The 144,179-nt window shown below is 41.7% G+C and overlaps 2 protein-coding genes and 1 long non-coding RNA gene across 4 annotated transcripts; 1 reads left to right on the forward strand and 2 right to left on the reverse strand.

Annotated features, from left to right (window-relative positions):
- Positions 1 to 19,469: 19,469 nt before the first annotated feature.
- On the reverse strand, positions 19,470 to 86,719 carry LOC120438472. The gene is made up of 7 exons (XM_039608871.1): positions 86,600 to 86,719; positions 84,536 to 84,880; positions 81,706 to 82,041; positions 23,487 to 23,585; positions 20,561 to 20,896; positions 19,795 to 20,130; positions 19,470 to 19,710 (listed from the first exon to the last, which is right to left on the reverse strand). Exons 3-7 carry the CDS (start codon positions 81,920 to 81,922, stop codon positions 19,631 to 19,633), a joined length of 1,068 nt encoding a protein of 355 aa, XP_039464805.1. The 5' UTR covers positions 81,923 to 82,041; positions 84,536 to 84,880; positions 86,600 to 86,719; the 3' UTR covers positions 19,470 to 19,630.
- Positions 86,720 to 111,544: 24,825 nt separating this feature from the next.
- LOC120438500 lies at positions 111,545 to 112,471 on the forward strand. Its single transcript, XR_005611951.1, has 3 exons — positions 111,545 to 111,684; positions 111,964 to 112,030; positions 112,169 to 112,471. It is a non-coding gene; the product is annotated as an uncharacterized LOC120438500 (long non-coding RNA).
- A 21,084-nt stretch (positions 112,472 to 133,555) lies between these two features.
- Positions 133,556 to 137,905, reverse strand: LOC120438481 (pectinesterase inhibitor 10-like). Of its 2 annotated transcripts, none has more exons than XM_039608883.1 (5): positions 137,847 to 137,905; positions 136,629 to 136,794; positions 135,270 to 135,641; positions 135,066 to 135,133; positions 133,556 to 134,555 (listed from the first exon to the last, which is right to left on the reverse strand). In XM_039608883.1, the coding sequence occupies exons 2-5, from the start codon at positions 136,663 to 136,665 to the stop codon at positions 134,469 to 134,471; spliced, it is 564 nt and encodes a 187-aa protein (XP_039464817.1). In that variant the 5' UTR covers positions 136,666 to 136,794; positions 137,847 to 137,905; the 3' UTR covers positions 133,556 to 134,468. The 2 variants fall into 2 exon arrangements, with proteins under 2 accessions (XP_039464817.1, XP_039464818.1); XM_039608884.1 differs by having other exon boundaries at positions 137,851 to 137,881.
- Positions 137,906 to 144,179: the final 6,274 nt, after the last annotated feature.

Here is a 144,179-nt window from a genome sequence, read left to right on the forward strand (position 1 = left end):
CGACGCTCTGAGATCCCGCACCGCTGCCTACAACATGGGACTCATGACAGGGGACATGGACCCGTACAAAGCCGCGTCTTATAACGTGCGGAAGGCGGTAAAAGAGGCGAAGCAGCGCTACGGGAGGAAACTAGAGTCACAACTCCAACAGAGTGACTCTAGGAGCCTGTGGCGGGGACTAAGGACAATAACGGATTATAAAGCACCAACAGCCGGTTTGACGAACGCGGACGCGACTCTGGCAGACGAGCTGAACACTTTCTATGCTCGCTTCGAGGCTGCAGCTAAAGACTCCAACGATGCTAGCGTTAACGGCGCTAACGGCTGCAGACAGGAAGATACTGCCAACACTGGGAACGTGCTCGTCATCTCCGAGCACGACGTGAGGAGAGCCTTCAAGAGAGTGAACACCAGGAAAGCAGCAGGACCAGACGGCATCCCAGGTCGTATCCTCAGAGACTGCGCATACCAGCTAGCTCCTGTGTGAGATATTCAACATCTCTTTATCTCAGTCGGTGATCCCCACATGCTTCAAGGAGTCCATCATTGTTCCTGTCCCGAAGAAACCCCACCCTGCTTCTCTCAATGACTATCGCCCTGTAGCCCTCACCTCAGTAGTGATGAAGTGCTTTGAACGCCTGGTCAGAGACTTCATCATTTCTTCACTACCAGACACACTGGACCCACTACAGTTCGCTTACCGTCCAAATCGTTCCACAGACGATGCCATCTCTCATCTCCTCCACACATCACTCACTCACCTGGACACTAGAAGGAGGAATTATGTTAAAATGCTCTTCGTCGACTACAGCTCTGCATTTAATACCATAATTCCCTCCACACTCACCACCAAGCTAGAGCACCTGGGACTCAGCTCATCTATGCGTCAGTGGATCTCCAACTTCCTAACTGGCAGACCACAGGCAGTAAGGATGGGCGGACATGTCTCAGCCTCCACCACTCTCAGCACTGGAGCCCCCCAGGGGTGTGTTCTGAGCCCCCTGCTGTACTCTTTGTACACATATGACTGTGTGGCCACTACCAGCTCCACCACCATCATCAAGTTTGCTGTCGACACCGTCGTGGTGGGCCTTATCTCTGACAACAACGAGACGGCCTACTTGAAGGAGGTTAGGAATCTGGAGAACTGGTGCCAGAGGAACAACCTCCTTCTAAACGTCAGTAAGACAAAGGAGTTGATAGTGGACTTCAGTACTAAGCAGGAGAGGAACTACCAGACCCCTGTCATCAACGAGTGCCCAGTGGAGAGAGTGGACAGCTTCAAATACCTCGGAGTTCACATCACGCAGGACCTGTCATGGTCCTGTCATATCAACACCGTAGTGAAAAAGGCCCGACAGCGTCTCTACCACCTCAGACGCTTGAGAGACTTCCGACTGCCCTCCAAGGTGCTCAGGAACTTTTACTCATGCACCATAGAGAGCATCCTGACGGGAAACATCTTAACCTGGTTTGGGAACAGCACCATGCAGGACAGACGAGCTCTACAGAGGGTTGTGCGATCAGCTGAGCGCACCATCCGCTCCGAGCTCCCTGACCTGCACTCAATCTACAGCAGGCGGTGCTGGACCAAGGCCAGGAAGATCGTGAAGGACCTCAGCCATCCCAACAACGGACTGTTCTCTCTGTTGAGGTCAGGAAAGCGATTCCGCTCCCTGAAGACCAACACAGAGAGACTGAGGAGGTGCTTCTTCCCGCAGGCGATACGGTCTCTCAATCACACCACCACATAGAACGGACCCACACATATGGTTCTTACACACACACTGGACAGTCTGGACTTTGTTTACACTTCATCACTTTAAGCATATTTGCACTGCACAAGACACCTACAATGTGGTTTGCACAACACTGGACATTATATTTCTTCATTCCATTTAATACTTTTAAAATGCTGCTGTTATTGTATGTATATATATTTATATTTCTTCAACATTCTCTATATATTTCTATACTGTCTATTGTGTATTTTGCTGTACAGTTATTTTATTTAAAACTTTAATCCATATATATTTTATCCTATTCTTTCCCAGTTAAATTTGCCCTTCATTCTAATTTGTGTTGTACAGTTATTTTATTTTATTTTCAACAAACTCATATATATATTATATATTTTATTTTATTCCTTCCTAGTTAAATTTATCCTTTTTAATTTTTCATATTTATTTCCTATGTTATTCATAGCCTTTTCTTTTTTTCTTAGGTCACGAGCAGTTGTATAAGCATTTCACTGCATATCGTACTGTGTATGACTGTGTATGTGACAAATAAAATTTGAATTTGAAATTTGAAAAGGTACACAGACGACACAACACTGAAGACTGAGGACTTAAATACACAATGAGGTGATCAGGGGAAGTTGAGACACATGAGGACACAGCTGACTAGAATGACACAGGGGAGAGTAAAACGAACCACATGAACACAGAACACAAGACCCTTTTCAACATAAAACAGGAAACATGGAGAATTTGACATGACAACAAAAGCTTGACAGACCTAAAACACATGACAAGGAACCGAACACAGAAACGAAGGGGACAGATGATAAATAATCACTACCCAAAAACATCCACTAAACCCTAAATATAAAAATAATACACAAACCTTTAATCACCAAACTAACATGAGAAGTTCAAAATTACAAAAACAAAACTCAGAGGGCTGGTTTAGAGACCAGAACAATAAAAGCAGCAGCAGCTCTGACTGTGTTCATACCAACTTAAATATGTCAAAGTCAGGTTTCTGTTTAAAACAGATCACTGAATATTTGAGTTACAAATACACAGATTTAACTACATGAACTTAACTGTGGTATAAAAACTGGATTTATTGACTGCTATGTAGCAAACATAGAGCTCAGTTTAACAAACAGAGTAGAAAGGTCTGTATAAGAATGAAGCTGCTGATGCAGGACTGTACACATGTTCCTGTTTAGAGGCAAAGTCGCCCTCTACAATGTAGCAACAGGAAATAGAAATATAGTTTTATTTTCCTTCTTTTTCTTCTGGTTCAAGCTGAATACAATTAGAATAGAAAAGTTAGACTAAAGTTTGTACTCACATATACTGATATGATTTTATCATTATGTTAATACAGCACAAGGTTCAGTTAGCTTTGCACAAAAATAGAAACATTGTTCAAATTTCCTGCTCTGACTTGGCCTCAGGATGTCTAGAAGCAAGAATCAAGCGCAACCAAAGGAAACAAGCGCACCAGTGGTCACGTGCTCAGCACACAGAGTGGGAATGACTGAAGGAGCTGCTGTAACGCAGCTATAACGCAGTTTTGTGTGACTGAGTGAGTTGATGAATCTGTAAGTGTTCTTACTTTGGCAGATTAACATGATACTGATTATAATCTGGCTGTAATCTCCTGCAATGACTACAATCAGCGGGATGAGGAATAAAGGACTTTTCTATGGTTTCCTTTAACTGTTGCTAGCTCGCCATATTTATGCCTCACTATTAGCAACTTGTAAGACATGTGCTATTTAGCCAATGTTGGGTCTGTAGTGACCCCTTGTGGACATTGTGAGATATTGCTTGTGTTGAGTAGATGATGTGTTGTGATTGTTTTCCTAGTTATCTATGACTCTACTAATTATAAAATTTCCCATTTCTGTTTCCAGAAAACCATGTTTATAGTCACACGTGCTGTTTACTATAAAACAACAAGTTCAAGTTTGGCTGCACCGAATTCAGATTAAGCCTCACAAACATTTTCATGTAAACAAATCTTTTGTGGGACTTAATTAAAGACAATTAACAAACTCCTGGACTGCTGCAGTCTTTCTGACAGAAGACTTAGACCAGACGTGTGTCCCCAGTATAAATATATTTTACAAACATCCTTCAAAGAGCTACTTTTTACTTTCTTATTTTAAGTACATTTCAGAGCCTGTACTTTTTTACTTTTACTTGAATAAAGAAGGTGAATCAGTACTTCTACTTTTGCTAGAGTATCTTTTAATAGTAGTATTTGTAGTTGTACTTAAGTACTGAATTTCTGTACTTTGCCAACTCTCCTCATCTCCTGATGTGTTTACCTGTCCAAGCTGCACAGGTGAGTCTGACTCTGTGAGCTCAGCAGGATTCAGCCTGAAGCCTCTGCAGTGAGACAGCACCCTGACCCTCACACTCAGCTTTTTATTCTGCTTCTTATTATACTTAATGGTCTGTGTTTGATGTGTGACTCACTTATATATTTCTTATTGTTTTAATCCACAGCTCAGACTGTTCTTTTAAATCAACCAATTGTTTCCTCCTCTTGCTGTCAGTGTGGTTACTGAACATGAACTCTGATCTCTGAGTGAGAGCAGCACAGACTGAATACCAGGATAACAAACCGACACACTGTTTGGTTTTTAAATGTATTATTATTATTATTATTGTTAGGGCTGTCAGCATTAATGCGTTAACACGAATTAGCCTACGTGTTACGACCTGGCTCAAAAGCTGCAACATAAATAAGGAGACGAATACCAGATTGTGGGTGAGAAGAGGTTTTAATCTTAAAATGGAATACCAGGTTGGCTAAAATGTCTGGTACCACCAAGGCAAAGACTAGTGAGCTCTCGGGAAGCTTGCCTCAGGTATGCTTTTTGGCACCAGCTGTGCCAATTAGCACAAATCCTACGTGATTTGTGTGGACTCAGAAAGGCACCACCGATGACGCCTGACGAAGATCCATGCACCGGTGTCGGCAGCGGAGGATGAAAAATACCGTCACAGGAGAATGAGGTATCTTGACCCAAAATAGAAGATCGGATGGATAACAGCGCCAGGTGATGATAGACTAAGGCAGCCAGCACATCAGCGACAAGAAGCGATAACAAAAGGGCAGAGAAAAACAGCACAGAAAAATTAGTGTAAGGAGCTTGGAAAGAAAAGCGTCTGGACTTCTTTAAGTTGCTTGAAGACGTTTCACCTCTCATCCGAGAAGCTTCTTCAGTTCTAAGGTCAAATGGTGGGGAGTCCCAGATTTAAACCCAGTGGGAGTATCCCCCCAAAGAGAGACAAAGGACCCCCTGATGATCCTCTACCTAATCACATGAGCCGAGGTGTGAAAACGGGTGTGGGTCACAATCAGCCAGGGTTTCGGGTGAGTTCATTGTGAAACCTAGCCCCACCCTATCATGTGATTTCCTGAGGAAGTTGCATATTGAAAATTCATCCATCTGTCTTCTCTGTCCAAAATGTGAACATCGGCATGCTTGAAAGACTGACCTTTGTCTGTTTGGTCTCTCCAATGTAGTTGTTTGAGTGTGTTGCTGGGTGTGAAGTACACTGGGATGTCGTGCTTGGAGAAGACTCTCCCGAGTTTCTCTGATAAACCTGCTACATAAGGGATGATGGTGTTGTTCTTTCTGTTGCTCCCTTCTCTGCTTGCTGTCTCGGACTCTTTCCTTTGTGTCTTCACTAGTTTCATAAAGGCCCAGTTTGGATAACCACATGATTTAATGTTCCTTTTCTTTCTCTTCCACCTTAGAGGGAACGTTCCCTGTTGCCTTCAAGCTGTTATGACCTGGATGACTGAAAACCTGCACAGACTTAGTAAAACTGTAAAACTTGTAATCTGTAGAATAAATCATTTGGAAGTGCTACCTTTTCACTGATTCTGTCACGGTTACGGTGGCAGACGTGTGGTGTGTGTGAGAGAAAACCCAAACGCTGGCACTGGCTTGGATGTGAGTGAGCTTTATTTAAACCTTGGTGGCACAAACAGGAACACGGCAAGCAAAAACAAAACTTAAAGATAACCTAAACTGGGAATGCTTAACAAAACTAACCTGAAACCTGAAAGCCTTATACGGGGATGCAGGGAGACGCAGGGGAGATGACACAGACGAACCAGTGACAAACACGAGAGAACACTATAAATAAAACTGAAATGCAACCTGAAAACACTGGCATAAGACACATAATATGTATGTGTTAGTCCCTGTAGGGAAATTACTCCTCTGCATTCAACCAGTGAAGCTGTGGGCAGCTACCAAAGCAGCACCCGGGGAGCAGTGTGTCGGGACAGTACTTTGCTCAGGTGTACCTCAAGGAAACCATTCAGTGGAGTTGAACCCCCGACTTTCCGATCATGGTGCCACCACTCTACCTACTGAGCTATCCCTGCCTTTACAATAAAACAGGAAATGCAGAACACAAGGAAGTCACATAACAAACCCTAAAACTAGAACTCAAGAAACACTAAAAAACTAAGAAACTTGACACCATGAGAAGAAACCAAAAACCAAAAGTACAAAACTCAAAAAACACTGCGTCACCGACCCAGGACCATAACAGATTCTTTTATTTACAGACTATTTTAAGTGTGCTGTTCTGCACGGTGATGCAGTGGCTAGCACAGTTGCCTCACAGCAAGACGGTCCAGAGTTCAATTCCACCATCAGGCCGGAGCCTTTCTGTGTTTGCATGTTCTTCCCATATTTCTGTGGGTTTAAAGCTTCAGACTCTAACGTGCAGCCATCACCTCAGAAATAAACAGCAGCACTGAGTTGCTCAGTGTTAAATAATGATCACATTAAAATGTTTATTTGCCGCTTTGTGCACTAAATCAGCAGATTGATGATTTTCTGCTTTAATCTCATCTTATTTGTTACAGCTGCTGCATTTTAATGTCATCTTCTTCACAGATTTTAAATTATTTTATCATCATCATCTACTGACGTCTGATTGGAGCAGGCAGCAGTTACAGAGATTATTTCTGCAGAAGAAGAAGAGTCACGTGACCATCAGGTCAGAGTCTGCCTTCATCCTCACACCTGCTGTGCTGCTGACACTGACAGCAGGCGCTCCTCCCTGTGAGTCTGAGAAGATAAAACTTTGAGGTTGTTATTCAGAGCTCATGATGTTCAGTCTGTTTAATCAGCACTTTGTTCCTCTAACAGGAACTCAGGTCCCTCCTCTTCCTCCTGTAGATGCAGCAGCTTCACTTCCTGTCTTCACTGAACTCTGGGATCACAGATTTATACTTAAAGTAACAGGAAGTTCATGCACCGTGGTAACAGAAGATGTAAACACTTTACTCTGAGACTCTGAGACTCAAAAATGACTTTGTCTCTTTTGTGAATGGCTGGAATCAGAAATGCAGAGACTAAAGGCTCCTCCTTTGGCTTCTATGTGATAAACTGTCTGCTCAGACAAAGCTGGACAAAACTTATTACAAACATGTACAGCTAAGACGGCTGCACAAGGCCATATAACTTTAAGTCTCTTCACACCATCTCTATAGACCTCATCAGTAAACACAGTGATATTTGAGTTTCAGAATGATACTGGCTTCCCATCTTCATAAAAATGATCCGTCTTTCCTCCTGTCAGCTTGACAAACTCCAAGTCCAGCTTACATAGAAGAGAAAAAAGTATTAACGTTTAAAATAAAGCATAAAATCCATGAAATGAGAAGTAAAGCTGATTTGATTTTACATTCTGTCCACTCGGTAGCTGCATGGCTACAATCACACCTGACAGTATCACCTGGAAAGAAGGCAAAAAAATTTCTGTTACCCACTTCCACATCAAAGTTGTGTACACAGTAAAACATTTCCCTTTATTTGGAGTAGTATTTACATACAAGTCCATGATTCCTTCATTTTAACTCTGATTTTGGTCCAATCAGACCCTGAGAAACATATTAGGATCTTCAGCTGATAAATACATAAATCCATTTATTGAATCCTTTGTGATGTGAAGACATTCAGTCATTCAGCTGCAAACTGTCGAGACTTGTTGCAGTGTAGATAAACGCTGTTTACTGTCCATTTGTGTTGTATTTGTATGTGACGCAGAGATGTTTGGTCTGCTGTATAATGATTATGTAATGCTGACAAGTTATTAATCCAGAGAGAGAGAGAGAGAGAGACTGGCAGATCAAAATCCATCCAGATGTTGAACATCAACCCAGTCCTCCAACAATGACACTTATTAGAACTTCAAACTTTACAAAGTTGCAACACCAACAAACATGAACATGACTCTTTCTGGATTTTTTGTGTTTTATATTACAAAAATAAAAAAAATCTACAGATTGATGTTTTTTACTTACCTGTGGTACGGTCGCATATGATGACATCAGTGACGCTGATTTAATATGAAAAAAACTTTTACACGCAACTCACCTTCTTTTTTTTAATAATCTTAAACAAGCACCACGCATGCTTTGCCTCACCTTTTTTTTTATTTTAAATAGTTAAGAGTGTGATTATCCAACTGCAGATGGTAAAATGACTGCATGTAACAGAGAAGCTGGACAAAATATGTTAAAGCTGTAGTAGAATGAATGAAAAGCTTAAGAAATTCAAAAACTGCCAACTATGAAAAGGATCGTAGAACATTTTATAAAGCCAGTTCAACAAAGTCAGTCAGTCTCTAGCTGTGATATTACCCAGCATGCATCAGCTCCTCCATCAATGCAATAACAATATGTTGGGTCTGCGCTTAGCAGCCCCGCTGGTTCAGAGACTTATCACCCGTAAAAAAAGCAAGACAAACAGCTCAACCGGTTTTAACTTGCTAGCATGGGGAGCCTGGTCAGCAGCACCTCTGCCCTCAACCTCAGACGATTCCAAAGAACCAGCGTCCCCTGCAGCCTTTTATGTCACTAACCTTCAGCTTTTTCACTAAAAGCTCAATATGCACTCTAAAGTAAAGTCTGTCATCCAACCAAATACCCAAATATTTGTAGGATGATTCTCTTTTAATAAAATCTCCTTCTTTGATATGAATATCAACATTATCTGAGATTTAAAATTCCATTTATTATACTTACTAATTAAGAATTATTAGAATCATAAAAAAACATCAACATTGTGTTTATATAAACACAACAGCATTTACAATATTATTTTTTGTGTACTTTGTGTGTTGATATTAATGACAAAGACAACAATGAACAGGAACAGAAGAAACATCTCTGTGATTTCTGTAAACAACTAAAAATAGCAGAATTCCCTTTAAATCTGCTGCAGTGTCTTGTGACAGAGCTGCTGATGCACACGGAAAAGTGTCTTTCAGTTTCATGAAGAAGTCTGGGAGGAAAACCAAAACTTCCACCTCTGTGTTAACCACAGATGAGTGATAATACATTTTATTCCTGCTGATTATCACACTCTCACACATTGAAAGGTTTTGAGTAGTCTGAGTAATTTCAGGTTTAGATGGAATTAAAATGATTTGTAAATTGGCTTTCTTATGTTCACTTTACAGCTTAAGGTGTCTAATATTAGGGCTAAACAAGAAGTTGCTGTCATAGCCAACTGATTCTTGGTTGAAAGGGGCTTAAGGGAGCTGTATGTTACCATACAGGGGTCTTTTTCAGAGAAGGTGTTATAAGCAAATGTACGACTTTTTGTACATTATCAGTTGGCTACAAAACCGGCCTGCCACTGACTTAGTCTCAATGAGGATATCTGGCTCTTTATGAAACCGACTATTCAACACAGAAAGCCTTGAGCTTACATCAGCAATATAATTATCACTGGTGTAACTCTTGAGTTATTAATAAGAAACAAGATGTCTGTGAAGGTTCTCAGTCATCCAGGTCATCGTAGTCTAAGGAGCTTGGAAAGAAAAGCGTCTGGAATTCTTTAAGTTGCTTGAAGACGTTTCACCTCTCATCCGAGAAGCTTCTTCAGTTCTAGGGTCAAATGCTGGAGAGTTCTAGATTTAAGCTCTGTGGGAGTAACCCACTGAGAGGGACAATGGACCCCCTAATGATCCTCTACCTAATCACACGATGTGATTTCCTGAGGTCAGATGGCCCAGGATGTGAGTGGGCGTTAAGGCGTCTGGGGAGGGAACTCAAAACTGGATTACAGATGGCAGACAGTTGGTGTCGTAAACCACAGACTCTGTTCAAAGATGGTTACTCACAGTGGACATAAATGGCTTCTTTTACTCCTCTTTCAAACCATCTGTCCTCTCTGTCCAAAATATATACATTGGCAACCTCGAAAGAGTGACCTTTGACCTTTAGATGCATCTAAATTAAGAAACAACTTTTGTAAGTGAGATGTGAGGCAATGTTAGTTGACAACTAATCTTTAGTTGTGACCATCTTAATATCTGACAGACAAATGATGTATTCTGCTTTACTTCTGTTTCCTCATTTTCTGTTGATTATTTTTTTTATATTTATTTGGGGAAAAAATACCGTTGGGTCTGATCTTCTAATTCATAAACAGTAGCTTAATAAGATGGCCAACTTGAGGTTCTACCATCTAAATTTTTATCCTTCTATATAGGAATCATTAAAGGCAACATTAAAGCAGTCTTTACTGGAATTCAAGTGAATGAACTCTAAGACTGAAACCAGAAGTGACGAAAGATTGGAGAGGTTTTTACCAACATCCTTAATTTTTTGACAGTTTGAATGTGTACTGTCTTGTTTTCAAATAGCAAATCTGAGCTTTAGAGTGTCAGGGTTCCTGGGTCGTTGACCCAATGTTTTCAGTTGTTCATGTTCTGTTTATTTCTCACTCAGTCTATTTCCTTTTTTGCTGTGCCACTTTCCGTCCTGTGTCATTAGTCAGATTAAGTTCAGCTGTGCACTCACTGGTCTCTAATCACTCATCATTCAGTCAGTATACAGGTCCTTCTCAAAAAATTTGCATATTGTGATAAAGTTCATTATTTTCCTGTAATGTACTGATAAACATTAGACTTTCATATATTTTAGATTCATTACACACAACTGAAGTAGTTCAAGCCTTTCATTGTTTTAATATTGATGATTTTGGCATACATAACTCATGAAAACCCAAAATTCCTATCTCAGAAAATTAGCATATTTCATCCGACCAATAAAAGAAAAGTGTTTTTAATACAAAAAAAGTCAACCTTCAAATAATTATGTTCAGTTATGCACTCAATACTTGGTCGGGAATCCTTTTGCAGAAATGACTGCTTCAGTGCGGCGTGGCATGGAGGCAATCAGCCTGTGGCACTGCTGAGGTGTTATGGAGGCCCAGGATGCTTTGATAGCGGCCTTAAGCTCATCCAGAGTGTTGGGTCTTGCGTCTCTCAACTTTCTCTTCACAATATCCCACAGATTCTCTATGGGGCTCAGGTCAGGAGAGTTGGCAGGCCAATTGAGCCCAGTAATACCATGGTCAGTAAACCATTTACCAGTGGTTTTGGCACTGTGAGCAGGTGCCAGGTCGTGCTGAAAAATGAGATCTTCATCTCCATAAAGCTTTTCAGCAGATGGAAGCATGAAGTGCTCCAAAATCTCCTGATAGCTAGCTGCATTGACCCTGCCCTTGATAAAACACAGTGGACCAACACCAGCAGCTGACATGGCACCCCAGACCATCACTGACTGTGGGTACTTGACACTGGACTTCAGGCATTTTGGCATTTCCCTCTCCCCAGTCTTCCTCCAGACTCTGGCACCTTGATTTCCGAATGACATGCAAAAGTTGCTTTCATCTGAAAAAAGTACTTTGGACCACTGAGCAACAGTCCAGTGCTGCTTCTCTGTAGCCCAGGTCAGGCGCTTCTGCCGCTGTTTCTGGTTCAAAAGTGGCTTAAACTGGGGAATGCGGCACCTGTAGCCCATTTCCTGCACACGCCTGTACACGGTGGCTCTGGATGTTTCTACTCCAGACTCCGCAGGTCCCCCAAGGTCTGGAATCGGTCCTTCTCCACAATCTCCCTCAGGGTCCGGTCACCTTTTCTCGTTGTGCAGCGTTTTCTGCCACACTTTTTCCTTCCCACAGACTTCCCACTGAGGTGCCTTGATACAGCACTCTGGGAACAGCCTATTCGTTCAGAAATTTCTTTCTGTGTCTTACCCTCTTGCTTGAGGGTGTCAATGATGGCCTTCTGGACAGCAGTCAGGTCGGCAGTCTTACCCATGATTGCGGTTTTGAGTAATGAACCAGGCTGGGAGTTTGTAAAAGTCTCGGGAATCTTTTGCAGGTGTTTAGAGTTAATTCGTTGATTCAGATGGTTAGGTTAATAGCTCGTTTAGAGAACCTTTTCATGATATGCTAAGTTTTTGAGATAGGAATTTTGGGTTTTCATGAGATGTATGACAAAATCATCAATATTAAAACAATGAAAGGCTTGAACTACTTCAGTGTGTGTAATGAATCTAAAATATATGACAGTCTAATGTTTATCAGTACATTACAGGAAATAATGAACTTTATCATAATATGCAAATTTTTTGAGAAGGACCTGTATTTAAGTCCTCAGTTTCCACCAGTCCATTGTCTTGTCATTGATGTTGTCATTGCCGTGTGCTCAGTTCATAATGACAAGACCTCTGCCACAAAGACACGTCTGTGACCCAGGGGACTCGGATCTTTGCATCCATACCAGTTCTTCGGGACGGTGCTGCTGAAGCCCTGCCAGCACCCATTCCTGTGCCAGCTCCCAGGGCGAGGGCAGCTTAGACCCAGTCTACTCCTGCACCCGTTCCTGTTCCTCGGGTGGAGGCGACTGGTGTCCAGTTAGCTCCCGTACCAGTGCCAGCACCCAGGGTGAGGGTGACCAGGATCTTCCCTAGAGACTCAGCTATGGATCTCCAGCCATTATCCTCATGCTCTGCAGGCTTTGAAGAGCTAGCATGTCCACCTGCCCATCCCACCACCTTATCCACATTCTCATCCAGCTTTTCAGGCCCTAGCTCAATCGGTAAATTAGCAGATCTGTTCCCAGCTCAAGCCCCCAATTTATTAGGTCAGGCTGCAGCACTGTCGCCATTCTTAGCTCAGTTACCTCAGTTACCTGCTCCGTTGTCTGCAGTTCACTTACCTGCTCAGGTTGCAGTTCAACCATTAGCGCCGCCTGCTCCCCAGTGTGCAGCTCAGCCATTAGCTCCGCCAACCTTAGCTCAATCATTAGCCTCGCTAACTGCAGCTCAGTCTCCTGTCCAGCCAGTAGTCCAGTCTCCTGTAGTCCAGTCTCCTGTAGTCCAGTCTCCTGCTGTCCAGTCTCCTGCTGTCCAGTCACCACTGGCGGCTCCCACGCTGTCGCCTGTAGCTGCTCCGCCACCGGCGGCCCCTACACCATTGTCTGGTCCAGTGATCACCTCGCTTCAATTCAATTCAATTCAATTTTATTTATATAGCGCCAAATCACAACAACAGTCGCCTCAAGGCGCTTTATTGCCAAGCCTGATTTTTGTTGATGTATTATAAATATTCTTGTTTTATTGTTATTGTTATTTACTTAATTGTCATCAAATAAATATCCATGTAAAATTGTTCAAAGTTGGTGTTCATAAAAATTCATGTTAAACATTAGCGTTCATACATGTTAAAAATCATTCATTCAATCATTCATAACATGAAACTTTTGGACTGACACAACACATATAACAATGTCACAAATATATTCAAATAAATACATTTCTCATTGTGAGTCAGCCATTGTGTGGCTGACTCTTCCTCACTGTTTTCGTTTTGGTCACCCACTGCTGCGCTTGGCCCTGGAGTGTCCTCAGGGAGAGAGGAAATTAAGACAGGAGGCCTAATGGAAGGCATCTGTCCTATCACCTCATCCATGAGGGCAAACCAGGGCCAAGTAGCAGCAGTGGGCTTCCCACTGACTCCCTCTCCTGAGCCTGGATACTTGCAAGCCTAAAGGCAGAGGAAATCAAAAATGTCATTAGACAAATAAAAACAACACAGCTCTTAGTAATTGTACATTTATTAACTTGTGTTCTTAAGAATTATCTTCTTGATAACACACATACTTTTGTGACTTCCATCCATAAATAAAGCCACGGCTGGCTGAGTTGGTTGTGTTCCTGTGATGCTCCTCCAATAATCCATAATGAGTCATACTTGTACTTTGCGTATTTATTTTAAGAACAAAACAAAAACAAACTTTTGCGCTTTCAATCACTTTACAAATAGCACATGCTTTAACTGACGTGCCAAAAATGATGGTCAGCAGAAAAGTTTCCCCACAAACCACTCACCCAACACACCACCCAACACCGGGATCAGGTAAATAAACTGCGACCACACCCCCATGCAATCACCTGAGATGCAGGTAAAGCTTTGCACCTGTGCCACCATAACAAATAGACAAAACATAAACATCAACTTTGGCTCTTACACATACATACTTTGTATTTTTTTTTAGTTATCCCATGTCTTCTGGCCTGCAAGGGGGTGACTTTCCCCCTGCAGGTCCATCTTCTCCAGAATTGTCCTGATCACACACAACAAATAAGAGAAGAGAGGAAACCATGGCAACTATGTTAATCCCTAAATCCAAAAGTTTTCACAGCAGATCACCAGAGGAATATCTCAGGTTCTGTACAGCATGAGGATTAAAACATACAAACATACTCATATGAAGTGTACATTGATTTATTCTTGTAACTGCATGCCACAGTCACCGAATTCTTTACCCCAGTGAAGAGGTGATTGTTATCTCCTCGTTTTAATAAATTGAGCCGTTTGGTCTTTGTACCCTACAACATATCACAAAAAGGTTAATTCGAAAAAAACTAAATTAGCTGTATGTAAGCGGCAATAGATGAAAAACTGCGGACCCACCATACAAGCTAGTTTATGATTATTTTAATTTAAAAAAACAAACAAACAACATGTCTATGCAGATGCCCAAAGCTTAACAATACAACTGCTTATAAAAATGTAACTTTTGTACCACCAGATTTTCATATACTTACATTTGAAAGTGTTTTCCTCTCCCGCATTAACTCCCGCTTCGACCGCCATTGTTATCAGAAAAAATCCCCTGTATGGCCCGCAATGAATCCTGGCATATGGTAGGACACGAAGGATACACCGACCCATCCTTCAAATTCGGGGAAATGAAGGACGCGTTTGTCGCCACATTTGGAGGACTCTTCGAATTTGGACACCCTTCGTTGCGTCACTGTGACATCATTGCCTACAAATGTGTTCATCGAAGCATGCTACTTCTGAATTTGGACACAGCAAGAGTTAAAAGTGCCAGAGGCCATTTAAACACTCCATGTGTATGTGAATGTGTGGTTAAGTCTTCAAAAATATTTATTCAGCATTTTTAGGAATGTTAATTAAATTAAATAATTTCTGTTGTTTAATACCTAAAATATTCAACTCATATATGGTGTCCAACGTTTGCCAAAATTAGGACAAACTGCACAATGCCTCAATATTTATTTATTAAAAGTGCAGTAATTTTTCACTCGTTCACATTAGAAGCATACATCTTTGCACAGATTTTGTTCATATGTTGATTACCGGATTTCTGGATTAAAATGTGAGTTAAAGCATATTTTTAAAATGGTTATATGCTAAAAAAAATTAATTAGGAGAGGAAAAAACTGACTTACTTTTTCTGTGTTTCAGGCTTAGTAACTTTGACACAGTAATATCTGCTGCACCATTCACACCTCTGATGAGATTGTTAAGTTTATTTTGATAACAAGATTGTTTAAACAGAGTTTGTAATTGCAGAGAAATACTCCATTCATCTTGGCCATGTCATTTCCGAGCTGGAAGCTCAGAAAGCCCTTTGGGGCTTAACAGTCTAGTTGTTTCCTCCTCTGTATTTATACCTTCAGCTTGTTTCTGCTATTTGCTATCTTCCTCAAACTTTGTGTTCTAGCTTGTGTGTCTCCTGCGAGGTAACTTCTGCTAAATTACCTGTTTCTAACTAATGTTATCTTCACTTTGTAAGATATCAGCAATAAAGCTACTTTTGATTTTTACATCCAGTTTTCAAAGTTCAGCATTTTAGGTCCTGCTGCACTTGGATATGTACTTTGTCTTTCAGTTCAAGAATTAACAGCAAGTGTGGGTTACAAACTGGTTTAGAGAAAATTGTGAAATAAAAGGAGCTACATTAACAACGTATCATATGAGATTATCTAGTTGTTCTGTTCAACAGCCTGCATTGGTGCATGCTTGAGTATGTGATGGCGGCAATAACATTCAAGGATCTAGGTCAGAAATAAACAGTGAAGTTACTGCCTACCAAACAAACAGTTCTCCAGAAAATTGCTTCACCACTCCTGAAAGATCTGTCTGAGTTCTGTTTGTAAACAGTAAAAGATATAATGTTTCTTAAAAGTGTCTGTTTCCCTGATTAGCATTAAGAATAATTAATCTAGATTTTTAATCACATTACTATTCCCTTTTTTCTGTTGACAAACTGTTTCTCAAGTTTTATTCTATAAAAACTGCTATCTAGTCTTAAAAGTTCATGACTCCACGATAAGAAAGAGATTGGCATCCAGGCCATTTTTGCACCAAGATCCAAGATGAAAACTCCTGCTGAGCAAAAAGAAAACACAAAAGCTTGTCTCTGTTTTGCCAGAAAACTTCTTGATTATCCCCCAAGACTTTTGGGAAAATACTATGTGGGCTGATGAGACAAAAGCTGAAAAAAAAGCTGAACCTGAAGGACTTGCTGTGGCAAATGGACCATGAACCCTGCTGTCTACAAAATACATCCTGAAGGAGAACGTTCAGATATCAGTTCATGACCTCATGCTGAAGCACATGATGGAGAGATGAATTTAATTTATACCAATTACCTGCCTTGTTACACATTAAAAGCAGAAAGTAGTCTAAACAAAATGGTTTTATTTGGCCATTACTGCCATCATGATTAAAGTGGACAAAGTAGCAAACACAATTATCTTAAGTATAAAAATACAGATTTCCTATCTCCAAAAGAAAACCAGAGAAAATACAGACAACTTTTCTGCCTGACTGTTTTTCAGAAGAATGAGAGGCACCTTCAGGCCGTGGTCTCATGGGCTTAAGATGCATACTCTGCTGACTGCTGATGGTGTTATGTTACTAACCAAGAATTGGGTTAGTATTAACATACACAGTGTGCACAGCAGTTATCATAAAAATAGTAAAGTCCTGGGTAAAATATATGGGCCTGCATGAAACAGTCTTAAACTCCACATCCTGGGAGCAGTCAGTGGTGTATTAAAGTCGACATGTATTAAGACCATGGAGCCCTGATCTAAAAAAATAAATAAAAAAATCTTAAATTTCACATTGTCCGTTTGAAGTCTTGGATTGAAGTCTGTGTCTGTGGCAAACAAACACTGTTTCAGTACATTTCTTAAGTTCAGTTTCACTATTTTCACTGCAGTCGAGCTGATGCATGTTAGGATGTCAAATAGGGAAGCAGTGACTCAGTGCAAAGTCCCCAAACTTCCTCAAGGGTTCAATCCAACATGGCACGATAAGCTGAGAAAACTCTGACTTGCATATTCAATTGTTAGATTGCAATTGTTTGGCCATGGGTAATCCTCCGGTACAGTATTCGTCATTTTAAAATACAACTGTGAACCTTTTTTTCCTGATGATCCATCTGCTCACAGTCAGGTCTACAGAACAAACAGCTCTTTATAACCAGTGATGGGAATAACGGCGTTACAAGTAACGGCGTTACAAGTAACGGCGTTACTAACGGCGTTACTTTTTTCAGTAACGAGTAATCTAACTAATTACTATTCCTATCGTTACAACGGCGTTACAGTTACTAACAAGGAAACGCGGTCCGTTACTATTTTTCAACAAACAGACGGTTGAAGCTGTGTTCAGCTTACCGCATCTTATATCAGCTGCAGGAAGTAGCTGTAAGTAATCTGGACGCTACAGCTTTAAGCAGCTGCGCGCTCCCGCGGACGGTAATCACGATCACTGTCTAGCACAACACCTGGAGCTAAGGAGGCAAAACAATCGCATGAGTGCTGCTGTTTGACTGAGGAAGAATAAAGTAGTCGTGGTAAGTCAATCACATGACCACTTAAAGACAAAGCAACAAGGTGACAGTTTTTAAATTGTGTTGATAGGCCACGTAAAACCAGAGTCATGATAAACAAGATATACGCGGCGTTTTTTCCTCAATAGTTTCGTCACGTTAGCGCTAGCAAGCGCTCTCTGCTTATGAGCAAAAAAATAAAACAAAAAAAAGTTTTAGGAGTGACGGCGAGAGAAAGAGAGAGAGAGAGAGAAAGAGAGAGAGAGAAAGAGAGAGGGAGAGAGAGAAAGAGAGAGAGCAGGAAAAGATAGAGCGAGTTTGAGATGTGAGATTTGTGACGTTTAGCGTGTTTGGAGTGTGTAGTTAATGTGTTGTCTTGTGTAGTTAGTGTGTGGTGTTGTGGATAGTTTTGTGTTGTGTGTCAGAACAATGAGGCGACTGCTGTCTCCAGGTAGAAACAGCAGTGATACACCTGCTGCTGTCAGACCTGCAGGTATCAGGCTGTGATGTTCTCCTTTATAGTGGACAGAAATGATTTTTTTGGAGTAGCACAAATAATTTGTGTGGCATCTTATTGAAGAACAGCTGATTGTTCTGTAAATAGTTTGAAATGGTTATTTAAAAAAGGGTAAAAGGTAAATGGATGCAAATAACTTTGTTGTTTGCAAAACTTGTGCATAGGATTTTAAAATTGACAATTAATATTTGCATTTGAAGTTATGAAATATGATCATTAAAGATGTTTGTGGTTGTTACAGTAAAAATATAACTTTTTCTACTGTGATTTTATGTTTTTTGTCTGATTTTAGATCAATTCTGGTTATACAGTATGACAAAATGAGAACATAACTGTAAATTCAGGCACGTGAGGTTGCGCTAAAAAGAATGATACCAAACAAGGCAAAGTAAATAGTTTTTAAAGGTAAAATGTGGAGAGAAAATCAAGAGTAGTAAAAAAATGGCCAATTATACCCTGGACGCCAGGGGGTTAAACGTTCTTTATTTTATTTTTTTATTTAAAGTAACGCAATAGTTACTTTTCCAAGTAATTAATTACTTTTAGAATATTGTAACTCAGTCACTAACTCAGTTACTTTTTTGAAGAAGTAACTAGTAACTATAATTGAATTACTTTTTCAAAGTAACTTGCCCAACACTGTTTATAACTAAAGCATCATCTTTTATCCTCTCTTACAAACTCTTCTCTCCTCTCTCTCCACTACTGTTGAAAACACTCAACACACAACTCGAGTTGTGCTATGCTGATGTCCTCTTTTTCACTGTTTTGCTTTACACAATTTTGCTTGTACAGGAAGATTTGATTGCACTTCTTTTCGTGATATGAGTTTACTTCTCTCATTAAGCACATCACATAACTATGATTTTTTCACTTAATTGTTCAATTTATAACGCTGCACTTTTTTTTTATCCTATATTTTCAGGAAAATTACCATTAACGTAATCTCATTGTATATATTTCTAAACTTCATACTAGTAAAAGAAGTGTCTTAATTAGACAGTCTCAGGTTGACGAGACCTTGAGTAATTTTTTTAATAAAAACTACCAAAATTGTCTTGTCAAGATTCAACTTTCTAAGAGCATTTAACCAAATATTAGTGTGTGTGTGTGCATTAGAGATAGTGCCAGCTGCAGATGGTGTTTGTCCAATGGGATGTTGTCAGGACAAGTGACAACACAGACATAAACAGCCAATCAAAGCACAGAAAAGGAGAACACATTAAACTGCTTTATCTGTGTACATCACAATCTATTTCATTGTTAAAGTAACTTTTTCATCTAGCACTTTTAGTCTTGGTTTTGACATAAATAGCATTGAGTATGTCCTCCTGTCTTCATCACTTATTGTTTGATTATTGATCAAATCAGTCATGCATCAAACTGATTGATCAGCTATCAGATGAGTTGCATCAGCTGAGCTGGATCTCCCCTCTTTGATTCCCGATTTGAACTCTCCTGCAGAAGAGACACAAGACACGGTCAGACTCAGTCAATCAGTCAATCAATCAATCAGTCAATCAATCAATCAATCAGTCAAACCTTTGACCCTAAGTAGCACTGTTTTCTCCCTCCATATGTTACTCTCCCGTCTGTAAGCTCCACATCTGTATCTCCCACTGTCTCTCTCTGTGGGGTGTTTCAGGGTCAGACTGAGGTCTCCAGTTTTCAGCAGGTCTTCATTCATCTTCGTTCGGTCTCTGTAATCCTGGTTCTGTTCTTCAGGCTGGTCAGAGCCGTTCTGATAAATATGGACAGTCATAAGTGTTTTGGGTTCAATGCGTCTCCACTCCACTTTAGTGTCACCAGGTAGATCACCAGTGGTTTTGAATGGTAGCTGGACAGAATCCACCCCTTCCTCCACCTCCACCGGACAATCTGAGAGGACAAAAAACATTGAAAAACTACTCCTGCTGCTGTCTGCACACACATAGTTGCAGACAAACTAGAGGAAGGAACCAGATGAAATCACAACAGGTGACAGAAATCTAGGAAATCAAAGCAGCTTTTCAAACGTTTAGAGATGATCACAGTCTGATTGCACTGTTTTGTTTTGTTTTTGTTGTTTGTTTGCTCTTTCGGTGGGGGGCTGTTTTATATGCTGCTTAACAGTAATTTCTTGTATTCTTGAAACTGCTGCACTTGCTAATATTTTGCTGAGAATCAACAGTGAGGTGAATCACACTGTTTGTGGTCAAGTTTAAAACCCAGGGCCACATGTGTGAATCATTAGTTTGTACTATGATGTAGAAGAAGTTCAATTCAAATATGTTCCTTTAAATACAAAATGACCTGTTACAGCACTGACCTCTGACTTTCAGCTCCACTCGCTTCTTCATCAGGATGCTTCCCTCCCTGCTGTAGACGGTGCAGGTGCAGATGTCTCCGTTCCACTGTATGGGGTAGTTCACAGTCAAAGTGAGGTCTCCAGTTTTCAGCGGGTCTTTATTCATCCTTGTTCGTTCTTTGAAAAGCCAGTCCTGTTCATCAGGCTGGTCCGAGCCACTATGATACACATGAATCGCCCTGTTGTCTCTATCTGTCCATTCCACTTTAACATCTTCAGGTAAATAAAATGTGGCTTTGCAGGGCAGCTGGACAGACTCAGCCCCTGACTCCACCTCAACCTGGAGAACGAAGAAGACTACAAAGGACAATATGAGCTGTAAAGACAGAGGTAGCAGCAGCAATGAGCACATTTGCTTTATTGCATTAGAAGGCATAGCATACATTTTAACTGCTATGGAGACGACACCCAACTTTACCCATCAATGAGCCAGATGATACCATTAATTAGTTGAATTAAAAGAATGACTTAAAAACATAAAGATGACTAAATGACTTTCTGCTTCTTAATTCAGATAAAACTGAGGTTATTGTACTCGGCCCTAAAAATCTTAGAAATATGGTATCTAACCAGATTCCTACTCCGGATGGCATTACCTTGGCCTTCAGTAACACTGAGGAACCTTGGTGGGGTTTTTTATAATGCAATATTTATTTGCTTTAAGGACAAAGGGAAACTGTCTTATACAGCACACCAGAAACATACAATATATTGGGTTTCCCGAGAACATTACCCCAAACCCAAACCCTAAGTCCCTTTTCTCCCCCTCCTCACCCCCGCCCTCCCTACCAACACATATCACCTTTGCAGCATAACAATAACCTTCCAATGACACTACAGGTTAACATAATGAACAAGGAGAAAGGTACAATAGGTCAGTGATTTAAAACAAAAAGAGAACTGCATGTATTAACTCCCTATTGCACATTCCTAAGCAACCTCAAGAAGAAGATGTAGTAGTGGGTTAACAGGAAGACTGGTATTTGTTAGTGATAACAGTAACTTTATTACCTTGCCCCAGAGTAAGAACACATCAGGACGAACCTTGGTGTTTTTAACTAGGATATTTCCTTTAATGGACATATTAAACAAATATGCAAGACTGTTTCCTACTATTTGTACAGTATCTATAAACTAGAAATATCCTGTCTCAGAATGATGCTGAAAAACTAGTTTATGCATTTATTACTCCAAGGCTGGACTACTGTATTATCAGGATGTCCTAAAAACTCTCTGAAAAGCCTTCAGTTAATCCAAAATACTGGTTGTTTACTGAACTTTTAGCCACTTCGTGGAAGAGAGCTGCTCTCTCCCTCAATCTGTGTTCCAGGTTACCGCACCTGATTGCCACAGCTGAGCAATGTCAAGTTTTGTGGCCAGCCACAGAAGAATTGTACTTTTCTTTTCGTTTTACTCTATAATTCAGCCTCTTCTTTTTTTAAGGAAAACTAGGGTTTTTGTCTGTTGTTTTGGCTTTGGAGACCCTGAAGATTAGGATGACCATATTTTGATTTTCAAAAAACAGGACACTTGGCCCAGTACTGAACTGTTTTGCCATAGTTGTCATAGTTGCCCAAACTGTTTTGTCCCCACTGGTGGAACTGAGGTCAGGCCTCTGAAACTTTTTGTTGAACTGATGCTCTTTGTTGGCTTTATGGGATTGTTTTGTTTGTCTTGATCAATGGACTTTGATTAGTGGTTGTTGGTGAATGTTCATGACAATTTTAATATTAATGGTCAAGGAACTGACCTCACAGCCATTCATTGTGCAAATGTACTGTTTATAAGGTTGGGGAAACCTGCAGTCAGCTGAGACTGAAGAACACCAAGACAGACTTTTAATTCCTTTGAAAGCCTGATGCTTAGCCTCGTCCACCCCAGCTGTAAAACTCAGAAACCAGTCTTACTTGTTATCATCTATCGTCCACCTGGGCCTTACAGAGAGTTTCTGTCTGATTTCTCAGACTTTTTATCTGATTTAGTGCTCAGCTCAGATAAAATAATTATTGTGGGTTATTTTAACATCCATGTAGATGCTAAAAATGACAGCCTCAACATGGCATTTAATCTGTTATTAGACTCAATTGGTTTCTCTCAAAATGTAAAAGAACCCACCCACCACTTTAATCACACTCTAGATCTTGTTTTAACATATGGCATAGAAACTGGACATTTAACAGTGTTTCCTGAAAACCCTCTGCTGTCTGATCATTTCCTGATAACATTTACATTTACAATAATTGATTACACAGCAGTGGAGAGTAGACTTTATCAAAGTAGATGTCTTTCTGAAAGTGCTGTAACTAAGTTTAAGAATATAATCCACCCACTGTTATCATCTTCAATGCCCTGTACCAACATAGAGCACAGCAGCTATCTGAACGCTACTCCAACAGAGGTCGATTATCTTGTTAATAATTTTACCTCCTCACTACGTACGACTCTGGATACTGTAGCTTCTGTGAAAACTAAGGTCTCAAATCAGAAGTACCTGACTCCGTGGTATAATTCTCAAACACGTAGCCTAAAGCAGATAACTCGTAAGCTGGAGAGGAAATGGCGTGTCACAAATTTAGAAGATCATCATTTAGCCTGGAGAAATAGTTTGCTGCTTTATAAGACATTGTATACTGTAACTCTTGTAAACCTCATGTCAATAATTTATATAAAGGTTCTCAGTGGTTGGACGAGATCAGATCAATCGAGTAAAGCACATACACTCCTTAATAAAGTCATAAAGTCATGTTGTGGAGCTTTTTCACTGATCAGTGACTAAGTCTCAAGGGGGTTTTCTGATTTCTGGAACAAAAGTGGAAGTTTCTCTACAGTTCTATCAGCTGTCTGTACTCTTTATTACTTCAGCTTCAATACTGTAGAAGATGCTCACCTTTTCTGAAAATGTGTTGGAAAAGAAATAAAACACCCCCAAGAACCAAAACCAGAACAAGGAGAATGAGGAGCGCTTTGGCCCAGGATGGAAATGGTTCTGTAGAGACATCATTTTCAAAAAAATCATGAATCCTGAACTAAATCTATAGCATTAACCTCTGATTTGCATCTACAACACTGACCTTTGACCTTCAGCACTACTTTCTGTCTCAGGATGTCTTTGTCACTGTAGATGGTGCAGATGTATCCTCCACTGTCTCTCTCTGTGGGGTATTTCAGGGTCAGACTGAGGTCTCCAGTTCTCAGCAGGTCTTCATTCATCTTTGTTCGGTCTCTGTAAAGGCCATCCTGTTTTTTAAGTTGGTCACTTTTGTTTGAATATACATGGACTATCATGAGTTCAGTATCAGATTGAGTCCACTCCACTGTGGTGTCCTCAGGCAGGTCAGGTTTTGTTTTGCAAGGCAGCATGACAGAGTCTGAGTCCTTCTCCACATTCACCTCTATCTGGTGGTCTGAGAAGACAATAAACAACTAAATAATAATGCTGTAGAAGCAGTAGCAGTAAAAATGAAAGTGGGGACCTACTCTGGGATCTGTGTTTGCTCAGGGGCAATTGGTGGATATTTTAATTTATCTTTAGCACAAAACTGACAACCTTAGTGCAGCTAATTAGGATCAAACTGAAAAACATATTAATGCACTGAATGCATGCACACTTATGTGGTAGGAGGAACAGTTAGTCCCCTTGTACCTTTACTGTTTCATTAGGTGATATTAGTGATGTACAGTAGCAATTGCCCTTTTAGCATGCAGTTAATTTCAAACCAAAAGCTCATCTGGACAGATTATAGACAGGATCAAGCCTGGTAAAAAAGATGTTCATGTAAATCTCAACCATGCAGTTTGTATCTTATCTCTTTTTGAATATTTTGTGATTGTTTTTGTGTTTTAGTGCTGCATAAATTAAATTATACTTGGTTTATTTCCCAAAAAGGTGAAAAGTGTGAAGGAAGCTCATATTTCTGCAAGTGACTTACTGTGGTGCCCACAGGATTTCTACTCAGCATTTAAGTGTTTATGGTGTTGCTTCATGTGAGAACCTTTTAGGTACAGTGAGTTTCATGTTTGCTATACATACAGGATGTAAAATGTTTGAGTCTAATCATCCACATTTTGGTTTTTTGTTTGTTTTGAGAGGGGTCAAGTCAAGAAACTGTTAGTTTTTGGTTTTCCAACATATCATTATCATATCAATATTCAATACATCCATGAGTCTAACATCTGACTTGGCTACAGTACTGATCTTTCTCCCATATTTACGGAGGCTATGTATATTGTTGCTAACCTTTGACCTGCAGCTGTACATCTCTCAGTCTCCGTTCTCTTCTTCCATCACTGATGGAGCAGGTGTAGTTGCCACTGTCAGTCATTTCTGGTTTTCTTAGAGTGAGGGTGAAGTCTAAAGTATCCAGAGCATCAGGCCTCATCGATGTGCGCCCGCTGTAGCGCTGGTTTTGTCCTCTGAGATCATCTCCTCCTTCTCGCCGTATGTGGACAGATTTTGGGTCAAAATCATTGCGATTCCAGATCACTGTGGGATTAATCTCAGGTATAACACCTGAGTACTGGCAGGGCAATGGGACAGACCTTTCTCCCTCGTTCACCTCCACCACCAAAACCAAAGCCAAGGTGGAAACTATGAAGAGTTACACAAAAATGAAAAGATGGTAAAGATGAATTCAAAGAAGAGCGAAACCTGTAAGTTAATTTAAGTAATTTTTGTAATCTGCATTCAATTTTGTATCCTTAATAAATATTTTAACAAACAATTATATATATTAAAAAAAATCCCCTTTTGCCCCTGCAAGCCTTCTATCCTTTAAGCTCGGGTCCTCTACCAGAGGCCTGGGAGCTTGAGGGTCCTACGCAGTATCTTAGCTGTTCCCAGGACTGCGCTCTTCTGGACACAGATCTCCGATGTTGTTCCCGGGATCTGCTGGAGCCACTCGCCTAGCTTGGGAGTCACCGCACCTAGTGCTCCGATTACCACGGGGACCACCGTTACCTTCACCCTCCACATCTTCTCAAGCTCTTCTCTGAGCCCTTGATATTTCTAAAGTTTCTTGTGTTCCTTCTTCCTGATGTTGCTGTCATTCAGAACCGCTACATCGATTACTACGGCCATCTTCTTCTGTTTGTCTACCACCACTATGTCCGGTTGGTTAGTCACCATCATTTTGTCCATCTGGATCTGGAAGTCCCACAGGATCTTAGCTCGATCTTAGGTCATTCTCAATGTAGCTTGCCATCACCAGTGTGTGAATGTGTGGATGGCGGAATGTGTAAAGCGCTTTAGGGTCCTTAGGGACTAGTAAAGCGCTATACAAATACAGGCCATTTACCATTCTCCACCACCTTCTCTCATTTCCACTTCATCCATTTCCACCGCTATCTCCACTTCATCTATAACCCTTTAATCCTAACAACTTTGCCTCCTGTGCAGGGTTGTATACAGCAGCTAAAAGATTTCATTTCTTACAAAAAAAAGTCAAAAGAAGATCTCAGGCTGATAATGCAGGGAACTGCATACAGGCTGAGCCCTGGTTTGATACCAGTGGGCACCGGATTGTAGAGCAGTCTCTCTTAACATGGTTTTCTCTTCACAAGGCATTCACTCAGTTGCCGGCTCCAAATTCTCAGAAAATGCTCCTATGTACTTTGCCATCAGCTGCTCGGCCTCCACCTCCGTGTCAGTAAAGTTCCTCCCATCCCCCAATCCCCCCCAAAAAAGAGGATTCAGGCACTGGCTAGTACCTATCTTCAGTGGTGCTTTGGTCAGCCTCTTTAGAGATTCTCCCCTCATCTTCTGGAGAGGGAGTTTCTTCATCTTGGGCAGATGTCTTGTCTCCAAGGGCAGATCATATAGACAGTGCTTGAAGCAGTGATGCCCTTCTTGCCATATTGCCAGAAAGAAAAATGATCTGGAAGCTGTTAGGCGTACTTAGGCGTACAGAAATAGCACCTGCATAAACTCCAGGACACATTTACAAATGTGTTTGTTTTTGTTGTTTGCACCACAGCTTCAGCTGTGAACTCTGCCAAAATTTCCCATGACTTTTTTTTAGAGTTATATTGTTGGGTATGGTATCTTTTCATGATTCAGTAACAGGACATTACAACAATCAGGGATTGTAACATCTAGTACAAGAGTAAAAGTGCTTTTATGATGTGCTTCAAAGCTAAGTTTGACTGGAAACCTCAAAGCTCGACAGAAATTCACTGCAGTCTATGTAATATTTAATGCATTATAATTTATTCCAGTTTATCTTGTGTTTGTGCTGCAATGTCATGCACAAACACAAACGATAACATCCTTAAAACCTATGTCAAAACTGTGTCATTGTTTTGGTTCTGGAGTGCAGTAAGTCATGAAACGCCCCTTTTGGAAACTAAGAATATTACATGAAATTGCTTGTTTAGCCACAAATACGGAAATTATGTAATTTGGTACAAAACATTAAAAGCTACAATCTTTATGTGTTGAGTTTAGAAAGAAAGCAATTTTACCTAAATTGCATGATTTAATATTGTCAATAACAAGGAATTAAAAAGGTGGTTCTAATGGGTTTAACTGTCCAAAAATGGCCACGACAGAGCCAAGAGGAAACAATTTGGTGCATAGTGTAAATTATTGATATTATTAAGGAGCTGATGTTGAAAATTAAAAAAAAAACAGAAAAAATTCTAGACCACTGGGAAGTTTCATCCCACTTGCATTAACACAGCGAAACATAGATCTGCCTGATGTATTTGTGTATGTTCGTTGCCCTGTCCTGGAGTGTGGTGCTAACACTCACTAGTCCCTGGCCTCCTTCCTTCCGTTTAGCATATAGACGTGGGATGAAAAGAGAATAGTTTTCCTGAAATGGGCTCACTTAGTGTTGAAAAAGGTGGAAGAGCAGTTGAGGGGAAAGAAATGTTTGGGAAAAAATAGTTAAATCGGTTAAATCCTTTGCTGATTTGTGAAGGATTAGTGAAGAGAGATAGAAGAAGAAGAAGAAGAAGAAGAAGAAGAAGAAACAGAGAGAGAAAAAGGCAGCTTTTTAGGTGATACCTAAGTCAGAGAAAAAATGAGCTGAGGGGGAAGCAGGGTCTGCTAACCCGCTGCTCCACCACACACACATGCTAGCCATATTTCACCACCCTGTTCTTATGTTATTCTGCAGGCAGCGATGAAAGCCACTCTGTTATAGTTACCTTTCACGTTGCCATGGGACGCCTCATGTGACAAATCATGAGTATGTTACGTGTCTGGAGTGGAAACGGTCCTGTTTTTCTCTCTATGTATTATTGTAGGGTCTACCTTTCGATATAAAGCACCTTGGGGCGATTGTTGTTATTTAGTGCTATACACATAAAACTAAAATTGACAACTAGGACCACCATCCTGTCCACAACCTAATCCACAGAACACCAAAATTCTACAGCCATTAGTAACTGAGTAAGCCTTTGATTATTCCATCAATTAATGAATCAATCAGATATGAAATGCTTTTGTCTAATTAATGAAAAATAATAAATTTTTTCATTTTTCAATTTTTTTTTTAATTTCAAACATGTGCATTCACAATCATTACAAAATATAATTCCATTCTTTTGTTTAAAAAGGAGTAGGCAGAAGTATACACTTATTAGTCCCTACCCCCTCAAATCTTAAAAAGAGAAGAAACACGGGTCTTTCCATTTTAGAAATTGCAATACTTTAAAGTTTAACTAAAAAACATACATCTGTCCATAAACCCAACAACACCCATTGTTGTATTTACACGTTTATGAGTTTTAAATAAAACATTTCCTTAAATGCAAAAATATGTAATTAATCTCAAGTACAGTCAAAGTCAAATACAACAAGGTGTATATGTGACCTAAACCAAGGCATGAAACACAAAGCTTTACTCTGTAAATGTAAAGTTGGTCTTACTGTTACGACTCTCACAGAGCACACATCATTACATTTGTATTTTGTACAGTGCATTAATTTGTAATCATCACACACACACTACACAGTGAGATTATCTGCCTTAAACTGTGGTGTGAGTGCAAATTGATCTGCATTCAGTTTCTTACCATTTATGAGGAGCAGGATCATCAGCAACATCTTCATCCTTCTGTAAAAACCTCAAACAAACACAAAGTCCTTTAAATCTGCTGCTGACTGAACAAAGAAACAAACACTCAGCAATTTTTCTCCAGCTGTAAGCACACAAAGAAAAGTTCACTTTTGTTTTTAAGAGGAAGTCAGCCATGTGACATGAAACTGCCCACTGTGACAAACCCTCTTTACAGCCCACAACTTCCACCTCAGTGCTGACACAAGGCTCATCAGCAGACTGACAAAACTACCCCAGAGGAGAAGCCCTCAGAAAACCCAAGAGACTTTTTTCTTTTACTCATTCTCCTAATTATGGTAAATTAACACAGGGGAAGGTCCATGTGTCAAAAGGAGGGAAGGTCCAAAGAAATGCAGCTTACACAAGAAAAGGGATTCCAGATTTACTGGAAGAATTTTGCAGTTTTTCTATGATTTGTGGACCTTAAAAGGTGTAAAAGGATTTGTTGGGTTTGATTTTTGTATGGGATTAGTAGAATCTAGTTTGTTACTGATTATTAGTTATATTAGTTATATTAGTTATTGCCTAGTCGCTCGCACTACTTAGAAACCTTCAGCCTCCATCAGTATAAAAGGATGTGTGGAGGCAGCTGTTTGGGCTCAAACTGTGGTCATAAATATTTGTGCTTGTAAATGAGACTGCGTAGTTGTGAAGTTTTGTAACCTTGTAAATCAAAAAATCTGGAAATGTTATGTTTGTGCATCTATAGATGAGAATTTGTGTGTAAAAAAGATTTATGTTCATAACAAATAACAACACAAGTTACATATTTATTTTGTTAAGGTTGCACAATTCTGCACACAGTGGTGTGAAAAGTGTTTGCCTCCTTCCTGATTTCCCTTTTTGTGTGTTTGTCACATTTAAATGTTTCAGATCATCAAACAAATTTTTACTATTAGACAAAGACAACTTGTGTAAATAGAAAATGCAGTTTTTTTAATTAAACACTGTTTGTGTCGGGTCCTTTTATCACACACTCCAAAAACTTCCCCTAGCTCCTCCGGGGGTGCTGGTGCCTGGACCCAGGAGTATAGATTATGTATGGGGAGTGTGAGTGTGTGTACCCCATACAGTTCTGCAACTGGTTTATTAATGTTTGTCTTTATTGTAAATGTGTTGTTTTGGATTCCAAACAGCTTTAAGAGAAGTGGAATTTAAAAATAAAATATATATATACATGCTAAAGATGTTACTTTGACCTCTTCTCTAAATAAAATTCAAACCTGACACAGTCTAAACAAACAAACCAACAGTTTATTAGGTTTCATACAGACGTCCAAAGAGCACAAACATCTCCAGTGGGAACAAAGTGAAAATCAAACATCAGAGAAAACAGAAGAGAAGCTTCAGAGTCCAGAAGTCGAAGCAGACGACCAACAGACAGGAACTTAAAAAAGTAAAAAACTCAGAGGGGAGCAGAAACAGTTCAGGAGGGCATCCACAAGGTGGAGCCAAGAAGAGGAGCACTTCAGGAGAATGGACAGGCTGGTGAGTCAGTAGTGGAGGTGAGGCCTCGCCAGAGGTGTAGCACGCAGCCAGCAGTGCAGGTGGAGACCTTTAGGAGGCAGAGGAGGAGGTGAGTGAGAGCAGAGCAGTACTCCATCAACACTGCAGTATAAGGGACCAGCAGAGGGTGGCTGAGCTGGAGGTTGAGGGCAGTGGAGGCAGCACCATCCACTGGACTCTGCTGAACTGGAAAGTGTTGCTTTTTATTTTTCACATGTTATCTCACCATGTAAACCACAGCAGCCACTGGGGACATTTACACACTTCTTCTTACAACCAGCAGATTTTTCAAACACAGTTTATTAGAAAACATGTTTTACCTTTGACTGGTACATAAATATGAACATTTCACAGGTTAATGTTGGGAAAACGAGACAGAACACCATCACAGACTTTTGATATAATATTAACAGAAACAGGCTCTTTGTAAAAAAGTTCATCTGAATTTGAACATAGTTTCATACGTCGGGAATATCAGGCTGAAGTTTTCTGTATTTAAGCGTTAACATGTATGAAACCGGTCTGATGATTTTTAAAGAAAGTGTCTCGTGTAGAGCTGCAACGATTCATCTAGTAATTCCAATAATTCGATTATAAAATTCTTTGCTTCCATGTTTCACAGACCTCCAATAGAAACGTGTTTCTGAGCAGCGTGTGAATAAAAGTCTGAGCACATTAAGCCCACACAGCCTCCAGTGTTGAACACAAACACTGATAACAGCAGCAGTGATGATGATGTCACAGTTTAACGTGGAGGCGGAGTCTGTTTACACAGAGAGGCGGAGTCTGTTTACACACTAAAATAATGGATAGCTGCAGGCCTGGTCTCGTGTGTGAGAAGCTGTAAATCAAATATCTTCTACCAGCAAAATTCCTTCAGTTTTTTTTCTACAGCAGCAAATGACAACAACAGTCACCTCCAGGAGTTTCTACTGTAAAGTAAAGACTCGACAATAACAGAGAGAAACTCCACCAATCAGACCCCCTATGAGAACGGTGACGGTGGGATCATCCTCATGTTCTTACAGCGTGGTTACAGCGTGGCTATGAAATCTCCACCATGTTAAAGAGTTTTGGACCCTCGATGGGAAACTGCCCGCTCAGGCCCAGCAGTTTGCTTCAATGACCTGGAGAAGAACGCAGGAAATCCTCAAGGTTTCAAACATGTTTCAGTCCTGGAAATGTGCAATACTACCTGCTGCATTATGAGCTTCAGTAATGAGCACAGCAGTGACTCAGTGAGTGTTTCCATCACATCCAGGCCCAGAAGACTTGGAGGAAATGAAGATTTTGTTCTTCCACTTATTTCCTGTCATATTCTGCACTTCTTACTTCTTTCAGCTGCCCATGAAATAATGAAACTTTCTGCAAGAAAGACAATAAAGATCAGTTTGATCGTCAACATGAAGTTTGTTTTTATTTGACAGCATCAGCTGTTGCATCAAGTAAGGAGTCAAAGGCAGCAAAGAGCTGTTTGTGTGTTTTTGGATCACTGCGGCTTTATTCACGTGTCCTCTCTACAGAAGCTCACTGGCTGTTGGGAGGACCCGGACATTTCCCTCTGGGTTGTTTGTCTCTGTTGGAACTTTGAGGAAGAATAAATCTTATAAAAGCTGATCTCTAATAATTCTCTCTGTAATGTTCAGTATATGTGTGCGTGCTGTGATTGGTGTTTCCCTGTGAGTGTTTGATGTGACACCTGGAGCTTTAGCTCACCTTGAAAACAGAGGTTATGTTTTTGGTAGCGTGTGTGTGCGTGTCGTTCTGTGTGTGAACACGAGAGCTCGAATAGTTGTGAATGAACTCTGATCAAACTTTGTAGGGGTATAGAGCGCGCTCATGTTAACAATCTTTTCAAATCTGGCTCACATCCACCCAAGTCTTCAAGGTCGACTTCATGATTTATTGATGGAAACTGAGAAAAAGCCTCAAACTTAGAAACTAGGATTGGAACAAGTGTGCTGTGGATCATCAACATGTAGAAAGGAGCACATGAAGATTTCAAATATCAGCTCACATCTGACCTCTGCCCTCACTTTTAAGGTCAATAGATGGATCTGAAGGTCAAAGTGATAATAATGCTCTTTAGAGCCTCTGAGCTCTTTTTCAAGGTCAATTAAGGTCAAACTTCCATCAAATGTCTCATGTTTCAAACTCTGTTTATAATTCTACTGTCTTTGTTTCTAATGGAACATTTACTTTATTAAACAATGAAAAAGTGACATGTTCTACATCCACATCAATCACAATCATAGAAAATGTCAAATAAATGTGCTGTTAGGATGCCTGGGTCGTTGACCCAGGGTTTTTGAGTTTATTATATTATTCATAATTTCTAGTCTTTGGTTTCTTTGAGTTCTGTCTTATGGTTTATGTCTCTGTCTTCTCTAGTTTCTCTGTCTCCCCGTCAGCTGTATCCCCTTGTCTAGTTCGCGTCTCTGTGTATCCTTTGTTGCTATATCCTCATGTCCAGTCAGTGTCTGTATCTGCCCTGGTCCCATGTCTCTGTTCCCTCTGTTGCAGTGTGTGCCTGTGAGTCTGTGTCTGTAAGTTCAGTCTATGTTATGTTTCCTGTTTTATTTTGAAGGTCCATGTCTTATGTTAATGTGACCTGCTTTGCTTCCTTGTCTCGTTAGTTCTGATTTCTCCCAGCTGTGCCCTCCTTCTGTGTCTCATTCCCCTCATTACTTCCCTGTGTACTTAAACCCTGTGTTTCTTTGAGTCAGTGTCGCGTCGTCCCTCATGCTGTGTGGATCTCCCTGTGTTTCCCGTGAGTTTATGTTGTTTCCCCAGTTTAGTTTAGTTTGCTTTGCTTTGTATGCTTTCCCCTGCCAGCGAATAAAGCTGAGTTTTGAGTTCATCCTTCGAGTCTGAGTGTCTGCACCTTGGGTCCTACTCCTGCCTGCCACACAGCGATTCATGACATGTGCTTGTGTTGTGTCCATGATGATGTTAACAAACAAACTGTGACAGAGCCTCAGACGTGATGAAGAAGCTGAATCAGCAGAAAGAGCAGAGCAGGAAGCAGCAGCATCCACACAGGTGTGTCTCAGGTGAGTCCTGCTCCCACACTAAACACATCCACATCATATTAGCATGTGCTAACATGTGCTTCTGCTTTATTTCAGTCTGATATGTTTCCAGGCAACATGTCTGCTGTGTGTCTCTCAGCACTTGCACTAAATCTTCCCGTGTGTCTGTGATTACTCACAGACTGTAACGTCAGTGAGTCTGTGAGTATCTCTGTCACCTACAGCTTCCCCTGTGGAGCTCATTTCAAATGCTCAGGTTTACACTCAGGAACAGGAAATGCTGCGTCTGCAGTTTGTCTCCTTCAAACTAAAGTGTCTCAGACACGTGCAGCACGTGAGCACAAAGATGTTTTTGGTCACGTGGTCGGCACGAGGAGCTCTCAGTGAGTTTGGAGCTGAAACATCTTTGACTCCCAGAGTTCAACTGTGAAAGTGAAACAAGCAAACATGGATATTTAGGAGCCTCAGACGGTGTGATGATGATCATGAACCCAGGAAAGAAACAAAGAGAGAAAAGAACAGATTGGAGATCAGAGCTGAACACACACTTTTTTAAAAGCATGCAGGAGCCGTGAGGACGAGCACGGATTCATTCATTCATATCTGCACTGTAATCTGAACTCTCTCTCCCTCTCTTTCTAATCTCATGTCTGAAGGTGAGAAGGACACAGTCTCCCTGACAGAAAAGCTTCTCCACCCACACAGCTGAAGAAGAAGATATTTACAGTGTGTACAATGACATCACTCTTCCACACACAGACAATCACTTGTTGATGCAGCGTGGTCCAGCTGGGAGTAAGGAGGTAGGAAAGCTGAGCCAGTGTTCCCGCTTTAAAGAAGGCACCTTCAGCCAATCACTGACTCCACCCACAACTCAGCATAGTGACAAATACTCAGTACAGGCTAAACAGCACCACCCTCAGGCCAACATGGAGGAAAAACATTCACACTGAAACAAGACAAATGATGATCTGGGCTCCAAACATTCATATCCAACACATGTAAAGCCTTCAAAGGTCATCTGCTAATGTTGCTGTTTATTCTATGATTATTTTAAAATGAGCTCACAGCCACCTGTCGTCCTGCTGAGCTCCACCAAGGGGCCACTTTAAGGACCTGTCAGATAATCTTATTAGTCAATCATTATCTTATCATTTTACAATTCTCTTTAAACTTTCAGCAACAGCCGTTTAACTTCAGTGATCCTCAGAATGTCTTTGATATCCAGGAGTTTTACCCACGTCCAGTGAAAATGACAATCTGGACAAATGAAAAATCCACACTTTTTCTTCTTTGAGTCAGTTCCTGAAGAGGGTCTTATATCTGCCAGAGTCCCAGAAACTCAGTGTGTTCAAGAGTGAGCTGACAGTCAGAGTTCCTTCAGTCTCAGCGTGATCCAACCATATTTGTGTGAACAGCATCACAGAGGATTCAGCTGCTTTCAATGGGACAGTGTGAGTAAATAACAGGGACTAGAAAGAGAGAGCAGAGTTCTCCTCAGTAACACCAGGATACCTGACCCCCTCTGAGTCTCGCTTCCCTGCCTCCATCATTTAGTGACGGCCTTCTCTACCATGTCTGTGCCGAGCGCTTTGGTCAGGGCCAAACCTTGTGTAACCATGGCAACTACAACATGACAGCATCCAGAGAGAAACTTGTGAGCCAACGACTACATTAGATGTTTGCTCTGCTGAATCCAGCCAGCCCCTACCTGGCTTTAGTCATATGGGATAAAACGGTAGGGCCAGAGGTGGAAGTAACAAAGTACAAATACTCTGTTACTGTACTTAAGTAGGATTTACAGGTATCTGTACTTTCTACTCCTTACATGTTCAAACAGGTTGGTTACTTTAGGTTTAACACATTTGAGGGGAGTTATTATTTCATCAGTGCGAGCCTTCAAACATCAAAGTGATTTGAGCCTAAACAGAAACACATGAAAGGAAATCCTGTTCATTTATTAATCACATAAAAAGAGACCAAAGAGTCAAACTGTGAGTCACAGTCTGGGCTTAAAGTGTGCCATGTTTTTATTTGATATGTTTTTGGGACAACACCTGAACGACTGCAGGTGTCTGTAAGTTGTATCAGCGCTACTTTAGCATCTAGCTAGCCCTGCTGAAGAGGAGCGAGCATTCACACTCACAGTGTGTTGCAAGTAAAGGTCCAGCTGCTGTATTTCACAGGGAGAGAAAAGAAAGAAAAGAAATGCTGCTGTAGGAGAGGAACCCAAGCTTTGGCATCAGTCTGAAAACTATCGCTAATCCTTTTACTCGCTGGCTTTCAAATAAAAGCTAAAATGAAATTTGAGTCTGCTTTCTCTACTTTTATTTGAATGTAACAAAAAACACGACCAGAATTTACACAAACGTCTTTACAGACTGACTTTAATGTCTTTCTACACATGCTTGTCCTCTGGTCATGTGATCATGTGGTTTGTAGGAACGCTCCTCTTCCTCAGAGGATCCACCTGTGCTTCCTCTCCTCTCTCCTCCACCTGTTACAGTGAGGGAACGTCCTCCATGATGGAGGAGCTGCTGGAAAGTGCTGAGAGTTTCCTCCAGAGTGAGACCTCTGTCACAGTTCAGAGGATCTACCGCAGCAGAGACCTTCATGGACACTAAAAGTCTCAAACACACAACAACATCACACTGACTCCACTCTGACATCACTGATCAATAATCAAAGAACACACAGATCAAACTGATTGATCAGCCATCAGAGGAGTCGGATCAATGGAGCTGCTTCTGTTCCTGATGTCCCCTGTTTGATCCTGGACCTGAACTCTCCCTGCAGAGGAGACACAAGACAGTCAGACACGCACACGCGCACGCACACACACACACACACACACAAAAAGACCAACCTTTGACTTTGAGCAGCACTGTTATATATCTAATCTTTTCGTTCCTCGTCACGTCACAGCTGTATGTCCCACTGTCTCTCTCTGTGGGGTGTTTCAGGGTCAGACTGAGGTCTCCAGTTTTCAGCAGGTCTTCATTCATTTTGGTTCGGTCTCTGTAATCCTGGTGCTGTTTGTGAGGCTGGTCAGAGCCGTTCATATACATATATACCATCATAAATGGATCATAATGCCACCAAACCACTTCAGCATCTTCAGGCAGGTTTTGTGTGGTGTTGAAGGGCAGCTGGACAGACTCTGCCCCCTCCTCCACCTCCACCTGACAGACTGAGAGGACAACAAACACAACATGAGCTGTACAAAGTGTGATTGGTGTTGACAGAGCAGCATCATGTGACTCTTGTTCTGCACTAAATGAAGCGATGGAGTGGCGCCTCCTTCAGGCAGAGAAACAGCTCATGGAGAGAAATAATTATTAGAGCAAAAACAAGAGTGGAGCTGCAAATAAGGCCGAGAGGAACGCTGCAGAAAACTGTTCATGTGTGAATTCATAACTTCATAGATTTATTTGAGCACTAAAATCAGAGCTGCTTCTATTTCTAATATGACAGCTGTACATTAGAGCTGGAACACTTTAAATGTGAGCCATAAAAACATGATACTCTACAAGTGCATTCAGCTCTGACACTGTCACATCATGAAGGAGACGTGGAAATCACTTTGTTACACAAATCAAAGTCAAATCAATTCTATTGATGGAATATTGTGTGATCAATAGACTGATCAGTTTCTAATCTGTCATCTATCAGCTGGAAATCCAGCAGTGTCAAACAGACTTGGCAGCAGATTAGGACCAAACACAAACACATTGAGACTTTTTCTTCATCAGCAGTTGCAGGTAAATTGCAGCAACAATGCGACTCAGACAGTTTCTCTATAACTGCAGGGCTTCCTGCGCTGCTGTTAGTCAGATACGGATCAACAGGTTGTGGACAGAAAGCAGATTCCTTCAGCAGAGGATCCATATCACACTTGAAGCATGTTGTCAGGAAAACAGTCAGTGAAAATGGGACACTTTGAGCCAATTTTAGCCTCAAACTCTGAACATAACCTGCTGCAGACCAGCTGATGTGTTCAGTTACCATGGTGAGGAATTTCACAATCTGATCATTGATGGATTCTGTTTGAGATCATTTTTCCAAGTGATCAGGCAAAAGAAGCTATGTCAGTACACTGACGCTCTTTTCATGAGGAAACAGGAGAAACATGTTCATCAGTGTTTCCTACCATTACTTGTATTCCTCCTCCCTCACACACACAAACACTCTGAATGATCTGAACCTCCTTTGTACATCCTCTTTAGATTCAACTGCACCTTTTAAAATCAGGACTAAACGTGGTGCTCGCTCGCTACCCTGGATTCACAAAGACATTCATAGTCTGAAAAGACAATGCCGGAGGGCAGAAAGGAGATGAAAGAAGGTGAATCTTCAGCTCCGTCATCAAGAAATGAAAGCATGAACGACTGCTTTCAATGAACAGGTGAACGAGGCGAGGGCCGGCTATTTCTCTCCTTTAATTCATTCTAATGAGCACAGCCCAGAGCTCTTTGGAGCTCAGTGGAGCGTCTTTGAAATCCTGCAAGTTTTCATCAGATTACGGCATCGAGTGAGGAACGTCTTCACTTTCTAAACTTTCTGAAGGATCAAATGAATGAGAGGAAATCCAAACCAGCAGCTCCTGATTCTTTTCTTGATGTCCCCGACCCCAGCCACAATATCTGATCTTCTTTTCTGCCAGTCTCTGTGGAGGAGCTTTGAAGGACTGTGGCACAACTGAAACGCTCATCAAGCTGTGTAGATATGATTCCTCCAAAGTTCCTGAGTGAAGTTTGGGATGTCCCTGCCCCTCGGCCGCTTCCAATAATGAACACTTGTCTGTCCTCTGGCTGTGTCCCAGAATACTTAAAGACAGCCTGTGTGCAAGCACTCATCAAAGATCCAGCCTCCATCCTTCTGACTACAGCAATTACAGAGCCAGCTCAAAGTTTCCTTTTAGAGCAGAACTTTTGGAGAACACTGTCTGTCTGAAGCTTCTTGAAGCGTTATGTCCATGCTAGAACTCCACTTTGACTCTGACAGTGGATCCTGCTGAAGCTTCTCCAAATAGTGGAGAAATGAAGACCTCCACAAGATAGGCAGACCCAGCTCAACAATGTCTGCAGGTGCTAACAGGTCAATCTTTGAGACCCTGAATGTTCCCAGTTTCCTGCTGTGAAACTAGAAGTGATGACTATTATTTTAGTGGAGATGTCTTCTGAATTTCAGGAGCAGTACCACTCCTCCTTCACGCCCCTTCTGACCTCAGACTATAATTGCCCGCTTCTCTAATATCCGCTGTTCTCATTTCCATGCGAACATCCCTCATCATCAAATGTCTGGCAAACTTTCTAAGAGCTTAAAATCCTACTAACCCTTTTGGCTCATCAACATGGATTCTCTGTCGCTCAGCCTATCGGACCAAGACCTCACTCTTTCTCCGCCTGATCTTCCCCAGGCAGTACTGGATTCACAGCCTGAATTTCCTAGCGGGGCAGCCGTGGAAAGCCCGATTACCGCTCGGCCGTCAGGTCTGCCGTATCCATTCCTCTGAACTCCTCTCTCCGCTCGCTTCAGCGATACAGCGGCTCCGGTCCCAGCAAAACTACGACCTTCAAACCGCTATTAGAGGTCGACTCACCTCCAGCAAAAGTTCACGGCGGTGCTCCACTCCGGATCACTCTGAGACACATCTCCAGCCCCGTGGAGCACCCCGGAAATCCGAACCATCTCAGCATCCAACTCTGAGGACACGCCGCCATTCCCACGCCCCACTGAGGTCTCCCAAAGACTCTTTACTGTCGAAGGTCTCAGACTGAACCATCGCCCGTCTTCAATGCCTCCACTAACGTTGACTCATCGCTCCTCACAGCCTCACTCAGTCAGCGTCGACCACACTTTCTCACCGCTCCGAACGCTAATTCCTCAGCGGCTCCTCCCACTAGGCGTGGCACTCGGTGAGGGTTGCCAGTTCTGCGCTCTTCATTCCCTCCTTCGCAACTCGCCTCAGCAAACCCTCAGCTAAACTCCGCAGCCAACCTGCCGAGTTTAGCAACCTCGGTACTGGGTTGGCAACCCCATTTCTCCTCTGCTAAACACCATGGCAAACCTCGGCACCGGGTTGCCAGATTCTCAGTCACTCATTCCTCCTCCGTTAAGCACTACAGCTAACCTTGGCACTGGGTTGCCAGGTCCACAGCGTCTCGTTCCTCCTCCATCGAACCCCGCAGGTAACCTCGGCACCGGGATGCCAGGTCCTCTCACCTCAGCTCCTCCTATCATCGGCGAAGCTTCGAGTAACCCCTGGTCGGGCCTTTTAGCCAAGGCCCCGCTTCTTCGAGCTAACACCGCCCAGTTTTTGTTGGCCTCCGTTATCCCTCCCCCTAACCCACCGGCCCTGAATCCTTCTCCCGTGTCCACTAACCTCTGTCAACAAATCGTTGCCGGTAAATACATAGATCTAGCCGAGTTCATTCTTCCTTCTCTCACATAGCGTACTCTTCCCAGGGTGGTCGATAGCCAAGACGGCTCCATCATCATTCTCGGCACGGCCCCTTCTCGAGTGAAAGAGCTCACTCCACTCGAGTTTGAAAGCCAAAAAGTTTTGGCTTTCAGTCGTCATCAAAACACTTTGTTTCATTCATGTTGCTCTGAAGCTTTCCTTTCTTCTCATTGATGTGTTATGAACCAATCACAGCCCTTTCCTTTACAGCGCTCTGCTTTCACCCCTCCCTAAAAGCCCAAATTCACTCTCAGTTTAGTTCAGCTGGAGCCAAGATGACACAGAGAGCCTTTGGTCCATGAGATCTATCGAGAAGGCATCAGTAATATCAGGTTTCTGTAAGCCGTCCTGTAGAACGCTTACATACAGCTGCTTCTGTCTCTGATCTCTGAGTATCTCTCAGCTTCAGCTGGGACTCCACCCAGGTGTTGGTTGGTTGTTGGCACAGGTGTAGAGCTGCTGCAGTGACTCACAGCTGCTTTCATCCAGTTTAAATTCAATGGTGACTTTAAGCGTGTTTCATGTATGAAAGCCAATAAAGACATGAGTGGTCAGAGGTGTCATAATGATATTCATGGTTAGATTTACTAACAGTTAAAAAGCCTCTGTCTGAATTTACTAAAGGTCAGTCTGGGACTGAAACACGAGCAGCACACTAGTGCCATGCTGCAGGCACAAACATGAGCTGATGGCTGATCTACCAGCAACGTGCTGGTTTATATAAACACCACGAAGATGGCCCCAACTGACAGCGTGCTCAGTGAATACCTCAGGCAGCAGAAACCCAAGAAAGAGGAGGAAGGCGAGGAACCATCATGGAAGGACAGGCCCCTGCACGGTATGTACCACCGGCAGATAGAGAAGGTGGCTGATATCCAGAGATCCTACTAGTGGCTGGACAAAGCTGGACTGAAAGACAGCACAGAGGCACTAATCATGGCAGCACAAGAACAAGCTCTGAGTACAAGATCCATAGAGGCTGGGATCTATCACACCAGGCAAGACCCCAGGTGCAGGCTGTGTAAAGATGCCCCTGAGACAATCCAGCACATAACAGCAGGGTGCAAGATGCTAGCAGGCAAGGCATACATGGAACGCCATAACCAAGTGGCGGCATAGTGTACAGGAACATCTGTGCGAGTATAGCCTGGAAGTCCCGAGGTCAAAATGGGAGATGCCCCCAAGGGTGATGGAGAATGACCGAGCTAAGATCCTGTGGGACTTCCAGATACAGACGGACAAAATGGTGGTGGCTAACCAACCGGACATAGTGGTAGTAGACAAACAGAAGAAGACGGCTGTAGTGATCGATGTAGCGGCTCCGAATGACAGCAATATCAGGAAGAAGTAAAACGAGAATCTGGAGAAATACCAAGGGCTCAGAGAAGAGCTCGAGAGGATGTGGAGGGTGAAGGTAACAGTGGTCCCCGTGGTAATCGGAGCACTAGGTGCGATGGCCAAAAAATATATGTGCTAAAATATATTTCAAAATATATAAATATACTTTAAAATATTTTTTAGGACATATATTTTTTGGCCATTTTTTGTATATTTTGAAATATATTTCAAAATATATTTTAAAATATATTTTTTTACCATATGGGCAGAATGAGTGGTCAGAGGTGTCATAATGATATTCATGATTGGATTTACTAACAGTTAAAAAGCCTCTGTCCGAATTTACTAAAGAGCTGCAGGTCAGTCTGGGACTGAAACACGATTAGCACACTAGTGCCATGCTGCAGGCACAAACATGAGCTGATGGCTGATCTACCAGCAACGTGCTGGTTTATATAAACACATGCAGCCAATCTCTCTGTCAGAGCAGCTTCAGACTCTGTCAGAGCAGCCAATCAGAGGAAACGAGCAGATGAGGGAGTATGAGGCAGAGAGTGATGGACCTTCTTAATCTGTTCATTTAAACACACAGTTGCTCCACATTTTTGGATTTTAGATCATGAACTGAAAATAGATTCAAACTAAAAGCCTTTAGAGAATAAACTCTTACATGACCTCTGACCTTTGACTTATAACTACAGCACTGACCTCTGACTTTCAGCTCCACTTGTTTCTTCAGCAGGATGTTTCTCCGCCTGCTGTAGATGGTGCAGGTATAGGTCCTGTTGTCTCCATCTGTAGGGTATTTCAGGATCAGACTGAGGTCTTCATTCATCTTCGTTCGGTCTCTGTAAACCTGGTGCTGTTTGTCAGGCCGGTCAGAGCCGTTCTCATACACGTGGACATTCCTGTTTTCTCTGTCCTTCCACTCCACTTTAGCGTTTTTAGGCAAGAGAAGTGTGGCGTTGAAGGGCAGCTGGACGGATTTCACCCCTGAATCCACCTCCACCTGGGGGACTGAGAGGACAACAAAGCACAACATGAGCTTGGATGGAGACATTTGTATTGACTCTAACAGGCTGAGTGCTGCTGCTTCACTGGGAGCTCACTGTTAGATAGAAAGAATCAAGGCAGTTCTGAAGGAAAAAGGGCTCCAGCCCCTTATTAACAAGTTGGACCAAATGAAGTGGCCAGTAAGTGTGGTAGTAATGGCTAAATACAATATTTCAGCTCTGTACATTCTACTTTTTGGGTCCCCAAATGATAATGAACGAGATTTATTTGACATCTATAACTGCTTATTCAGTTCTTAGTGGTGGGAGGTAGATTTAGGCCGACGTTCATCAAACCTAAATGAATTATTTGTCCTAATAGTAAGAGGCAAATGGATTAATGAGTGCTCAAAAACTCCATGATTGTCTGTACAGGTGGAGATCACTGGACAAGGTGAAAGCTTTGCTGTGCTTTTCTACTAGTTGGGATGACTCTGTGAAAATCTCCTGACAGTCTGAGGAAGCTTTTGGACACTTGCTGACAAAGTAAAAGACATTTTCTACATTGAAAAGAAAAGAAACTTCTGAATTCCAAAACATAACCCGAATAACCCAAAACAGTATTTTGCCTGGTGTAGACTTCCAACATAGGAATGAACAAAATGCATACAGCATGTGTAACAGAGTTAGAAAACAGCATAATGAATTTCCTCAAAATTGATGTGCTTTGTGAATAGTTGGACCCACCTGGTGGACAAACACCGCAACTGCAACTGGTAAGGTTCCAAATTGCTGCACAGCGCATGCCTCAGCAAAGGAAATACTCCCAAGCTGGTGGTAGGTGCTTGTGAACGATGCTGTTGTCAATTTTGTATGTGTATTAATGAAAACATTCTCATAGTGGTAATTGTCAACATGTATTTTGATTGTAAGCAGTACTAGCATGTATCCTGAAAGTTACAGGCATTTTGATGCATATGTAGTAACTTTATTCACAAGTAACATTTTTAGTTAGCATGCTAAGCTAATACTTGTTAGCTAGTCGGGTGCTTTTTTGACTTGCACTCAGCTCTAATGTTTCTCTATGAGATTGTAATTGTTCTAATTCTTGTTAACAGAACTGTCACAGTTCGTGAGGCGAGCCGCATGGAATTATTAACGGACCCAAGATGCGGCACAACAGAGGTGAGGAAGCTTTATTTAAGGAACGTGCTCAAACAACAAAGGCGAGGGTGGCGAAAAACAAAACTGAGTAAAACCTAAACTGGGAAAACTAAAACTTAAACAACAAAACCTGAACACGAGTGAGGGTAACTTGCAGGGAGAATTCACAGGATGATGAAGGGAGATACACAGACCAGAAAACACCAAATAACACAGGCGAACCAGCAACACGCAGGAGAACACACAGGGTTTAAATACACACAGTAGTAATCAGGGGATAGGAGACAGGAGGGAAACACACCTGGGAGAAATCACAACTGACGAGGCAGGGGAAACGTAAACTGAACACACTGACATAAGACAAGGACCTTCAGAATAAAACAGGAAACTAACAGACACAGAGAACCAGACAAGACACTGAACTAAATGGACGGACTCACAAGCAGACACAGTGACACCATGGACAGACAGAGGAAACACAGAGAAGCGGGAGCAGGCATGCACAAGACAAAACCCTAACGAATGGCAAACCGAACCCAAAGACATAACAGAAGAAACAAGAACACAGAAGAAACACAAAACACTGAGTCGTCAAACTCCGGACCATGACAATAAGTGAATGTTGCAGTTGCTTTTCACACTGTTAATGATGACTGTGTGCTGTTTTCTTTGTACCAGTTGCCAGAAAAAAGAGGGAGCCCAGAGTAAGGGCAAGTCCAGCGTCGCAGTGCCGTCCTTTCTACATGGGCATATAAAAACTGCGGATAGTCAAATTAACAGCAACAGTATTTTGTCTACATCCGCCATTGTAGAAATTAATGTCATGTAAACATAATGTGGCGCACAGTGTGACGTTAAAAAAGGCGCACACCTTTGACGTTGTGTGACTAAATCTCCGTTTTCCTTGTCCACATGTAAACGCAAAAACTGAGTTTTCGAAAATCTCCACCCTGCCATGAGTTTTTAAAAATCTCAGTTTTCAGTGATCGACAACGCCGTTTACGTGTGTACAAAAGGTGCAAATGCATAGAAAAATCTGCGTTTTCAAAAATACCCGTGTACGTGTGGATGTAGCCTTAGTTTTTCTATTATTTAGTTCTGTAGCTCCCTAGATCTTAAGTATCTCCTGATTTCCAGTCTTAGGTTTTTTTCATGCCTTCTCTGTGTTCTAGTGATGGGATTTCCGGCTCTTTTTAGAGAACCGGCTCTTTCGGCTCGGCTCAATAAAAAGAGCTGGCTCTTTCGGCTCCGAACCGGCTATTTAGGTTGTTTTGTTGCTTTAATTAATTTATTATTAACAACAATATAAAATTATGCACAAAATGAATTACTAATGTAAAAAAAAAGTGGTTTTATTCATATATGTTTATATAAAAATATATGCGGTGGCCCCTAGAGACAAAGCACGTACAAACTCCAAAAAGCACGTACAAACTCCAAAACACATTTCTAGCGTTAACTGAACTTCCAAAACAGAGCTACCTAGATCACTTAAATTACACAATTAAAAGCATGTGTATAGTTTGTGTATTTATACACATGCACTCATATATATTCAAATAATTTAAAAAAATGTTCATTTACCTGTTACTACCACACACCAAATCCGGTCGCTGGTACTTGCTGGCTTGTGTAGCCAGTAGGTAACAAAAGCTCAACACTGGGCCTAGCATCCTGGAGCACTTCTGTTGTCTTTTGTACGTGTTTTGGAGTTTTTTACGTGTTTTCGAGTTTTTACGTGTTTTGGAGTTTGTACGTGTTTTGGAGTTTGTACGTGCTTCAGGGTTTGTACGTGCTTCAGAGTTCGGACGTGTTTTGAAGTCTGTACGTTCTTTGTCTCTAGGGGCCACCTTAAATATACTTTTATTTATTCACTCCACATAAAATGTAATAAATAAATCATATAATACAAAAACCAACTATTCACATTTTAAATTTTCAGCTTTTTCCTTTTAAACAAATTTAAAGTGAAACAACACAAAACACTGCAAACCACAACAATATTAAATATAAATTAAAATATGAAAACAAAAAGAAGATGCACATTCTCTGTCATATGGGTCTGCATTAATAAACTTTCTGTATCCTTTATCATTCGCAACTGAAAATAGTTGTGGATGATTGCTATACTTTTCTAATGTGACGTTGTTGTCCCTGGCTCTCTTTCTCTCTCTTTCCCTCCTGCTCTGTTCCTGTGCTACTGCGAGTGTAACTACCGCTCCTCCCCCCTCTTCCCAGAGCAAGCACAAGGCTCGCGTGCAGAGTGAAGTGGAAAAAAGTCCGAGAGAGTGAGTGAGAGAAAGAAAAAAAAAAAACCACGGCTCGCGATAAGGAGCCGGCTCGCATCGTTCACGTCAAAGATCCGGCTCTAAGAGCCATTTCGTTCGCGACTGACACATCACTACTGTGTTCACTATTATGCCTTTTTCATGTCTCTGTCTCCGTGTCAGGTCTGTGTTGCCGTGTTATGTTTCCTGTTTTACTTTGACGGTCTGCTTCACATGTGAATGTATTCTGTTTTCCTTCCTCCCTGTCCCGTCATGTGTAATTAGGTTCAGCTGTGTCTCCCTCCTGTGTGCCTTTCCTTAGTTACCTTGCGTTTGTTTCTCTTGCTGCATTGAGCATGTGTATGATTAAAGAATTTCCCTTGGGATAAATAAAGTTCTTTTTATCTTATAAAAACATATGTTCATAAGTCAATAAAAAAACAATTTTAGTTTTACAAAGAAGTTGATCATTGGACTGAAGATGAAGTAAAAACCTTGAACTTTACTTCTGTGTCTGATGTTTATTGACGCTGTCAGCTGTCAGTCAAAGTGGGCAAAGGGAAGCACAATAAGGACAGAACAGTAAAAAAGATCCTTCATGACGAGCACAGACATTTACTATTCGTTACTGATTCAAGAAAATAAGAACAACCCCAGGTTTCTCTTCAGCACTGTAGCCAGGCTGACAAAAATTCAGAGCTCTACTGAGCCAACAATCCCTTTAACGTTAACTAGTAATGACTTCATGAACTTCTTCACAAATAAAATTTTTATCATTAGAGAAAAAATTACCAATAATCATCCCACAGATGTAATATTATCTACAGCTACTTTTAGTACCATTGATGTTAAGTTAGACTCTTTTTCTCCAATTGATTTTTCTGAGTTAACTTCAATAATTAATTCCTCCAAACCATCAACGTGTCTTTTAGACCCCATTCCTACAAAGTTGCTCAAAGAAGTCCTGCCATTAATTAATTCTTCAATCTTAAATATGATCAACCTATCTCTAATAATCGGCTATGTACCACAGGCCTTCAAGGTGGCTGTAGTTAAACCTTTACTTAAAAAGCCATCTCTAGACCCAACTGTCTTAGCTAATTATAGGCCAATCTCCAACCTTCCTTTCATATCAAAAATCCTTGAAAGAGTAGTTGTCAAACAGCTAACAGATCATCTGCAGAGGAATGGCTTATTTGAAAAGTTTCAGTCAGGTTTCAGAGCTCATCACAGCACAGAAACAGCTTTAGTGAAGGTTACAAATGATCTTCTTATGGCCTCTGACAGTGGACTCATCTCTGTGCTTGTCCTGCTAGACCTTAGTGCTGCGTTTGATACTGTTGATCATAATATCCTATTAGAGCGATTAGAACATGCTATAGGTATTACAGGTACTGTGCTGCAGTGGTTTGTATCATATCTATCCAATAGACTCCAATTTGTTCATGTAAATGGAGAGTCCTCTTCACACACTAAGGTCAATTATGGTGTTCCACAGGGTTCAGTGCTAGGACCAATTCTATTTGATTTGATTTGATTTGATTATACTTTATTCATCCCGAGGGAAATTGAGTTAAGGCTGCCAGCCGTGCCAGTGCCGTCTTACCCATCCGACCATACATACATTACACAAACATCACATGGGGGAGACAGGTCAGAGGGGTATAACATGGAAAAGCACAACATGAGGAAAGATAAGGAGAAAAAAATAACTCCCCCCAGACTGAGCTCCAACAGGGAGATCAATTTGAGAACAGAAAAAAACACCTCTGCACATAGCACATGAAAAAAAAAAGACTCTTAATACACCAAAGAAACACATGACAAGCAACAGGGGTGGGTAAAGGGTGAGAGACAGCCAATGTAGACAGTACATCCGGGCCTGCAGCCTATGTGCTGGTCTCCATGATCCACCGTCAGCATCGGAAGGGAATAAGCGTCGAAGGCGTTTGGAGGGGGGAGGGGGGATGAGTGTACATCTGCATGTGTATATGTCTGTGTGCGTGTGTGTGTGTGTCCAGAGATCAGCTGAGACAGTGTCCTTCGCCCTGCCAGGCTAAGTAAACAGTCTTCCAGCCAACCCAGGTGGCCTTGCATAGGATGGGAAGGAACAGACAAAACATCAGGGTGTTTTTGTTCAGCTCCAGCCTTGAGCCCACAGCTGGCGCCGAAGGGGTAGCCGCATGAAATGATGATGGTTTTAACTTTAGTTCGAACAACTCATAAGAATTTCAAAGATGTTCTAACAGTCCAACACTGGTCTCTCAATCTCCTGTTGGAGAGCCGTGAGCTTCCTATGATGTTATCCAAACTTCCATTCCGTGGTGTTGTCATTCTTGTGGTCAAAGAGCAGGTTCTGAGAACTCACAACTGCGGTGCACTTCCCAAGATGTGATCAATTTGCGCCCAGAGGTGTTATTCCGGGCGAGCCCCTCCAGATGTAATCATTTTGCACTCAAAGGTCTTGTTCTGAGTATTCACGGCAGCTGTGTGGTTCTCCAAGATCTTCTCCGTGTTGCACTTAATGACCCATTTCGAGAAACTCACGCCTCATCCCATCGTTTTAATCCCAGCGGGCAGCTTTGTGGGGGTTTGAACAGCCGGTTCCGCTTCCTTAATTCTTCGATAAGCCAGGGCCAGGCCAGCTCTGATCAGCAAGAACCCTGTTATCATGGTTCCGAATAGGTAGATATCCTCAGCAGTCAGGCTCACCCAAGCCCAGACTTATCTTTGAAGGGGTGCCAATTGCATTCAGAGACCAGTTGATCAAATCCATAATTCCTCTTTTAGGTTTTAGAGAACAAACTGTGAGAAAGTGTTCCAGGGAAAAGCAATAAAAAACCACAAGACTAGACAAGGAACTTAAGAAGCTAAGCAGGGAAGATAAGGGAAAGGAGAGGAGAGGAGAGGAGAAAAATGTGACCGCCTTCGCTGAGAGCCAAATATAATATACATTATATATGCTTCCCCTAGGCAGCATCATTAGAAGACATAGCATAAATTTTCACTGCTATGCAGATGACACGCAGCTCTATCTATCCATGAAGCCAGGTAACACACACCAATTAGTTAAACTGCAGGAATGTCTTAAAGACATAAAGACCTGGATGGCCGCTAACTTTCTGCTTCTTAATTCAGATAAAACTGAGGTTATTGTACTTGTCCCTGAAAATCTTAGAAATATGGTATCTAACCAGATTCTTACTCTGGATGGCATTACCTTGGCCTCCAGTAATGCTGTGAGGAACCTTGGAGTCATTTTTGACCAGGACATGTCCTTCAGAGCACATATTAAACAAATATGTAAGACTGCTTTCTTCCATTTGCGCAACATCTCTAAAATTAGAAATATCCTGTCTCAGAGTGACGCTGAAAAACTAGTTCATGCATTTATTACTTCCAGAGAGAGCATATTTCTCCTGTTTTGGCTTCCCTTCATTGGCTTCCTGTTAAATCCAGAATTGAATTCAAAATCCTGCTCCTCACATACAAGGTCTTAAATAATCAGGCCCCATTTTATCTTAATGACCTTGTAGTGCCATATCACCCTATTAGAGCACTTCGCTCTCGCTCTGCAGGCCTACTTGCTGTCCCTAGAGTATTTAAAAGTAGAATGGGAGGCAGAGCCTTCAGTTTTCAGGCCCCTCTTCTGTGGAACCAGCTTCCAGTTTGGATTCGGGAGACAGACACTATCTCTACTTTCAAGATTAGGCTTAAAACTTTCCTTTTTGCTAAAGCATATAGTTAGGGCTGGACCAGGTGACCCTGAATCCTCCCTTAGTTATGCTGCAATAGACGTAGGCTGCCGGGGATTCCCATGATGCATTGAGTTTTCCCTTTCCAGTCACCTTTCTCACTCGCTATGTGTTAATAGACCTCTCTGCATCAAATCTTATCTGTTATTAATCTCTGTCTCTCTTCCACAGCATGTCTTTCATCCTGTTTTCCTTCTTTCACCCCAACCGGTCGCAGCAGATGGCCACCCCTCCCTGAGCCTGGTTGTGCCGGAGGTTTCTTCCTGTTAAAGGGAGTTTTCCTTCCCACTGTCGCCAAAGTGCTTGCTCATAGGGGTCATATGATTGTTGGGTTTTCTCTGTATTTATTATTGTGCTATCTACTGTACAATATAAAGCGCCTTGAGGCGACTTTTGTTGTGATTTGGCGCTATATAAATAAAATTGAATTGAATTGAATTGAATTTAAAAAAATTAGAATATCCTGTCTCAGAGTGATGCGAAAAACTAGTTCATGCATTTATTAGTTCTTGGCTGGAGTACTGTAGTTCATTATTATCAGGAAGTCCTGAAAACTCCCTGAAAATCCTTCAGTTAAGATGAGTTGAGATGAGATAGCCTTTATTTGTCAGTTGCAGTTAGGGTTGCCAACTCCCTGAAAAATAAATAAGGGACACCTCGTGGCCAGGGCCGGGCAACCCAATTGTCTCCACCCTTCCAAGTGTGGTGAATTTTTTAGCTCTTTTTTGTGTGTGTGATCATTTAGCCATTTATTTGTAGCGCAAAATGACAACATTAACACAATAAAACACGTCTCTTTCTTAAACAGAAGCCTGTCATGCTTAACTTTTGAGAATATAAGTAAATCTTTCTTTAAAAGAACTCTGTGCTGCTTAACTTAAAATTATATAAATTAATAGAAAACAACAGAAAGAAAAACATTCTTGTAACAGTGCATTTAGTGCAGTTGGCTTCAGTTGAGGTATTATGTCAGCTTTTCTAATGCTAATCAGCTGCTCCCGTTTGTAAACCCGCTTGTTCCCATGATTACGCATCCTAACTCATCATCATTATTCATCTATAGGGATGGGTATTGATAAGATTTTAATGATTCCGATTCCATTTTCGATTCTGTTTAACGATTCGATTCTTTATCGATTCTCTTATCGATTCTTTTTTAAAAAGGAGAACACTAAGGTCGATTAGCTTAGAACTTTGTTTTATATCTTCTCTTTGAACAAGATAGAAATTTAGGAGTAACATGGCCTTACAAACCCAACAGTGAGATCTTAAGAGATCCTCAGCCTATGGCTCTTCAATGGGGTGTCACAGGGTCCCAGGGGAAAAAATTGTAAATGTAAAATAATAAAATAAATATTCTACTGTACAAAGTATAACATAAATTATTCTGTAGCAATTACACAAGAATATCCAGTAATGTCCCTGCCTACAATTAAACACATTCACTTACCGAAAATCGGTGCAAGCCTTTTACCACAAACGTAGTCACTGCTCGGTGACATTCATCTATCCCGGCCTGAAAGGAGACGCTACCGGTAGACTGCAGCGAGAGCTGCCAGCGAGCGCCAGCCAGACTCTGTCTCTCTCATCATGGTCACCTAAATGTAGCGCACAGTAATGGCAGGTTTTGTAATAAGGCAGATCGCGCTAACATAATATGCACTGTTAGTTGATTATTTAACTGCCGCATTAACGGGAGAGGACGTGCGAACGTTACCGCTGCTGCTGGGTTGAGATTCACGAGTCCGGAGCGAAATTAAAAACACGACATTCATTTGGGGTTATCGCGTGTTTTGTGAGCAAATGCTTTTGCATATTAAACACCCTGATTTGTGTTTCCTCCCTTAAATGAAATATCTACTTTGCAAGTATTGCAAGTTGCCCTGTTGTCATCCGTTCTCGTAAAGTATGACCAAACTTTTTAGCGTTTGAGCCGCTTAGGCGCCATGTTTCCTTCCAGGTAAATGACGCTCCGCAATGTGGTGACGTCATTCGGGTCGACGGGAATCGATTGCAAAAATGGCAAACGTTTCCAAGGAATTGAAACAGTGGGAACCGGTTCTCAACAAGAACCGGTTTTCAATACCCATCCCTATTCATCTATGTATTAATTTTATGTATTAGTCATTGTCAATGGAAATTGTACTTAGTGTCAGTATAATCTTTTAATGATATAAGTTTCCATATATGCTTAGAGGTATATAATCGATTGTGTAGTGATAGGATGTGTGATCTTTAGTAGGCTTTGTGTGATTCCAGAGTGTTCTGGTTTTCAAACCCACATCCTGGGAGCATGGGAGAGGTCATACCTTGTTTTATTGTTTTATGATAGGATAAATGTATCTATGTCTGTTTTAGGCTAAGTGCATTTTGTTTAGATGAACTGCTGGACTTCCAGGCCAGCAGGTTTAGGAAGTCGGTTACACACACACACACATACACACACACACACCTAAACATCCACATTCCAATGTAAAGAACAAACACCCACTGATGTATAAATAAAGAACAGGGCAGTGGCACGGCGCGAGTCTCAGAGCCCGCACTTCTATGCGAGTTCTGTGGCTGCCCTTGCTTCCAAGTAACTAACTGCAGTGTGTGTTTCTCCTCTCTGATTCTCAACTGAAGAAGTGTTTTAGAATAAATCTCCTGACAGTCATCTATTGGTTGAAATCATCTATCCTTGCAGTTGTTTATAACACAAAATAAATTATATTATCACACTTCTGGCCACATAGCGCTGATATTCATTGCACATGCCCACATTAACCTTAACCAGAGGGTTTAAAAAAAAGACAATGTTTACATACCATATCTGCTTATGCCGTGGCCTGATGGACAGGGTTAAGGGTAAGGGTTAAGGGTTCACCGAGCTTTCAACCCCCTCATGTTCTTCATGTGCCCACCACTAGACCATGGCCTATGAAAAAGTGCTCCGGTGCAGTGTGCTTTATAGGTGTTATCGCGCACTTTTTCCAGCCAGGTGTTTTCCTTTTCCCATTCCTCCCTGCACTTATGCAGCCTTTTTTTTTCTTTCTTGGAGTGTCTGCGTTTGTTTCCCTGTTGGCCATGCTTCTTGTTGTGGTCATCTGTTGTCTTCCGGTATTTTCAACACAAGCGACCTTTCCTCTACCAATGACATAAGTGGTCATCTGAATTGTCATACTGCTGTAAGCTCATTGGTCACAGAGAAGGAGAGGGGCTGGGAATTATGTTTTCAAATAAAGCGTTAATGCCATTAACATTTATAGACTACTTTTTATTTTCACTGTATTACTGGACAAAGTGCATCCCTTTTCAATCCGGGAAGTGTACTTTTGTTTCTAAATACGGGACGATTCCGTTTTTCAAGGGACGGTTGGCAACCCTAGTTGCAGTTGCCCACAACCGAGATGACAGACCTTGCTGACCGTACATACAATACACAAACTAGGGGTGGGCGATATAAACGATATACGATAGAAACGATATAGATTTGGCCAACGATAGAGATTTCGACTATATCGCTCTATCGCGATAGCGCATTTTGATGACGTCATCAAGCGGCGTCTGTTTTGGTAGAAAGTATCACAGCGGCTACAACCATTATCATCAGTAAATTATGTTCTCCTGACTGAAGTTTGGCCCGTGTACAGCATCCTGCTATGCGATTGCATTTGTCCCTGACCACCAGAATCCGTCACGTTAACTTTTATCGAGTGGAAAAAAAGTTGGCGTTCATCCTCCAGCTTCACTGTGCTAATGTTATGCTAACATAGCTGTGTCGTTAGCAATCACGTAGCACAACATTATATACCAGGTAGTCCAACTTCGGTAACCCTGCAAACGCCAATGCTGTTTAGTTTGATGTCTTCATTTATGTTGGAAGAGGTAGCAGAGCTGTACGTTTTAATTAGTTTCAAAAATCACTCAGTCAGAACATGGTATGAAATGTTTAGGTATAAACTAGCGAGCTAACTTCCTGTTAACTCCGTTAAATTTAATAAATTCTGTTTTCATGGATGTTAAACTTAATTGTTACACCCGATAAAGCAGCATAGCTGATGATTTTATTAAAGATGAAAGAATTTAGACTGTTTTTAACTCTCAGTGTTCGTTTGACTTTGGGACCTGAAGAGACGGAGTTTTGGACCCAGATTACTCCTCACTACGGCAGCCGTGATGCTCTGACAATCCATCAAGCAGTCCATCAGCAGGCTTACCAAAGTTGTACTAAAACTTTTTTAACAGATTTCTACACGCCAAAATCGGTTCAAGGTCAGTGAGCACAACCAGAATTCATACATAAGGCACACTCTCGGTTTTTGAGAAAATTAAAGGATTTTAAGTGTGCCTTATAGTGTGGAAAATACGTTATACAGAAGAAAAGAATATATCGTGATATATATCGTTATCGCACATGCCTCAAATTATATCGCGATATGAATTTTAGGCCGTATCGCCCAGCCCTAACACAAACATGACATTGGGGAGACAGGTATTAATCCAAAATGCTGCAGCAAGAGTGCTGACAGGGACTAGAAAGAGAGCATATTTCTCCTGTATTGGCTTCCCTTTATTGGCTTCCTGTTAAATCCAGAATTGAATTCAAAATCCTGCTCCTCACATACAAGGTCTTAAATAATCAGGCCCCCTTATCTTAAGGACCTTGTAATACCATATCACCCTATTAGAGCACTTCATTCTCACACTGCAGGCTTACTTGTTGTTCCATGAGACCGGACAGTGTGTGCACCGCGGATGACGTCAGTGCGCACACTGTGTCTGAGGAGGATGTGCGGAAGTGCTTCAGGAAGGTGAACGCACGCAAAGCTACTGGTCCGGATGGGATTCGCGTCCTCAAGTCATGCGTGGCTCAGCTGGCTGGAGTTTTTACACACATCTTCAACCGTTCCCTCTCTCTGTCTGTAGTCCCAGCCTGCTTCAAAATGGCCACCATCGTCCCTGTAACCAAATCCTCCACCATCTCCTCATTAAACGACTGTCGACATGTAGCTCTGACCCCCATTGTGAGCAAATGCTTCGAGAAGCTGGTCAGGTACTTCGTTTATTCTGCACTACCCGACTCACTGGACCCTCTACAATTTGCATACCACCACAACAGGTGCACTGATGATGCCATAGCCCTGACACTCCATACTGCCCTGTCACACCTGGAGAAGAGAGACACGTATGTGAGAAAGCTGTTTGTGGATTACAGCTCAGCATTCAATACTATCGTTCCCTCGAAGCTGGACAGGGTCTAGGACTGAGCAGCTCCCTCTGCAGCTGGATCCTTAGCTTCCTGTCTGACAGACGCCAAGTGGTCGTCGCAGCATCACCTCATCCCCCATCACACTGAACACTGGTGCTCCACAGGGGTGTGTACTGAGCCCTCTCCTGTACTCACTCTACACCTATGACTGCACGGCCACTAACAACTCCAACATCATTGTGAAGTTTGCGGACGACACTACAGTGGTGGGTCTTATCACCAACGGTGATGAGACGGCTTACAGGGAGGAGGTCAGCGCCTTGACCCACTGGTGTCAAGACAACCATCTCACCCTCAACGTCGCAAAGACAAAGGAGTTGATGGTGGACTTCCGGAGGTGCAGAGAAGTACACACCCCCATCAACGGCGCTGCTGTGGAGAGCGTGAGCAGCTTCCGGTCCCTTGGTGTACATCTGGCTAAGGATCTTACATGGTCAGGACACATAAACAAAACAGTGAAGAGGCACAGCAGTGCCTCTTCTTTCTCAGGAGACTGAAAAGATTTGGCATGAGCCCCCGCATCCACAGGACCTTCTATCGATGTGCCATTGAGAGCATCCTCACTGGATGCATCACCACCTGGTATGGCAACAGCACCGCTTACAACCGCAAAGCTCTCCAGAGAGTAGTGCAGTGCTGTGAACGGATAATTGGAGGTGAGCTTCCCTCCCTCCAAGACATCTACAGGAAGCGGTGCCTGAGAAAAGCGGGGAGGATCATCAAGGACTCCAGTCACCCCAGCCATAAACTGTTCAGACTACTTCCATCAGGAAGGAGGTTCTGCAGCATCCGGTCCCATACCAGCAGACTGAGAGACAGCTTTTTCCACCAGGCCATCAGACTGCTGTACACTTCATAGACACCTCACCTTCACCTACCAGAACTTCAACATTATGCACTCCACACTGTATATAAATGCCACTTGTTTTGCACATTTCCAACTGCCAACCTCTGTATATTTATTTTTATTGTTTATTCTATTTAATTTTTTTGAAATGTATATACACACACACACACACACACATAGATATACCCATTCAGTAATGCGCATAATGTCTTATATTGTACATATATTTATTCATAAAATTCTCAGATTTACCCATTCTTATATTTTGCTTGTTCTTATGTTATTGTATTTTTGCACACCTCTGTTGCTTGTGAAGCTCGCACACAAGAATTTCACTCGCATGTACTGTACCAGTGTACCTGCACATGTGATGTGACAATAAAAGTGATTTGATTTGATTTGATTAGAGTATTTAAAAGTAGAATGGGAGGAAGAGCCTTCAGTTCAAAGATGGTTGCTCACAGTGGATGTAAATGGCTTCTTTCACTCCTCTTTTAAACCATCTGTCCTCTCTGTCCAAAATGTGAACGTTGGCATCCTCGAAAGAGTGACCTTTGTCCTTTAGATGAACTGCTGAGTCTTGTGACTCTTCTACGTTGTGCCATGCACTTGTGAATTGGCTGTTTGGTCTCTCCGATGTAGAGGTCTGGGCATTCCTCGCTGCACTGTACAGCATACACCACCAACCTTTACATGGAGGAAGTGGAAAGAAAGGCTCTTGGCTCTTTTAAAGGGAGAGTACCCAGCCACTGGTACAGATATGTAGACGACACCTGGGTCAAAATCAAAAGACAAGAATTGGAATCCTTCACTGCGCACATTAACGCCATGGATAAAAACATGAAGTTCACCAGGAAAAACACAAAGGACAACTGTTTGCCTTTCCTGGACTGCGCTGTGCACATTGAAGAGAACGGCAACCTCAACATTGAAGTTTATCGGAAGCCCACACACACGGACCAGTACCTCCTCTTTGACTCCCATCACCTTCTGGAACACAAACTTGGGGTAGTCAGGACCCTACACCACCGGGCAGAACATGTTCCCTCTAAGCCTGAAGGGAAAAAGAAGGAACACACACATGTAAAGGAAGCACTTAAAACATGCGGCTATCCTAATTGGGTGTTTATAAAGTCAGCAAAGATGCACGGAAAAGAAGATCAGACACCAGCGAGGGAGGATAAGAAAGACAGACGCAACAACGTTGTCATCCCCTATGTAGCCGGTGTATCAGAGAAACTCAGGAGAGTTTTCACCAAGCACGACATCCCAGTGTACTTCAGACCCAGCAACACACTCAGACAGAAACTGGTTCACCCGAAAGGCAAAACTCCTAAACACAAACTTAACAATGTGGTGTATGCTGTACAGTGCAGCGAAGAATGCCCAGACCTCTACATCGGAGACACCAAACACCAACGCTCGGCGCAGCAACAACAACACAAAAAGGCGCTCTCTCACCCGGAAAACACACAGTCGCAGAGAGAGAGAGCGTCACCTGTAACCATGGCAACATAACAACAGAACATAACTGTCAATAACCAAAACCCCGAACAGCCCTGACCCGCTACAATACAATATAGCTAACATAACCAGATATAAAGATCAAAGCAGCGTAGTACACTTCTACTGCTCAAACTATGCAACTAAACAGCGTTAGTGCAAGGTTAAGTTACCGTCCGTACCCATGAACTACCTCCGGTATCCTTTACAGGATAAAGGCTTCCCCATTATAATTTGCCATAATACTCATAATGTGAAGCAGATGATACCTCCAGATGAACTACGATTGGCAGCAATTCTCATAGCAAACAGACCATCTCTGAATCAAGGAGGGGGCCTAAGGGTACATCTTTCACCGTCTTACAATGCTGTGACTGCAGCCATTCCCCAACTCTCTGTGAAGGTACTCATGGCCATTGATCAGTGGTTGTTGATCAATATTCATGAGAATTTGCATATTAATGATCAAGGAACTGACCTCACAGCCCATTGTTCACTCAGTGGGCTGGTTTCAGTCATTATGCAAATAAGATTTATGATTGGGAAAACCTGCAGTCAGCTGAGACTGAAGTAGTCACTTGGATGAGTGAACGTTTCTCCCACTGAAAACGCTACGTCCAGATGAACAGAATCAGCTTTTGGAGATTTACTTACCTGCATAATTGAGAATGCATCAAGACGTCTTTAGAGATGATTTATCCTGATATAACAAACCTGATCTTTTCCTTGTGCTGATAGTTTCCTGTGTGCCTGATTTCATTCTGTCTTTGTAAACAGTATATTTAACCCTTTAAAGCCAGACGGAGCGGGCACGCTCCGTTTTGCGTAACTATTTTTAAATCCCGGTAGCACTGCAACCACGTAAGCTAGCGCAATTTTTTTTGCATATGAAACCGGAGGAGTTGTACTTACATCTTATGCCATCAGCTTGTCCTAGGTCACAGTTTCCTTCCACATAAAGCTTTGCAAAAACTGCATAAAAAGCATTTGCAGCAACAAAAACATAATAGTCCAGAAACACGCTTTGCCGATCCAATCAGCTGTTTGTAACACTTCCTAAGTCCATCAGCGCGAACTATCGCATGTCCGCCATGACCTGCCCGAAACCGGAAGTGACGTCATTTTGCGGAAATGTAGTTTTTTACCATCAGGGCCTTATGAGCCTATACTGGTGTTTTTAAAAGTTATGTTTGACTTTATGACTTTCTGTGTCGTTTCTGGGATGCTTAGGACTTGTACTGCTGGAAATAGTTTATTTTGATGCATATGCTTTTTTTTTTTTTTTTGCAAATTTGCATCATAATATTTACTTTCGTTTTTCCTGCGGTATATAAAAATTGGTGTATTTGAAAAATAAAAATATGAAGACACTTAAAATAAATTTCCTGTGGTGGGAAACTATTTTGTGCAACTTTTTTGTATTTACAGTTTTGAGGGATAAGCCTCTTAAATTTCTCTAACTAGAAATATATGTTAAAAAAAACAAAACGATTTTCAATTTTTTTTTGTAGTTTATTGCACTTTTTTGCAATTTATGTAATTACTATGCACTTAATGCATACATATTATTAAAATTGGGGCTATAATGGTTGTATTGATGTATATCAACTTGAAATGCTCCCAAAAATGGCACTACAACATGTAAAAATACAATATAAGCTCTGGCGGACTTGGTTCTATGGTAGGTCTTAAAGGGTTAATAAATCGTGTGAGTTTTCTACTCGCTGTAATAACTCCTGATTCTCTATAACTGTCTTTTCTTCACTAATATTATCTGAACTATATTTATCTTTCACTGCTGTGACTTCTCTTCAGCCTCTACTGTCACTGCTCCACCCTCCCCTACAGCCGAGCTACAGACCAACACAGATCTTTATCACACTCTTTGTTTGTGATCTTCCCTCCTTTCTTCTTCATTGCCTCATTTGCTGCTTCTAAAACAGCGTTACAAACAGAACAACTTCATCAATATTCACATCAGTTTGTACATTTCCTGCTCCCTAACAAATCTGAATGTCCTCCAGTCAGCAGCACTGAAACACCACTTCATCACCCCCTGTATCACTCGTCTATACTCAGCTCTGTCTCATCATTACATGAGTGAGGTCACTTCCTGCAGGAGGGTCTGTAGCTTCCTGCCATCAACAATAGTGATGGTAAATTTGATTCTTTTTACTGAATCGAGTTTGAATGAGTCACTCACCAAAATGAATCAGGTTTTTTGAGCAATTTGAGTCACTGAGTCAGTTGCCCAGAGAGTGCAAAAAATGTACATTTTCGCTCAAACTTAATTTGTTTCTCTTTTCATGTAAATACTACTGCCAAGATGAGTGATTGAAAAAGCAAACAACCATTTTATAGAGCAAAAAGAGAAAAAAAAAGATTTCTAAAGGGAACAATTATTTTTCTTTCAATAGAATATCAATGAAATTTCCGACAAACAGAAAATGAAATGTCAAAATATATTTTCTCATCTAAATAATTTAGTGAAATAGCACATTTCTATTTATTTTACTTACATTATTGCAGCAGCAGCAGAATGCGAGTCAGACACTGTATTTTTTAAATTTTCTTATTTAGTGGTGGAACTGAATTTATATACTTTTTCATTTAGTCTGCTTATTATGTTTGCAAAACAAAGAAAGTGTAGACTGAATGTTATACTGCATGAGTCAGACTATCAGACTTCATCTCAGGTGAAGGTGTGACTCTTCCACGGTAACACGCTCTGTTTCAGCAGCTGAGATCCGGGAGGGATGGGTGAGGGAGTTGTATGTAGCGCAAGCGTCCACTGAGCTGTGAGCCGTCCACTGAACTGTGAGCCAGGGGGCGCTAATGCACCTTAATGTTGGTTGCCAACCAAGAAAAAGAAAAAGAAGAATAAGCTGTGAGCCAGGAGGGAGGGGGTGAGTTGATTTGTTCTAGTGATGGGAATTCCAGCTCTTTTTAGAGAACCGGTTCTTTCGGCTCAGCTCACTAAAAAGAACCATCTCTTTCAGATCCCATCCGGCTCTTCAGGCTGTTTTGTTGCTTTAATTAATTTATTATCAACAGCAATATAAAATTATGCACAAAATGAATTACTAATGTAATTTTTTTTAAATTTATATATGTTATTATATAAATATGCTTTTATTTATTCTGTGCTGCCCTCACAAGACGTGACCATGTGAAGCTAGACAGCCAGCGAACAAAATAGACGAGATCTCCACACAAGGCTTGCTTTTCTTGATTTTAATGAAGATCTTTTTAAGCCTTATGTCACGATCCTGGGTCTTATGACCCAGTGTTTTGAGTTTTAGTTCATTTTGATGTTTATAGTATGTTTAAGCTCATTAGGTTTCCTATGTTCATTTGCTTATTAGTTACCCCTTGTGTTTTCAACCCCTGTGAAGTCTCCCTTGCCCTTCATGTGTTTCATGTCTGAGTCTCATGTTGTCAAGTTCATGTTGTCATGTCTGCGTCTCATTATGTTTCCTGTTTTATTTTGAAGGGGTCCTGTGTTTCTATGTTCAATGTTTTTAGTTTTACTCTCCTCTTGTGACGTCATTATGTTCATGTGTGTCAGCTGTTTCCCCATGTGTTTCCGTTTCCCTTATTATCCTCCTGTGTGTATTTAGTCCGTGTGTTTCTGTTCATTCCTTGTCAGGTCGTCTGTTGTCCACACCATGTTTCCCACACCATGTTTCCAAGTTTCACGTCTAGGTTTTTCTTGTTGTTTGTTTAGGTCTCCCAGTTTAGGTTGATGTTAGTTTTACTTCAGCTTGCCTTGCCCTTTGTTTGTACCTTTTTTTTTTTTTACCAGCCATATTAAACGGCTCGCTTTTTGTTAATACTCAATCTTTGGTCCAAGTTCCTACATGTCTGCATTTTGGGTTCACTCTTCACAATACATACAGTCTGCCTCCGCCAGACTGTGACACCTTATCCTCTCTCAAGGCGTCTCCTTGCTATTTCTTATTTGTAACTGAAATATACAGAAAGTGAAAATAAATTGCTAGCTAATACACATCTTAATGACAAACTTAATGATTAGCCTAGCTTGACACGTGCGTTATATTAGCATCACAGTTCACTCCATGTAAACACATATAAAAGTTATTTCTGAACACATTAATACCCACAAAGAAGAATGTTTTCCAAGGGACAAGCGTGTAGGGCACTTTTAGCGTGTATACATGAGCTTATTCACTGTTTTAATACTGCCGAAGCAATTCTCGCAGCGTTAACAGAGAAAATACGTCAAAGATAGATTAATGTTCAGAGCGCTCCCTCGCTCCCATTTTCACACATACAATACAAAGATCGCTTGCGATAACGATGTCTCACTCTGAGCAAATTTCGAACCCACACATTTTAACTGTTTTTAACATGAATAACTTATAGTATTTCTTGACTTTGAACTTATTTATCACCTTGCTTACGTAACTTAATCAGATTATACACTAACTACTGACTTTTGGCCAAAAGTCATAACATATTCACTCCACATTAAATTTAAAAAATAAATTATAAAATACAAAAACCAATTATTTACAATTCTGTTTTAACTAAATTTTAATTAAATTTTCAGCTTTTCCTTTTAAACAAATTTAAAGTGAAACAACACAAAACACTGCAAACCAAAACAGAATAAAATATAAATTAATATGCAAAACAAAAGAAGATGCACGCTCATGTCATGTAGGCCTGTGTTAGAGAATTGTGGATCAATATGGTTGTCATTGTGCAAGATGATTAGATCGTTAACAGGACGATTAGATCTTTAGCACAGTGATTAGATCTTTAGTACTTTCTACTGAGTTAATAAAAGAGCTGCGAGAGGGGGCCGGAGTTTGGAGTTGTCTGGGATCAAGTGAGGAGCTTGCAGCTCCAAGACCCTGGTCCCATCGGCTCCCCTTGCAAGTTAAAATGAATCGAGCTCCGTCTTGCTTTGTTCACGGGAATAAGTCTCTAAACCAGCGGGGCCTGCAAAGTGCAGACCTAACCGCCTGGGATGATTTTGGGGTGTTTTCCTGCTTGCAATTGCATACATAGGATTCAGTGGATGAATAAACTTTCTGAATACTTTATCATCCACAACTGAAAATAGTTGGAAATCAAGTGCAATAATTTTTTCCGGGTCTTTAACAATTGAGTTCTGTCTTGCTGAGGTTACAGACTTTTGCAAAAACTTTCTAAAGGAGTTCTGGGTTGGTTTAGGTGGTTGTGGTGGTAACTGCATGATGCTGTAGATGCAGCAGCAGCAGCAACAGTTGCAGTAGACACACTGGCACCTTCATTAATATTACTTGTGAAGGCTGTTTGTGGAACCAGCTCTATATGATATCCTTTTCTTGCAGACTCTACCTGCATCAGCCTATGTATTGTCAATAAATTTGAAATGGTTCAAGATTTTGCATCTTTTCTTGGTGTCACTCATTTTCATTACTATACCTTTCTAATGTGACAATGTTGTCTCTTGTTGTTGCCCCTGGCTCTCTCTCTCCCTCCTGCTCTGTTCGTGTGCTACTGCAAGTGTAACTACCGCCTCTCCACCCTCTGCTCAGCACAAACACACGGCTCACGTGCAGCATGAAGCTAAGAAAAATGAGAGAGGGAGGGTGAGAGAAAGAAAAAAAAGAAACATGGCTCCATTTCTGGTAGCTTTATTTTGCAGTCAATTGCTACTGCAAAGATGGACTCTAAAACCATGTCCAAAACACGAAAACGGAAAGATCGTGTTAAGTTACAAAGAGCAGAAGGTGGGAACATATATAGACCCTTGAACCAGACGTTTTCATAAAAAAAATGATAAATTTTGACGTTTGAAGAGCGTAGATTGACTGGTTGTTTACATCACTCAACACAAGCAGAACTGCATTACAAAATGAGAAGACACATCTCTGTATGGTGACAGTTCTTATGATTTAAACAGGCAAATGTTCAGCATTCACACTACAGGTGAACAGTAATCAAGCCAGATGTTTCCCCCGTTATGTCGATATAATATAATACATATATATATACATAATATATACATATATCGATATAACATATCTATAGTTAGCACAGTCAAGTACACACCTACACAGCATGTAGTGTTGGGAAGGTTACTTTTAAAATGTATTCCACTACAGATTACAGAATACATGCCCCAAAATGTATTTTGTAACATATTCTGTTACGTTACCCATTAAGAGTAACGTATTCTGAATACTTTGGATTACTTAATATATTATCATGCTTTTTACAACTACATGAATGTACTATTGCTGTGTGATATATTACTATTACTGAAAGATACTCGCCATACCAATACCAACTAGATTTTAAAACTTTAATACAAAATGAGTAACAGTAGGGTGGACATTAGGTAAGGCTGCACTTTTTGCAGCGATCTCGTATATAAAACAGGTCCGCAGCTCCGAACTGTAGTAAAGGGACCTCTGGCTAATACGTCGGGTTCTGTGTCGGGCTCGTAGACGAAAACTAGCTTTACTTTGTTGTCTGGGTCAACTTTGCTAGCGAGAGACAGAGAGAGGCGTTGAAAGGCTGCTCCAACGGAACTTATTGTTTCGGAGGAAAACACGAACACAGTGTCGAGTCTTAATAGCTTATTTACAACTGAAATCCTCAGGCACTCGTTTTGGCTGCAGTGGTTATTATTATATTTCCATGCTTCATACATGCTATGCCTCCAACACTGCCTATTGCCTTCATATTAAATAATTTTTTGAATAATAATTTTTAAAAATATTTCTTCACATCATTATGTGGGCCGCAAGTACAGGTGACATGGGCCGCGAGATTGAGACACAGACATTTGAGCCTCTTAATGCGTGTTTTGTTTAGGTTTCCACCAGCGTGGAATTACCAAAAATAGAGAGGGGACAGCTTAACATATGAAACAGGAAAATACCGCCGTGTAATCAGTTTATTTCAAAAAAGTAACTGTATTGTGAATACCACCTTTTTAAACAGTAACTGTAATGGAATACAGTTACTCATATTTTGTATTTTAAATACGTAACGCCACTACATGTATTCCGTTACTCCCCAACACTGACAGCATGTCAACAAACTGTGAAAAAAAGCCACGGGATATAAAATAAATGAATGAATGAATGCTGTTAAGGGTCTCTATATATTAGTATTTACAAAGGGTATGTTGTTACTTAACTCCAAAATTATACAGATAATGACAAATATAAAATTTGAATCCCTTTTCTCTTTTGCTCTGAGGCGCAGGGGAAAAAGTATCGACAAGTCAGTGAACATCATCTACAGATATATTCGGTAAATGCCCAAGACATCTTGAGAAATGTAAATCACCGCTTGATTCATCCGCTTGGTTGACTTGTTTTGGAAAACCCGACCGTAAACAAGGCGCGAAACTAAGCGCTATACAGGAGTTTCCCCGCCGGAAGTAGCATATGCTAAGGAGCACATAGTCTATTCACATGAACTGTGTGTTTTCTCTTCCACTCGTTGACCTTTAACCTTTGACCTCACCTGCTGAAGAGAACTTTTCTTCTTCTTCTGTTTGATAGAAGAATCAAACAGTGATGTCACAATAATCCATCAGTCTGTTTTGGCCCTGCTCTCCTAAACTTACTGCACTACACTCTTTATGGAAACACATAATTTCCAGTGTGCATATCAAATTAAAAGCACTCTAACATGTCAGTGGACACCAACACTTCATTTCTCAGAGTCCGTGTGGGTCACAGTGATGTAAATGTCATCAGACGGTGAGTGCGAGGGGATGTGCGGACGTCCACTTTTCCCTTTTTTACTACCAGGTGGATTTCAAGCGGACTTCACAAAAGTCTAACAAGAAGGACTCCTCAGTCGTGGAGTCTCCAGCTGTCCATGTCCACAGCAGAGTAGAATCAAGGCTTTAACCAGGCTTTTATTGTGAAAAACTGAATTTGTGGAAAAGTCAGCCTGACTATCTCCAACTGGGACGTTTCCTCTGAAGCAGCAGAATTCAAAATGTGCTACAAGTTATTTTGTGAGAGAAGAAGTCAGGTAGAGAGATGGCATCACAGTCAGAGAGAGAGTGGGCAACTATCCCACAGGAAAGAATGAAAGAGACAGAGAGAAGATGCATCCATGGAGGAGCAAGATGGAAGCAATATGTAGCAGCTGATGAAGATGGTCAGACAGACGGGCTGGGCACACAAAGGGCTTTATGATCTGTTCTTAAATTCAGTCCAACATGGATCATTTCTGCTCAGAGTCCAATCATCTCTGGAAACTTGCCACTGTGCTTACATGGCACACAGTGCGCTGGGCTACTTCAACAAATAGCACTACACCTCTGGTTGTCAGCTTCATCTCTCCATCGCTCTCCCCGTGGCTACAGCTACAGCTGATTGATTTCACAGGTTAGGAAGTGAACAGTCTAACTGAGCTCCTCCTTCCACCTTTGGACCACTCATTTAGTGACAGCCAGAATATGACAATCAGCTGTGACATAGGAAAACATGAGATGGGAAACTCTGGAGAAGATTTGCTTTTCTCTACAGGGGAGGCTTGCACATCTAATCTGCTCACAATCACTCAAATCACTTCAACATGCTGACTCAGTCATTTTTGCACGTTTCCTCATGTTACAGCCCTGACTTCAGTTCAGCTGAGGAGGAGATGAGGGAGGAGAGAGCAGTGGTGGAGGAGGCACATAAGGAAGAAGAGGAGGAGAAGATCCAAAGAGGAGGCAGGGGGAGAGGCTCAGGAACAGTTAGGATCAGAGACTTTGAGCCATCATGGACTCCCACTCCTTCCATCCAGCCCTGTGTGGATCAGCAGCTCCAAAATGTCTGCTCACTCATGTTCTGTCTGTGCTCTTCTTTCATTTCACTCATTACATATGAACTGCTCCTAAATCACACTGGATATGGATTTTATGTCCATCCACACTTCTCAGACTCTGCTGATAAAAACAGTCATTTGACCTCTCAGAACAAACAGCCTGTTAGTTTCCTGCTGCCTCCATCACTAACTTTGATTAACTCTGAATCACACTAACATGTTAAAGCAGCGCTATAGCTCACCTGGCTGAGCAGGTGGACTGAAGGTGCCTGTGTGTCCCTCACTCTCTCCCCACTTTCCTGTCTACTCTCTGCACCTATATAATAAAGGCAAAAATGCCTCCAATAGAAATCTTTCCAAACACAAAGTCCTACAGCAGCCCTGTGTTCTCAAAATGAGAGTTTTTATCAGTGGAGTCTGGTGACGTTAACCACACAAACATTACAGCTCTGCTCAAATATCAAAAATAGCTGTGACAGCTGTTGGGGTCATTTCAGAATAAAGGTAAGAACCACCTGTTAAATCAAATTAACAGGTGGTGCATATTGGAGGGTATCTAAATTGTCTCTTCGTCGAGTTGATTGAATTCTCAGTGTCAATTTGCGGCAGTAGACAAAGAGGCAGTGTGTGATCCGTCCCATGCATTAGAGCAACTAAATTGGGGTGTAATAATAAGCCGAGTAAATGAATTGTTTTTTGCGGATGACGGCTGAAAGTAAGAATAAGAGTAATTATCCTAGGGCATGGTTGCTCCACTTGCTCGCGGCGAGCCCCGTGGGATGGGACTCGGGTTGCAACTTGGGAAATTGAGGAAACCCGAATAGCAAAATTGAGGTGCCTATGAGAATAGGCTCCCCACATACTCCGCTGGACAGATGGGCCACGGAGGGGCATGAGCGAAGTCTCTGCAGCAGCGCTTCTGGGCTGTGTGTGTGTGTGTGTGTGTGTGAAGCGCGAGAAGTTGCGTCTTGTGTCTCGATTGAAATCGAGTGGCTAAATTCACCTCAGTTTATTACACTGTATACGTGTGGGCCCAAGTTCTTCTGCCGGTTAGATTTCAAGCTGAAAGCTGGGATTCCCGCTAAGGGGGTTTTAGATTGTGAGTGTGTATATTCGTTTGATAGTCTTTATGTTGCAATGGGGCTGCGTTCGTTCGGTTGATAATCTAGATCCCGGGCTATGTTCGCAGGCTATAGTGCCTCTAGACTGTCAGGGTTAAATTTGGGGTTGACATGTTGAATTTGCATTTAAAACCATGTGTTTGGGTTTTGCAGAGCGAGACACGTGCTCTGCATGTTGTGTTGAATGTGCGGGAGAAGGAAGTGTCTCCCAGAGCGGAGTGAAGCAGACTGACGGAAGCATAGCTGGACTGGCCATCGGGCGGTGGGCCGCTGGCGATTTTTAGTTTTTATGGGCCGATGGATTTTTTTTTTTTTTTTTTTTTTAGGAAGGGTATATATAATGAAATGGCCAATTGGTCATGATCGACTCTGGGCTGGACCAATTACTAAAGAAAATGGAGAACAAAAAAAGGAAAGGAGGTGTTTATGAAAATATCACTAAATCTGTCATTTATTAATTTTAATATTAATTAATGATCATGTCTCACCTCTAGTGTTCTTGGTCTTAATTTAAGGTTTCTACCATGTGTTGTAGATAGTTCAGGAGGTTAACTCGACCAAGCAGTCTTTTTGTTTCCGCTATGTACTGGTTAAAATCCAGAATAGGGAGGATGGCATTTCGCGCATTGCATGCCAGGAACTCGTGGCAAAACAATCCAAGTACCGCATCAAATGCAAGCATTTGCAGCACCGCAAAACGTTCATTCTCCGGTTCCAATACCTTCTTGTTTTTTCTTTGCCGCACAAAAAAGGAATGTACAAAACGAAGGAGAACAATGCCGGTCCGTACAAAGACAGACTCGACGAAAAGACAAATCAGAATCAGAATCAGAATCAGAAAGGGTTTTATTGCCAAATGTTGAGCAGGTTTACAACATTAGGAAAAGAAAGATACGAGTGGACAAAAGACGCTAGCGTGCTGCCCAACTTTCACCACGCTCATATTTATAATTATACGGTTTTTGTGCATACACTCATGAAGTTTAGTAACTTCAGGTCACTGCAACAAGCCCAGGTACAGTTTACCGACGGATGGGTACAGGACCTAGAAATGCACTGTGCAGAACGAAAGACCATCGTACGAACAAAGGTAAGTTTACCAGTTTCACAAATCGTCGTCATAAATACACATTCGTTAACCGTTTATTAATATAACCTTTGAGCTCAAGGGTAATTAATTAGTAGTGGAAATAATTTCTGGTAGCATTACAGAAATGTAGCAGTGACAATAATATTGTATGTTGTAATCACACTGGACAATTAGTGATACAAAACAACTGTTTTATCCTGTGAATAAAAGTATATGTTTTTGTCAATGTACCGTGGTAATAACAGAAGCGAAACACAATATTGTGTCAGGACATTTCACTATTTATGCACAATAAACAAAGGAGCATAGCGTGACAATTTCTGTTCAGCGCCAGACTTGTTTGTAACCTATATCACCAATTATGTTAAGAAAAATGACGTATTAACTACAACAGAAGACTGACCTTTGTGGGGATGCTTGGAGCAGACTAACATGTGAGCTGGAGTGTTCTGAGACGTTATATTTGGTATATCCAGACCATCCGTCGGCTCTTACTTGAAACATGGCTTAAAAATTTCTCTTCAACGACGTAATCCGATAAAAAAAACGATCTCTTTACCCGTCGGCTTCCCGTGGCTGTCATGCGACCGGCTATTGCAGTTAATAATACAACATCTTCTTGCCATTTTTTGGGTTTCTTTTTATCGCTGTGTTACTGAGTTCAATTGAAAGCCTGCGTGCGGTAGTACCTCTTGCCACAAGTTCACAGAATCCTTTGCGGTTTTACCCCTGAATGACGTCACATTTTCAATCTCTATCCTGGTGGGCCGGTCTCCAGTCAAAATGCCCGGGCCGATTTTTTGTTCCAGTCCAGAACAAGGGTGACATCTGGTGGACTGTGGTAAGCATTACAATTGTAAATGAAAATGGCAGATTTAAAAGAAATGATTAGAGTGGAGCCCAGGGCTAAAACACAAGATGGAAATACATGGAAAAGTATTGGAAAACAGAGAGAAGAATTGGAAAAAGCTAATTCCCCCTCCTTACCTGTATTGTTTCCAGAGAAACAATACAGGTAAGGAGGGGGAAATATTGGAAATACGAAGAGAAATTAAAGAAATATGTGATGAGCAAGGGGTGACAGATGATATGCGCCGCCCCCTAGCCAAAGTGCTGCTAGAAGCAGCACGAGTTTCTGAAGAAAAGGGAAAGAAATTGAGAAAGGAGATGGAAGGAGGGAATACATGGAGGAAAAGGCAAATTAGGAAACAATTTGAGGAGGAGGAGGAGAAGAGCCTACCTAATGAGATGGGGAATTTATTGCCAGGGGGTGGAGCATTGGATGAGGGAGCCGGCGGAGGGAAAAGGTAAGCAGGGTCTCCCATCTCCACCGCCCCGGCCCACTGCGCCCCCTGCTGAGGGTGCCCTACCATTGTGTTGTCCCAAATTTTGTGGTTATGGATGGAAGGATGGAGAAAGAGGACGGCACAGTGGTAAGGCTCAACTCGGGGACCATCAACTGTGATTATGAGCCGACTAAGCGACCTAGGCCTTTGAACCGAACTTTATTTAAAATTTCACCCACAACCTTTCGCCCGGATGACGCCACAGCGGGAATGGCCACAGGAGGGAGCCCTAAGGAGCCCACACTGGGAGAGGTAAGTGAAGAGGGGGAAGAACCAATTTTGTTTCAAGAATTACCCACTCCAGCTCCGACACAGAAGGAAGACAGAGGGCGCAGTCCAGTGCAGGAGGGAGAAGAGAGCCTGGACGTATTCAAGAGTTGGGTACAGAATTCAAAAGGGAAAGGGGGTACCCCAGCTGTGCTGCCGGCCCCTAAGAAACTGGGAAAGAAAATAGAGGGAGATTTGGAGCGAGGGAGTCGGGAGAAATGTCAGAAGTTCACTCCAGTGATGAAGTGAGAAATGAGAGTAACAGACAGAGAGTGGGATGACGATTCGTGGGGTGGTTGGGTAACGGCTGCCGTAAAAGAGGACGAGAATCATGAGAATCCTACAAAACGACTGAAGAGTATGATGCATTTTATAGGCGGGGACGGAGAGAACTACTGGAGGAGGAAGAGCAAGGTTGTAGTATGCAGTGTTGAAAGGAGTTCCAGAAGGGGTGAGAGAGAAAATTTTGGATGTCCCTGATTTTAAAGGGGCAGATTCACATCGCTGGGAGACACATTTGGTGCACCATCTTGATAAGTATAAACTGGAGAAAGAGAAAAAGAAAGGGGATCTAGAGGAACTTGAAGAACAATTATTGAAGCTTAAGGTGGGAGAAGTGAGGCAACAGGCTTCAATTAAAAATGAAGAAAGTAAAACTAGTAAAGTGATGGTGGCGCGCCAGCAAGCCAGCTGGTACAAGCCAGCAAGTACCAATGACCGGATTTGGTTTGTGGTAGTAACAGATAAATGAACATTTTTTTTAATTATTTGAATATATATGAGTGCTTTTGTATAAATACACAAACCATACACATATGCTTTCAATCGTGTAATTTAAGTGATCTAGGTAGCTCTGTTTTGAAGTTCAGTTAGCGCTAGAAATGTGTTTTGGAGTTTGTACATGCTTTGGAGTTTGTACATGCTTTGGAGTTTGTATGTGTTTTGTCTCTAGGGGCCACTGTATATATTTATATATAAACATATATAAATAAAACCACTTTTTTGACATTAGTAATTCCTTTTGTGCATAATTTTATATCATTGTTAATAATAAATTAATTAAAGCAACAAAAAAACCTGAAGAGCCGGTTCGGGGCCGAAAGAGCCAGTTCTCTAAAAAGAGCCGGAAATCCCATCACTAGAACGCTGATCAAGGACAGGAGCAGACGGTGCCGGAGGTGAAATAGGTGTGGCTGAAGATGTACAAGCGGAAGTGGAACGAGCCAAGTTGGACAGGTCCATTCGAAGTGGTGACAAGGACCTGGCATGCAGTTCAATTGAGAGGGAAAGGTGAATCCCGGTATCATTGGAGTCAATGCGCTGTGGCAGAGGAGCCTAGGAGGTCCGAAAGGCTCTGTAAGAAGGGGAACACGGCTGTGACCCCAGAACACACAGATCTTTTGAAATAGGGGCAGAATAATCCTCTGATCTGTGCAACGGACTGAAGGGTAGTCCAACCCCTGAGGTCGAAGATAGAAGAGGTGCAGAGAATCACCCGACCAGGAAGATAAAGGTCACTTCTAAGATAAAATAAACGGTCGCAATCGCCTTAGACAGAGGTTCTAGTCTAAACATAAAGTAAGGGGTTGGAGAAGTGACCGGAAATGAGGTTGTGGGAAAATTGGAGAGTAATGAGAGCTTTAGGGGTTGTTATTATTGTTACTGTAACTGTGATTTTTCTTGCATATGAGTTGCCCGGAGAAAGACCTCAGACCACGCCAGTGACTCCAGCATTCCAGGCCACGGTCAGACAAACCAAAAGCAGCACATCAGGTAAAGTCGACACCTGCTTAAATTATTACCGTGGCGTAGAGTTGGACTACGTTACAGGGTCTACGACTTCGTTCACATTGGATCTCTGTGCAGTCATAAATTGTGGGGGCAGAAATTATAGGATTTATGATATTTGGGTGTGTTACAAACTCTCATTAACCCATTATTGTCAGCAGGGGTGGACATGGTTGAGCGGGAGATGTGCTTGGTCGGAGGTTGTGGGGTATACTGGAAATTGGAAACCACAGAGTCAGAATCAAGAGGGTGGGGGAGACAGGTTTTATTTACAGCGAGATTTTAGGATCCAACAGAATCTAGTGACTCTGTCATTGGGGAACTGGACGGCTCCACCCATGGGGATTGCCAATGGGGTGGTTTATTTTACCCTAGGGGTGGATGTGATGGGGGAGGACCCGCATGGAGTGGTCAAGGTAAACTTTAGAAATTCATTACAAGGTTTGTTCCCAACCCCGGCACCACTGTTTGAAAATTCTACAGGGATTATGGAAGTGGATTACACCAAATTGAAGCCCAGACAGCTGATCACTATGGCGACTGGCTATAGGGCTTTGGAGCGTGATGTCACGGGAGGGGGGTCACACCCCCTCCCGCCATGACAGTAGGCCAAACGAAGCACACGGAAGCATCAGCTAGGGTTCGTACGCACTGTGTTGTTGGTTGCAACGTTAGATCACACAATAGGGAAGGCAAGAAGCTGGAAAATGGGCTCTCTTTTCATCGTTTCCCCTCCTGGAGGCAACGGGAGGGATCTAATGTATCCGATATCACTAAACGAAGACGTCAGGCTTGGATTGCAGTGGTCAGACTCGACACGGCATGCAAGGCGAGTGCAACGAAAGCGAAAAAGAGCACCCATCGGAGGTAACCCGCGCCCCAAAAACATACAAAATTGCGCTCATTGTACGCTAATCTGCACATAGCTTTCAGATGAATCACGCACCTGGAATACTGGTGTATATATACCTTATGTGTATGCACTAATTTTATCTTACATGCTTTAATTATGCAGCTGCAGAGTATGAAGGTGTGTCCCATGCAGAAGTAATAGATGAAGATCTGACATCATATCATGTGAGGGTGAAGACACAACACTACTTGATAAGAATGTTAAGGTGTGCTGTGTTTTGGGGAATATGTGCCCCAGTGTGGTTGTCAAACCAGGGCCAAATGAAACTTGCTGTTGTTGAATATTCATAAAACTGCTGTGTTGCATGTGTAGTTCATTGTAAATAATTGTACTTTCTGTAAAGTGGTTTCAATAAAACAGAAATAAAAAGTATGTTTATTTTTTTTTTATTCAAGATCTGTTCACATGTACTTAGCAAGTACATGTGCAGGTACACATGAAATGCAAACTATTTACATGGCAACGCACAGCTGGCATCAATTGTGAATCCTTCATCTAGAGCAATTTTGGGGGCAGCTGCTGAGGAGAAGTCAATGTTATGTGCAACCTCTGGCTGTATCTTGGTCATATGGTCAACGTATTCACAACGTGGAGGCTTAAAAACGGCCAAATCTTGTACCCAACCATTTGTGAATTAGATGTGCGCCTCCAGGAATTTATAATTCCGAAAATGATTCGCTGTGTATGCGCTGACTCCACAGACAAGGTACGCGAAAATATCGGGATAGGACAACGGCGGTAGGCTGTCTGGGTTTCCGCTCCACTGCCTTATTTCATACGGGTCCACATTACCGATGCACGCTATGTTTTCCAAGTACCGTCTCTTGGTGTCTGGGCGCAATCGGTCGCGATACAGCCCTTTGTCTTTTGCGCTGATTTTAAGCATGGTTCTGACAGTCCTGCTTTCAACACAGTGTGTTTGTTTTGATTTGTTTCCTTCTGTCATGGCGTCGCGATCCCACAATGCACTGTGACGTCAACTCCAAAGCCCTATAGGGATAGTAATGTGTGGTTAGATTGGTTAATTCAAATTTCCCGAGAGCAAAATTGGTCTGATAGTGTGGCCTGCGCGGCGGCCAGACCACATTTGCTTACCGAACCAACACCCCTGTATCCAAAGGACCGCTGGGGGTTTAGGTGCATACTAGGGAGGTGGTTTCGGAGGGCAACTGAACGTTATTGGCCAGCCTGTTTCCCCCAATTGATAATAAAACTGTAGTGGGACCATTCACACCGAGTAAAGCAAATTACACCTGTTTTAACTTTACTGTTTCTGATAATCTTGCTCTTGCTCTTGACGAAGGCGGTCGCACTTTTTCTCCTCTCCTCCTCTCCTTCTCTCCCTTAGCTTCCCTGCTTAGCCTCTTGTGTCCTTGTCTAGTCTCGTGTTTTTTGTATTACTTTCCCTGGAACACTCTCTAACAGTCTGTTCTCTAAAACCTAAAAGAGGAATTATGGATTGGATCAACTGGTCCCTAAATGCAATTGACACCCTTTTCTCAACGAGAAGTTTGGGCTCGGGTGAGCCTGAGAGCTGAAGATATCTACCTATTCGGAACTATGGTAACAGGGTTCTGACTGATCGGAGCTGGCTTGGCCCTGACTTATCGAAGAATTAAGAAAGCGGAACCGGCTGTTCAAACCTCCACAAGGCTGCCCGCTGGGATTGAAACGATGGGAAGAGGCGTGAGTTTCTCAAAATGGGCTCATTGATTGCAGCACGGATAAGATCTTGGAGAACTGCACGGCTGCTGTGAATACTCAGAATAAGATCTCTGAGTGCAGACTGATTACATCTCGGAAGGGCTAGCTCGGAATAACATCTCTGAGCAAATTGGATGACATCTCGGGAAGGCACACTGTCGTGAGTTCTCAGAATCGGCTCCTTGAGCACAATTATGACAACATCACAGAACGCAAGTGTGGCGAAGCTCGCGGCTCTCCAACGGGAGATTGAGAGACCAGTGTTGGACCGTAGAACTGCTTTGAAATTCATATGAGCTGTTCGTACTAAAGTAAAAAGCAACATCACTTCATGCGGATACCCTCTCGGCGCCAGCTGCGGTCGCAGGCCTGGAGCCGAACAAAACACCCTGATAATGACTGTGTTGAGTCTGTTCCTTCCCATTCCATGCAAGGCCACCTGGGTTGGCAGGAAGGCTGTTTACTTAGCCTAGCAGGGCGAAGGACACTGTCTCAGCTGAACTCTGGACACGCACACACATACATATACACTGATATGCACACACTCATCCCCCCTCCCTTTCCAAACGCCTTCGACGCTTATTCCCTTCCGATGCTGACGGTGGATCATGGAGACCAGCGCATAAGCTGCAGGCCCGGATGTACTGTCTACATTGGATGTCTCTCACCTTTACCCATCCCTGTTGCTTGTCATGTGTTTCTTTGGTGTATTAAGAGTTTTTTTCATGTGCTATGTACAGAGGTGTTTTTTTCTGTTCTCAAACTGATCTCCCTGTTGGAGCTCAGTCTGGGGGGAGTTATTTTTTTCTCCTTATCTTTCCTCATGTGGTGCATTTTCCATTGTTATACCTCTCTGACCTGTCTTCCCCATGTGATGTTTTTGTGTAATGTATGTATGGTCGGAGGGTAAGATAGCGCCGCCATTGCGTGCAATAGGTCGGCAGCCTTATGAAATTTCCCCTTGTGGGACTATTAAAGGTATATCAAATCAAATCAAATCAAAAACCTTCCAGCCACAAGCATGACGCCGGCAAGATTCCCACTGACTGGTGTGTGGAAATTTTCCAGCCAGGGGGAACGCCTCACGGGAGAAGGACACATATATTGGTTCATGGGCACGATCTGATTTGTATTATTATTGTGGCGGATATCGTTTGTTTGTGAGAATTCCAAGGGGGACATCTGGCTTGTGCGCCTTAGTTGGGAGCCCCTTTAATACTACAGGGTGAGAAGAGGGTGCGATTGGGTAAACCCGGCACCCAGCTAACAGAGAGATGTAGACGTCATGTTTTGAAGAAGCGTTTGACAAGTTCATTTGACCTTTGTATATTTTCACCAACGTATATAGATTGCATTGGTTTGCCCAGAGGGGTGCCAGACGACTGTAAGTTGGCCAAAACAATCGCGGCTGAATTTGAGAATTTGCCTTTGATAGCAGGAATTATCCCAATTACCCCAAATAAGGGTGTGGATCGTATTACCTACGTCCATTATAATATTCTTAGATTGGCTAATTTAACCCGTGATGCTGTAGGAGGGTTTGCAGAACAATTAGGTCCCACCTCTCTTATGACTGTGCAGAATCGAATGGCATTAGACATGTTGTTGGCAGAGAAAGGGGGCAGTTGCGCGATGTTTGGCGATATGTGCTGCACTTTTATTTCTAATAATACAGCTGATGGATCTGTGACCAGAGCGTTGGAAGGCCTGAAGACTTTGTCCAACACCATGCACGAGCATTCGGGAGTGAATAATCCGTTGAGAGAGTGGATGACCTCTGTCTTTGGGCAATGAAAGGGTTTTATTATGTCTATTTTGGTTTCTTTATCTACCTTTACAGCTATTTTGGTAACATGTGGCTGTTGCTGTGTGCCTTGCCTCAGAGCATTGTTGGTAAGAGTAATTAATCGGGCTATTTGAGGATCTGATGCCGAGGCAGACAAAAGGATGCCATTCTTGGGAACCGGGGAGGGGCAATCCGCTGATATTACGTTTGATGACTTGCAGTAGTTTTGTTCTGCCATGGGGGCAGACCAAGAGAGGGGATGTTGGAATGATCTTTTCTGAAGTGCTTTATTACTGTGCCTTATATTAATTTCATATTAATCAAAACTGCCATATAATCATATAGAAGTAGTGTTAAGTGGACACAGCCCTGAATAATAAAGGCATTAGAATAGGTGTCCTTCAGTCGTAGGCTCTCGCCCATGTTTTCCTGTAGAGCAGTAGATAACAGGGAACCATCTTGTAGTGGAAACTTGCTGAAAATACTGTTGTTTAGACTAGAATAGGGTGCCCGGTAATAAAACTGTCAGGTGCCCGTCACCAATTTGAGATCCGCGGCAACGTGTCATGCAGAACGCATCTCCCTTCTAGAAGTATTGTGAAAGTGAAATAAAGTGTTAAACGGTCTATTGAGCAGTGTTTTGTCTTCCATCGCATGCCTCTGAGGAACCAAAATAACTCGGTGAAGTGTTGATATTTAACACAGCAGAGAAACACATGAAAATCCTCCAAATATCAATCTAGAAATAGAAATATGTCCACTGTGGGACATGTGAGGCTGACATTAATATGTCTTAAAGTGGGAGATGAAGAAATGATTCCAGTGTCCAAATCATTGAGACAAACATCAATCCACACTTCAAATCATGCCAGAGGCTTTTATTTTGAAGTTAGGATCATTTTTAGTGGTCTTCTTAGTCTGTTCATTTAAACACACAGTTGCTCCGCCTGGCATTTTTGGCTTTTAGATCAAAGCATCAAAGAATTTATTTTATTTGAATGAACTGAAAATAGATTCAAACTAAAAGCTTTTAGAGAATATACTCCTACATGACCTCTGACCTTTGACTTATATCTACAGCACTGACCTTTGACTTTTAGCTCCACTTGTTTCTTCAGCAGGATATTTCCCTCCCTGTTGTAGACGGTGCAGGTGTAGGTCCTGTTGTCTCCATCTGTGGGGTATTTCAGGGTCAGACTGAGGTCTCCAGTTTTCAGCAGGTCTTCATTCATTTTTGTTCGGTCTCTGTAAACCTGGTGCTGTTCCTCAGGCTGGTCAGAGCCGTTCTCATACACGTGGACCTTTGTGTCGTATTTGTCCTTCCACTCCACTTTAATGTCTTCAGGGAGGTGAAGTGTGGTGTTGAAGGGCAGCTGGACAGACTCCACCCCCTCTTTCACCTCCACCTGATGGACTGAGAGGACAGCAAAGCACAACATGAGCTTGGATGGAGACATTTGTGTTGACTCTAACAGGCTGAATGCTGCTGCTTACTGGGAGCTCACTGCTGGATAGAAAGTGGTCAGTGTGAAGAGGAGACGCAGCAGAAAGATGAAGACTGACAGGAAGAAAGCAGTGAACAGACTGTTGGAGCTGCTGTTAGTGGGACAGGACTTTATTCAGTCTCTGAGGACCAGATTTGACTTGATGAAGCAGAGAAACACAGTCTGAGTGTTTCTGTCACACTCACTTCATCACACAGCTCAGTTTGACAAAATTTGGAAGAATTTGATAGAAGCGTTCCTTTATTAAAATCACCAATAAAACACCATGAAAACACCTCACTACACACAAAACTGCAGTACTGGCAAATTGTACATAAAGTATGAAAAGTCAAAGTACTTATTGTGCAGAAAAATGTTCCCATCAGTGTTCTATGGATCAATATTACTGCTGCACATGTTTAAGGCTGAGCTCATTTCAAATCCTTTGGCCCTTTCTCAATATGCGTACTTGTGCGTTCTTGCGTTCTCGTGTACTCGTGATACGTCATCAGTCGGAGACCAAGTACTGTTTCAATCCGAAGTACCCATCAAGCCGAGAAGCGAAAAAGTCCCGGATGTGTTCTCGCGCTGCCTGTTTTATCGAGCATGCATCAGTGGTGACTTGTGTGTACTTGGTACAACTAAATATCCCAGAACGCATTTCGTCCAAAACTCAAACGCGGCAATGGCGGACGAGCGGGACTGAAAACTTTTGAAAATTACTCTTTCTGGGTCACAAAATAAACTTTTAAGTTATTTTCAAGCGAGAATGTAGCTGTGTAAACTTCAGATATCTGCTCGATTTATCAAGATATCATATATTTCCAAACGCGCTCCGACGTTTTCGGAGACGTCTGTGACCCACCAGCTCCATAGCAGACAGCGAGGTCGAGGATAACTAGAGCCGGCGAGAACAGCGGACTCCCGGCACATCGTTTTCAACCCCACCGCGGTCTTTTCGCTACTCAGGTTAAACAAACCCCAAACCCCAGCAGCTGTCTATTGTACTAAAATGAAAATAAAGGCGTTCTAACATCTCACCTGCTTGTTTTTATTAAGACATGTACAATATTTTTTTAATAGAGATTTCGCTACTGAGGTTAAACATGATATATAAGTCACTTAGATCACTTCTAAATGTTAGTTTTTGGTTTATTTCAGTGTTTTATTTGTTCCTGAGTAAATCGGTTTGGCTGTGATTAAAGTTAAGATTCATAACATATTACTCACAGTTAAATTAAGAGGGGACGGCAGTAAAATCTCCGGACCTGTGACATCATCAAGTACGCTGGTGTTCCAATTGTACAAATCCGAGTCCGTGCTCGCGTTCTCGGCAAGTCCGGTCTCGCCGAGTACGCGAGTACGTACTTGCGTACTTAGAATTGAGAAAGGGCCATCATATTGTGTTGAATCTGCAGTAATGCATCATATTCTATAAAATCATATGTTTGTAGTGGCTGTCCTGTGAGGACCACGTATCTCTAAATAAACAGCAGTTAATGAGCTCACAAACACAGGCCCAGTGTTGGGAAGGTTACTTTTAGAATGTATTCCATTACAGAATACAGAATTCATGCCCGAAAATGTATTCTGTAACGTATTCCATTACGTTACTCAATGAGAGTAACGTATTCCGAATACTTTGGATTACTTAATATATTATCATGCTTTTTACAACTACGTGAATGCACTATTGCTGTGTGATTTATTACTGTTACTGAAGGTCCGCGGCTCCGAACTGTAGTAAAGGGACCTCTGGTTAATACGGCGGGTAGCTTTACTTTGTTGTGTGGGTCAACTTTGCTTGAGAGAGACAGAGAGAGGCGTTGAAAGGCTGCTCCAATGGAACTTATTGTTTCGGAGGAAAACACGAACACAGTGTACAGTCGAGTCTTAATAGGTTACTTACAACTGGGCTCGTCAGGCACTCTTCTTGGCTGCAGTGGTTATTATTATATTTACATGCTTCCAGCTCCCGTTTCTGCTCGATGACAGCTCGTACTTTTCCACTCACCTTTTTCTCCCTCCTCGCGCTCACAGACACATAACGAGTATGGCAGTCCATTCTCCCTGCAGCACGGACTACACTTCCCATGATGCTACATTCGTTAGAGCTATAACTGTAGAATTCTGCCTATTAGCTTAGCACAACAACAACAACAACAAAAAGGCGCTCTCTCACCCAGGAAACACGCAGAGAGAGAGCGTCACCCCGTAACCATGGCAACCCTAACGCTGCCGCCTGGAACAACAGAACAGATGTCAAAGAAAACCCAAACAGTCCTGACCCGCCACAACACGAAACAGGAAAGTACCGCCGTGTAATCTATTTATTTCAACAAAGTAACTGTATTCTAAATACCACCTTTTTAAACGGTAACTGTAACGGAATACAGTTACTCATATTTTGTATTCTAAATACGTAACGGCGGTACATGTATTCCGTTACTCCCCAACACTGCACAGGCCTACAGCTGGATTTGAAAAAGTCCATTCAATAGAAAATCAATCTGTCTTCCTGTCTCTCTCTATACTATCCAATAAAGACCAAACATCTTTAAACTGACAACAGTTGCCTGTTTAAGCTGCGTCAAAGAGCTTTCACATTTTGGACACAAATATGAGCCTTTAAACTTTTCTCAGAATGTGGGCTACACATGCTTAGATCTGTTAGATTCTCCACATTAAACTTAATAACTTACACAGCTCAAATGTCGCATATGTGCTAACAATTTTAGCAGTCTTATATGCTAACCCTACTTTTTAACTCACTGAGTCCTTGAAACACTTCAAATTAATCACACATGAGTATTTCCCTCCTGGAAATCTTTAAATGTTATTTACTTGTCACTAAACTTGCTAACATTAGGGAACAGAGCATGAGATAGTCTGAAGCTCTGTGAAGCTCTCGTTTGTTAACAGTACATGCTGCTTTCAAGTGCAGAGCAACAAACTATTTGAACTGATCCAACTTTATTAACAGAGACAAAGCTTTGTGTATCAGCTGCTGTTTGCTGCTATAGATATAATCCAGCTGATGTGGGAGATTTTCACAGTTCTGCTAGAAATCATCTTCTAGTTATTGTGACTCAGATATAACTTATTATAGATGGGGACCAAAGAAGGTTTTTACTCATATTTGAACTGACTTAGCTTAGCCTGTGTTTTAGCCATATGCTAAACAAACACATGTTCAGAAACTAGAAGATGTTACCTTTCAGATGAAGTCTCACACATGAACTTTGCTCCTACAGTTCATCTGCTGAAGCTTTTACATTTGGGTGGAAATCAAATAAAAACCGAAACAGCCACAAACATCAGAAACAGCCACATGTTAACACTGTAACATTATTGGATGGAGCCACTGAGACTGAACCACCATCATGAGTCTGACCTTTGACCTGCATCTACAGCACTGACCTCTGACAGTGAGCAGCACTTCTTTCTTCAGCAGGATGTTTCCCTCCCTGCTGTAGACGGTGCAGGTGTAGGTGGAGTTGTCTCCATCTGTGGGGTATTTCAGGGTCAGACTGAGGTCTCCAGGTTCCAGTAAGTTTCTCTTCATCTTTGTTCGGTTCTTGTATTTATCGTCCTGTTCTTCAGGCTGGTCAGAGCCGTTCTTATACACGTGGACCTTCCTGTCATCTCTGTCCTTCCACTCCACTTTAGCGTCTTTAGGCAGGCGAAGTGTGGTTTTGCAGGGCAGCAGGACAGACTCCACCCCTGAGTCTACCACCACCTGATAAACTGAGAGGACAACAAAGCCCAACTTGATGACATTCAGCAGCAGTTGTGATGGTCACAAGACCTCCCTGTCCCCTCCTTGTCTTCTAGTCTCAGTCAAATTGTGTCTCAGTTTGTTCATGATGTGTTCCTGACTCGTTCTTTGGTAACTAGTCTGCAGCATCCTGTAAAGTGCTGCAGACATGTTGGATGAAGAGCAGAAGAACAGACAGACTGAGCCTCCACAGTCGGCCATGTCTCACACACATCAGCACAGAAACCATGAAGATCTCATGTGTCTGCTCTGAACATCTGAAGCTCTCCACCACATGACTGAGCACAACTCAAGGAGGAACATTTACTGAAGCTGCTGCAACATTTACTGTCAGCACATGTTTCCATGTCAGCCTGCTGTTTACCACCACAGAAGAAGAACAGCTTGTCCACATGCAGCCTCTGTGTCAGATCAATGCAGTGAAGCACACACACTGTTTAGTAAAGTCATGTTGTGGAGCTGTTTCACTGATCAATGACTGAGTCTGAAGGAGGTTTTCTGACTTCTGGAACAAACCTGGAAGTTTCTCTTCAGCTCTCTGTATCAGCTGTTTGTAACTCTCAACTCTTTCAGCTTCTGGAACAAGTTTGTGTGAGCCGCAGTCAAGGAGCCACCAGAGGACACCTGCTAACCATCGGCATTATGGGTAGTGTAGTAGGAGACACTCACCTGACATAAAATAGTGCCGGAAATAAAATAGAAGACCTCCAAAAACCACAAGGAGAACCAAGAGAACAAGGAGAGCCGTGGCCCAGGATGGAAACTGTTCTGTGGAGAAAAGAAAAGAAATACATGTCATTTGACTTCAGTCTACTATAATGACCTCTGATCTGTTTCTACAGCACTGACCTCTGACATGGTGCAGCACTACTTTCTGTCTCAGGATGTCTTTGTCCCTGTAGATGGTGCAGATGTATCCTCCACTGTCTCTCTCTGTGGGGTATTTCAGGGTCAGACTGAGGTCTCCCATTCTCAGCAGGTCTTCATTCATCTTCGTGCGACCACAGTAAAGGTTGTCCTGGTTCTTAAGGTCGTCACTCCTGTTTGAATACACATGGGCCACCATGAGTCCATGGTCAGAGCGAGTCCACTCCACTGTGGTGTCCTCAGGCAGGTCAGGTGTTGTTTTGCAGGGCAGGATGACAGACTCTGACCCTTCCTCCACCTTCACCTCCACCTGCTGGTCTGAGACAACAATGAACCACAATATCAGTTGTATAGATTTCTATGGGCAATGCATGGTGGATTTTCCCACAGACAACCACACTAGGCTCCATGTGGTACAGGGGCCAACAGTGAGTATTGGTTCCCACCTCTAGCCTACACAGGCCCCAAAGGTAAAACTTTTCTGGGAGCGTCAGTAGTCATGGTAACTGAACTGCATATGTACATTTTTTTCTTTTTGGGTCTGTCCTGCACACAGTAATACCATATAATAATTATAAAATAATATAGTTTGACTCTCTGTTTTTGGGAATGACAATTAAATTGGAAGAAATTCCTGCAAACACATTTTATTCGGAATTTTGCATTTGTTCACAATTTGGTACTTTGCACATTACCAGCTGGTGAGGTCATGGCTACCCTGTCCCCATGGACACCAGAAAACATTAATTCGAGTTTGTCACATTTTACAGTGAAGGCCCCCACAATCACATAACCTCCTATGAGATAACCTCCTATGAGGAGGTTATCATGGGTCGTAGACTGTCTCAAACCATCACTCATAATTTAACAATGAGAATTCAGAGCAGGAAATCATCCCAGGCTACTCTGTTCATACAAACCACCAAAACACTAATTTTGTACATTAGGACTATCACAGTATCAGGTTACCATGTGATCAAATTATCATGACCACAAGAATTCAACGTTCTTATCTCGATCTCTGCACAGATTTCAGAAAAAGAAAAGAACTTTAGTCAAATTAAATGTTAAAAGTAAATCAGAGACGGACAGAGAACTCAGCTTTCCAGTGGCTCATGTGGTGACAGTGGGAAGGAAAAACTCCCTTTTAACAGGAAGAAACCTTCAACAGGCTCAAGGAAGGACATACAAAACCTGTTGAGGGTGAGAGGAAGAACAGACAGAAGAGAGTAAGACAGACTGGACTGACTCAGACCGTGTGGGTAAGAAGACATATATGACTCAGGGATGTTCAGGGAAGCCTGATCTTAAAGCAGAAGTGGTTTCTGTCACCCAAATCTAAACTTGGAGATGTTGTCTGTCTCAGGTCGTGCTGTAAGCACCAACGGCCCGCTGATAAAAGTTCTACATAACTATTGTTACAATTAGCACACAAGCATTTATCCAAAAACATAATTATTTTAGAAAAAAAAGAAAACTAATACTACCAGAGTTACCTTTTGTTAAGAAAAAGAGAGATATTTTTTAATGCGTATCTGCTCGTTAGATTGTTTTATGAGAGGCCCAGACTTAACTAGGTCACAGGCTGACCAGAAACTGTATGTTTTTGCAGAATATGGGGAACAGACAGAGTGGGACTAAGATTAGACAGGTTGCCCTGGCAACAGACCTTAGAAAGGGGGAGTTCTTGCAAGCTGCACAGGAAGTTTTAGTGCACAGGCATATATATAAATAAGACACAGAAAAGAGGAACTGAGTAGAAGGAGTTTGTTTGTAATGAAACTGTGACGTGTAAAGTACCAAAATAACACCATATAAGACACATGTTGAGCTTGTAATATTTGAGATCCTGCAACTGGCGTTTGGGCTGTGCAGGGGTCTCTCTCTTCCGGAAGATGATTGAATAAAAAGAAATATAAATGTTTTGACCACTATGAGTCGGTTTTCTCTGTTCTATCATGGGGACAAAAGAATCGGGGTTTAATACTTTCTAATGCCAAAAGCTTTCACAATCAAGTTAAACTCCAGCAAGTGTTTGGGCTTTCACTTGAGAAACCATCTGGCTAAAAATAAAAATAAATCAGTTTGGACAGTTTGAACAACTGTTCCTGCTCAGAACCCAGGACTCATATTTATTGTGTAATTAATGTTTTTGGTTAAATACTTAGTTTCTGTGTGTAAAGTAAACTCATGTAATTACCCAAAACAAAAACAGAGTGTTTGGAAAATTCCTTCCTGTCTTTAACAGAACTTGGTAAATATGTTTTTTATAAAATGAACCTTCATCGGGGGTCAATAATTCTGACGTCTTCTGTAGTGTGTATAACTTTCTAACTTCAGATCTGGTGTAGGATAAAATATTTGAAGTATTCATGTCAGCAGGCTACTGTCTTACACAATCTTTGATTAATGTAATATGTATAAATCTACCCTTATGGTTACTATGGTGTGTTGGGGCGTGGTTTGCGGTGCCGTGCGGACGCACCTGCATAATCACGCCCGCCGTGTCAAAACGCGGGGACTGAGGGGTTGTTGTGTGTTGTGATGTGATGCAAGTCAATAAAGATGGCTCGAAACTGTGACCCGTGGACTCGCCGTGCTTTATTCACACCACATATCGTAACTAGTTACACTCTGATTTACACATCACACTGATACGTTCACATATTCGAGTGGTTCCTAATATGAGAATTTAATTCACATCAGGACTAACTGAAAATTCTCAGTGATCCATTTCTGCTACAGTTTCTAGCATTAAAGCTCAATATCTGTAAAGGATCCATGACCTGTACACAAGGTGTTTGTTGCTGACCTTTGACCTGCAGCTGTAAGTCTCTCAGTCTCAATTCTTCTCCTCTCCCAGCACCGATGGAGCAGGTGTATTTCCCAGTGTCAGTCTTTCTTGGTTTTTCTCAGAGTGAGGCTGAAGTGTCCAGAGCATCAGACCTCATTGATGTGCGCCCGCTGTAATGCTGGTTTTGTCCTCTAAGATCATCTGTTTCTTCTTGTCTCACATGGACAGATTTGGGATTGAGATCACTGCGAGTCCACAGGATTGTTGGGTCCTCAGGTATAAAACCCGAGTACTTGCAAGGCAGCAGGACAGACATCTCCCCCTCATTCACCTCCACCACCACAGCCAGAGCATGCTGGGAAACTAGAAGATGACACAAATAGTAACACAAATTAACTGCATGCTGTGAGTTTGTCCTAGTGGTGGTATAACAGGAGACAGGTCATTTTATCTGCAGGGACTGTGGGTCAGCGTCTGAAGTCAAAGACAAATTAAGAAAAAAGACAATTTAATTTTTAAACATTTAAAGTGAGCGAAAGAACTGCACTCTGTCAGAGACCTGTAAATCAAACTCCTATTACACTGTGGGCCACATAAAGCCCACTGTGACCTTAAATAAGCCAGACTGATGAAAGCTCCCCTTCTGCCAGTATAAAGTGTAACTAAAGACTACATGAGATAGTCTTTAAAGGATCAGCATTTAGCATGACGTTAATGATAATGATACATGGTGGATATCCATCTGGTCAGTTAAGCAGCAGGTCAGTTGTTACATTTCAGAGTGAGGGTGAACTGTTGTGATAGAAATTCATGCATTTGTGCATCTTGTAGATGAAACAGCTGGTCTCTTCATAAATCCGATATCTCAGGTGGAGCTCATGGTTTATCCAGAGGAGGCTGCTTTATTACAAACTACTCCACCTGAAATCTGTGTGTAACAGAATATTATTTACCATCAGATCCATGCCTGTGTTAGTAAGTTACTGTTGATGTGCTTACTACTATTATTAAAAATAATATTATGATGATGATTATTATTTAGAAAGTTGTCTGTATCAAAAAGATCTGTTGAGGAATTTGGTTTAACCTCAGACAGAACTGGGTGAGAGACTCGAGCTGTGACCTCATACTGATGATCTTTCCAGTGAATAAATCTAAAATATTTCACAGTCATTCGAAGTCATCTTTTATGAGTTGGTTGAGTGTGACTAATCACTCCTTCATAGAGAGATGGTGAACATGGAGGTTTGTCTATTTTCATTTATGTTTAGCTTTTCTGGACTGGCTGTATTCCCAGGATGAAGGGACTTCATAATGGCAGCTTATTTCCACCTCTGATCCTTCACTATGATCATGGGTCATAGACTGTCTCAAACCATCACTCATACTTTAACAATGAGAATTCAGAGCAGGAAATCATCCCAGGCTACTCTGTTCATACAAACCACCAAAACACTAATTTTGTACATTAGGACTATCACAGTATCAGGTTACCATGTGATCAAATTATCATGACCACAATAATTCAACGTTCTTATATCGATCTCTGTACAGATTTCAGAAACAGAAAAGAACTTTAGTCAAATTAAATGTTAAAAAGTAAATCAGAGACGGACAGAGAACTCAGCTTTCCAGTGTTTGTACATGACAGCATGAAGAAAAACTACTTTAATTTCACCTTAACTAAGTCTGATCCACACTGACATAAAACAGAGTGACTGATAGTTTAATCTTGTTGGACTTTTACACTCATCTGGTTCCTGACTGTTGTTTTCGGCCGCGTCTCTTTTCAGTCTCTCGAGTGGAAAAACTCGTTAGTACACATGACCTTCCCCAACACACACACACACACACACACACACACACACACACACACACACACACACACACACTATTGCATTCCCTAAATTGCAGAAAAATATATAATTTAACCAATAAAGAGATAACAGAATCTAATCCAATCACTGTGTCTCTTACTCAGGAATCCATGAAACACATTTCCACGGCTGCTGTAAACCTTTCCTGTCTGAAATGCGCAGTTTCCAAACTTAGAAACTTTTCCATATTTTTGGAGTTTCTTACCAAGGAGCAGGAACGGCAGCAACTTTTTCATCATCCTTCAAAGCAGAACAGCCAGCACAGAGTCCTGATCACTCCGCTCATAACTGAGTGAATCCACATCTTAACACTCAGCCATTCCTGCCTCACTGCTAACGAACAGAGAGTATTTCCTGCCCAATCTCTGATCCAGTAAACCGGTTCAACAGGCTCCGAGTCTTAGTCTGAACTTGAAGTTGATAAACTCTCCGGGGCCTGGGTGGTGCATGAGTCACCGTGGAAAGAGCAGAGCCTCCATTTGGTTTCAGTTTGGATCATGTTTATCCTTTCATTTAATTAAAGAACCACATAAGTTTGAAATAATGTCACATATTTGAACTTCCGGGATCAATAACACATAAGAACGGTTATCAGAGTACCATCAGCGGCTGAATCACAACATTAATGTGGATGTGAAAAAAACACCGCTGGTCTCCAGGTGTGGCTGGTTGTGGGAGAAGTGCTCAGGGACCGTCCACAAAGTGCAACACCACAAAAACATGTTGCTGCGTCACTCACATACAGTGGCATTTCTCCCAGATCACTTTATACTGCACGGCCATCCAGTCCTATCGATCATTCTGACGTGATGAATAAAAACGTGAATGTTTTTAATTAGGAGAATTATTAAATAATTTCTTCTTACCGGGAAAATATAAAAGTTCCTCAGTACCTGCTTTTTTCTCAACATTTTAACTAATATATAAATTTACAGTGATGAACTCGACACACTTTGAGGAAGTAATTTAAAGTAGATGTCCATTAAAAACACAGTCACCAAACTTTATTGTGTTTTGTTGGTGTTGCACTTTGTAGACGGTCCCTGAGGAGAGAGGGGACTCCTCTCACTCTAAAGCTCAGTCCAGGGCTGTGTCCCAATTCAGGGTATGCACGCTTGAAGTACGCACACTACGCGTACTACATACGGTGCGTACTACAAGTACGGGAAGTGCGGAAGTGATAGGCTTGTGAAATGGGACGGTCTAGCCTTTGTCCCGCTGTTCAGGTTGCCTTGCAACCATGATACTAACCGCGAGAAACGTTTCATACAGCTTTGTGTGACAGAAATGAAGGAGAAAAAATGTTCTGTTTGTCATTCATTTTTGTCATGACATCACTTTGATTAGTTGAGACCACAGGACTGTAAAACATGATTGTTGGGCTTCATTTCTGTACTGAACAGTCATTCCAACATTAGTTGGTAAAAAATAATTAGCTAATGTTGTTCATGAGACTAAAGTCATCTCACTGTGGTAATGTTAATATAATATGGACAATATTATATGTATTGTCAGATTACATATATATATACATATATATATATATGAGCTTGAACTCTGGGTCAAAGATGCAAGTAGCAGTTATTTATATTTCCTATCACCTTAAATCTTCACTCAAAGACAAGTATCTCTGACAGTGTATATACAGATGTATTATACATAAGAGACAAATATTGTTCTTTTAATATCTTGGCATTACTAAATTTGTCTCAATGCTCACATATATGTGTAAAAAGAAAATGTACAAGCTTTGATAACTGTTTCTGATGGAATGAAGATCAGACTGATATGTGAAATATTCCTTTATTGGGTGAGAAAATCAGACCATGTCATAACTGCTGTAAGTCATACAGAATAGATATCAGAGCCTTAAACAGGCCGACTTCTGCTAAATGGGTCAAACTGGGCAGAAAGTATACAAAGACATAACATCCTTATAGAATATGATGTAACACTAAAGATCAACTTACCTCAGAATATATAAAGCATATAAACAATTACAGCAATATGATGCAACAAACACAGCAGTACTACTAATCCAAAATACTCAAAGCTTCATAGAACTGAAACAAACATTTATTTTTAGCTCCATTCTGCTGCTGATACATACTTTAGGTTTCTGAATATTAAACTTGTTGCTGCCTTTCATAGTGTGTAACTTGAAGGCCCTGAGTACTTTCTCCCACACTGAAAACCCTGGAATGATATAATTATTTGAACATTACCTAATAAGACTAATTCAGGACAGACAATTAGTTATTTTAAACTTTCCTAGCAGTCCTTCACAAACAGGGAACAGTCTGTCTATTCTCTTCATCTGTCAGCTGCTGCTGGCTCTTCCTCCTCCTCTTCCTCACACACTGCTGAGTTTGTCCTGGTGGATCATCAGGGGTGCAAAGCCTCACAGATGATGTGCAGCAGTGGGTCCCTCAGTCTGTCCTCACTCTGGACACTTGCAGTTGTCACACATGGAAATCAAATGTGTGATAAGCTGCAGGATTCAAACACAAGTGTAACTTATAAATACATGTTCATACTTTTATTCCACAATCAGAGAGAAAGAAAAAGAGAGAGAGTGCAGGACAGACAGACAGGTGACAGTCTCAGGTGTACACACTGCTACAAAACAGCACAAGAAGGAGGATTTAGTGTTTGTGTTATTACGAGTGCTAAACAAGAAGAGTTCCCAGATGGTACAGTGGACACGTGTGTGACTCCTGTGATTAAAGCATCTTTCTTTCAGCTTAACGAGTGAACCGTCAGCTCGTTCAAACACACGTTAAAGTCCGTTTGGCTCGACACCACCGAACAGAGGCAGCAATATAACATAGCTAACATTAACAGTGCTGTGAATCCTGCTTGTGCCGTGATATTCAGGACTGCAAACCGAGCAGCATCACTGACTTTCAGCTTGTTGTGTTTGTGGATATATGACTCACTTTAATTATCCATAAAATCATCACATTCTCTGTAAGATTAAGGTCAACTATATATATATTTAGAAGTAGAGACTTTAAAACCAAGCTGACGCTGAAAGTACAAACATCACTATTGTCACACATCTCTGCCGACATGTGGCCAACAGTAATGTTTTAATGTTCTTAAACATTCGCACATAAATAAGTGACATAATATTCAGTACTTGCTTTTGATAGTTCACTCTTCGGCCGCTCCCTTCTGCCGTATTTTGTTGCAAAATTATCCACACCCACCGCCGCACTATGGATTGTGGGATATATGGAACCATGAAGCGTACACCGGACCACGCTTGATATTTGGGGAAATCAACGGCGCATTTGGAGTATGCATTTGAAGTACACTTTGAATTGGGACTGCCGTCGTCGCGTGGCGGTGACGTATTCGCACTTGAAATGCGTACTTCAAGCGTGCATACCCGGAATTGGGACACAGCCCAGGTCTGAGGACTCTTTTAATTAAGACCAGCTCACACCTTAATAATGAAGATGAGTGTGGACTTTTATTGGTGCTTATACCAAATGGTCTCAGGGCCACAGCACTCGCATGTATGGAAGGGAGTGATATACACCTGTAATTCATATCTCAGAGTAAAAAATTAAATATTATCACATCTCTGTATTTAATATTCTACCCAAAAATACCCACCTTTGCTGATAATACAAGTTTATTTTCATCACACAAACATGTAAATAATCTCCACAGTACTGTAGATGAGAGCCTGATGAAGAGTCCTCAGAAGGATTGAGTTTAACAGCCATTTGACTTCAGAGCTACTTTAACTCTTCATGGCACAGTTGCTGGAAACATTGCTCAGAGTTTTTGGTCCATGTTGAAAATGTACTTTTCTATAAACCACAGAGATGGTTTGGAAACAGCAGGTCAGCATTTTCTGAAATAGCAGCCTGGCTTATTTAAACAGCCACACTTGTTAGGGTTGAAAATTATTAAATAAAGCTGTTTTATTGTTTTTATATACACAATGCCGTGCGTTTGTAATCGAGTTGGTGCTTCGTGTTTTTAGGGTCAAAAGCTTCATCCAGACTGGGCTGAAATATTGAAGAGCAGACGTAGAGTGATTGAGGGTCCTTTTGCTGCATGCTTACACATCACACTAGATAATGGTTGTAAAGATATTCTCTGAACTAAAGGGAGTCTGAACAGAATGTCCTGAACTAGATCTTAGAATCAGCAGCAGGATAATATTAAATAATGAAGGCTAGGCAGGAAGGTGTTTTTCTTTTCTCTTTCTTACAGAGGAAGGAGCAAATACGAGGCGAGGTTGGACATGAATGAAGAAAGGATCCGTAGGGATACAGCAGACTGCCATGTTGGTTCTGGAAGAAGATGGACATAATAATGCTTGTTATTGTCGCAGTATAAAAACTGTACGGCCCCATCAGAATCACCCTTCGTGTGAAGACAGATGGTTGATTTCACACAGAGGTTCAGCGCTGTAACTTGTACCGGGATCCCGATGTGCCAGGAGTCTGCTGTTGAGTTTTGGACGAAATGCATTCTGGGATATTTAGCAGTACCAAGTCCACACCGATGCATGCTCAATAAAACGGGCGGAGCGAGAACACATCCGGGACTTTTTTGCGTTCTCGGCTTGATGCGTACTTCGAATTGGAACAGTACTTGGTCTCCGACTGATGACGTATCAGGAGTACATGAGAACGCAAGTACGCACAAGTACGCATATTGAGAAAGGCCCAACATGAGCTGTACAAAGTGTGATTGGTGTTCACAGAGCAGCATCATGTGACTCTTGTTCTGCACTAAATGAAGCGATGGAGTGGCGCCTCCTTCAGGCAGAGAAACAGCTCATGGAGAGAAATAATTATTAGAGCAAAAACAAGAGTGGAGCTGCAAATAAGGCCGAGAGGAACGCTGCAGAAAACTGTTCATGTGTGAATTCATAACTTCATAGATTTATTTGAGCACTAAAATCAGAGCTGCTTCTATTTCTAATATGACAGCTGTACATTAGAGCTGGAACACTTTAAATGTGAACCATAAGGTATCTCCGCCCTCCTAAGACTCCATCAGAGTTGGAGCTGAACTCTCAGATGTTTCCTGCTCCATGGTTCTTATGTGTGATCACATGATCTGAGCTGCTGATTTTAAGATCCATGTTGATGATCTTACTGACTCATTTGCCACAGAGTTCCTCAGTACAGTAAATTCATTGGTTTCAAACAGCGTGTTGTTGGCCTACATATAACTGTGGGCTTCAGTATGAACTCCAGGCTTTGAGCTGATGTGTTTCTATCTGATCACTGATGGATTCTGTTTGAGATCATTTTTCCAAGTGATCAGGCAAAAGAAGCTGTGTCAGTACGCTGACGCTCTTTTCATGAGGAAACAGGAGAAACATGTTCATCAGTGTTTCCTACCACCACTGGTATTCCTCCTCCCTCACACACACAAACACTCTGAATGATCTGAACCTCCTTTGTACATCCACTTTAGACTCAACTGCACCTTTTAAGATCAGGACTAAACGTGGTGCTCGCTCGCTGCCCTGGATTCACAAAGACATTCACAGTCTGAAAAGACAATCAGATCAGAGTCTGACGCTACCTTAGTGCTAACACCTGTGTATACAGCTACAGCTAAAGCAAGAGTGTTTGTGATGAAGGCTCCATCGTGTGCAGCTCTTGTGCACCCCTCCAGGGTGCTCTTAATGCCCTGATTAATGGGAGGGTCCATAAGCTAATAAACCAATCACTTTCCAAAAACATTTCCAAAGTAATTACAAATTTACTTAACAAAACTAGGTCAGTATATTCTTACAACTTTAAAGAAAGAACTAAAATGAATACAAATTGCATTTTATAAACATTCAACAAAAATGGCCACAACATTCCGGCCCCTAATTCCTGCGTAACATGAATTATATCTGTCTAAGTGGCCATCACAAAATGCAATACCAATAATTTACTTCATTAGTCCATACATGTCTTTTTAAAAAACATACAAAAGAAAAGGTCATTGTTCTACGATTTCAAGTCTTTGTTGTTCATGTGTTTGCTTTGTGTGTATTGAAAAAAGGTGTATGTTGGATAATGGAGTGTAGAGCAAAGTGAGTGTCAGTGTAAATGTAGAGCCACAGGTTCCAGAACTTGGCTCAGTTGGAGGCAAACATTCATTGTTTTCTCTAGATGGCCTCCACCAGGAGACATATTTTGTTGATTGGCCTCTCCAGCTCATTTGTTCGTGTCTTAACTCGAACACGGCGAACTACTACGTGTACATAGGCCATGGTTTCAGTGATGCAGCCAATGGGACAAGAATTTCTTGGTGCAGCTCCATCAACAATAAGCACAACATCACCAATGCAAAAGTTCCTACGAATCTTGTTCCATTCCTGTCGTTCCTGCAACATAGGAAGGTATTCTTTCACCCACCTTTTCCAGAATAGATCCACAATATACTGGGCTTGTTTCTATCGTCCTCGCAGATACTGATCCTCTTTTTTGAATAAACCTGGTGGCAGCACAGGTTTGCCTTTTAACTGGAGCAAGTGATTTGGAGTAAGAGCTTCTACATCATTGGGATCATCAGAAGAAGGTGTGATTGGGCGGTCATTCAGTATAGCCTCCACTTCACACAAAACTGTATGCAAGGTTTCATCATCTAGTACTTGCTGGTTTGTGATAGAGCATAATATTCTCTTTATTTCTTGCACCAAGCGCTCCCATACTCCACCATGATGGGCCCCATAGGGCGGGTTAAAGGTCCACTTTATGCCATCCTGTGCTTAACCTTTTTGGATTTTACTTTGGTTTAGCTCTAACATAGCTTGTTTTAACTCATGCTGACAAAGTTGGTTCCATTGTCGACCGGATTTCTTTGACCTGTCCTCTGCGGCAGATCAATCTCCTGATGGCATTAATGCAGGAACATGTATCAAGAGAATGTGCCACCTCAAGGTGGACTGCACGACAGGTTAGGCATGTGAAAAGAACTCCATATCTCTTAACAAGATTCCTGCCTCTCTTTACTTCTATTGGTCCAAAATAATCAACACCAACATGAGTAAATGGTGGAAGATCAGGTGAAATTCTGTCAATAGGAAGATCAGACATTTTCTGCTCACCTGGCCTTTTCGGTTGTCTTTGACACACTATACAGTCTTTGATTATTTTTCTAGCTGCTGAATTAGCATGAGGGATCCAGTATTGACGGCAAAGGGTTGAAAGTATGTGATTTCTTCCTCTGTGACCAACCTTTTCATGAATATGTTGAAGAATAAGCTTTGAAACATGGCTTTCTCTTGGCAAAATTGCAGGATGTTTTGTTTCCTCAGGTAAATCTGCTTTGCTCAGTCTTCCACCCACTCTCAAGACACCATTAGTAACTTGTTAAGGTTCATTTTTGAGGACGAGAGAGATGTGGGAGATCGGAATAACACACTGACCCAGTCAGTTGGAGTCAACGAATTTTAATGAAGCACACGTAGCATGTGGAGATCTGTCCCCCCAACAGCATCAGATCTCATCTGTGGCGCAGGCGTCTCAGATGGCCAGCAGTCCCCGGTGGCATCTCTTCTCTCCACGCTGGTCCTCGGGGATTCCATTGTCAGGAACGTGCGGATGAGGGGGGCGCTCACACTGTCGTTCCCGGGAGCCACCGTTGTCGACATAGTGGACAGAATTCCCAACATCCTGGCGTCCCACCCACAGGCCAACCGGCTCATCATCCACATCGGCACCAATGACATTCCCAAACAGCAATCTGAGCTGCTGAAGCTGGACTTCCTCCAACTCTTCAGCCCCCTTGGTCAGTTGCAGGTGAGTGCTTTTATCTCCGGGCCCACCCCCACCTGCGGCAGAGGGATAGGCTGTTTCAGCCGGCTGCTCAGCCTTAACACCTGGCTTTCCTCCGCCTGTGTCTCCCACAGTGTGGGTTTTATTAACAATTTTGATGCCTTCTGGGAGAGGAGACATCTTTTTGGGGCAGACGGACTTCATCTCAACGCCTGGGGACGCCATTTGCTGTCCGCCAATTTGGTATTTGGCGTACAGCACTTCCGCACACGGCCCTGTCATTACCCCAAACCGACACTACCCGCTGATCTGTCCTCCACTGACTGATGTCCTGGTCCCAGCTCCTACATTTGTTCCACTTTTAACAGTAATACACAAAACTCTGGACTCGGACCTCTCTCTCCCACAGTCAACACAATACCCGTCATAATCACAAACAGAGAGCAACACAATTATCATAAATCCAGTAACTCCAAAAACATTAATAACCTCCGGCCTCTTCAAAAATCTCAGCATTCATTGAACTTTACTGTCAAAAATCCACCAGTCTCAATTAATATGGCACTTTTAAATGTCCGCTCTCTGTTGTATAACTCTTTTATTATTAATGATTTAATTTTAGATAATAAACTTGACTGTTTATTTTTAACTGAAACATGGCTGGGTTCGGATGTCTCACTGAGGCCTCCCCACCAAATTTTAATTTCTCTTTTTCCTTTAGAAGTGGTAAGAGAGGTGGTGGGACTGCATCTTTAACCAATAACACACTCACCACCAAGCAAATTTTATTTGATCATTTTACCACTTTCGAATTCCACGCTATTGTTTTTAGCAGCCCTCCAGTTTTATCTGTCACAATTTATAGACCACCTAAAGACAGTGCTGCTTTTATCAAGGAATTCTCAGAATTTTTAACAAACATACATTCAAAGTATAATATGATAATTCTAACCGGTGATTTTAATCTGCACATAGATAATCCTTCTGACCCTACATCAAAAGAATTCTTAAACATTCTTCATTGTATGGATTTTACCCAGCACGTCACGCAGCCGACTCACAACAGAGGACACACTCTGGACCTTGTCATCACCCATGGGCTGTCCACCAGTGTGTCCTCTGTTGTTGACTTGGCTGTCTCTGACCACTACTGTGTGTTTTTTAACATCACCGGTTTTATTCAGCGGGAGACCTCGGTGCGAACTGTGAGGAGGTGCTATCTAACCTCTGAAGTAGCTGCAAATTTTACCAGGGTTTTAGACGAATGCCCCCCTGTGATTTTACCTGCACCCTGTGATTTTATTTTTAATCATTTTATCAGCAAACTGAAGAAAAGCCTTGACTCCGTTGCTCCACTCACCACCAAAAAGATTAAAGTAAAACATGTATCACCCTGGAGAAACGAAGAAGTCAAAAAACTCAAAAGAAATTGCAGGGCAGCAGAAAGGAGATGGAGGAAAAATAAAAATGCAATCAACCATCAAATACTCTGCGAGCAACTTAAAATGAACAATAATACACTAAGGAATTCAAGAAATTCATACTTCGCCAAAATAATCAGTAATTACAAAAATAATCCCAAGGTCCTCTTTTCCACCATAGATCATTTATTTAACCCTGATTTTAACAGCTCCCAAAGAACCCCCACAGACTCACTCTGTGAGCAGTTTGCAGACCACTTCAGGGGAAAAATCAACACCATCAGATGTGATATTTTATCTTCTCGTGATATGATTTTTTTTTTTTTTTAACACTTTATTTGTAGTTTTCCAATTATCATACATAACATTTATATTATTTCACAGAGAACCACAAAACAACAATCCCCACAAATCATAAAGACAGATAATACCAAGACAGGAAAAGGGAAACAAACAAACAGAAAAAAACAAAACAAAAAAAACAACAAAAAAAACAAACAAAAAAACAAAACAAAAAAAAAAAAAACAGGGAAAGGGGGCGGTGCACCTCTCACTTGTTTTTACAGGACTGTTCAAGGGCAAACAAAAACATTCAAGATTCCAGTTCCAGACCAGGTAGATTGTTGACGTATGTTAACAGAGGGTCCCATGTTGTGTGGAATTTGCCGATGGATCCGTTGAGAGTACATCTGATTTTTTCCAGTTTGACATTTTGCATAACATCCCTTATCCAGTGGTGGTGTGATGGAGCAGTAGTAGACTTCCATTTAAATAAAATCAGGCGTCTCGCTAATAATGACAAAAAGGCAATGACCCTCTGTAAATGGGCAGGGGGAACAGAAGACGCAATACCAGAGAAACAACCAAAAATTGCCACCAAGGGGGAAGGCGAGATGTTACAGGCATAGGCTTTAGAGATGACTTCAAAAAATGATGACCAGAAAGGAGCAATTTCCGGACAGGACCAAAACATATGAAAGGAAGTAGCTGGAGTCTGTTTGCATCTATCACACGATGGATCTATGTTCGGAAATATTCTTGCTAACTTAGCTTTTGAAAAATGTAACCTGTGTAACACTTTGAATTGTATTAGGGAGTGTCTTGAACATATAGAAGACGAATGGACCCTGGTAAGAGCCATATCCCACTCTTCGTCAGACAGCTGGGCACCCAAATCATTTTCCCACTGTTCTCGAATGTATGAAATAGACAGGTTACAACTGTCCATGATATGTGAGTAAATAAATGATATTCTGCCTTTTTTCATCTCATTGACCCTTAGTATAGAATCCAAACAGGAAGGAGGGGGGAGGGTGGGAAAATTAGCAACCTTTTTACGTATAAAATCTCTGATCTGCAAATATCGCAAAAAATGGTTATTAGTCAGACCAAATTTTCTAGATAGCTGTTCAAAGCTAGCAAACGTATCATTAATATACAGATCCTCAATACTGTGAATGCCCCTGTTGTGCCAAATTTTGAAGCCATTGTCCATTAAGGATGGTTGAAAAAGATGGTTATGCATTATAGGAGAGTAAATAGAAATACTCTGAATACCCAGATGTTTTTTAAACTGATTTACAATGCGCAGCGATTGAGTAACAATGATGTTATCTTTAACATTATTAACTAGAGGTGGTAGGGGTGCGCAGAGTAAAGCTGGGAGTGAATACGGCCTGCTTGTGACCCTTTCAATCTGTAGCCATGCAGGGATCTGATCATTCCAATCCTTTAGCCACAGAGAGATGGTACTGAGATTCGCCGCCCAATAATATGTGCGCAGGTTTGGCAGTGAAAGCCCACCCATATTTTTAGGTCTTTCCATAAATTCTTTTCTTATACGAGGCGGTCTATTATTCCATATAAATGAAGACACCATTCGGTTAAATGATATGAAAAAAGACTGTGGTATGTAAACAGGTAACGCCTGAAATAGGTATAGAAATTTTGGCACAATATTCATCTTTACAGAACTGGCTCTCCCAATGAGAGATAATGGTAAAATAGACCATCTTCTAACATCTTGTTTGCACTGTTCCAATAGAGGAGTGAGGTTACTTTTAAACAGACTATAATAGGATTTGGTGACTTCTACACCCAGATATGTAAAGGACTCGGTAGACAACTTAAACGGCAGATTGGGGTATTCTCCTGCATTATTACTAATGGGGAAGTATTCACTTTTAGTTAAATTCAGTTTGTATCCAGATATGCTTCCAAATTCCTGTAAGACTCTGAGGATTTCAGGGGTAGATATGATTGGATTTGTTACATATAACAACAAATCGTCCGCATACAGTGAGACAGTGTGAGTTGTGCCACCACGCGAGATACCTTGTATACTATTATTGCTTCTAAGAGCTATTGCAAGTGGCTCTATAGCTAAAACAAAAAGCAATGGACTCACTGGATCCCCCTGCTTGGTCCCTCTGTGAAGAGGAAAAGGTTCTGATGAGATACTGTTAGTATAGACTGAAGCAGTCGGATTGGTGTAAATGAGCTTGATACAATTAATAAAGTTAGGACCAAAACCAAACCTCCAAAGTGTGTGAAAAAGATAATCCCACTCAATCCGATCAAACGCCTTTTCAGCGTCAAGTGATATTACTGCTTCTGGGGATGGAGTATCAGCCTCAGTATAGATGATATTAAACAATCGTCTCAGGTTAAAATAGGATTGTCTACCCTGGACAAACCCAGTCTGGTCCCCCGAAACAATATGAGGAAGAATTGTCTCAAGTCGGAGTGCCATGGCTTTTGAGAACACTTTGCCATCACAGTTTGTTAAGGTGATTGGTCTATAAGATGAGCAATCTCGGGGGTCCTTATTCTTCTTTAATAAGAGTGTAATAGATGCCTGCCGAAGCGTAGGTGGAAGAATGTTATTCTCCATTGCTTCTGTGTAAACCAAGACAAGGAGAGGGGCAAGTTTGTCCATAAATTTCTTATAAAAATCAGTTGGAAACCCATCCGGACCAGGGGCTTTTCCACTCTGAAGGGACATTATTGCATTTTTAATTTCTTCCAGTGTCAGACTTTGCTCCAATTGTTCTTTCGAGTCAGAGTCAATTACAGGAATATTCAGATTAGAAAAAAAAGCATCAAACTTATTTTGAGCTGGTGCTGAATCTGAGGAATATAAGTTAGCATAAAACTCTCTAAAATAGTTGTTAATAACTTGATGATCCTCAGTTGTTGAGCCATCCGATAAGAGAAGTTGTGAAATAACACGGGATGCTGCTTTTTGGCGAAGCTGGCTAGCTAATAATTTGGAAGGTTTATCTCCCTCTTCATACAACCGACTACGGGATTTTAAAATAAGCTTCTCTGCTTGGGCAGTAGTTAATAGATCAATTTCAGCTTGTAAGGCCACTCTCCTCTTAATCAAATCAGGGGTCGGGGAACCAGATATGAGTCCATCCAGGGTCTTGATTTCTAAGGATAACTCTTCAATCTTCCTATACTTCTTCTTCCTCATATAAGCAGAATGAGAGATAATCTGTCCCCTGAGATACGCTTTAAGCGTCTCCCAGAGGGTCGAAGCTGAAATGCCATCTGTCCTATTTACCTGTAGAAAAAAATCTATTTGTTCTGTAATGAACTTCACAAAGTCTGAATCAGCCAATAGGAGTGGGTCCAGCTGCCATGTCCGCTTTGTCCTCAGAGTCGGAAGAGTTACCTTAATACTAACCGGGGCATGATCAGAAATGACGATTGGGTCATATTTACAGTCTGTAATAGCACTCAGTAAGTACGGGTCAACCAGAAAAAAATCTATCCTAGAAAAAGACTTATGCACATTAGAATAAAACGAATACTCCCTTTTAGTGGGATATCTAAATCTCCAGGGGTCTACAAGTTTATGTGCCTCTACGAATGACTGAATAGTTTGCACAGATTTAGATGATCTTAGGAAAGAGTGGGAAGAGCGATCCCAAACAGAATCCATTACCAGGTTGTAATCCCCAGACATAACCAAATGATAACTATCCAGATTGGGAATGGAGCTTAGCATCTTCTTATAAAAGTTCTCGTCGTCAAAGTTTGGACCGTAAATGTTGACCAACACTAAGCGAAGTCGAGACAGCTCTCCCACAACCATTACATATCTGCCATTAGGGTCCAAGATAGTATCTGATACGATGAAAGGAATTTTTCTATGGATGAGTATAGCCACTCCTCGGCCTTTACAATTAAATTGTGAATGAAACATTTGGCCCACCCATTCTTTGTGAATTTTAGATTGATCACAATTCCTCAGGTGGGTTTCCTGTAGGAAGGCAATACCAACCCCAAGATGTTGTAAATGAGAAAGGACCCTTTTTCTCTTGATTGCCTGGTTCATACCCTTCACATTCCAACTTATAATTTTTACGTCAGCATTATCTGGGACAAGGTCCAATTTACTCTTCGTCAGAACTATGTAATGTAAATATAGATGTTTGCCCAATCTGAACAATAAGAAAGCACAGTAGGTGCACACGGTAAATACAAAACAAATGCCACACCGAAACAACACATAACACATAAACGGGCCTCAAAAAGGCTACCCCCCCAAAAAACCTCAAACTTTTGCAAACCTGCATTTGCATGCTGCCCGCAACAAAGAATACATTCTTAAACCATTAATGCACCTCTCCAACAGGGTATTAAACAAACTGTAACGCCCTTTCATAATTCGAAAAAGAGAAAAAAAAAGAAAAAAAAAAAAAAAGGGCAACAACATCAGTAACGAAGAAGAGAAAAAAAAAAGGAAAAGAAAAAAAAAGGTTGAACATCTAGGAAGGTGTTCATGAGTGGCATTACGTGTGGTCTGTACTTACAACATCAAATATAAAACGTTCATTGCCACTATGACCAATAACAATAGAACACAATGGGAGTAAAGAAATATTCAAAATATGACAGAGTAACCATGTCTAATGATGCCACCTACTGTGAGGTGATTTTCAACGTAATTAAGCCAATCATCACCGTTACCTCAGTCACCAGCCTCTGCAGGGTGCGAGGCGGGGCGCTCGTTGTCAACAGTGATATTATTATTAATGTAGATCAGCGCCTCTGCAGGGTCGGTAAACCTCACGCGTTTCCCGTTGTGTGTGAACTGCAGAGTGGCTGGGTAGAAGAGACCGAACTTGACCTTTGCAGCGTGGAGCTTCTTTTTGGACTCGGAGAAGGCTGCGCGTCGTTTGTTGACTTCTGGGCTGTAGTCAGGAAATATGTGGAATCTCGATCCGTTGAATAGGAGCGGGCCCTTCTGTCTGGCGAGGCGCAGGATCATCTCTCTGGTTTGGAAGTGGTGGAGTCTGACAATGAACGGACGTGATCTGTTGTCGCCATCTACTGGTTTAGGAGCCAAACTCCTGTGGGCTCTATCCACCGATGGCGGCCTCTCGAAGTTGTTCTCACCAAGCACATCAGAGAGTAGTTTGGTGATAAATTCCGTTGGTCGCGGACCCTCCACATTCTCTGGTATCCCCACACACACGTATATTCTGCCGTCTGGTGTAGTTTTCCAAGTACGCCACCTTCTCTCTTAAAACCTCATTCTCTTTAGCTAGCGAGGATTGGGAGGTCTCCATGCTGCTCAGTCTCTTGTCGAACTCATTCAGTCCTTCCTCCACGTCGGTAATTCGTTGGCCGTACCCACCCAGGATTGAATGTAGAGAAGCAATAGATGCCCGATTCTCCTCCCGAAACGAGTCGATAGAGGCTTGTACTGCCGTAACCGCATTCGCTAGCGCATCCATGCTGTTAGCGTTAGCATCTGTTTCCGTACTGGCCGAGGAGTTTGAATCGTCGCGCGCCGTGGATTTCCCACCTTGTCGTTTGGGCGGTTTAGGAGGCATTCATCCACTCAGGATAAAAAAGTCACCTACTAAATGTTCAAACGAAGTTCAGTCGGTTGCGAGGTGCAGAATGAATTAAATTAATATAGTAAAGCGGGAGCTGGGGAAGACACGTCTACTCACTACTCATGCTCACGCGCGCCCCCGTGATATGATTTTAAACACATCTGAGGGCTCGATTGTACCTGAGGAGACACTGGACAGCTTTGTCCTGGTTAATGCTGAGAACCTTAAGAGAGTTTTCTCCACAGTGAGACCCACCACATGTCTTTTAGATCCAATCCCCTCTTCACTTTTTAAAACACTTTATGGATTTTTTGAAGTTGAGCTTTTATACATGATGAATTGCTCTCTTCAGTTGGGTGTCTTCCCTGCTGCCTTTAAAATGGCGGTGGTGAGGCCCCTTCTGAAGAAGAGCAATTTGGATTGCAATGATTTTAATAACTACAGACCTGTATCCAACTGACCATTTTTAAGTAAAATTTTAGAAAAACTTGTTTTTACTCAGATTAATGATTTTCTGAATGATAAACAGATCCTAGAAATATTTCAGTCTGGATTTTGGGTGAACCACAGCACAGAGACCGCTCTCCTAAAGGTTTTAAATGATCTTAGATGTAACTGGGACGCCCAAAAGCTCTCAGTCCTGGTGCTATTGGATCTAAGCGCAGCCTTTGATACAGTAGACCACGCTATACTTTTAAACAGACTGAAACACATGGTGGGCCTCTCTGGTGCTGTACACAACTGGTTCACTTCCTATCTCTCAGACAGAACTTTTATGGTGTGTATGGATACATGCTCCTCTAAGATCCATAAAATGACATGTGGTGTGCCTCAAGGGTCGGTTTTAGGCCCTGTACTTTTTAATTTGTATATGCTCCCTCTTGGCGGCTTCATCAGGAGGCATGGAGTGAACTTCCACAGTTACGCTGATGACACTCAGCTGTATATCTCCGTGTCTCCTGATGACACCAGACCAATGGCTGCCCTTTTTAACTGTATTCTAGATATAAAATCTTGGATGGCAGAAAACCTTTTACAGCTTAACCAGGACAAAACTGAAGTTTTAATCATCGGCCCTGAGAGAAACGCTTGTCTAAATTACAGGCATTTTCACTATGCCCTTCACTACAAGTGAAAAACCTGGGTGTTATTCTTGACTCTGAGCTTTGTTTTATCCCACATATTAAACATGTAACCAAAATTGGATTAAATCATCTAAAAAATATAGCCAGAGTGCGCCCTATTCTCTCTCGGGCAAACACGGAGATGCTGATGCATGATTTTATTACCAGTCGCATTGATTATTGTAATGCCCTGCTCTCTGGTCTCCCCAAAAAGAATATTTCACCTTTGCAACTTTTGCAAAACTCTGCAGCTCGTGTGCTGACGAAGACCAGAGGGCGGGCCCACATTACACCGGTTTTACAATTGCTGCATTGGCTCCCCGTGTGTTTCAGGATCGATTTTAAAGTTCTTTTATTGGTTTTTAAATGTCTTAATGGTCTTGGGCCTTCTTATCTTTCAGATCTGCTTTTACCATACGAACCCTCGCGGACCCTGAGGTCCTCTGGTACTGGCCTTTTGATTATCCCTAAAGTCAGGACACATACTCACGGAGAGGCAGCTTTTCAGTGGTATGGTCCTCGACTGTGGAACAGCCTGCCGGAGGAGCTCAGGGCCGCAGAGAACGTTCATGTTTTTAAAAACAGGCTCAAGACCCACCTTTTTAATTTAGCTTTTAACTTAGCTTATTTATTCTATCCTGTTATTCTATTTATATTATTAATTTAGTTTTACCTAATATTTATTGATTGTATTCTTATTCATTTTTTATCTTCTTACTCTGTTTATACTTATATTTATATTGTATTCAATTCAATTCAATTCAATTTTATTTATATAGCGCCAAATCACAACAAAAGTCGCCTCAAGGCGCTTTATATTTTACAGTAGATAGAACAATAATAAATACAGAGAAAAACCCAACAATCATATGACCCCCTATGAGCAAGCACTTTGGCGACAGTGGGAAGGAAAAACTCCCTTTTAACAGGAAGAAACCTCCGGCAGAACCAGGCTCAGGGAGGGGCGGCCATCTGCTGCGACCGGTTGGGGTGAAAGAAGGAAAACAGGATGAAAGGCATGCTGTGGAAGAGAGACAGAGATTAATAACAGATAAGATTTGATGCAGAGAGGTCTATTAACACATAGCGAGTGAGAAAGGTGACTGGAAAGGAAAAACTCAATGCATCATGGGAAAACCCCGGCAGCCTACACCTATTGCAGGATAACTAAGGGAGGATTCAGGGTCACCTGGTCCAGCCCTAACTATATGCTTTAGCAAAAAGGAAAGTTTTAAGCCTAATCTTGAAAGTAGAGATAGTGTCTGTCTCCCGAATCCAAACTGGAAGCTGGTTCCACAGAAGAGGGGCCTGAAAACTGAAGGCTCTGCCTCCCATTCTACTTTTAAATACTCTAGGGACAGCAAGTAGGCCTGCAGAGCGAGAGCGAAGTGCTCTAATAGGGTGATATGGCACTACAAGGTCATTAAGATAAGATGGGGCCTGATTATTTAATACCTTGTATGTGAGGAGCAGGATTTTGAATTCAATTCTGGATTTAACAGGAAGCCAATGAAGGGAAGCCAAAACAGGAGAAATATGCTCTCTCTTTCTAGTCCCTGTCAGGACTCTTGCTGCAGCATTTTGGATCAGCTGAAGGCTTTTCAGGGAGTTTTTAGGACTTCCTGATAATAAAGAATTACAGTAGTCCAGCCTGGAAGTAATAAATGCATGAACTAGTTTTTCAGCGTCACTCTGAGACAGGATATTTCTAATTTTAGAGATGTTGCGCAAATGGAAGAAAGCAGTCTTACATATTTGTTTAATATGTGCGTTGAAGGACATGTCCTGGTCAAAAATGACTCCAAGGTTCCTCACAGCATTACTGGAGGCCAAGGTAATGCCATCCAGAGTAAGAATCTGGTTAGATACCATATTTCTAAGATTTTCAGGGCCAAGTACAAGAACCTCAGTTTTATCTGAATTAAGAAGCAGAAAGTTAGCGGCCATCCAGGTCTTTATGTCTTTAAGGCATTCCTGCAGTTTAACTAATTGGTGTGTGTTACCCGGCTTCATGGATAGATAGAGCTGCGTGTCATCTGCATAGCAGTGAAAATTTATGCTATGTCTTCTAATGATGCTGCCTAGGGGAAGCATGTATAATGTAAATAGAATTGGTCCTAGCACTGAACCCTGTGGAACACCATAATTGACCTTAGTGTGTGAAGAGGACTCTCCATTTACTTGAACAAATTGGAGTCTATTAGATAGATATGATACAAACCACTGCAGTGCAGTACCTGTAATACCTACAGTATGTTCTAATCGCTCGAATAGGATATTATGATCAACAGTATCAAACGCAGCACTAAGGTCTAGCAGGACAAGCACAGAGATGAGTCCACTGTCAGAGGCCATAAGAAGATCATTTGTAACCTTCACTAAAGCTGTTTCTGTGCTGTGATGAGCTCTGAAACCTGACTGAAACTCTTCAAATAAGCCATTCCTCTGCAGATGATCTGTTAGCTGTTTGACAACTACTCTTTCAAGGATTTTTGATATGAAAGGAAGGTTGGAGATTGGCCTATAATTAGCTAAGTCAGTTGGGTCTAGAGATGTCTTTTTAAGTAAAGGTTTAACTACAGCCACCTTGAAGGCCTGTGGTACATAGCCGATTATTAGAGATAGGTTGATCATGTTTAAGATTGAAGAATTAATTAATGGCAGGACTTCTTTGAGCAATTTTGTAGGAATGGGTCTAAAAGACACGTTGATGGTTTGGAGGAATTAATTATTGAAGTTAACTCAGAAAGATCAATTGGAGAAAAAGAGTCTAACTTAACATCAATGGTACTAAAAGTAGCTGTAGATAATATTACATCTGTGGGATGATTATTGGTAATTTTTCTCTAATGATAAAAATTTTATTTGTGAAGAAGTTCATGAAGTCATTACTAGTTAACGTTAAAGGGATTGTTGGCTCAGTAGAGCTCTGACTTTTTGTCAGCCTGGCTACAGTGCTGAAGAGAAACCTGGGGTTGTTCTTATTTTCTTCAATCAGTGACGAATAGTAAGATGTTCTGGCTTTATGGAGGGCTTTCTTATAAAGCAGCAAACTATTTCTCCAGGCTAAATGATGATCCTCTAAATTTGTGACACGCCATTTCCTCTCCAGCTTACGAGTTATCTGCTTTAGGCTACGTGTTTGAGAATTATACCACGGAGTCAGGTACTTCTGATTTGAGACCTTAGTTTTCACAGGAGCTACAGTATCCAGAGTTGTACGTAGTGAGGAGGTAAAATTATTAACAAGATAATCGACCTCTGTTGGAGTAGCATTCAGATAGCTGCTCTGCTCTATGTTGGTACAGGGCATTGAAGATGATAACAGTGGGTGGATTATATTCTTAAACTTAGTTACAGCACTTTCAGAAAGACATCTACTTTGATAAAGTCTACTCTCCACTGCTGTGCAATCAATTATTGTAAATGTAAATGTTATCAGGAAATGATCAGACAGGAGAGGGTTTTCAGGAAACACTGTTAAATGTTCAGTTTCTATGCCATATGTTAACACAAGATCTAGAGTGTGATTAAAGTGGTGGGTGGGTTCTTTTACATTTTGAGAGAAGCCAATTGAGTCTAATAACAGATTAAATGCGATGTTGAGGCTGTCATTTTTAGCATCTACATGGATGTTAAAATCACCCACAATAATTATTTTATCTCAGCTGAGCACTAAATCAGATAAAAAGTCTGAGAAATCAGAGAGAAACTCTGTGTAAGGCCCAGGTGGACGATATATGATAACAAGTAAGACTGGTTTCTTACAGCTGGGGTGGACGAGGCTAAGCATCAGGCTTTCAAATGAATTAAAAGTCTGTCTTGGTCTTTCGTTAATTAATAGACTGGTGTGAAAAATTGCTGCCACACCGCCCCTCGGCCTGTGCTTCGAGATTTCTGGTAGTTAGAATGACTCGGGGTGTTGATTCATTTAAACTAACATACTCATCCTGCTGCAACCAGGTTTCTGTAAGGCAGAGTAAATCGATTTGTTGATCAATTATTAAGTCATGTACTAACAGAGACTTGGAGGAGAGAGACCTAATATTTAATAATCCAAATTTCACTGTTTTACTCTTTGGTTCAGATGTGGATACTGTATTGTTCTTTCTTTGTGATTTTTGATGTTTAAGTTGTTTATTGCTGGTTTTAGTTTGTTTTTGTCTGTTTGGGAGCTGACACAGTCTCAATGGAGATGGGTTTTGGGGGTAGCAGGAGGAGAGAAGCTGCAGAGAGGCGTGTAAGACTGCAACTCTGCTTCCTGGTCCCAACTCTGGATAGTCATATTTTGGGGGTTTAATAAATTGGTCCATATTTCTAGAAATGAGAGCTGCTCCATCCAAAGTGGGATGGATGCCGTCTCTCCTAACAAGACCAGGTTTCCTCCAGAAGGTTTGCCAATTATCTATGAAGCCCACATCGTTTCTGGGACACCACTCAGACAGCCAGCAATTTAAGGAGAACATGCGGCTAAACATGTCACTCCTGGTCTGATTGGGGAGGGACCAGAGAAAACTACAGAGTCCGACATTGTTTTGGCAAAGTTACACACCGATTTAATATTGATTTTAGTGACCTCCGATTGGCGTAACGGGTGTCATTACTGCCGACGTGAATTATGATCTTACTGTATTTACGTTTACCCTTAGCCAGCAGTTTCAAATTTCCTTCAATGTCGCCTGCTCTGGCCCCTAGAAGACAATTGACTATGGTTGCCGGTGTCTCTAGCTTCACATGTCTGAGAACAGAATCACCAATTACCAGAGTTTGACCCCCGGCGGGTGTGTCGCCGAGTGGGGAAAAACGGTTAGACACATGAACAGGTTGGTGGTGTACCTGGGGCTTCTGTTTAAGACTATGCTTCCTCCTCACCGTCACCCAGCCGCCCTCTTTCCCCAGCTGCTTTGGGTCTGCCGGGGAACAGCTAGCAGGGGCCTGCGCTATCTTCGGCTGCACCAGCTACAGGGGCCTGGCTAGCTACGGGTGAATGAAGGGTGCGAAGCCGAGTCTCCAATTCAGTAATCCTGGCCTCCAGAGCTGCAAATATGCTACATTTGTTACAGGTATCATTACTGCTAAAGGAGGCAGAGGAGTAACTAAACATCTGACACAATGAGCAGGAAAGTGCAGGAGGGACAGGTGAAGTAGCCATGGTGCTAACGAGTCGGCTACGAGCTAAGCTAGCGAAGCAGTAAAGAGACAGTGAGTGAATACTTTGGCTATAGATTAGGTAGTGAGCACACAGAATGGGTGATTCAGATGAAGCACGTTAAGATTATACTATGAAAAAGGGATGTATCAAAAGATTTAAATTAATTGCTAAGCAGAAAAGCTACTCAGAAACACCACTGTGTTTGAGCAGGAACAGGAAGTGATACTCTACCACAAAGCGAGCGAACACCAAGTGACAGCGCCACTCTTATTTATTTTATCTTTTTATCCTGTTTATATTCTTATTAGGTCATATCTCCAGTGTTTCCTCGGAGGGGGCTCTCTGCACCGGGCCTGTGATCGACCGTGGCTGCTGGGGCCCTGTGGATCATCTCAGCCTGGCTGGGGGGCTTCTTTGCCTCCCTCCTGCTGTTTGCCCAGCCTGGAGGCTGCGGTCTGTGACCGGCTCCCGGTGCAGACGGCTCCCTGTGATAGTGTTTCCTCACTTGGCTAATGCGTACCCAGCCCAATTTTACTCTTTAAGTGTGTGTGTGTGTATGTGTGTGTGTGTGTGTGTGTGCATCCATGACCGTTTCTGTTAATGAGAGTGTGGGGAATGACTGGGAGGGTGGGGTGGGGTGGGCTGCTTTTAACCATGTAAAGCACTTTGTGCTACAGTTTTTTTGTATGAAAAGTGCTTTATAAATAAAGATTGATTGATTGATTGATTGATCTCCAAAACGTCAGAACACAGTTTTATAAATTGGGGTATAACGCCCCCTTTTGCGTCATCACATACATCAGTTTCAAAACCACAAATGTTCTATTTGACAACTTGTGACACAATTAAAAGGACACTGGCTTCCATCTTCTCCCCGGTGGTTTCCCATAAGCCAGCTCAGCTCATCTGCTTCTTCATCAGTCACAGGAAGCATCCTCAACTTTCACCTACACCCTAACCGTATGTGTGTGTATGTGTGTGTATGTCTGCCTGTGTGTGCACAGAGTGTGCATATGCTCTCTGCACCTTAGTTGACCTCAGCCTAGGCAACCAGGCTGAGGCCATCCTGTGTTGTGATGATCTTAACTTCTATGTAAAATGTATAAAACAAATGTTCCAATCTAATACCACTACTTAAAACTTAATCAAAGCTTAATCAGAGATATAAATGCACAATAAAATGACAAAACAACTTCCACTCAGACTCTGCTTTCAGTTTCACTTCTGCAAGGCTTGCAGAAATGTTTCCTGTCTCCTTTTGGCACAGAATATATTTCCTGTCCCTGCAGCTCAGCAATTTAAAGTGATTCTTACTAGACCTGTACTAAAGGCTAATATATTTAAACCTATGAATGCAGTATCAATACTTCAATAAATGTGTCAATGCAAATGCTTTGATTGATTATGATGCAACAGTAATAACAAGATGCATAATAACAAAATAATAAAAATAGAATTAACCCTCTACTGCATGACTTTTTAATTTTTGGGGAAAAAAATATTTCTACCTATTTTGGGGGAGCTTTAGGGTCCCTAATAATATATCAATCAAAAAATTTGACACCCTGCCCCCCCCCCAAACAGATATTGGTTTGTTGCTTCAAGGCAACACTGTGCGACAAGGGTAGTAAAATGCCAAGTTATTCTATAATAAGTTGTATTAGTACAACAAGGATGAACAAATAAATACACAACAAATAAACAATGTAAACATTCCACAGAACAATAAAACACCAAAATATCCAACATTTGACCCTAACCCCATGCACGCGCGCGCGCGCACACACACACACGCACACACACACGTTGTGTTTCCATCACTTTTGGGGACATTTCATTAACTTACATTCATTTTCTGGAGACTTATCCTGACTCTACCCATCACTATTCCCTGCCGGAACCTTACCCTAACCCTGACTAAAGCCTTCACCCTAAAATTGAATGATTTACCTTGCAATTTGTCCCCATAAAGTAGGCGAGACCTCACAATGTGAGTGTGTAAACAAATTTGTGTCCCTACAACAATAAGTAATACACGCACACACACACACACACCCACACAGCAAAATTGGTATGGCCCGGATCAGGCCCACACAATGTGCTTACACATGGCCCAGACCTGGTTTACCAGAGGTGGCCCACACATGGGCCAGCACAAGGCCAGTTGTAGACACACTGCTGGCCCTGTGCTGGCCCAGAACAGTTTTAGTTCTGGCCCCAGATGTCAGCCTAATGTGTACCTTAATCAAGCCATGTAATAACAACATGTGCCAGAACATGCAAAACAGTGCAAAAGTAACATGCCGAAACTCTGTTCAGACAGTGAACAGACTGATTCTTATATAATGCTTTTCTACTCTCCCAGATTACTCAAAGTGCTCTATACAACATGCCACATTCATCCACTTTCGCCAAACTGAGTGCTTCCCAACTACATTCATACACATTCACACTCTTGACATGCAGACTGGAGGAGCCAGGGATCGAACCACTAGCCTTCCGATCAGTTTGTAACCTGCTCTACCACCTGAGATATGGCATGCCATCGCATAAACAGTGGGGTCATTGCCAGACCTGGCACACATCTGGTTGACATACATTCTGCCAAAACATCAGTCAGTCAGAAGTGCCAGCTTGATGCCAGATTTGGGCCAGACCTATTTTCTGTAGGCCTGGGCCACATAAACCAAGCCACAATCAAGCCAGATATGGCATGCCATCACATAGACAGTGCCATCTATGCCAGGCCTGGCCCTTATCTGGATGACATACATCTTATCATGCCAGAAGTCAGCCAGCAGTGCCGACTTGATACCAGATCCTGGCCAGACCTGCTTGCTATGTGGGCACTAACACACACACAGACACAGTTACTTTACTAACTGACCCCTGACCCCTGAGCTCCTAAGTATTCCCCAAACCTCATTCAGGGATCCACCCCTCTACTTCAATGTCACTCCCTGAAAGCTCACTGTCCTCACTTTCTGAGGACAGAAAGTGCACATTCCCTTGGTTTCCTTCCATAAAAGGTATTTACATCCATGTCCTGTAATTATGAGAAGATTGTAAAGTAAAAAACATTGTCTATGATCATATAAATGCACACAAACACATCTCTACATACATATGCAAATGCATTATATTGCCTGAAAAAAATTGGGCTAACTGCGCAGTGTTGCCTTGAGGCAACGAATGAAAATTAACAGTTTTACTGTATAAATAAATTTAAAAAAGTAGAACAAACAATCAAATATGCTTCTTAACATATTCATGCACATACAAGTATTTTTTTGAATAAGTTTATTTCATTATAAACATGTAAAATAGTGATCTTTATCTTGCCTCCTAATCGAGATGTCTCTGATGTAGTGCAACTTGCAGAAAGGGGTCCTCCCCCCCCAAAATGAAAGTCACACTACCTTCAACTCATCATTTTATTGGAAAGAGATGTGTCTGGTAGCATTATTTGAAAAAAAAAGTGTTTTTTTTTTTGAAGGGCCAGTGTAAGGCATGAAAATGTGGTTTGTTGCCTCAGGGCAACGCTATGCTGTAGAGGGTTAATAATCATAAAATAATAAATGAAAATAATAAAAATAACAAAAACAAAAATAAAAAAAATAAAATAAAATACTTCCTTCCCAACAAACTACATGTAACCCTGGAGAGTTACTAAGGGTTTTAGTGTGTTATGAGTGATGTTAGTATTTTGAGTTCACTAAGTTAAATTATTTTGTTGAGAATTAATAAAATAGAAGATGTCTATAATGTCCTGATGGTCCTTGAAGTATACAGGGGGAAGTACCGCCTCCTGCCGTTCACTGCGTAGCAGCTACGGATATCAGAAAAGAGGGAGAGGAAGAAAAGTCCGTTTTTTTTCCAAGTGGAAAGCGTGGTTGCTTTATTCAGTCGGATTGTACGGTGGAAATAAACTAGCTGGAATTTGTTGTTCACCAGAAAGGAGTTTTGTTACTGCTCGGATTCTTCTGGGTGAGTTAATTTGTTGTGAACAAGAATATTGTGAGTTTAAGCCACTAACGATGACATGCTAGCAGCTATCGCGGCTATTGCTATTAGCCATGGCTGTACATATATGATTGTAAGGATTAAACTGTATGTTAGAGTTTGTTAACTTCCTATGACGCTGCATGTAAAGATTGTAAGTTATATGTTTGCTGTAGATGTTGATATGTTCCAATATCAATCCTTAGTTGTGTTCATTGTGAGGTGAATACAGTTTAAAGAAAATGGGGTTATGTTTCTTTGTAGTTGTGCTACAACGCTGCACCATCGCCATTTTGAAGCTCCAGGAGAGCCCATTTTGTTGGTTACTTTGGTAAGAAGTTATCATTGTCCATGTTTTGGAATATTCTGTCGTTCTTTCTGTATACTGGAAAGGTAAAATGCAAATTTGTGAGTATGTATAAATGACTAAATATAGATTTTTGAATGTTATTCTGACTGTGTTATACAGGTCAGGTTTTTTACTTGGGAGTACAGTTCAGTGATGATCCAGTCCAAAGATGGCGAGCCACCCCTCCAGGATCCTTGAGATAATTGTTTTAAGAAGAGAACTAAATTCTTTGGACGAGCCGTGAACTGTACCAATTCTACTTAAGTGGTAGGACAGATTTGCACCTCATTCCTCCTTTGCACATCCTGCAAGGAGAATCCTCATTGCTGGACTCACACTTAAGGGTGTCGGCTGACACGAGAGAGAGACTGACTCAAATCCCCCGGGGGTGTGTGTGTTTTGTTTATTATTTTCCGTGACTTGGGCCCAATTTTTCCTTTAATGTACTGTTATTGTTTTCATTGTATGTATGTGCAATTCTTTAATTGTGAATACAAATCAATCAAACCAAGTTCCCTGAGCGTTTCATTAGTCATCCACTTTGCTCCAGTAGTCGAACCTCAGCTATTGGCCCAACACACAGGTAACCATCTAAATCTGTATCCCAAGTGTTGAAAGGGGTGTTACATACAGGATCAGGCTTATACAGATGACTTGACTTCCTTACATTGCCAGAGTTTAGGGCAGTCATTTCATCAGCATAATGTTTTTTCTGCACAAAGCTCACTATAGCTTCCTCAGCCTTGGACAAATCCTCAGTTTTGAGCACAGTGTTCCATTTATCATCTTGTTTAACACATATTTGACTTCCACAGTGTGTCCAGCAACATCTGTCTTTTCGTTGTTTGCAGTTTAAGTCTTTCTTTTACTTTCAGGATCCATGCCACACACCTTTTTAATTTTGTCCAGCTGGAGAAGTACATCAGCAGCTTAGTAGTGGGACACACATCTTCTTTCAGCACAGCTGCACACATCAGGCCCTCCCCTTTTATTTCTGGGTCAGCTTCCAAATGGACAGATACACAATTCTTGCCTACAGGCCAGTGAACGACAGGTTTACTGAGAAATTCTGGACCACTGATCCAGGTACAAGATTTCAGGAAACAGCCAACCGTCATTCCTCAAGAGGCTGCATCAGCTGGATTCAGCTTTGAACTTATTTACCTGCACTGCTCAACTTTTGTCAAAGCATGAATGATGGAAACTCTATTAGCTACATATGTTTTGAACCGTGTGGTTGTGTTTGCAATGTACTCTAGCACAGTTGTGCTGTCAGACCAAAAGACTGATTCACTCAGATTAAGATTAAGTTCAACTGATAGCATTTTGTCCAAGCGCACAGCTAAAACTGCAGCAGCCAGCTCAAGACGTGGGATGGTGAGTTGTTCTAACGGCGCCACCCTTGCTTTACCAATAATAAAGGAAACACACGCTTCCTGCTTGCTATTAGATAGCCTAAGATATGATACAGCATACCCTGTTTTACTGGCATCACAAAAGTGATGCAGCTGTGCACCTTTTATCTCCCCCAATCTTTTGGATGTGACACATCTTCTAATACTAAACTTGTTAAGAAGAACTAAATCTTCAACCCATTTTTGCCAAGTTTGTGCCATTTCTGCTGGTATTGTCTCATCCCAGCCAAACCTCAGTTTACATAGATGTTGCAGAATTTGTTTTGCAGGCAGAATGACTGGAGCTAAGAAACCCAAAGGGTCATAAACGGAGCTGACATTGGACAGAATACCATGTCTTGTAAGTAGTTTGTCCTTGTTCACAATACTGAATGTGAAAACATCATGTTCAATATCCCATTGCACACCGAGAGCTCTTTCTGTGGGTAGCTGGTCCCGACTAAGGTCCAGCATCTTTACACCTGTGGCTCTATTTTCCTCCGGGATCTGACAGAGGACAGAGCGATCACTACATACCCACTTATTGAGCTTAAATCCCCCCTTGGCACACACCTCAGTAAGCTGCTGATAAAGTGAGACGGCGTGCTCAACAGACTGGGTAGATTTAAGACAGTCATCAACATAACAACTATGCCTGATTGTACGTATAACCTCCTCTAGGTACAGATGTTGGTTGTCATCAGCAGTCTTTAGTAGTGCATAGGTGGCACAGCTGGGGGAGGATACAGCACCAAAAATGTGGACTAACATTCTATGTTCCACCAGCTGTTTTGTGATGTCACCATCGGGCCACCAGAGAAAACGTAAAAAGTTTACGTGTTCCTCAGCTACTCTGACCTGATGAAACATCCCTTTAATGTCTGTCATAAGTGCTATTGGACCCTGCCGAAAGCGAATCAGCACACCTAATAAAGTGCCTGCAAATCTGGGCCTTGTAATAGCTCTTTGTTCAGTGATGTTCCAGCAAATGTTGAAGGACAGTCATACACAACACGCAGTGTTTTCTTGCGGGGGTTATAGACCCCATGGTGAGGTATATACCACACCTTTCCTTCCTCATGCTTCAATTTCTCTGTGGTATGATTTCTGAATGTCCCTCCATACTAACATTGTGCATGAATTCTTTGTATTCTTCAAAGAAAAACTGGTCCTTCTGAAAACATTTTAGCAGATATTGCGCCCTCTGCTGAGCCACCTGCTTGTTGTTTGGCATTCTTACTTCAGGTTTACGAAAAGGTAGTTTCAAGTAATAATGGCCATCTTTAAGCACAGCTGACTCTGACATTATGTTCATGAACTGTGTGGGAGCCAAGTTAAGATAGTTCATATGTTTTAGTATTTATATTTCGCTGTTGTTAAGCTTGCTTGTGTAATTAATAATTTAGGAAGTAAATGCATGTTTATGGTGGAACTACAATTATTTTATTGATGTGTTGGTTTGGTTATGTAGTACCATGAATACATGTGCCTTAAAGACTCGTGTTTATAGTAAAATCCGGGCACCACGGATGTATGCAAATTAGCGCAGGCGGTGCGGGAGGGGGGAGAGAGAAAAAGAGCTAATACGGCATAAGTGGTACGCGGCGGCAGGGTAGAACAGAGCCACACGGTTTTCCTACCGTAGTAGGTTATTTTGTTGAGGATAAGTTAAACCTGACCACTCCTGTAAGATGCAAACTGTGGAATAAATTTTTTGTTACATCTTTTCACGTCGGAGTCCCGTGGAGTTCTTTTTCCTCTTCAAACTGATGTACGCGAGTGAAGCACGGGAAAACTGGTCTCATGGCTTATACATTTTGTAGGAAAACCCGCTCGTTGTGGATTAATTCAAGCGACTAAGAAGGAAAGAACCCAAGATGCTGCAGCGACGAGAAACGTGAGTAAGTGGAGCTAATTCACGAGGAAAAAGTGCTGCGTCATTGTGGATGCTGAGTTGTGTGGCATGATTTTGGATGATAAAATAAGGAGTTTGTTGTTGCTATTCGGGAAATTAATAGCATGAACGAAGAAGAAGTCACAGTAGCAGAAATGGAATCTAGGGCGTCGAAAATCACACCTAAAGCTATGGAGGAAAAGCTGCAACGTGTTGTTAATTTACGGAAGGCCAAGCTAGCCAAATTAACAGGCACAGTGAAACAAGTGCGCCAGCTGATGGAAAATGAATGTGATGCCAGCCTAACAGAAGCAACACAGTTAATGAAGGATTTTAATGAGCGTTTTGGAGAGTTTTGTGATTTGAACACAAATGTTAAAGAGGTACTCCAGCAAATGCCAGAGGAGGATTTAACTAAAGACCAGGAAAAATGGTTTGAACCTAAGGCTGATTCCTTTAAGGCTTTTGCTGAGACAGCTTCGGCTTGGATTGATAAGATGGCCATGCGCGCTGTGGAGGCTGAAAAATGCAATGAAGATGTGGATCCATCTGACAGCATATCTAATGCATCTGTCTCAAAACGCAGTGATGAGGCATTTTCAGAATGTGGCTCCTGTGCATCGTCATCGGTGTCGTCCACACGCATGAAGGCAGAGGTGGAGCGAGCTACTCTATTGATTAAGGCATCATCTTTAAGACAGAAACGCTTGCTGGAGGAAAGGGAGGCTAAGCTCCAAGCTGAAAAGGATGAGTTAGAAATACAAACAGCTCTTGCAGCAAATGAGGCAAAGATCAAGATCTTATCGGAATATGAAAGTCGGGCATCCAAGGCATCCAGTCGTGTATCCACTCGGGATGGAATGAACTCCTACGTGGCATCGCATAGAGTTGGAGATTTATTTACTTCACAGCAGTCAAATAGTCCTTCCCCCACGCGAGAAAGACAAGCACAGAAGAAGAACATTCTCCAAAATGCACAGCAAACACACACTGTTACCTCCCAGCCATCGCAGACACCAAGTGCTCTACAGGATGTGGTCGAAGTGCTAACTAAGCAGCAGAAGTTAGCTACGTTGCCCCCGCAGAACATTTCTGTGTTTAAAGGGGACCCATTGGAGTATCGGCTGTTCATGCGAGCGTTTGAACATGGTGTGGAGGACAGAACAGAGAGCGACAAGGATCGATTGTACTACATGGAACAGTACACAAGTGGGCAACCACGAGAATTGATACGGAGTTGTCTTCATATGGAACCTACACATGGATATCAAACGGCTAAAAGACTGTTGGAAGAGCACTTTGGAAATGCCTACAAGATATCAGTGGCATACATTCACAAGGCTCTTAACTGGCCAACCATCAAATCAGATGATGGAGAGGCTCTTCATGCTTTCGGCCTCTATCTTACTGGATGTCAAAATGCAATGATGGATGTGGAGTACATGGAGGAGTTGGACAACACGGCCAACATGCGTGCTATTGTTTCCAAGCTTCCGTACAAGCTGAGAGAAAGGTGGAGAACATTTGCTTGTGGGGTCCTAGACAAGGCAAAACGCAGAGTCAAGTTTGCAGATCTGGCGGAGTTTGTCAATAAGCAGGCCAAAGAAGTTTTGCATCCATTGTTCGGTGATATAAAGGACAGCACCTTAAAGGTCCAAGTTAGAGGGCAAGTGGATGAGAGGTTGCAAAGGAGAAGTGGAAGCAGAAAAGGATTCACTACAGCTGCAACTATCACCACTACACAGGACGTACCCTCTAAAGAAAAGAACAAGGTCAGCGGAAATCAGGTGTGTGCATTTTCCAAACCCTGTCTCTTCTGTCGTGGTGAAGAGCACACCATGGAACAGTGCAAGAGGATGAGGAAGTCACTTCATAAGGAAAAGATTGACTTCATGCGAACTAAAGGACTATGCTTCAGCTGTCTTAAGCAGGGACACATGAGTAGTTCGTGCAAAGAAAAGGCAAGTTGTCAGGTTTGTGCGCAACTGCACCCCACAGTGTTACACATGAAGACAAAGCCCAGTGCTACAAGCAAAAGGGCAGCTTCTGAAGTGGAATCATTAGAAAGAGAAGACCAAACAGAGTCAATCGTGAATGGATTTGTTGAAATGGAAGCACCTGCTCACGCTGCAAAGAAAACAGAGCACATCTTGGCAATAGTTCCAGTCCAAGTGAAACCTAAAAGAGGACAAAAGGTGACACACACTTATGCTTTTCTGGACCCTGGCAGTACTGCCTGCTTTTGTACTGAAGAGTTAATGCATGAGCTTAACTTGTCTGGCAGGAAGACAAACATTTTGCTGAAAACAATGGGAGAAGAAAAGGTCGTCAGTAGCCACATTGTGTCTGGGTTGGAAATAAGCAGCTTAGACAGTGACGACTTCTTTGAGTTGCCAGAAATGTACAGTCACAGTGACATTCCTGCTTCTGCCGACAATGCTCCTTCTCAAGACTACGTGAACAGGTGGACCTACCTTCAGCAGGTGTCTATACCTAGGATTGAAGCAAAGATTGGACTGCTAATCGGGGCTAATGCACCTAAAGCTGTTGAACCTTGGCAAGTTATAGCCAGCGAGAATGGCGGTCCATATGCTGTGAAGACAAGGCTCGGTTGGACCATCAGTGAACCCCTCCAAGGACGCAGTTCACAAAAGGCAGCATGCGGACTGATTCAGGTTGCAGCAAACCGTATATCAGTTAGCAAATTGGACGAACTCTGGGACCAGCAGTTTAAAAGTGACTTCCCTGAGTGTGAAAGAAACGAGAAGCAAGAAATGTCAAGAGAGGATTTGCAGTTTCTGGAGATAGCGACAGAGTCAGCTACTATTGTGGACGGACATTACAGCATCGCTCTGCCGTTGCGGAACAAGCGCATTAAGATGCCCAACAACCGCAAAGTGGCTGAGCAACGTGCCTTACACCTAAAGCGGAAGTTGGAGAGGAATACTTCATTCCACGCAGAATACTCGGCTTTCATGAGTAACATCATAACCAAAGGTTACGCAGTGAAAGTGCCGGAAAAGGACCTTGGTCGTGACGATGGAAAGGTTTGGTACCTACCGCACCACGGAGTTTACCATCCCAAGAAACACAAGCTTCGAGTGGTCTTTGACTGTGGAGCATCGTACAAAGGCACCACCTTAAATGATCAGCTGTTACAAGGACCAAATCTTACCAGTACCCTTCTTGGGGTAATTATCCGGTTCAGACAAGAAGAAGTGGCCATCATGGCAGATGTGGAAGCAATGTTCCACCAAGTAAAGGTGCCTGATGAAGATTCTGACCTTCTTCGGTTCCTGTGGTGGACATCTGGTGACATTGCTCAGAAAATGGTGGAGTACAAGATGGTGGTTCACATTTTCGGTGCAACTTCGTCACCAAGCTGTGCCAGCTTTGCTCTGCGCAAATGTGCTGAAGACAACCGAGATCCAGACAACAGCCAAGCGGTCGACACAGTGCTGCACAACTTCTATGTGGACGACTGTTTGAAGGCAATGAGCTCAGAAGAGGAAGCCATACAGTTATACCACACTCTTAGAGCTGTATGTCAGAGGGGTGGATTCAGGCTCACAAAATGGATAAGCAATAGCAGAGGAGTTCTGTCTGCTATTCCATTAGAAGAAAGGGCATCAGAGGTTAAAGATCTCGATCTGGATCAGGACACACTTCCCATTGAGAGAGCGCTGGGAGTCCAGTTGTGTATTCAATCTGACAGCTTCAGGTTCAACTGAAGTTCAACCTCCACTCGGAGGAACCTCTTGTCCATTGTGAGTTCTGTCTACGACCCACTGGGTATCTTGTCACCAGTCACGCTTCAAGCGAAGAAGATTCTGCAAGAGCTTTGCAGGAGAAAGGTTGGCTGGGATGTCATCATACCTGCAGACCTAGCTCACCAGTGGCTCAAGTGGAAGACCCAGCTCCACCAGCTAGAGAGCATAAGCGTTCCAAGATGCTTTAAACCTGTGGGCTTTGGAGAGTCAGTATACAATCAGCTGCAACACTTTGCTGATGCCAGTGAAGAGGGCTACGGTACAGTAAGCTACTTGCTACAGAGGAACAGCCGTAACGAAGTCTACTGCGCATTCATGTTGGGAAAGGCAAGAGTGGCCCCACTTAAGCCCATTACAGTTCCCCGCATGGAACTTACCGCAGCAACCATGGCAGCACGCATGGACAGGGTTCTGACATCTGAATTGCAGCTTCCACTCCAACCATCTGTATTTTGGTCAGATAGCACCACGGTACTCAAGTATATCAGCAATCAAACAAGTAGATTCCGTACCTTTGTTGCTAACCGTGTGGATGCAATCTTGAAATGCTCCAGTCCAGAGCAATGGAGGTATATCAGCACCTCACTGAATCCTGCCGACTTTGCGTCAAGGGGGCTCCAAGCAGAGAGCTTCATGCAGTCCCACACATGGTTACAGGGGCCGGACTTTCTCGCCTGTTTCGAGGGGACACCAACAAGCTAACTGTAGAGAACCTTGCTAAGGCTGAAGAAGCAATCATTCGCTACTGTCAAAGGAGGACATTTTTCAAGGAGATCACTGCGCTTTCCAAAGGTCAAGGGGTAAAGAGGACTAGTAGTCTTTTCAAACTGAGTCCAGTACTTGAACAAGGCATCCTCAGGGTCGGAGGGCGACTCAGCAGAGCAGCACTACCCGAGGAGTCTAAGCGGCCAGCAATCCTGAACAAGGATCTTCACGTCACAAAGCTTATCCTTAGAGAAATACATGAGAACTTGGCTCATTGTGGTCGCAATCATGTTATCTCCAAGTTGAGAACAAAATTTTGGGTACCCGGTGCCAACTCTGCAGTAAGAAAAATACTCGCTAGGTGTATTGCCTGCCGGCGTGCGCATGGAGTTGCAGGACAGCAGCAGATGGCTGACCTACCCCGAGACAGAGTTCTGCCAGATGACCCTCCATTTACTAACTGTGGAGTGGACTACTTTGGTCCGTTCGAGATCAAACGTGGTCGAAGTACGGTGAAGAGGTATGGAGTCATTTTCACCTGCCTAACTACTCGTGCAATACACTTGGAGATGGCAGCATCGCTGGACACAGATTCCTTCATCCACGCTCTCCGTCGCTTCATATCCAGACGAGGCCAGATAAAGATCCTTCGTTCTGACAATGGAACTAACTTCATTGGTGCAGAGCGTGAACTTAAAAGAGCCATTGCTGAATGGAATGTGTCCAAAATTGAAGACCACCTAAAACAACAAGGCATTCAGTGGACATTCAACCCTCCCTCAGGACCCCATCATGGAGGGGTCTGGGAGAGATTGATCAAGTCAGTGAAGAAAATCCTAAACGTTACCTTGAGGCTGCAGACGCTGGATGAAGAGAGCCTGCACACACTTCTGTGTGAGGCGGAGGCCATTATTAATAGTCGGCCAATAACTAAAGCGTCCAGCGATCCAAATGATCTGGAAGTACTCACTCCCAATCACCTGTTGCTTCTCAGGAACAAACCATCTCTTCCTCCCGGACTGTTCGACAGGCAAGATCTCTACGCAAGAAGAAGATGGAAGCAATTGCAGTACATGTCGGATATATTCTGGAAAAGATGGGCAAGGGAATATTTGCCGCAACTTCAAGAGAGGCAAAGGTGGACCCGTCCATCTCGCAACTTTTTGGTTGGAGACATTGTGCTTGTTGTTGACGATACAGCCCCACGCAACTCTTGGATTACAGGGAAGGTAATCCATACCATCTCGGACAAGGCAGGAATGGTGCGGCAGGTTAGGATCAAAACCAAAACGAGTGTACTGGACAGGCCCATTACGAAGATTTGCCTTCTGCAGGAATCGGACTGAAGTAATCAGCTGCAGAGACTAAAGTTTGTGTACTTTGGCTCCACATGTTTAATTTGGTAATTGTGTAATAGAGTCACAATTAGGGGCCGGTATGTGGGAGCCAAGTTAAGATAGTCCATATGTTTTAGTATTTATATTTCGCTGTTGTTAAGCTTGCTTGTGTAATTAATAATTTAGGAAGTAAATGCATGTTTATGGTGGAACTACAATTATTTTATTGATGTGTTGGTTTGGTTATGTAGTACCATGAATACATGTGCCTTAAAGACTCGTGTTTATAGTAAAATCCGGGCACAACGGATGTATGCAAATGAGCGCAGGCGGTGCGGGAGGGGGGAGAGAGAAAAAGAGCTAATACGGCATAAGTGGTACGCGGCGGCAGGGTAGAACAGAGCCACACGGTTTTCCTACCGTAGTAGGTTATTTTGTTGAGGATAAGTTAAACCTGACCACTCCTGTAAGATGCAAACTGTGGAATAAATTTTTTGTTACATCTTTTCACGTCGGAGTCCCGTGGAGTTCTTTTTCCTCTTCAAACTGACGTACGCGAGTGAAGCACGGGAAAACTGGTCTCACGGCTTATACAAACTGTTTATCTTCTACAGACATTTCTGCACGCTCATTACACTGGTTCTCCACAAAATCTTGATTATACTGCTTAACCAGTATTTCCTCTTAACTACTTATAGAAATGTGGTTTACCCGGACAAAACTAGCATCATGCTCATCCTGTTCACTACCCTGATTGAGTGGCCCATTGACAACCCAACCAAGATGAGTTAGCACAGCATAGGGTCACTGTTAATGATTCTCCAAGGTTCCAGCGCTTTGGGAGAATTCACACCAATAAGCAGCCCAATGCCAGCATTTATCGGTGTCAACTCAACATCTTTTAAGTAAGGCCATTTTCTTAAGTCTTCTTCTTTAGGGATATTTTCTTTAGTGACAGGAATAGCCTTTTGAGTGTACACGTCAGGCAACCTCAAATACTCATTCTGTTTTAATGCAGCTACTTCCATACCAAAAAGTTTATAGCTACTTACTGGCCTTTCCTGACCCATAGTCTTTAACATGATTTCCACTTTCTTTCCAGATGCATTTAACTGCATCATCAACGCCTCGGTGCAAAAAGTTGCAGAGCTGCCGGGATCAAGAAAGGCGTACGTACCCACAACCTTCGTCCCATTTTCCAACTTCACTTTCACTGGAACAACTGACAAGGCACATTCATTAGACCCGGCCCCAGTATGGCTACCAAAGTTCAAAGAAACAAGAGCGTTTGAGACTGATGATTCTTTACAGTCAGCTTTAGCTGCTTGCCACTGCCTTTCTTTTGAGTCTATGTGGAGAACAGTAGGGTGATTTTATTACAGGTGTGGCACATCAAACGATGTGGACAAGTTTTACTCATGTGCCCTCTCTGTAAGCAACCAAAGCATAAACCTTTACTCTTAAGGAATGTCACCTTTTCTTTGTTGGCTTTTAGTTTGAATGAGTCACATACGTCGAAAAAATTATTTTGGTTACAAAACAAGCACTGAGTTTGATCTAACCCTTTGTCTTCATGGCTTATTTGAATCCGTTCTAGTTTGTGTTTGTCACTGTTCTGTTCTGAAACTACAGCAACAGAAGTAGCAAAGCTACTGCTTTTAGTTTTAAATGGTGACTTTGATGGTTTTGAAGCCATCTTTTCTTTTGTGTTTTGAATCTCTCCAAAAACAGGATCTAATGCAGCTCTTGTTTGCTTTCCAAGAAAATCAAGAAGATCTTTAAATCTTGCTCTGCGATTGCACTTTTCTGTTATATCAACGACTATTATTTGCCATCCATCACGAAGTCTAAAAGGCAACTTTGAAACAAGAATCCTCATATTGGTTGAATTTTCCAGCTCATCAAGAAACCCGGTTTCATCCATTGTGTTGAAGCCGCTTCTTAGAAAGAATGTGTAAGCTCGTAATGCTGAAGCATCATCAGACTTTAAAACTGACCAATTAAGAGCCTTGTCTATAAATGCAGATGTTACCTTTGCTCTGTTACCAAAGTTCCACTCAAGCTGCTTTTTTGCCTCAAAATAAGCTGTCTGTGGACTCATGTGCATGCAACTTCTCACTAAAATTCTGGGCTGTCCTGTGGTAAACTGTTCTAAATAATAAAGCCTATCCTGCATGTTATCAGTCTTAGTTTCTATTCCTTGCTCAAACGCCTTAAGAAAGGATCTAAAATGCAAAGGATCACCACCAAAAACAGGAATTTCTATAGCTGGAAGTAGTGACAACCTCTGTTGTTTTAAAAGCATCTCAGTAATCTCATTTTGCTTTCTCGTGATCTCTGTTAGGGCACTGCTGTGAACATAAACCTGAGAAGAGATTGGCCTTGGGCTCTCCCCTTCTGGTTTAACCTTAGCAGGTGTATGTGTCTCTAGGGGCATTGACAAAGGTGAATAAACTAAAGGGGCTTTCTTTGTTCTTGGAGCCTTTTGAGCTGTAGCAGCAGGTATGAACTCAGTAGATGTTCCAGAAGGAGCTGTAATCCTGCCTTCTGATTCAACCTCAGCCCTGGATGCAAGGCTCTGCTGATCCTGAGCAGAGGTGAAAATTTGCATTTTTGCATCAGCCTTAACCAACTTAGTTTTCTTAAAGCCAATGCTTCTTTTCTTGCTTTTAATTGAACTTCTTCCAGTTCGAGCGCATGTTTTTCTTGCAGTGCGTCCACCTCCGCTTTCAAAGCGGCTCTTTCCAACTCAGCTTCCATCAGTGCCATTGAAGCCGCACGCCAGCTTTTACTCCTTAAACTTAAGGCTGCAGTAACATTACTGGGTGCTTTACTAGAGCCCTTGCTCACAGGTTTAGCAACTCGTTCAGAAATCTTGTAGCTCGTTTCTTGCGCTACTTGTGAGACACTATCATGTGGCGCAATGTCACTGTCATGAGATGCTACCTTTGATTCAACGTTAGAGGCTGCAACTTCATCCTCTTGTGGATCAGGATCTGCATTTATCCATGTGTCGATTTCATGCAGAAAGTCTTTAAAACCGATCAGCTTAGGTTCATACCAATCGCTGTGATCTATTTCCTTTTCATCATCGTTCAGCAATTTTTGAACTGCAGTCTGTACGCCCATAGACTCTCCCAAATAATCATTAAATGTTTTCATGTGTTCATCTATGGAAGCTTTTGATTCTCCAGCATCAATGAGAGCATTAATGGCATTTCGGTTTTTTGTCAGAACGCCAAGTTTCACTCTGCGTTTTTTTTATTAAATTAAAAAGCTCTCTTTCTTGTTCCTCCATTTTAACCACAAAATTCGTTTCACAAGGTCCAAAAGATAATTGCTTAATACAAATGTTTCATGTTGCAGCTCAGCGTCTCGGCTCATCCAAACAAAGTGTAGAGATTAGAAAAATATTTTGCTGGTATTTTTGCTGCTATTTTTTATAATCATCATTACCATTCCATTAATTGTTAATATTGATATTGCATTTAGATGTTTAAACACACTGGCACCCAATTAAGCTTTTATTACAGGTGCAGTTATAACCACTTTAAACTGTTGAGTTGAATCTATAATCTTAAATGTTTATATGCAGACTGCATTGTAAAAGAAAGGCCTAACGCTGAGTATACTCAAAATAAGACAGGAAACTGCATGCTTTGCAGGAAGTGAAACCGAAAGTAGAGTCTGAGTGCAAGTTATTCTGAGGAGCAGTTTGGATGATGCTATTATCTTTTATACTTTTACATTCTTTGATTAAGTTTTAAGTAGTACCATTTAAGTAAGACATTTATTCAATATATTACACATATCAGTTTCAGTTGTGTACGTGCTGGCCTTTGTCTGGGGAGAAGGTGAGAGGTGAGACAGAGTGCAGCTGTGGTTATGACATAACCACACACATACATACACATAGTAGTAGGCTCATTTTGTGGTAAAGAATTCAGATTTAATTTTGCTATAACTGCAAGAGTGCCGGCGTACGCAACTGAGCTGTTTCAGGAAATAGATCTGCTGATTCCAGCGATAAGCGACAGCGGTGAGGCGAGCTGTGGGGGAAGCACCTGCCGTGAAGGTGAAGACAATGTTCTTTTTAAACTATGTTAAAAGTCATTGTGGTTTTGGATTGACGTATGCATGTAACTGTGTCTGCTTAATGCAGGAAGGGGCGTTGTATTACGCCAACCCTATAAAACCTTTGTTTGAGTATTGTTAGACAAAGATCAATGCTGTCTGCGTACAGGGTTCATCTCTCCGCATGTGTCATTAAATCTTCGTCTAACTTCACCCGGCCGGATCAGTGGTCATTATTTTGTATTCCTCCTTTAATTTCTAAACCCAATAAAAGTTTCTCATTTACTCACGAACTTTGCATCATTTTCTCAGTCCATTCTGCGAAGATCCAATCTTTCAAGTCCAATCTTGCAAGTTTTCCCAGCTCCCAAGTTGACATCCAAGCGAGTCAAATGATTTTTTGACTTAAATGTCACGGCCTTTTATGTTCCAAGCACCAAAAAAGTCCAAGAAAAGGCCGTGGGTGGCAAGGGGAGGTTTGTTTTAGAACGCACTTCTGACTCCATTGTTTAAAAATCATATGCCGTTTATTTCGTGGAAAATTATAAACAAAAATCAACCAAATAACTTCTTAAAACTTAAGATTAAACGAAAGTTAACTTAATTTGCTTTAACAACTTCAAAAGTGGACAAAAAATCATTTTCTAACCCTCCCGTCTTCCCATCTGACATTTGGCAAACAAAAACAAAAACATTTACCTCACCCCTCCAGGGTGCTCTTAATGCCCTGATTAATGGGAGGGTCCATAAGCTAATAAACCAATCACTTTCCAAAAACATTTCCAAATTAATTACAAATTTACTTAACAAAACTAGGTCAGTATATTCTTACAACTTTAAAGAAAGAACTAAAATGAATACAAATTGCATTTTATAAACATTCAACAAAAATGGCCACAACAGAGTACTAATGTTTTTATTTGGTAGTTCAGTGAAAGTGTGCTGTCCTCGCCCTGAGTTCCTTAGTTTCACCGGCTAGACAGCGAGATAACGATCCTTCAATAATCAGACTTATTTCCCTTTTTTGTGCTGATTTATTGAAGAATGTCCTCTGACCATTGCCTTTTCTTTGACCATTGTAAAACTGAAAACATGCTAAATATTGTATTAGCTAACTAACATCGCAAACTAGCTTGTTACATCCTTACTGCAAGCTAACAGGATAAAATGTTCATACCTTCTTAAACGTACAAATTATCCCACCAACTTTAAGCAAAACAAAGAGACAATTATTATTTTATCATCACTCATACTTAAGGACAAATCACGTCCAAAGCAACAACATTTTAAGGTCCCTGTCAGCTTAAAACAATAATACTTCTGCATTACGTTCAGCTTTTTTCTTTCTTTTTTGTAAAGCAATCAAAACAATATTACAAAGCAGCCACTAGAGGGAGCTCTGGGGCAGTTTACAAAACTGTATAAGCCACCGTAATTTATAAAAGGCGGAACAGAAAGGCTTCAGTTAGTGAGAAAAAAAAAGAAAATCTGCGTTCACGTTTGCAGTTTTGTCTTGTTATACAATATTTGAAATTTTAACACTACATTTTTGGAAATATTTGTGGGTGTTTTCTTGTTTGTTTTTGTACTACTTGAACACTAAAGTGGCCTCCAATGAGATGAAACTGCCAGCAGTGGCTCACAGTTTATTTAAGTTTGTGACCCCTGATCTCAGTGTTACCTTTATAATATTTGCATCCCACTGATGAAACTAGCTGCCCATCTTAACTGATGTTTGGAGTTCATGTGAGGGTTTTCATTTGCTCTGTCTTGTGTTACGGAATCAGTTTCATCCTGGTTCTTTTTATTCGTCGAGGCATCCAGAGACGGCACCGGAACTCAGTAGTTATTTGACAAAACCTTTATTCATCTTTATTCATCTTCATTTAGGCATGCACTTCTAGAAGGGAAGACGAGGCCGGTGTCCCTCTGCAAAATCTTCACCCCTTTGTTAGTTACAGCCAGCATTATAGAAGCGGCCGCATCATAAAACCCCCATGGTGTGCTACAAACTCTGTCTCTGTGTGTTTGCACGAGCACGTACCCACGTGTCTATGTGAGTGCACGTGAGTGAGTGTGCATGTGGATGTGTGAGTGTAACAGTTTAAGCACTGTGTGTGTGTGTGTCTCTGCGTACGTGACTCCCTGCCGGTTATAAAAGTCCATCTCCCTTCCAGACCACAGTTATCAAGTTACAAATGTTGAGACCCCCATCCAGGTATCCTCTGGGGAATTTCCACTCAGCATTAACTCCTCTTTGTCTTACTTTCACAGTTCCACTAGGGGAAGGGTTTCCTAAGATCTACTCCTAAGTTCATGACACAGTCAGGCCTTTATTTATATCCAGGGCAGTGTCAGTGTCTCACACTTCTATATTCTATCTAACACATTCCTAAACTCTAAAATAAGCTAAACATTCCTACAAATCCCCCTTTTTATCTGCCTTAAGGCAGATAAAACTAAACTAAATCTTTCACCATAATGTTTTCATACTGTGACTCCCCATTTCCCAAAAGTGGCATCATGGTGTCAGCCTATGTATCAGATTCTCCCACTGCACGATTGATGAGTCTTACAAACAAGGCTCTGATACAAGGCACATAACAACCCCCAATGTTGCTAATATTGCAGTAAAAACAGACAAAGAAACCATAATTGACATAATGAAACCTTTCCATTGCCCAAAGACAGAGGTCATCCATGCTTTCAGCGGGTTATCCACTCCCGAATACTCATGCATTGTGGTGGACAACGTCTTCAGGCCTTCCAGAACTCGGGTCACAGAGCCATCGGGAACTGTGTTATTTGGAATAAAGGTGCAACACATATCCCCAAACATCGCGCAAACGCCCCCTTTTTCTTCCAAGAACATATCTAACGCCATCCGATTTTGTACTGCCATTACAGATGTTGGACCCAACTGTTCAGCAAGCCCTTCAACTGCGTCCCTGGTAAGGTTCGCCAGTCTCAGGACATTATGTCATACCAGCGGTTCAGTGACAGGGTTAACGGGTTCTTCCCAATTGAAAAGTCCCGCTGAAACCCAAGCTTCTGCCACATGGTGTCCTTGTAGGGGCGCCACGTGCCAGAATACTACCCCGACATCATATCCCCGCCATGAACTGTTTAAGCCCTTACATTTAATGACAGCACAAAGATCAAATGTATACGAGATTGTGGACCCTTTAACGTAGTCCAAAACACTCATCTGATTTACCTGCTTCACTACGTTTAGTTCGCTTCACCGTGGCCTGTGATGGTGGAGTCGCCGGAGTGGATTCAGGTCTGTCTCTGGGCAATTCACTTATAAGAAAAATCACAGTTACAATAACAACAGTCACACCTAACACTGCCATTTCTCTCCAATTTCCCCTCAACCAGCCTAGAGAAGTTGACATGATGTAAATGTAGATGAAAGGCTCGTCTGTTTACATCTCTCCCTCACAGAAGGCTTCTCTGCAGAGCATCAAATCTGTATGGCAAAGCGACACACTTTAGGTGATTTTCATCCTTGGGAAAAGTGGTGTCAACTATTTCCCAGTCTCCTAGCATTTGTGCTGTTCACAGAATCACAATTCCATCGCTGGACTTCCTCTGTGCCGTCACTTTTGGAGCTTGGCACGCTCCCTTCATCCCTCAGGTTCTCACGTTCCAATGCTGCTGAAGATTTTTAAGGCAGAGCACGTCATACACCTTAGTTGTCTTCCTCAACGTCAAAGTCGACACTCTTTCGTTTTATTTAAGATCTTGCTGTGCAGAGTCTCCTCATGACCATCTCCTGGAAGCACCGCAGCACAGCTCTCTGTGCGATGTCTGCTTGTGCTAAAGATGATCTCTGATCCTCCTGAAGACTCTCCTGGCCTCAGCTCCCATCTTGTGGACGATCCCCTCAGCCACTCCTTCTCGTCATGGCACCTCATGACATCTACAGATTAAAAAATAACACTCCTCTCGCCACACGGCTTTCACCATGTGTCAACTCCCCAATGAGACATGTACAAGAATGTTGCACAGTCTCCCTAAAACAATCTCCAGGGTTTCCCACTTGGAGCAGCCATACTCCAACCTGTAACCCTGTGTAAAAACCAGCCAGCAGTTACATGTTTAGCTTATTTAACTCCCAGCTCCACCTGAAGCCTGTATCCTGGAAGACAAAGTCTTAAAGTTAAAACAACTACACATTTGCCACCAACTATAGATCATAAGAGTAATAAAGTATTCAGCATAAAAGACAAGTATCATGTGCAGGTTTTCTCAAATCATTAAATCACTATTATTGCCCTAATTTGTCCCAAATCATGAATCATCCCAATTTATTCCACAATTTAATTGGCAAGGTTAATATCGTTAACAAAAACTAACGAAATAATGAAAACTAGAAGTGAAAAAAACATTTGTGTCATACAATAGTCAAGGGTGAAAATGAAGTTTAGTTTCCAGATTTTTTTCTTGCTGCGTCTCATTATGCCAGCAGGTGGCAAGTACGTTAGTCAAGTTGTCTGTGTTGCTGCTCCGTCCACGCGCAGAATCATGTCAGGAAAAGTCAGTAGAAAGCGCCAGAGTCCAATTTGGGATTACTTTGAATATGACTGTTTTGGATAAAGCAAGTGTCTTGTAGTGGAAAGAGACAAATTATGAGGGACATTTCTAAAGGGAAAAAAATCCCACAAATCTTAAAGTGCACTTGAAAAGCTCACACAAGAAGGCTAAGCTAGCTTACCTTGAGAAGGTAAGGGAGCACACTCAGCCCTCATCCCCAGAAACAGAAGCTAACACCAGGCAAGGCAGCGTGATGCATCCCGAGACAACAGGACTGGGATATCTACATAACTGTGTGAGTCAATTGCCTTCAAAAAGTTTATCAATTCACTTGAACCAAAATTACGAACACCCGGTGCTGCAAGAGTTAATAGTCTCATTGCGGCCATGATATACATTTTATAGTTGCCTGTTATCAACGGTTGTTCATCTGCCTTTATTCATTTATTTATTTATTTATTTAAAGAACCCATAGGTGGGAATGTGAGTTGTCTGTCTCTGCGTGTTAGCCCTGCGACAGACAGGCGACCTGTCCAGGGTGCAGGATATGGTAGCTGGAATAGCAACATACCCAAGGATAAGCAGAAGAGAATGACTGATATGATGAAACTGGGATTTTGTTACACTTAATTATTGCAAACACAACTAAAACTATAACTGAAACTAATCAAAACTAAACTGAAACTAAGGATTTTCAAAAAAATAAAAACTAAACTAAACTAGTAAAAAAAATTGGTAAAAACTAATTAAAACTGATATAAAATTGAAAATCTAAAGTCAAAACTAAATAAAAATAAAAACTAATGAGCCCCATATTAAACTATTCCATTAACACTGCATCTCTTATTTGTTTTCTCATGTCACTTGTCCCTTTCTGCCGAATCCTCTACATGCACTCTTAAAAAAAAAACATTAGCAACACACATGGATCATCCTGGTGGTCAGGCACAGGTCAACAGGTTCCAGAGGTGCTGCAAAAGGTCATAAAGTTAAGCCTGCTGTAAAAAGAGTGACAGCGGTTTCAACACAGGATGTGTCTCACACTACATTCACTTCTCCCCTGTAGTATTCAACATTTTCCCAAGAACACAGTGTAATAGCATAATCAACACACAGCATGTAAACAAAGTTCCCTTCACTCATAAACCCAGTAATCCTGTGGTAGAAAAAGCATTAACCATTAGTGTGTCCTGCTGTAACACATATCAAATCACTTGAAGAACTGTAATGCTGTAGAAAAGAAAATGCAGATGTTAGCGCTGTGCAGATGTATACACACTTTCTCACAGTAACTTCTGTGAGCAACACAAGCCCATGAATAACACCCCCTGGTAGATTCACAAACACAGTAAGAGGCATTTCAAAGGTTAAATCTGTACGGCCAAAGCTCTAGCAACGTCGGATGTTGCTGTCATCTTTCTGCTCCTGTAAAAAACACACATAGATTCATCCACCTTTTTGTCCTGTCTAGGTGGAGGTTAACCTTGAGTAGTGATCAGGTCAGTTCAAGTCTTGTCAGCTTTTGTCAGCTTTTACCGGTCAGTCAGTTTTTTTCACTCATTCAATCATGCATTCATTCTTTCTTTGCTGGTAGTGGAAACTATCGTTGCATTTTCATTTCCACCTTCAGCAAAATGACGTCATTTCAAAAAGAAAAAGAAGAACTTTAGATCGGATTACCTCGCTGTATCCTTTTTGGGCAGGGACTCTCATTTTCTAATTGTCCCAAATAAGTGGCTTTCTCCAGAGCCCATTGTAATTTTGGAGAAACTCACTTACAACGGTTTTCTCGACATGTCTAAGCACTTTTAATTCCTGTCGTGCAGATCTGCTTAAAGAAAAGAAATTCACAAACAGAAATCAGTGCACTGTTCAAAAAATAAAAATAAAATGAAAATAACAGATAAAACTGAAAAACAAAAGTAAATAAAAATACAGAAGCCTGGTCTTAGGACTTGTCACAGAATATCCTTTCTCTTATAGGTGAAAACACACCAAATCTAAAACTTGGTGCCATGGTACAACCTTCCCCATACATCAGAAACAAAAAACAAAACTAAACTAAAACTAAAAATCTGCTAGTTTTACTCATTGAAACTCTGGCTGCAGGATTCTGTTCACCCCTGCTATCATATTCCCCAAAATAATACTAATTCAGTCGTCTTTGTATCACTTCTCAACCCACTCAATAAACCAGACAGGATGATGGTAACAGTATTGCCTTCTTAAAATTGTGTTTGATTCTAATGAGCTTCATTACGTGTGTGTGTGTTAGTCGGGTTAATACATTTTCTATTTCTGTGTGTCCTTTTATGTACCTTCCCCCTTTTTCTGAAACAAAACTCCGTTCACTCCAAATTTTGTTTCAGAAACATCTGAATGAAAATCTCCGTCATAGTCAGGCACAGCTAAACCCCAAATGCTTGCAGGTTACCATTGGCAACCACGCTGCTTGTTGTTAACCCCTTCTACAAATACCCTCTTTTGATGTGTGACACTTTGTGTATGATTTTGTGCTACCTTTAGTACATATCATGTGCATGTGAGGTGTTGCCTTTCCTTTTCTCTAACAGTAAACTTGCATACCTCAGTGCTTGTCTTTCTCCCCCTTTTGTGGTGGTCTGGACACTGTAAATCCTCCACTTCAAGGCAGTCGTTTGTCTCCCCTGGATTTCTTAACCCAATTTGATTCCCCACACTAAAACAGTATTCCTCTGTCCTCACCTGCTCCTTTCTCTCACTCCGTTCTGTTCTCCCACTTTGCAGTCTAATGACAGTCAGTTCTCTTTCAGCTTTGTCCTGTGCATGCTCCCACTGTGTCTTTCATTGCCATCTTGCTCCAAACATGGCAAATGTCAAACTCCTCTTCTCAAAAGTCCTTCACACACAATGAAGTTTGTCCCGATTCGTGTTTGAGGTGAGAGACAAATGACTGCAGGTCCAATGTGCGTCAAAGCAATGATTTTATTAAACACACGCGCGTGTGGGGAAGATGAGCACTGCCACACAATCAGCGTCGATCTCCCCCGAACAATAAACGAGCAGTTGTATTTGTACTATCAGGATATCAAAGCAGATAGATAATATGCATCAGTTACATTCATCCCAACCTTGGACACCCTAAACAAGAACAGCTCCTTCCTCTACTCCTCCACCAGATGCTTCCTGTTATTTTACTTATCTCTGGAATTAAACAGCAAAACAAGTCTACATAATGTGTGTGTGTTTGTGCAGGCAAACTATGTGTGTCTTCACCTCAGTGCATGACCTCACAAACAAAGACGTTTTAGAGGCATCCTTCCTGACTTACTCTGAGTCATATGTTACCAAGCAAACTCCAATGCAGCAGGTTGCTGAACACACACAGGCCTCTATTCTGTTTCTAAGTTATATGTGGTGTATTGTAAGCATGTACGCAATTCTGTCATAGCTCGGGTCACCTTAACTTTCTCAATTGATCGGCCAGACATCGCACTGCCCGTAGCTTCAGACCATTAATTAACTTGACCGAGCTTCAACTCTTTAATAAGCACAACAATGCATTGTGTATAACATGAATACAGTTGCACCTGCAATGAAAGATTATTATGTGATTATGACAACACCTGAAATACAGACTTTAATGTAATATCCATAAATGCTTTGATAAAATGATGATGATAAATGATAAGTGATGCAACAGTAATAATATTGGTTATGAATAGTAACAGTAAAATAATTTCTAATCTCTACAAGTTGCAGCTTGCTGGAAACGCATCTCTATTCATCCAATCAAGATGATGGATCTTCTCTTTCTGATGCCGTTTGCCCATAGTGCTGCTGGACCTCTCTGCTCTGGTATTGTCTCTTGGACTGCTGTCCACTGTTGATGTTCATGCTTGTGCTTCTGGAACTGCACTCTGTGTCTTCAGGGAGAGATTAGCTTCCTTGGAGCTTGCTTTTTCAGGATGAGGACGGTAAGCGGCAAAACAATTCAGCCAAAATTCGGGCTGGGTTTTTCTATTTTTTGTTTCTAATGATCTTAACCTATAATTTTCTTCCGACTGCCGCCCATGGAGAATTGATCCAGGTCCGTTGCCCACCTGTAATCGACAGACTGAGAGACTTTCATTATTCACTGTGACTGCATATGTTTTCATCACTCCTAAAGCAACACATCTCTACTTATTTTGTTTTGAACTCTACTGACTTTAAACCCCAAAAATGAAATTTTTATTTGATCTTAACCACAAACACAAAAAATCTTCTTGATGTTGTTGTTAATTACTTTCATCCACACCTCTCCAAATTATGTTTTCTTTTGTGTCCAGCGGGGGACGAAGGTGACCTGTAGTGTCACTGCTTCCCCTAGTTGGAGACAATTTCCCACTCACACTTCCACACTTTTTATTTTTGTTTTTTTTTTTTCATTATTTTCTTTCTCTTTTTTTTACCCCATTGTTTTACACCCACACATTAACCTGTTAACTCACTCCTCCAACCTCATTCTCCTTTCACCCCAACAGCTCTCATGCAGTCCACAATGAAAATCTCCATTCATCCTTGAATACTTGATCACCTTTAAAAGTGTTGACCATGTCCACCTCCAAATCTCTTAATGAACTTTGGAGGTGGACTGCTATCAAGCTCCTCAGATAAAAGCTAAAAGCTCCCAATTTACTTTAGTCCAAATACATGAATTCAAACTGTGGTGATAACTATTTATCATCAATATGAATGTCTGTTCCCGTCCAACAAAGTTGTTACTACATACCATATCGAGCAGGGCTTCCACTTGACTTTAACTTCTTTTTCCTGAAAAACATGATATAAACAAACAGTTAATTAAGAAAGACATGCAAGTTGCATACAAAAAGGAGCTTATAAACATTTGTGTACTATTGAATGGCTCAATATATTATACAATTAGTTTACAAAAACATAAGAACCACTACAATGCTTGTACTGCCAGCATCGAGTGCATGTCAGCAAAGCAACACTGCTTACATTGTGGCTCACAAGCAAAACTAACTGAAGCAGATGTTACTGAATGGGAAGGAGCACCTCCACATCAACCACTCCTTCTGAGCATGATGTCAGGAGGACTTTAAAGAACTTAAACATCAGGAAGGCAGCATGACCAGGTTGTATCAGGTGGTATGTTCCTATTTAATGCCCTACTTGGAGCGAAATCCAGACTCAATGGCTGAATTAGCTTAGATTCATCAAATACAAAAGCTCATGGATAGTCAGTCAGGCACAGTTCAAGTCCGGGAAGTCCAAAGATGCAAACAAATCTGCACAACAGCAGGCTAAATTACTTACATTTACAACTCTCCTCTCTACTATCTGTTCATATTTGAAAATCTTTTGTGTACGGTGTTTTTGGCATTCTGAAAAATAACAAATGAAATATTTACATGAGATCTGTAAGACTGGAGAAAATGCAAAAATTAAGAAAAAGAAATCTTAACAAACTTAACGAACCTGTCATGTATTTCGTACATTTACAATACCGTAACATCTAACCTTTCCTTGTCCTTTTTTTGTTTGGGACATCCAAGGTGTACGCCGTAGAAATTGAGGGAAATGCAGGAAGCGGAGATGAAGAGGAGGATGCAGAAGGAAGCGGAGATGGAGAGGAGGATGCAGGAGGAAGCGGAGATGGAGAGGAGGATGCAGGAGAAAGCAGAGATGGAGAGGAGGATGCAGGAGGAAGCAGAGATGAAGAGTAGGACACAGGAGGCTGACAGAGGGAAGATGTTGGTTCCGGCTTTAAATGCAAAATAAATTCCTCGTTTAGAGCCTCTGGGTCTGGGACTGGTCCAGCATCGACACTGTCAGCAGAGGATGGTCCAGCTGCTGGTGTAGAACTTTTAGCAGGAGGTGAAGCTTGTAATTCTGCAAATTTTTAAATATTAAATATTCATTAAAATGGGTTGAAATAATGTACAGTACACATAAACACATAATAAGTAGTGATTTGCATGTTTTCAGTTAGGTTTTTACTAAAGTTACAACTTGTAAATATTGGCATCAAATAAGTCATATCACACACACTCACTGACCCAAATCATTCAGTACAAGTGCCCTCGGGGGTAGTGTGACATCTGTAGTGCTTTTCTACATTGTACATTAATAAATTAATGAGTGTGACTATAAATCCAGATAGCTAATGACTTTTTTCCTCTGATGACACTACTTTCCTGACTTTGTAGTGCATAACATTTGACACTTCAACCTAGTACTGTGACTTATGAGTTTTGTACAATGGTGATGCTAACTACCTCAGGGAGGCAATCAGGTAACCTCTTAAAAAGTATATAAGTTATTTAAGAATCTTGGTGTTCATATTGGTAACATTATATAATATTTGTTATACTAGAAAGTCTCGAAGAGAATTATCAGGTCAGGTTTTCGTGAAGATTTTTAAAATTACATTTGTATATATATGAGTGTGAAAGACCATATTATACACACACACACACACACACACAAAATTGTTCAGGTGGGTAACACCAGAGGTTCAGTATGGCTAGCTTTGGTGATGTGAACGCCACATGGGGAGGTAATAAGGCATATATAACACTATTTTCATGTTAGCAACAGTACATGTAGGGCAGCTGTCGCCTCACAGCAAGAAGGCTACTGGTCTGAACCTTGGCTGAATAATAGAATAGAATAGAACAAAATACAGTAGAGTAGAGTAGAATAGAATAGCTGGTGACTGTTAACTATCCTCATCTTCACCATCTTGTTTGTCTCTGTGTACCCCGTGGTGATCTGCCTACTTATCTAAGGTGTACCATGAGTATCACCCAAAGACAGCTAGGATAGGCTACCTGATAAGGACACCTGGTTACAGATAATGGACAAAGCATATCTTACTTCTCAGAAGGTGTTCATAAAGTTTCCTCATCTTCATGAGGATGTCACGTGCAGCACCTTCCGCTGGTTCGATGTGAGTGATCACGTCCCCTACTATACGGCCCTTACGGTCAAACTGTCCAAGAAACAGAATTGGCTGGAAGCCCAGGGCATGTAGTTTTGAAACCTGCAAGAACAACAAAGAAAAACATATGCAGCCAGTCTTTCATGTAAGCAAATTGATGTATAACAAACCTTTAAGTTTCACATCTTTGTTGTTTTATTGTTGTAGATAGTTAAAAAGTATTTATGGTGACCCAACCTGTAAATGTATGATAAAAATCCATCGTGAAATGTTTTGTCTCTCAGTTAATAGCCGATTAAATTAAAAATCAGAAGTAGCTTAAATAAAAATAGTTGAAGTTTTTTCTAGTTTGATGTCTTTAGTGTGATGATGTTATTCTGATGTGAATAACTTTTTTATTTATGCTCTTTTATGTGTATATACATGTCTTGTTAGTTTCTTACTTCATGATATACAAGAAAATATTGACAACTGTGATTAATAAAGAATTGTCTAGCAGACCAACCACTTATTAGATCAGAACTTTTAAACTTACTGACAACTGGGCTGAATTAACCACCCTGCTCGCATTTCTGTTTTTTTAACAGAGGCAGCCCAGTTGCTGTTTTTAAACTGTTCTTGTTTTTTTGTTTTTTTTTCAATCCCTCCTTTACGTTCAGGCTGCCCAGGCATCCACTGCACTGTTTGGAGCCTGACAGGAAGGGCATGGTTTGGTTTTTGACTTTGTCATTTCTGCAAATGAAAATGGAACATGTAGGGATTATTTCAGGTCTGTTTTGGTGAAATGGTTACAAAAATAATTTGTGACCAAAGAAATAACTTGTATTACGAGGCAGTATTACACCATATTTAGAAAAAAAAGTCAATTACGAGATTAAAGTCGTTAATATTGAGTTATTTACGAGAATATGGTTAAAAAAAACTGAATTATTTACAGTAAAGATACATTGCTAAAATAGAACAGTACTAACATTAGCTGGGTGGCCAAGCAAGTGTCTTACACATGAGAATACATCACAAAAAAAAATTTAAATAAACTTTTGCAGAAGTAGTTCTCTTGGTACACAGACTGCTCTGTGAAAACATTTCAAGTTTAATATCAGCTGATTAATATTTCAGTGAACATGCAAATTACCCACAGTTTATCAACTTACTTACTTAGCTAGGATCTGCCTCGTGTCGAGTCGAAAAATTCGCTGCAGGACCGTGAGTTGAAAGATACATTTACTACGACTCCCAAGATGCATTGCAGTATAAACCATCCAATCGCCTTGCTTAAGATCTGTTGACGTGTCGCTAAAGGCGATAAAGGATAAATATTGCAATTTGTAAAAAATAAAATAAAATTTAAAAAAATTAAATTTGCAATTACATAATTAAAGACTGGGCCAGTTTATTTTCGTATTATCGCTGGTTATTATTTTAGAGTAAATAAAGGAATAACGGGTAGCACCAAGCTCTTGATTATCTTCATTTCCATAGCATTATGGGTAGTGTGCAGTTACGGGATTAGTGCGCCGTTAGCGTAAATTGATCTGATTGGTTGGAGCTGAGCGCATCTAAAACTAACAGGTGTGGTGAATGAATCTATAAATGTCTCTTACGTGTGAAATAAAAATAATAAGCCCAACCAAGTATTATGTACATTAAATCTGCGCACTTTCAGATCGTGAATCACTGTGTGATGGCCACAACATGAAGCGATTTTATTGTTGAATTATCAGTGTTACTTTCATGTGTTTTTGTTGAGAAATGTTAACAATATCATTAAAAGAAAGCATTAAATTAGGGAGAAAAACACGTTCGCGGAGAGGTTCCCCGGTTCTCCAGTTAAATTGTACTTCAAGGCGTCACGTTTCGCCGTGACGGGGTTATTATTGGAGTAAATGGATGGCTGAAGCCTCTGCTCGAAGCGTCTCTTATCGCTGCGAGCGGGTTCATATTGGAATGAATTGACAACGCACTGCGTTTCATAAAAACGTGGAAGGGTACCTTTAGCGTCAGCATGAGAAGTTAAGGGGGTTAAGTGAGAACAGGTTGTTTTAGCAGGAGACTAATGTTGGCAGAATTCATATTTGGTGGTAGCCTGCCATTTTCTTTGATTTCCTGCAACATTCCTTGGAATACTGGTGTCAAAATTTCCAGAATTCTTTGTAAAATTCTGCAGGGTAGACGTCAGGGCCTGGAGCCTTATTATTGGGCATACTTATCAGGGCTTCCTGGAGTTCACCTGACGTCAGTGGCGAATCCAGTGCCATTGCTTGACTGTCTAGTAATTTTGGAAGAGTTATGTTGTCAAGAAACTGATCAATTTCATTTTTAGATGGGTTTATTTGTGGTGAATATAGAGTTTCATAGAAATCCCTAAAAATGTTGTTTATTCTTCCAGGGTCATATATTGTGTTTCTAGAAAAATCTTTAACAGCACATATAGTTTTTTTTTTCTTTATTTATTTGTAGTTAGCTATAAATCGACCTGATTTGTTAATGTGTTCAAAATTCTGCAAGCGAAGTCTTTGTACCAGGAATTGTGTTTTTTTATTAATAAATTCATTTAATTCTAGTTTTGTTTTGCACATTTTGTTCATTATTTCCTGATCTTGGTCGCACGGGTAGGCTTCTTCTAAGGATTTGATGGTTTTCTTCTTTCTTTTTGTGTGATGAGAAAGAAATTATTTTGCATCTCACCAGTGATGGGAATAACGGCGTTACAATTAACGGCGTTACTAACGGCGTTACTTTTTTCAGTAACGAGTAATCTAACTAATTACTATTCCTATCGTTACAACGGCGTTACAGTTACTAACAAGGAAACGCAGTCCGTTACTATTTTTCAACAAACAGACGGTTGAAGCTGTGTTCAGTTTACCGCATCTTATATCAGTTGCACGGAAGTAGCTGTAAGTAATCTGGACGCTACAGCTTTAAGCAGCTGCGCGCTCTCGCGGACGGTAATCACGATCACTGTCTAGCACAACACCTGGAGCTAAGGAGGCAAAACAATCGCATGAGTGCTGCTGTTTGACTGAGGAAGAATAAAGTAGTCATGGTAAGTCAATCACATGACCACTTAAAGACAAAGCAACAAGGTGCCAGGTTTTAAATTGTGTTGATAGGCCACGTAAAACCAGAGTCGTGATAAACAAGATATACGCTGCGTTTTTTCCTCGGTAATTTCGCCACGTTAGCCCTAGCAAGCGCTCTCTGCTTATGAGCAAAAAAAATAAAACAAAAAAAAGTTTTAGGAGTGACGGCGAGAGAAAGAGAGAGAAAGAGAGAGGGAGCGAGAGAGAGAGAGAGAGAGAGAAAGAGAGAGGGAGAGAGAGAGAGAGAGAGAGAAAGACAGAGGGAGAGAGAGAAAGAGCAGGAAAAGAGAGAGAGCGAGTTTTGAGATGTGAGAGATTTGTGACGTTTAGCGTGTTTGGAGTGTGTAGTTAATGTGTTGTCTTGTGTAGTTAGTGTGTAGTGTTGTGTATAGTTTTGTGTTGTGTGTCAGAACAATGAGGCGACTGCTGTCTCCAGGTAGAAACAGCAGTGATACACCTGCTGCTGTCAGACCTGCAGGTATCAGGCTGTGATGTTCTCCTTTATAGTGGACAGAAATGATTTTTTTGGAGTAGCACAAATAATTTGTGTGGCATCTTATTGAAGAACAGCTGATTATTCTTTAAATAGTTTGAAATGGTTATTTTAAAAAAAGGGTAAAAGGTAAATGGATGCAAATAACTTTGTTGTTTGCAAAACTTGTGCATAGGATTTTAAAATTGACAATTAATATTTGCATTTGAAGTTATGAAATATGATTCATTAAACATGTTTATGGTTGTTACAGTAAAAATATAACTTTTTCTACTGTGATTTTGTGTTTTTTGTCTGATTTTAGATCAATTCTGGTTATACAGTATGACAAAATGAGAACATAACTGTAAATTCAGGCACATGAGGTTGTGCTAAAAAGAATGATACCAAACAAGGCAAAGTAAATAGTTTTTAAAGGTAAAATGTGGAGAGAAAATCAAGAGTAGTAAAAAAATGGCCAATTATACCCTGGCCGCCAGAGGGTTAAACGTTCTTTGTTTTTTTTTTAAGTAACGCAATAGTTACTTTTCCAAGTAATTGTTTACTTTTAGAATATTGTAACTCAGTTACTAACTCAGTTACTTTTTTAAAGAAGTAACTAGTAACTATAATTGAATTACTATTTCAAAGTAACTTGCCCAACACTGCTCATCACAGCTTTCCCTGTTTCCCATAGAACAGAAGCTAATGTTCCGGGAGTGCCATGCATTGCAAAGGCCATAGTCGCTCATATACTGTTTGATTATACTTGTGGACTGCCAATTGCGCTGAGTTCCTGTTGTGTTGAGCCTATCCATTTCTTCATTTAGTCCAAGGTTGAGGTCACAAAACCTGTTTTATAGCTTTTGAGCTACAGGCAGGATTGAAACACACCTTAGTTAAAAGTCAAACAACAACTTTTTTTCTCCTCCCCTCACGTCACTCAAACGTGACAAACCAGGAAATAGGAAGTTCTTCGTCCTCAGTAAAGAGAGACGCACAGACGATCAGACTGAGTTCAGACCAAACTAGCAACTTCCTCTGAGTGAGTCAAGCTACAGGAGAGAAAAGTGGAAAACTCCAACACTGCTGCTTCAAGCTGCTGACGCTCCACACACTGAATGTGAGTTTGAGCAAAACCACGACTCAAAGGAAGTTTCAGTGAAGGTAGTAGAGGAGGGAGGGGAGCCAGGACTGACTGTACTTCCTGTCTGCTGTTTTCAGCTTCACTCACAGACTCAATGGCTTCCAGATCAGAGGAGGATCTCTGCTGTCCGGTCTGTCAGGAGGTCTTCAGAGATCCTGTTCTTCTGTCATGCAGCCACAGCTTCTGTACAGACTGTCTGAAAAGATGGTGGAGAGAGAGAATAATACACGAGTGTCCAGTTTGTAAGGAAATATCGGTGTATGAACCACCTTTAAACCGGGCTTTAAAGAACCTGTGTGAGTCGTTCTTACAGGAGAGAGATCAGAGAGCTTCAGAGGCTCTCTGCAGTCTGCACTCTGAGAAACTCAAACTCTTCTGTCTGGACCATCAGCAGCCAGTGTGTGTCGTCTGCAAGGACTCAGAAAAACACACCAATCACAGATTCAGACCCATCGATGAAGCTGCACAACAACACAAGAAGGAACTTCAGGAAACTCTGGAGCCCTTAAAGAGGAAGTTAAAGGTTTGTGAAGAAGTTCAAGTGAAGTTTGATCAAACAGCAGAACACATTAAGGTCCAGGCCCGACACACAGAGAGGCAGATTAAGGAGCAGTTTAAGAAGCTTCACCAGTTTCTAGCAGAGGAAGAGGAGGCCAGGCTGGCTGCACTGAGGGAGGAAGAGGAGCAGAAGAGTGGGATGATGAAGGAGAAGATGGAGGCTCTGAGCAGAGAGATAGCAGCTCTTTCAGACACAGTCAGAGCCACAGAGGAGGAGATGAGAGCTGAAGACGTCTCATTCCTGCACAACTACAAGGCTGCAGTGGAAAGAGTCCAGCGCTGCCCCCTGCTGGATGATCCACAGCTGCCCTCAGGAGCTCTGATAGACCAGGCCAAACACCTGGGCAACCTGACCTTCAACATCTGGAACAACATGAAGGACATGGTCTCCTACACTCCTCTCATTCTGGACCCAAACACTGCTCATCCAAACCTCATCCTGTCTGAAGATCTGATCAGTGTGAGAGGAGGAGAGAAGCAGCAGGTTCCTGATAATCCAGAGAGGATTGATTTTTACTGCTCTGTCCTGGGCTCTGAGGGCTTTAACTCAGGGACTCACAGCTGGGATGTTGAATTTGGAGACAGTGCATGGTGGGTACTGGGGGTGTTAGCAGAGTCTGTGCAGAGGAAGGGAATCATACAGTCTGGAAGATGGGCAATATTGTTCAATACTTTTTTTTTTAGTAAATACTACACACTCTCACCATCAGCTCCTCTCGCTGCTCTCTCAGTAGAGAAGAAGTTCCAGAGGATCAAAGTGAATCTGGACTGGAACAGAGGAAAGCTGTCGTTCTCTGATCCTGATACTAACACACACATACACACCTTCACACACACTTTCACTCACAGGATGTTTCCATATATCAGCACTGTTGGTAAAGTGAAGGTGTGTCCATTGAAGGTGTCAGTGTCAGTGGAGCAGATGAGTTGAGGATGATGATGTTTCTAATCTTGTTTCCTGTCAGTGAATTGAAGCTGTTAAACTGCAGCTGTCCTCCTGCTGCCTCGTTGTTCCAAAGCTCTTTGTTTCTCTTTTAGTTCTCACTGTTTCTTTCTGTTTCTGCTGTCCACCTTTTCACATGGAAAATCATTTCACTGTTTCTCACTGAATGACTCCCCAAACTAGATTTGAAATTCGATCAAGTTTCTAATCATTACAAGTGATTCATGTTTCTATTTGATGTGTGTAAATGGAGATGATTTAGTTTGCTGGGATATGGACTGACATGTGTTGAATGGGAGGAGCAGTTTGTTGTTGTCTTCTTGTCTGTTTATGACAACAATAAATATATTGTTGAAACAATGATTCATGTTTAACTCCATATATGAAATGTTTCTGATCTTTGAATTCTGTTTGATTAAAGACTTTCTTCATGACACAAATGAGATTTCAGTGTATTAATAGAACTAAATAAGCTCAGAGTTGAAAGGCTGGAGTATTATGTACGTGCTTCACTGTCAGTATCTTCAGGGGGATTCAAAGGGAAACATCAAACTGCTGTAATGAGATAAACTAGTTGGGCTGAACACACTTATCTGTAGTTTGTCTCCATCCAGGATCATCAGAATATAATGAACATGTGTGAAGAGCCAAAAAATGCTGCTCCCCTCTCAGCATGATGAGCTCCAGCCTTTGTTAACAGGACAACAGGAAACATGAGACAACTTTCAGAGACAGTAACCAACTGTGGCCACAAGCTGATCTGAGATCCTTTATTGGACAGAACGATTCTGCTCTGTGACGTCATCAGAGAGACGGCCTTCACTTTGATAGATCTGACGTCATGTCTGCACTGCGATGATGAAAGCTGATAAACACATTGTTATTGATCCATGAAATCACCTCTGTCCTCTCAAGTGTAGCTGTTTACAGAGCTAAAGAAGTCCTTCATCATCAAAACAGACAAACATGTATTTTCTGTATTAAGTGACGTCATCCTCACTCTAACCTCTTACATACATTCTGTACAGTTTTCCTGCTGTAAGAAATAAACTGTGTGAAAATATAAATGCAGGGAAACATCCATTAATCACAGGTGAGCCGTTTGTTTCTGACTCACATTAAATGAGGCTTCAGGTGTAAATACCTCAGAAGTGTTTCTGAGTTCAGTAGAACCAGACCCAGTCAACCATCATGGCATCCACAGCACTACACAATGCAACAGAAAGGCCTTCATCATCTGCTGAAGCACCTCTGAACCACGACGCTCTCCCTGCATCTAAA

The sequence above is a fragment of the Oreochromis aureus genome, linkage group 3 (assembly GCF_013358895.1).
Source record: "Oreochromis aureus strain Israel breed Guangdong linkage group 3, ZZ_aureus, whole genome shotgun sequence".
Lineage (NCBI taxonomy): Eukaryota > Metazoa > Chordata > Actinopteri > Cichliformes > Cichlidae > Oreochromis > Oreochromis aureus.

Bases quoted from the DNA above. Each gene is read 5' to 3' on its own strand.
- LOC120438481 (XM_039608883.1), bottom strand. From the start codon at position 136,665: ATGAAGATGAGGAAACTTTATGAACACCTTCTGAGAA. The intron at 135,642-136,628 runs GTAAGATATGCT...AAAAATTTGCAG, and splicing joins TTATGAACACCTTCTGAGAA to AATTACAAGCTTCACCTCCT. The intron at 134,556-135,065 runs GTAAGTAATTTA...CATGTTTTTCAG, and splicing joins TAGAGAGGAGAGTTGTAAAT to GAAAAAGAAGTTAAAGTCAA.
- LOC120438472 (XM_039608871.1), bottom strand. From the start codon at position 81,922: ATGGTGGCCCATGTGTATTCAAACAGGAGTGACGACCTTAAGAACCAG. The intron at 20,897-23,486 runs GTGAGCATCTTC...TGTCCTTTGTAG, and splicing joins CCAACACATTTTCAGAAAAG to TCTTCTTCGTTCTCCAGGTT. The intron at 20,131-20,560 runs GTCAGTGCTGTA...TTGTCCTCTCAG, and splicing joins AGTGGAGCTGAAAGTCAGAG to ATTGTCCGGTGGAGGTGGAG.